A 144,179-nucleotide genomic window follows, 5' to 3' on the forward strand; every position below is an offset into this window, starting at 1 on the left:
GACATGGGACTCTTCAGCCTAGAGAAGAGAAGGCTCAGGGGGACTTGGTGGCAGCCTATAAGTATATAAGGCAGGGTGCACCAGGATCTGGGAGAATAGTTGTTCACTAGGGCTCCCCTAGGGATAACAAGGTCTAACACCCGCAAACTTCTGGAAGGCTGATGTAGACTGGACATAAGGAAGAACTTATTTACAGTCAGAGTGTCCAGGTTCTGGAACAGACTCCCCCCCCCACGAGGTGGCCCAGGTAGTGCAGGGCACACTGATAAGTACTCAAAAGATGTGATGTTGTATTTGCAAGAGTCCACCTACTCTGGACTCTTGCAAAAACATACATTTGAATGATTATCTTGCTGGGATCATTTGACCCTGGCAGACTTCCTTTTTAAGGCAGGGGGCTGCTGGACTTGATTATCTTCTAAGGTCCCTTCCAACTCCTAACATGTTTGAATCTTTACGATGAAAACCTCAGTATCACTTAGCTGATCTGGAAGTACACTGATTTAAGTAAAACACAAGAAAGAAAAGTACTCCACTAAATGCATTTGCTCTTCTTTACTCCTTTCCTAGGACTGTGTCACAAGATCCCTACCCACTCCTCCCAGCCTGTTTTAATTTGAATACAAAATTTAATTGCCTAAAACAGCTAGGGACAGGAAGGAGAAAAAAAAAAAGAGTGAATGGGGAGGAGGGACCAACATGCAGAGAAGAAAGATTTTTCTTAGCGTCTACATGATTAAATAATTCCCCCCCCTTAACTCAAGATGCACATAAATTGAAGCTGTAGGACTCCACCTCACAGGTTTGGCAAATTAAACTTCCCCTTTTCTTCCTGATGTCTGTCTGAAGCCCTTGATGAGATGACAGCCTCATTATACACAATTTGAGCACATTATTCCTGATAACGACCCTGCATTATCACAGCATTGGTTTGATGGTTGGAGCGCTGTGGTGGGAGGCAGCTGCTTCCTCAGAGTGCAGTGTTTACAAGCAGGACATACTCCAAACTCCAGCAAACTGTTGTCTGCAACCTTTTGCCGGCCCAACGGATTGTTCGAAGAGAAGCAATTATCTAATTGAGAAAGTGTGGCCTCTGTGGGTGCCTATGCTTACAGGGAACAATAAAGACAATGTGCCTTTACGTCGCCAATCGCTTCAAAGAGCACAATGAACTGAGCGCTGTGAGGGGATGGGAGGGCTGAACCAAGGATTTGATTCATCTGCTCTCAAAAGCTGATACAAAAGAAAAGGGGAAGGGGAAAAAAAAACACTTTCATGAAGACTTAGTTCCATTAAATGTGGAATTTCTTAATGCTGTTAACCCACAAAGACGCAGGCACATTTGACTGTGTTCTTTTGGTATCCAGCCAAATTAATCCTCAGTTCATGCATAGGTTTTTTGCTGGTTTTTTTAATACAAATAAACAGCCCATCTCTCCTCCTGCACTGAGGGCACTGCACTGGTTGCCTATTAAAGCTTTTATTGTGGGGTATAAAAGCAAGCGCTCAGTTAACCCATTTCCTACCAGGACCATTCACAACAGGCCTCCTTTAAACAAGTCCAGAATCCTTTTTGCTAGAAGAGATGCTAAGGAAATCAGCACTGTGGCTGCCTGTAGGAAGAGATGGCTATAAGTGGCTAAGCAAGTCTACTAGATGGCAACCAAATACAGAGAACAAGGCAGGCTCAAGACCCCAGACAACAGGTGACATTGGCCCCTTTGGAAAAATGTAACTTACATTGAGATTCGTAAATACATCATCACATCTTTTGAGTATTTATCAGCGTGCCCTGGCACTACCTATTGTTGTCAATCTTAGCTTTTAGATCACAGCTACACACGCAACAAAATAAGCCTCTTCCTACACACTGGCTGCTATTTCTGGTGATTGTGACTAGGTAGACATTTATGGAGGAATCCTCACCTCCTGAAATCACTGGGTCCATTGCTGTGGATTGAAGAGAAGCAGGATTCCATCCTGACTTAATCAGCATGTAGAAATCAAGCAATAGGAAAGAGCAGAAAGCTTGTTAGTCCAGTGGTCTAATTCAAACAGGAATAAAAGAGGTTTCAAATTTGAACTTTAAGTGTTGGATTTAGAAAGGGCATATTCTTAAACCCCGATCCTTTTAAATCCTTAGAAGAGATTTAGAAGAAATGGTGATTAAATACATAAGCTCTGCCTATGCTCTACTGCTTCTACTGCTGTCCCTATGCATTGCACCCACGTGAGGAAAACCTAGTTGCATCCCATATCTCTGTTTATAAAGGGGATACTTACATACAGTACTTCTAAAAGTCAAACTTGTGATCCTCCTTCCTTGAAGTGATCTTGGTAATAGCAACAGTAGAAGCTGTAGTGGAGACAGAGTTTAGGTACTTTATCGCCATTTCTTTTAATCCTTTCTGTGGATTAAAAGCATCATGTAAGAGCTAAATATTGCTTATTACTAACTACAGTTTATCTGATGTTAATGACTCAGCCTATGAACAATGTAGTATGTGCTTTGTGAATACTTACAATACCAGAAATACTCCACAGCACATTTTCTAAAGCAGGAACCCTGGATTATAGCTCCACTCCAAAAAATACCAAGGCAATATGATTTCTCATTCAGCCTCTGTCATCTACATGATCAACAGTGTGACAGTGGCCTTTCCTACACCCAGGAAGGTTCCCATTTCTGAAGGGTCCTGAAAGAGAACAGTGGTGATTGGGGACTACAAGACGGTTCTGTGGTTCCATTCAGTTCAGATGAGTTTTCTAGTGTTTAGACATTTATTTCATGGCGGTGAGCCCAATAATTGGCTTTTAGGTCTCTTCTTCTACTCAGTTCTCTCTTTTTTTCCTGTCCTCTGCAACTTTAGCTGCCTCCTCATCTCTCAAATTCATTTCAAGATTATTTCAGGATGGAACTCCGCAGTTCTGACTCTGGCAAACTTCTATTGCAGTCAGTTAGCTAATGTTTGCGGTAATAAAATACATTACAGAATAAGTGTGTATACTAGTGGTTTCCAAATTATGTTCCACATGTGGTCTTCAGAGCAATTAGGCAATTAGTCTGAAGCCAGTGCACTGAATGCACTGGACCGTGTACATCTTTATAGTGTCTTCAATTAAAAGTTTGATGATAAGGGTGCACAGGGGCTCACAAAAACTATTAAGGTTGGCTGTAGTCTGTTGGTCCAAAACAGTCTGGGGAACCACCTATACATGCACTATCTGTGTGTGTCAGGTTGTACCAGATCAAACTGTAGAAGGATTTTTCTTATCTCATTAATGTTAAGTGAAACTTCTATACCAGATAATTCTGTTATTTGGTGTCCTTCAGGAATTTTTTGGTCTGCTTTTTAATACCATTGTTTCAATGTTATCAGATGGCCATTAAAAGTATTGATAGAGGGCATGCCTCAATGGGCACCATTGTTTGTACTTGTTCACAACTTCTGTATGAGCTGTCACGTTGTTGTGTCTGTGAAGACTAGGCCCATCCAGAACCTCTTCAGCCAGGCCTATTGACAGGTCAAAACCATGAAATAAATGATAGGAGCAGCAATAAGGAACTTGTCTATCCTAGCTGGTGAACACCAGTATACTTACCATATATATATATGACTCCGCACTCGTTCCTGCCTGAGGCAGGGGGTTGGACCTGATGATCTGTTGAGGTCCCTTCCAACCCTAAGTACTACGAAACTATGCTGTATGATTCTAAACTTTTCTGGTGCAGCACACTGGACCGTAGAGGTTGTCTCTATGCCAACTGCAGGTGCTTTGAAAAGATCCATGTACAAAAAGTGATCAGGATGACATGGAATTTCTGTAATAGCTTGAAGTTACACCCTCAGGATGGATCTGGGGTGGTGATGAGTTACATCTTGGCAACTATGGTAGCAAAGAAGGACAGTGTTCTGGCTATGATGTTCCTTGTTTCACACAGTTGTTCATCAATTATCTTTGTATGTAACAAATGGCACCTGACTGGTGGCACAATATTCCGTTGAGTAACAGATGGTATACGAAGATGTCTGGAGCACACAGCGTTGAGTTGAGCCTTCTAGTCTGCCGAGGAAGTTATGCTCTGTGAGCATTAGTGGAAGCTCAGCATTTGGTTCAGCATCACATCAAGATGAACCAGGTGCAGCGTGGGTGTCAGGCACTGCCCATTTAGATTTACACTTAGATCACAGGCAGCAGGAATGCCCCTCAAGTGGAATGTAGTTGTTATTTTTGGCTGTATGCAGTGGAAGATATCACTGGCTGAAAGCCATTGGCACTGTAGGCAGTCAGCATGTGGACTGTGGGTATGTCTACGCGTGCATTCATTCGCCTTTTCTAAAGTGCAATAAAATTTAATACCACCATAGCACTTTTGCATTTTTTTTAGTGACATTTAATGTGCAGCAGACTTTTTACTGTGCATTAGTGTAATGGCATGATTTTTTACATGATGCTTTAATGCACAGTAAAACAGTCTGCTGTGCACATCTAGACACACCCCATATATGCTTCATCCTCATTGAAACCCAGCCCACTCCCACTTTCAAGTGGCCTACACCTCCAGTAATGTTTCTTGGAGGATGAAGGACTCCAGTACTTGATACAACAACTTGTAAAGAACCTGCAAGTTGGAATAGGAATTATGAAAGAGACAACTTAGAGGGTGATATCAGTAAGCTTCCAGGAAGCTACATGTGCTTAGGGACTGCACAGTAGCTCTGAGCACAAGCATGGCTGCAAACAGTGCTCTTAAAGACCAAGCTGCAAGAGTCCAAACTGAGTCCATGTATTACTGCAGAGTTGTGTGTGTGAAACATTTGCTAGCATATGCATAAAGTAATGATATAATTCAGTGATTTGCTGCACTGTGGGGAGGCCTTTCTGGGTTTTAGGAAGGTGATGACTTTAGACAGATCTTTTGGGATCAATTGGGTGAAAGGTGACAGGTGGCTGAGAGCTGACAACAATTTCTCATTAAAGCTAATGATATAAGAAATAAAAGAACATTGTTTGAAGGTGTCCACAGGCACACTGTCATTAGTTACTCAGATGGAATTGGCTGGGCTTACACTCAGAAGCACCTGGGTTTAAAAAAAAAAAAAAGACTGCAAGCGTCAAAGCCTCAGGTTTAGACTTCATCCCAAAGACAGCAAGCACCCTCTGAAGCATGATATCCTTCATACCATGCAGGGTCTTTGATTTAGAGCTAAGAGTGCCACCTACTGAACCATCGATGCCAGTTCGGGAAGAACTTGGGTGTTTTCTCAGAGGGCATTAATTTAAATGTTCACAAGACTTAACTCTCTGTAGTTTATTTCATGTGCTGTACTGGAGTGCAGTTGCAGGCTGTATCAAGCATATCACCATTGACTCAATGACTGATATTGTGACTAACTTGTGGTGTGAAGTTCCCATTCTCATCTCATCTTATAGGGGTGTAGGTTGTAGCTGTGTTGGTCTAAGGACATAGGCAGACAAGGTTTTTTGGGTGAATCTGATATCTTTTAGTAGACCAACTTAAATAGTTGGGGAAAAAAATTAAGCAAGCTTTCGAGTTTAAAAACCCTTTGTCAGGCTGAGGAAGTTTCTGCAGTTGTATGGTGTGTGCTCTCATTCCATCCAGGAAGAGCACATACCATGCAACTGCAGACACTTCCTCAGCCTGACAAAGGGGTTTTAAACCTGAAAGCCTGCTTAAAATTTTTTTCTCAACTATTTAAGTTGGTCTACTAAAAGATATCAGATTCACCCAAAGAACCCTGTCTGCCTATATCTCATCTTATTATGCATATAGTCTCATCTGTGAGACTGTAGGGGTCTCAGGGCAAGGGATCCAGATGGACTGTCCTCAGTCTATTATTCAAATTGGACCCCATAGTTGGAAAGGAATAGTGACAGCCCAGTCTCTGGTGGGCCTAATGCTGAAATCATTCTGCCCCAAGAGGATATATTTCTGAGGCTACAAAAAACATTTTTGAGAAGAACAATTTCTTTGACTTTGAAGTATATCAGGTTGCACTGTGTGGTAGCCATTAATGAAAGATTTTTTCTGAGAGAAGAAACACCTGAACTTCTCTGCAAGTGTACTGACCCTTACCCACTCATTCTGAGTTGCACAGTCTCCCATCTCCCTGCTGCTCCTTCCCCACAATGCCTCCTTGACATATGTGGCTATTTCTGATGAACAGCAAACATTCCAGCAAGTCACTGCATAGAAGCATGTTTGCCAGGCACAATATGAATTTTCATTTCTGCCTGGGAGAAATTTTACAATCTTTGCACTCTCCTATGCCCAAGGAAAGGTGCATGTGCCAAAAAGCTTGCAAATAAAGACTGTTTTTTTGCAACCATCTAGTTGGTCTAATAAAAGATATCACCAGCCCAAGAATTCCAGTTACATTTGCCTGTAGACCAATGCAGCTACAATCTGTACCCCAGGACTCCCTCGACACCCAGCAGACTTCAGTCATGATAGATCACTCATGGGAAAACATTCAGATCTTCCTGACAAATGCCCCTTCTCTACAGCATGTTTGCCCCTCACGTATGGAGTTTCTCACAAGCCCAGTGAGAACATTGGACTGGGAGCACCTTGTTAAAGTATCAAGCAATTCAGCATTAAAAACGGTGCACCATTCAGGTACAGGACGTGAAGGCTGAAAGGAATCCATAGGAAAGATGAAATAATATTGATTGAAACATCAATATTTCCATGCTATCTGTCAGTGGTTCAGGGCATCCTCTAGTGAAAGAGAAGTATAAAACACACAAAGAGAAGTCAATAAAGCAGCAATTCTATAACACCTGGTGTAGACTGAAGGTCTTTTTGATAGATCTACACAATAATTTGTGCTGGACCATGGCAGCTGATGCAAGCATGTTAAATTGTTAATTTATTGTTAACAATGTTAATTGTGCTGTAAGATTTTACAGTTTTAGTACAACCTTCCAAAAGAAACTCTCTTTCTGTGGTAAAGAATGACAGAAAAAGTCAATTCCTTCTAACACTTAGCGAGCGACCAAGTGGAACACATAAAAAGACTCTGTTTTCCTGTAGAGCCACAGGTTACAACAGTCTTTAGCTGCCTTCTGCTGGGTTTGCGCTCTCATTTTAATGAAAGAGAACATACTTCTTTGCACACTTTATTAAATATCACTGGAGGCCAAATGGGATTTGTAAAATTGTGCACGTGTAAATCTAAGCAGTACCATACTACATCAGACCAAAGGTTCTAGCCTGCTATCCTGTCTCCAACAGTGGCTGCTTCAGAGAAAGGGTGTCAAAAAAATGGAGCTGGGTCACTTGACTCATGAGGCTTTTTGCTGCAGCTGCCAGTAGTCAAAGAGTTAATGCCACCACTACTCAATCCATCACCCTGGCTGTTGACGCAGTGTCACTGTGGCCAGCACGAGGGGGGCAAACATTACTGCAGAATTTGGTGTTTTTGGTTACTACTGGGGCCACAAAGCACACTCCAGTCATGCTCTTTGACCTCCATGACCATACAGTTTCAAGGTTGGGGTGCTCCCCCAGCCAGCCCCTTTTAGTGGCCTCCTCCACCCCTGAAGTCATACCCTGGCACCCTGAGAGGGGAGCAGGAAATGAGCCTAGCCCCTTCCCATTCTAGTAATGGGGTAGGAGCCCCATTACATATATCTATGACCAGACTGTACATGTGGAAAGGGACCATAAACTCGCGATAGCATTGTTTAACCAGTCATTAAATGATTGTACTTTTAGGATTCAAAGAAAGATGTTCAAGCTGCAAAGGTATGGTATAATTGTGAACTACACACCAGGTAAATTCATGGTTACTGTGGATGTACTCCTTAGAGCTATACGTCCAGCTACGCAACCAGAAAAGACTTTTGAGACAGAGGTGCAAGCCTAGGTAGAATTCATTGTCCAATCATTCCCTACAGTGCATAGGAAACTTCAGAAAATAAAAACAGAAACAGAGAAAGATGATTTGGTGGGACCCTTGAAATAAATGAGTTAAAGTTTGGCCAGAATCCAAAAATAACTACAACAGATGTAACAGATTACTATTATGGGATAGCTTGAAAAAGGCATCAGATTGGTGATACCAAGGAGCTACCGAAAGGAAATGTTGCAAAAAATCCATGATGGTCATTTAGAAATCAAAGAGACAAAAAAAAAAAAAAAAAAAAAAAAGCACACATAATAATGTACTGGCCCAGGATCAATAATGACATTGCAAACATAGAAGAAAACTGTTACACCTGTTTAAAGTTTCAGTCATGTCAGCAAGCCAAGCTGCTACAACCTCATCCAGTTCCACCTAGAACATTTGAAAAGCTTGGCATTGATTTATTCATGTGGAATCAAAAAGCTCATTTAATAGTTACAGTCCATGTATCCAGAAGTATGCATTTCATCCAGAATTACTGGGAAGCCAGTGATAGCCAACCTGAGGACTATATTTGCAAGGCATGGGATGCCAGAGGAGGTTTACAGTGAGAATCAGCCTCTGTTCTCTAGTTCTGGGCTTAGGCAATTTGCTGAGGATTGGGACTTTTGGCATAGTACATCAAGCTCTCATAATCTCCAGTCAAATGCCCTTGTGGAACAGGACTCAGACCATAAGAAACCTACTGAAGAAATCATTTGATGGGGGGGGATTTTCTGGAAGTGTTATTATTGTTATTGGCAGTTACTAATGGGTTGATGGATACTTTCTAACCTACCAATCTGTGGCAGCTTACTAAAAAAAAATAATATCAGTATTGGCACTGTCAGAGACCAAAGAAAATCAGTAAGAGAATCAAAAATAGTATTTTGACATAAACCCAGGAGCTTACAGTACAAACATTTGGTGACAGGCTGAAAAATTACACCTCAAATACATGGGACCACCTGGGTGCTCTCAAGTGCCTAGTGAATCTATAGTCATACCTGGTCTGAACTAAACAGATGAAATCTCCAAGATCTATAAGCACTCCTGGAGAGCTCTCAAGATCTAAAATTAAAAATGGACATGGACTTTTCTTAACTGGTTGTTCCTACTTTAGTATCAGAAATAGAAACAGGGAAATGGGAAAGCGAGTATAGAGACTCACTCCAGAGTGATGTTCTAGTATGTTAAGTGTTAATTGATTTTTGTAGTCATGGTAAGCTCATTAAAAGAGAAGATGTTGTGATAGAATTTATATCTTACCAAATACACACTTACTTAGAAGGATGCAGAAGTTGGGAATAAGAAGACAGTCCCTGTGTTGGCGTGGGTAGGTAGGTAGAGACGAAGGGCCTGTAGAGGTGGCCTACTGTCTGAGCAGATGGGATGGGGCCATAGGCAGGTGGGGAGTAGCATACAGGAGCAGGGCAGGCAGGCAGGGCCAGGATCACAGTGCTAGGCTGGGGCCTGGTTCTGTGGGCATTGGTTCCATGGCAGGGACATACAGGGAACAGCTTGCAACTCTGCCCCAGGACCCAGCTCCATGCTGTCACTACTCTGCCATCCCAGCCGCAGCTCTGGCCCTGCTCATGCCACTCCTGAGCACCACTCCCCACCTCCCTGTGACCCCATGCTATCTGCCTGGCCAAGCATGCCCTACCTGCAGGGGTTCTGAGCCAGGCTCCATGAAGGTGCCACCCGGCAGCTCTGTCTGGCACCCCTGGCAGTGGGTAGAGGGTGCATGGGCCAGAGTGCCTGGATAGCAATGCTGGGTCTGGCAGTGACACTGGCAGCAAGCATTATAGTCTAGTCCCTTTTTGAACCTGACAATGCTATGTACACCTCTACAACTTCCTGTGGGAATCAGTTTCACAAATTAACTATGCATTGTTTAAAGAAGTACTGCATGCACCTCTTGTGCTTGGTATGTGCTTGCATACCCCAAACCTTTTCTTCCAAAAATTCAACCCTCCAAAATTGCGGTGCATGTCTTAAGTGGAATAGCTAATATTTCTTTACTGAAGTAGAAGCATGGAGGAATAGAAGCAGGCAGACACTGCTTCAAGATGTCTGCTGTGCATCTCTCTGCCAGCCTTAGGGAGGGAAGGGGCAGATCTTACCCTTCAGGGTCAGTTCTATAGTACTACCATGCTTACAGCCACAGCTACTGCATTCAGGATCTCCTGCAGTCAGCATTCAGCCATGACTGGATAAATAATTTTGGGAAGAAAAGGAGGGTGTGGATGCAGGTGTCCACACAGTATGCAAGAAAATACTGTTTTTTCCTGTAATGCCTGTAGTTTTAAACCTATCACCTAATGATTTCAGTGGGTGATTGTCTTTTTTTTTTTTTTTTTTTTTTAAATAAGCCTAACAACAAAAAACCTGAGGGAGTTTCTCAGTTTTGCAGTACTTTGTTATTGTCAGGTGAAACTTGAATTAGACATGCAGTCTGTATTGCTTTAAGGTTTGCGAAAGTCCCCTTTCTCCACTGCAGTGAGCTTTGCCAGTTAGAGAACTGGAATAAATTCTCTCTCATCTATGCCACAACAGTATGCAAGAAGAGAAGAAAATAATATCAAGCATACAAATGAGACCCACAAAAAGAGATTCTTTAGCCCTGGGGTTTTAGAGTTGAATATGCACATTGTTGTAATTTAAAACTGTCAGTCTGATCTCAACCCATCCCAGGGTCTCTGAGGACTACAACTGCAAAGGGATTCAGAATAATAGAGGAGCTGATATGCTCTGTATGTCTCAAAGCCAGGAGCATGTGGTGGCACAAAATTCTGGCTGGGCAGTGGCACAGAGCTGTGTTTGGGCAGCAGCACAGGGATGGGGGCTGCTGCCCATAGTCATGTCTATGCCCATGTTGCTCTACACTCCTGGCTCCAGCTCCATGCCATTGCCTGCTCCTGGCTGTGCTACTGTCTGGCCAGAGCCCCGTAGCTCCTCACTGATGCATGCCTGTGGTTCCATGCTGCTGCATGCCCCCAGGCCTATACTACTGCCCAGCCCTGGACCTACAGATTGGCCTGAGAAGAGCCCTGCTGTTCAGATCCAGCCCAGGGCCCTGGGATGAATGCTATACCTTTCATCTAATTCCTTACCATGATCTGTGCCTAAAATTTCCATTGTCTTAAACCAAATAGTAACTGCCCTGGTTACTGTTACTGACCCAGTGACAGTCATAATTTTAATATTTTGTCTTGTTCTTAATAAATGTTACTAGACATAGCAGTTATAAAGTCCTATTTCAACATACACACACACACTGAAAATCCTTGCACAATTTAAACCTATAGAAATCAGTATGGAAGTGTTTAGTGACCCCTAACTATGGCAAGTTACAGAGTAGCTTAATAATACTCATCACTTAAAAATCTTTGGAAAGGTCCAGTGTAAGTGCAGCTTTTTTAAAGTGCTCCAAAATTGTGGATAATTATCTCACAGGTTGTAAATTAACAAGTTGATGTGAACCATATACTACCAAGATCAGAAGCACAAGCATAGCACTGTATATTGCTGCTGTGACTAACCCTGAGAATGTGATTTTAATATTATCCTTATTTTAAGCATGACAAGGCTGGCAGAAGGCAACTTCCCTAAGATGACAAAATAAATCAATGGCAGAGATGCTAGCCAGGGATGGTAGCTAGCTGTCCCAATTACTATCTTCTTTGGAAACCACTTGCATTACTAGTCCATTAAACTTTCAGCACAAGAACTTTTGAGGGCCTGCACAGAATGCTCCAGGGCATCCCATAGGACCTTCATGTTTTGTTCAAGCAAATTATATCACTGTCTGCAAAATAAGAAACACATGCTATAAGCATAGAAAACAATCTAGGTCCAAAACTCTGATTTGGCAAAAAGAGCCTTTCCAAAGAGCAATAAAAATGGGATATGGGTTGTTTTGGGGTTGTGTTTGTTTTCAAATTTGGGAATAGGCAGAGTTTATTTTGAAAGGCTTACTAATCTCCAGTGTTTTCAGCCCCAAAGCACAGCAATATCCTGCTGAAGTATGAAAGTAAACTGGAATAGAAATCAATTATGGGGGGAAGAAGAGGGGGCGGGGGGAGAGAGAGGAGTAACTGAGCAGTCTACATGAATTTTCTGTTGCTTTTCTTTGCATCTCTCTCTATACAGAATAATAGATGGGAAGTAAATTTGATCATAAAACATAATGTGCACTGTTGAGAAACTGAAGTAATAACAGTAACATAGGCAAAGAAAAAAACTAACCTTAGAATTAAATTTTTCATTAAAACAAAAAAACCCCAAAATTGAATGTGCCCTTTTGCTTCTTTCTGATGCATTAAAAAACAAAACATAAAAAAACCCAACCTGAACAAGTCTGTAACAAATTTCTTCCATTTACAGACACCAAAAATGTTACATTCTTTGTTGGCCTTGCTAGAAAACTCATTGGATGTCTCACATGTCTACCGTGAATTCTCATGCTGCAAGTGAAAGAGGTTGTTTTGAAAGGTTTAGCACAGAAGTCCTTCCCCCAAATATTTGTTAGAGTCATTAAATATGTTAACAAAGAAAAAAAGAAAAACAATCTTCATTCAAAGCCAGGGATTTAATAGTCTGACTAAAATTCCTCATTCCTTGGATATCTTTATGGCTATTCATTCTCCACTTATCCATACAGTCTTCCAGGGTAGATGAGAAATTCCAGTATAACAAAACACGCAGTGGAAAACCACCACCTTTAAAACAAAAACACAAACTCTTTCAGACCTTCAGCGTGAAAGTTGGCATAAGCAGATGACCTTTCAAGGCTGTTTTTTTAATATGATGTACAGCCAGTCCTGCTGATTTCAGGGTACAGGCTGCCTGTCCTACAGGCTTGAGGCAGCTAGGGCAGACCTTGCCTGAAAGAACCTGGGACCTGATTCATATGCAGGATATTTCAGCTTTGTTCTCATCAGAAGGCAAGAACAAAACCCCCCACCATGCTCGTTTGTGTGCATGAAAATGGATAATATGGTAAAATAAATGGCACTAATGTGCCATATAATCTCCTTTTATAGGCTGTAATTATACAACGTGTTATTAATACAACACTACTTATTAGCCTCACTTCAGTACTGATACAAACGGAAAGGGAATTTACAAGGCCATGCTTCATTAAGGGAGAATTGTCACCCCTCCATCCCTTTCCTGTAGAAGAAGCGAGAGGCCCACAACATCTCAGTGGCTAAGTATAAAGGTTTAATTGCAAAATCACTCTCATTCAGTAGCAATTACCTTTGTATTGAACATAATTTGCCCCATCATGAAATTAAGGATCTAGTTCCTATTAGCAGCAGAGCCCTGCTGATTCTCCTGTCCTGTTGAAATCAAATGCAACCCTGTTGCATGGAGAGAGGCAATATTTCATTAGTGGGGATAAAGGGGATGCACATCATGTCCTGATCGTGAAGTAACACCCAGAGGAGGGTTGTATGCATCACTCATTTAATTTCCTGGCTTCTATCCACTCCTCAAGCCCATCAGGTTTTCTGTTTGCTTGGACAACAGCGTTATGAAATACACCAAGCCAAGTGCACATAGTAACTTAATTCACCCTCCAAGTGGCATTTTAATTTTAAGGTTGCTGGTGGGGACAGTAGCCCTGCTAAGACAACAGAGAAGATGCTGGATGGCAGGGCTTATTAAAAATAGCACATCGATTATCATCTGCTGTTCAAGACCAATGCCTGAAATTAATTAGGAAACACCAATGCTCTTCAGGCTCACAATGGGAGGGGAAAAAAGTACATGATGACAAGCCCAGCTTTGACATGACATCGAAGACAGGTGAAAGCACAGAGCACCGGCCCCAAAACATGAGAAGCTTTGATTGCTTTTGGCCAGTAACAGATTTTAAAAGGTCAGATGACTTTCAAAAAGACAAGATATAACTCCAACAGAAACTATGAGCCTGCTACTGATGTTTTAGGTCAAGTTTTATGGTCTGCATTATGCAGGTGAGCAGACAGAGCAGGTAAGGCACCTCACTGTTACAGAGGTGCGAGTCTGAACCTCACTCTGGACTCACGATAAAGGCTGCCTACAGTTGACATGGTTCTAAATGGGCTCCTGGTCAATACATCACTGCAAGAGTCGTCAGTGGTGTGGTTGTGTGTGCCCATATGTGCCATTCTGGTACGGGATATATACTGAACACCAAAGCAATATGAAAGAATCTGTCCCCACTTTTGACTGAAGGACTTTTTGATGAAAGTATATTTGTCCAGGCCCCTCTAGTCTGTAAACCATTCACTTGACAGATCTTAAACACATACATATACACATACATGTATATACGTACATATGGACTGGGATTCTCCAAGTCCCAGGCCATGGACAAGACCCTTCTTTTATTTATTTTTAAATAAATAACTAAATAACTAAATAAAATGTCTTGTCCATGGCCTGGGACTTGGAGAATCTGCCACATATTTCCTGTGCAGCCTTGTGTAAGTGACAGTCTGCTTATTACAGGTACTGAGCAGCTGACTGAGATTTTTTTATATGTGCATTTAACCCCATTGACATCAATTTAAAAAATCCTACTAAATGCCTATTTGCAAAGTTGGTTCTTATCCCTGTTGTGTCTCATTTTCCTTTGTGTAAAATTGGGTTAAAGTTCTTCCCTACTTCATGGTTGTGAGGTTAGTATGTTAAGATCTGAGATAGGGTCACATAACTATTTAAATGTACTCAAACCTGGTAGAGACCCTGATCATTGACATTATTATTGAAGGTGGACGGTAAAACAACAAGCCATCAGATCCTACTGAGAGTGTATTTTATACTTTCTAAAGCTCTCTTTTCTATAGATCTCAGCCTCTGAAAAGTAGATGCATAAGGCAAATTTTCAGCTATGCTTAGAAGCTTGCTACAGAGTGCTTATGAGGAAGTGACCTGGAGAGCCATATCGCTAGAGTAGGCTCTGACTCCATCTCCTCCAGACTGTACTCAGCACATATGAATGTTTCCCACCTTGTTTACTCAAACAGTCTTAACACATGGCATCAGAGGATCACTCAAGAGACAATAGAGTAGCGTGCAGATACTTTACTGGAAGTATCAAAAACTGGAAGTTGCTCATGGAAGGTGAAGGTCTTTAAAGTAGAGTTTAATACGTGTAGGGCTTTAAACACTTAATAACAGAAGCTTAACATGTACTTGGGTACTAACACTGTGGGAAGCAGGTCCTTGAGCAGGCATTTTGCCATTTCCTGCATTACAAGTGGTTTCCAGTGACACCTGTGACTATTTTTAAAGGGATGTTTCAGAGTAAAAAAAATGAAGTTTAAAAACAAAACTGTCCCTTTGTTACTAACCACCCAGATTGCTGAAAGAGGAATGGTTTAAAGTCTCACATAACTCTTTGCTGTTTATGCTCTTTTTCCACTTGCAGTTAGTTCAACTTGGACCATGAAATTACAGTGCATGAATCACTTTCACTTTTGATTCAAATCACATTTTGACATTCCTGTTCTGACTTGTACAAGATTACATTTTTCTCTGCCTGCAGAGGAATGCATGTATGTTTTATTTTTAATAATGCCTTGCAATTACAATAGCTTTTTGAAATGGAAACATTTTGGTTCTCTCTACAATAACAAGAGCAGAACACATGAATCCAGATCTGGGGCTCTTCTTCACTGGCATTAAATGGATTTGTTTTTAAAAATTATTTTTTTAGTCTGAACATATTCAAATGTTAGGTGTTTCCCCCTTTTTTGTGGTACACTTAAAGAGGGTTAGAGGAATATTAAAATTAAGTATACGGCTACAGAACAAATGGCACTTCTATTCAGCATATCTTGTAAATCCATATAAACTGTTTCCTTTATTAAATATCCTCTCCTCTTAAAAATGGATTAACCGCTCTCGCTAGGGGCACTGACGGAAAAGTCGTCACCATCACTATAGCAACTAGTTACACAAACGCAATACTTACTTCCATGGCAGTTACCTTTGCTTAATATCATTTGCTACAATGTCCCATTTTAAATCCACAGCTCTCCAGCATTTTCTGTTATTATTTCCATTATAGCAGTGCCTAGAAGCAGCAACACCATTTCAAGTTTCCAATGTTCAGTTTTGGTGGTCAGCCCTGAAACTGTTTGTGGCCATGTTAAAATGACAAAGCCCCCTGCAAGGATCTCCTCACCCATGTTTGGCACTGGGATTTTGGAAGAGGCAGTGTCTGTTACTTAAATCTTTACACACTAGCATTTCAACTTTTAAACACACAACTGGGCAGTGGTGCAAGATTTGCTTGCTGGGAATTAAGTTCATTGCAAATGGCTGGCTCAGAAGATGCAAAACCGGCAAACCTTTCAAAACTGGCTGGTTTCATCCAAAGCCATTCATGACTATTACTATTTGTAGTTTGGAAGTGCACAGAGACCCCATTCAGAGATCAAGTCACTGCTATACCAGGCACCATGATCACTTTATAAAGATGGCAGCCCTGGCCTCAAGGCCTTTATAAAGCTAACCAGTCTCGTGCACAGTGTGGATCACTTTAGCAGGGAATCAGTTTGGTCAGCTTGGTTTTAACTTAGTCTCCACATTCCACTCTTTTTAAGAGATTTTTTTTTTTTTAACTCTGGAAAATTCAATGTGTTAAAAAGGCCGGGCCATTTTAAAACCAAAGGGACCCTCAAAGTGCTTGCTGGAGTAAAAAGTAAGTGACTGTTGAGGACTGCTTTACTGTAACTGTCCCATCAATTCCCAGCTTCCCACAGTGAAAAAAAGATAAAAAAGAAAAATCAATCACAAAGCTACTGAGTGACTCCATAATAAGTCCTGTGACATATCACTGGAGAATACTGGGTTTTACTGATGCTGGAGATGCTGGCTGGCACTGGGATCATGGCCTGCCTTTGACCTCATGTTGCATCTCTACGCAGAGAACTCCCTGCGTTAGGAAACTGAAATCTGGCTGGAGACAGGAATCATTTGAGTAGGGGGAGCAAACTTGTTTGGGCCCATGTGGGACTGGATCCATGAGCTGAATGAATGGTGCAAGGCCAGCCCCATGAAGCACCCCCTTTTCCTCCTCATGTCAGATCCAGCACCCACAGCACCTGGCAAGAAGCCTGGCATTATGGGCGCTTGGCTGCAGCTATAGGAACAAGCCACAGTGCTGGTCTTTTTTCCTGCAGTGCTGCTGGGGCTCAAGTCCCACTGCTCTTGCCTGGATGAACATCAGTGACCAGGTATTTTCCTACTACTGCTGCTCTTGTCCAGGCAGCCAAGCATCCATGCTAAGTAACCCTGCTGGCTGCAGGAATTAAATCAGTTTATTCTCTTTAACTACCCCTTAGAACAGAGGTGATTCAGTATATATTTATCCTATTTCTTGTGCAGAAAGCCAGCATGATCAAACAACTTGAACATGCAACCGGGAGACCTGAGTTATTTCCAGTCTCAGTTTTGCCACTAACAATATCCAGGTCAGACAGTCACTTGCCTTCCTCTTATTTTCCACTCTTTCTGCTGAGCTAAAACCAAGGTATAATCACTGGTTACTGTTTGGACAGTGCTTTAAATACTGCATATTGCAGCTAAAAAAAAAAGTGGTGCTTTGATGCAGACTACAGTTCTCATAAACAATGATGCTCCTCCTGAAAGTATATCAAAGGATCTTGTGAAAGGATGAAATCTGTCCTGCAGCCAGGTGCAAGGACACTAAAAATAAAAATTATGCTACCATCAGTTTTCCATTTCCTCCTCTTACCACCTCTCTTCCACTCAGCCAGCCCACCAGCCTCCGCATTCATAATCTTCGGGCTTTATTTACAAATGGAAGATGAGCTCGGCATGGCCTGCTATGTTAGTCTCTAAATTCCATTAATGGAACGTGCAGTCGTATTCTTTCACTGCCTCTAAACTTCTCTGGTCCTGGAGACACCAGTGGAAACTTGCGTTTAATCCAGGCCCTGCCTGATGGAAAGGAGACAAAGAGGCCGTTCAGAACCTTAAGCATCGGTTTTGCTGGAATCAGCTGCACACCAAGCTCACAGGAGGCTTTTAAAATTTATTTCTATTTGCTTTGTAAATGGTTCCACCTCCCTCTGATTCTCTAGTGTACACACACACAAATAGGAAACAATTTTAAATACACCCAAACCAGCGCTTAGCCTTTACTTCCATTATCCAAATAAAAAGGGGAAGGGGAAGGATGTTTACTACACAGATGGAACTACACACATATAGGGGCTTTATACAAGACCGCAGCTCTGTCCCAGAGCATTTACAACTAAGCAACTGACCCAGCAAAGTCAACAGACCTTCCCATTGATTTCAAAGGGAGATAGATCAGGACCAGAAACTAAGACATGAACAAACAGTAGCATAATTAAGGGTGGGTGAGCAGGGTGTATGCCCCAGGCACCAATGAAAGGAGGGTGTGAGATTGGCAGCTCCTGCTCCCAGAAGCCTGGTCACCACCACTGCCATGGTGCAAAAACTGCTTGCTGCACCTCTGTGACCAGCAAAAGTGATGACAAGCACAGGAAGGAAGAGCTAGGTGCAGACAATAAGCCAAACACAAGATCTGAGTTTTACAAGCTTTGCTTTTTAACAATAAAAGAATATCAGTTTCAGACCTTCCTTTTTCATCCCAAGCAAACAAAAAAGGCATGGGGCCAAAATTATTTTCTTAATAAAATCTTCACAGGTCACTTTCAAAGACTCAATTCATGGTAGGATGCAAGAGGGGTTTTGGTAACCAAATCTCTCTTCTGGAGTGTACTCCAGGATGCGCAGGCTTTCTGTTGGCGGTGCTGTTGTTGTTGTTGCCGCAGAAAAGAACAAAGACGGAGGAGGCCTGGCTCTGAAAGTGCAATCCTGCTTCTCTGGGAGTTAAGTGCTGAGCTTGCGAACTCACATCTTTGAAGTCTGTAAGTGATTATTAGTATGGGGGAAAATGGCATTTGCTGAAAAAGGAGAAAGGAAAAAAGCTCTCACCCACTGCTGTGCTGTCCTCAGACAAGCACATCTCCCTCCCTCAGCACTGCTAATAGTTTCTTTTTCCTAGTTGTCCTGAACTAGTTAACATGGATCTGTGCTTATGACCCCACTTTTCCCCACTGTCTTTGAGAGCCTGATCCTGCCACCTTTAAATCAGGCAGAACTCATACTGATAGACATGCAGCTATTCTATCGTGGCTCATTTTTCAGTGGTCTCTGTAAAGGGACAAAGCAGTGGGAAAATTGTTAGTGTGAATGAGCAGTCTGTCATGTTAATATGACAGACAGAATTGCTCCTGTCACTTTCCTAGAAGGATTTTTGGCACAATTACGGTCAATTACAATTAGAGGCATTAACATGGAAATGTAACTGAGAGCTCATGGCTTTTGCTTTGACTGGATGACACTATGGCAACCAGAAACTATCCACTCACATTACACTGGTCACTCAGAGCTTTTGAGCTGAAAGAAATCTGTTGGTAGGCCCTGTGTATTTCTTACTTCGTGGGTAGGAATACCACAGAATTGTGCTCCAGAATCAAAGCTTTAGTTTGAAAAGATGTTTCTATTCCAAAATAGTTAAGACATATTTTAAACCATGAAGCAAATACAACCGGGTAAGTCTGCAGACAGAGTGAAACCATTGCACTGAGATCTGAACTGTCCCATTCATCTCAGTGGACTGAATTTTAGAGGCCCACAGATGACACTATGTCTGCATCCAACTGATGCACCTTTCCTACAACTGCAACCACACCCAAAGCCTGCCCCCATGGCAAGAGCCACAACTGTTCTTTTTCAATCATCCCCACTTCAGTTTCCTCCACCAGCTTCTATGAGGCAATTGTGCACTGTTCATTACAGATGTGATGCATGGAAATTACAAAGCAACATGCAATAAACTGACTGTAGTATCCAAAATGGAACATGGGCTACTGCATGGGGTGCATTAATCACTGTCAAATTTAACTAATTGACAGCAGCAAGTTTTTAACTTAAATGAGGCCACCATGAATTCTTCAGTCTGCCAGAGAGCCTTTCATTTGGACTATTAGCACATTCAGTCTTGCTCTGTCACTGCAGGACTGTCATCTGTTACAGGGATCCCAATGCCATCTGTAGCACATTGGGCCCCTCTGATATGCCAATCTGGGAATTCCATGGCAGCATCGGCTAATTCACAAGATCAGCTCATTTAACACAAGACGAACACATTCGAGACCCTCAGCACAGTATTCCTTTGGGTATGTGGTCTGGTATCAAATCCAACTTTTTACGTTATCCCTAGGTTAAGCATACCACAGACATACATTCCACAATGCCCAACTGCACTTTGAAAAAGAACAAAAACAACCACACAATAAAAAAAACAAAACCTGACAAGCAGTAAAACTGGAGGGTTTAGCTTTTCATTAATGCCAACATGAATCCTCCAGCACCTGAGAGATGGTTGGGATTGTGGGGTAGGCGCATTAGTCTGGATGGTTCTGCTCAGTCGGCTGCTAAATTGTTCATGCCAAAATTGTCATTACTGAGTTTCAGAATTCACATCCCAGTAACAAAGGCAATTCACACACTTCACCTCAAGCTACTGCTTCAGAGCCCCTCCATGTCCAGGAAGGAAACAAGCCACATTTAAATAGCTTCACTTTTGGAACTTTTCTTTACAACTGCAGCAGTGCTTTTTTCTTTTCTTTTTTAAACAAAATCAGAAACTTGACTCCAGAACAAAAGTCTGCAACCATGGAAACAGGAATACACAAGCCCCTACGTACCGAACTTTTATTGTTTCATAAATGTAAATGTCATATATACAGAAATTTCCAACTCCTTTTGAGAGATTAACTCATGGCCCAATAGATCACACTGTCAAGATTTCCCCCCCCCACCTTATTTCAGGCTAGATTCTCTCCTTCCTATCCATTACTCAGGGATGCACTTAACCTGCACTGTTTTCTGCAAGAAGCAACATTGGTAACAAGGATCTTGATTAAATTTGATAGGTAAAGAAATCAAAGGCATGTATCCTCTGGCAAAAAGGCATAATCCTCTGAAGAAGCCAGTTGAGGAACTTTTAATGAAACATGCTAAAGGCTGATGGGAAAACGCTCATTAAAACAGCTTGGGAACTGCAGTTGCATCTTTCTAAAGGACAGCAAAGCCTCTCCTCTACAACTGCAGTCATGTTTGCTCTGCTGGTGTCAGACATGCTCCTCCAACTTATTGTAAGCAGTTGCATCCTCACAGCATTTTTTACCCGCAAAACTTTTCTTCAGTTCTTATGTCCACACTTACCATGCTCCAAAGCATTCTTCTTACCAGCTCATTCTGGGAAAGACTGAACAGACATGCCCATAGTAGCATAGCTCCCACTGGTGCCAAGGACAGTATTTTTTCCATGGTGACCTGGGTCTACAATTTAGGGGCTCTTACATGAAGCCCACGTTTGCCTTTGCAAGTTTCATAGTTTCATAGTTGGTAGGGTCGGAAGGGACCTGAGTAGATCATCAAGTCTGACCCCCTGCCGTGGCAGGAAAGAGTACTGGGGTCAAACGACCCCAGCAAGGTATTCATCTAGCCTCCTCTTAAAGACCCCCAGGGTGGGAGTCATCACCACTTCATTTAGAAATTGGTTCCAGATCCTGGCCACCCTGACAGTAAAGTAGCACCTCCTGATGCCTAGTCTGAATCTACCCTCTGCCAGCTTGTGACCGTTATTTCTAGTTACTCCTGGTAGTGCTCAGGGGAGCAAGGACTTCCCCCCAGTGCCTGCTGGTCCCCTCTGACTAGTTTGTAAATGGCCACTAGATCCCCCCTCGGCCTTCTCTTGTGAAGGCTGAACAGGTTCAGGTCCCGTAGCCTTTCCTCGTAAGGCCTGTCCTGCTGACCCCTGATCATGCAAGTGGCCCTCCTTTGGACCCTCTCCATGCTGTCCACATCCCTCCTGAAGTGCGGCACCCAGAACTGGAAGCGGTACTCCAACTGCAACCTGACCAGTGCTGCATAGAGGGGCAGGATCACCTCCTTGGACCTGCTTGAGATGCATCTGTGGATTCATGACAAGGTACAGTTGGCCTTCCTGACCGCATCCCTAAACTGTTGGCCCACGTTCACTTTGGCATCAATAATGACTCCAAGATCCTTTTCTGCCTCTGCACTGACAAAAAGGGAGTTCCCCAGCTTGTAGGTCTGCTGCTGATTTTTCCTCCCCAATTTTTCCTCCCCAGGTGCAGTACCTTGCACCTGTCAGTGTTGAAACCCATCCTGTTCCCATCTGCCCACCCCTGTAACCTGTCTAGGTCTGATTGCAGCCTATTCCTCCCTTCTAGCATGCCCACTTCCCCCAACATCTTAGTGTCATCCGTGAATCTGAACAGGGTGCTTTTTACCCCCTTGTCCAAGTTGCTGATGAAGATGTTGAACAGTGCAGGCCTGAGGACCGAGCCCTGAAGAACCCCACTGCCCACATCCCTCCAGGTCGAATAAGACCCGTCCACCACCACTCTCTGGGTGCAGCCCTCCAGCCAGTTAGTGACCCATTTGACTTTCCATTTCCCTCTTTTCTGAGTTGTGTCAAGTTTTTACAAAATTATTTTGAAGTCCTTCCCTCCACCAGATTGTTGCTTGACAAGTAGCAAAGTCAAGAAAAACAAATCACAACTCTGTGACATAGCATTTTTACCCAACAGCAAAAGGACCAGTGGAATCTGTACCTTGACGAGAATAATCAAATACCAAATACTTATGAATAAATATTAATCCAAGTAATGTGAAAAAATCTACTCCATTTAACATTATACTATGTACGAAATAATATTTGGGCCAGTGATCCACTGTCATTTTAAGAAACATTTTTTAGTGACATGCACTACAAAGCTTTAAGAGTATTGTAAGGATAAATCTATCAAGGATTAATTCTGTGAGCTTCTGAACTATACGCTCAAAATGCATGGAGGGGAGGAGTATTAAAACTATATTATCTGTGTACCTTAAAGGGGTACACATTCACTAGAGGTACATGCTGGATTTTTTAAATGGCACATAAGGTGTATTCAGACAATATACTCAGAGCTCTAGGAATAATCAGAATATCCCTGTTCGCCACAGAATTCTGTCACTTGCCACTGGAGCCACTAAGCCCCAAATATCAAATAGTGAACTTTGACTTTAATATGACCTGTCCAAATATGTAGCTATACAAAGCTACTACCATTTCAATATATAATACAGTTTTGATCAAAGACTAAAATAAATCAATAGTGCTACATTAATCCTTAATACCAGCAACACATTTTTAATAAGACAAGTTTTTCTTTATAGCAGCTGTGCATAAATTATTCTAGTCAAAGAAAAGGAGAAACTGAATTGACCATACCTCAGCTTCTACAAATAACTGCATCCCCATCATCAATATCATTTCTCCAAAATTGAACTGCCCATATAATTAAGCTAAACTTACAGAATTTTCTGTAGTAGTGTGATCTGGTGATTATAAGCTCTTTGACAGTATGTTCCATATATATCTCACAGTTGCTCTTGTTTTTACAGGCAAATAAATTTGGTTTCATTTTTTTTAAGCTCAAACTGATTGGTGTGACATGAATTAAAAAGTACTATCAGTATACAGGGTCACCTGTTTGAAGCTATATTTGCTAGCCATCTTATAACTTAAGCTCCACTAAAATAACAGCCTAGTTTTAAGTGGTGAAAGTTGCAAGTCTTTATGTGTGTGTGCGCGCGTGTGTACACGCACACGCACACGCACACGCACACACACAGATACATCAGTCCATATTGTATAAGCACCGATAAAAGGAAACTTGACATTAGTGGCAATTGACTTTTTTGGCTGATAATGTCACCAACAAATGCCCCATGCATGCACGTAGCCACAGCATGCACATGACCAGCTTGGCAGCTTAGAAAGTAGCATCCAGCTGCTAAGTCTGTTTGGAGGGAAGGGGCAGGGGGAGGGAGAGAGTGTGGGGGAGCAGGTCAAGGCCCCTATGGTGAGGGAGGGAGTGGGACTGGGGCGGGGGCAGGCACTATCCACTCAGGGCAGGGCGGAGCACAGGACAGAGCCACGCAGCTTGTCCGGGAGCTGTAGGAAGAGGGGTGCCCAGATTCCATTGCTACGTGCACCCCCAGAGGAGCCATGTGGGGTATGTGCCCCCTGGATCTGTGTGCGGGGCAAGGGTAGGCTGCCAGTGTGAGATGGGGATCCGGCCAGCACCAGGCTCCTCCTAGTGGGCAGCAGTAGCGCTAGCAAATTCTGGAGTGGCCCACACTGTAGCCCCCCCCTACCCCAGTGTCACCACCACCATCCCCGAGTGCAGCCCCAGCCCAGACCCCTACCAGGAAGAACCTAGCAGCAACCCTGGCCCCATCCCACAGTGGCAGCCTGACCTCACCCCTTGCCCATTCCCCATGGCTCCCCTGGGGGTGCATGTAGCAGTGAGAGCTGCCTCCCCTTCTTCCCTGAATGAGCTGTGCAGCTCTGTCCCATGCCCCGCCCTGGCTGGGTAGCACCCAGCTCCTGCCCCAGGCCCACTCACTTCACAGGCCTCGATCTGCCCCCATCCAACACCCTCCCCCTCCCACACCACTTCCTCCCCAACAGACCTACCAGCCAGGCACTGTTGGAAGAAAACATGCTGGAAAAAAGGGGCACAGGGCACACTCCTGGAGCATGCCCCAAAGCAACTGGAGGTTGGATCCTCCAAGGATAAATTTTAGCATCCAGCCAGAGTGTCTCCATGCCTGCTATGGGCCCTTGATGCTCCAGCTTGCTCCAGGAAATAGAACAGGGCATGGTTGGCAGCAAACCCAGGCTCTGTTCAGGTTACTGTGAGACTTACTCAACCTTATTTGGGTTTCATCATTAAGAAAAAACATTTCATAATTTAGGCTTGGCTGTGGTTAATTTCCTAGAACTTCAGAGCATTGCCTTCATCTTCCGTCTAGATACACTGTTATACCTGAGAGTGAAGGGAAGGCAAAAGCTTCAGGGAAAATCATATCATACAAATTAAACATCACATCAAGACATAACCCTAAAAAACCCTCCTAGTAGAGTCTCCATTGAGACAGAAGCCTGGGGTCAGCCTCCATAGATATGCAGTTGCTTCCCTATATCCTTGCTGTTCCTGCAGGCAGCTCTCCTGTGAACCCGCTACTGCCAAGGAGACTGTTATACAGGGTAGTCGATGCAATTACTACAGGAAAGGCCTGCCCTCACTAGAGTCCAGCTCTGCGGGTTTACTACCCCCCATAGTTACAGCACAATAAGGGGGATGGTAGCAAAGCATTTGCTATGCGTTACCCCACTGTTTATTTTGTCTGAAGCCTGTTCACACCACAAGCAACACTATTCATTGCCTTCTCTAGAACAGGGAAGGAATTCAGATCAGCAAGACACTGGTTTCCCTTCTTTCTCACCTTGTCCAGAACTCAGTTTTCCCCCTCTATGTGAGAGGGTCCATCTCAAAAAAAGAGTTCACATAGCTTATCACTTGCATAAATAGCTCTTGCAACTCCTAGGACCGCTCACAGACAGACTTCTCCAGATAAATATCATCTGAACTGCTGCTTCCACACATTTCAAGGTGCTTGGTGAAGCCCAGTTTTCAGTGCACTCCAGTCCTGGAAGTCTGTTCTCAACCCCCAAACTGTCCTCGGTGCAGCATGCAGCAGGGGTCCTCCATCCTGGCTGCAGTGCCTCCTCTGCCCCGTGACCTGCCTGGTGACAGCTGGTCAGAGCTCCCCTCCAGTGGAAAGTGAAAAAAAGAAATATATATATATTTCAGAAGAGGGAGGGAGGTGTTGCATCTTCCTGCAGGAGGCAGAACAGCAAAAAGTCACTTGAAAAATCCTTTTGTTTATTGCAAAAATCTTTAATCAAATCCCACTTGGTAGTCCAGGATCTGAGCACTACTGAGTAGAGCCCCTCAGCTCCACACCAGCATCCCATCAAAGTATTTTCAACTGGCTTTGTTCTCAAGCAACTTTTGTTACAGTTCAACCTGCCTAATGGTGGACCCAACCCATGGCTGCCAGCCTATGATTTTATTTTTTTTACTATCAATCTGCAAACTTTTTACTGAAGGCCAAACTTTTTTTTTTTAAACTGATACATGCTGATATGTTTTACCCAATACACACAACTCTTCTGCCAAGCCCTGCTCTGCTGGCGGCCCCAATTTGAAAGGTTGGGTTAAAATTTAGGGTTTTAACAGTTTAACATTTAGCTTAATATCAACTATAGCGAAAAAGAAAAAGTGTAGTTGACAGTAAAAAGTTTGCAGTAAAAATGTAACAAAAATAAAAATGAAACATTCTCTTGGGTTGGCAACCCTGCTCAACTGAAGCAATGGTTTTACATTATACTGCCCCCACTCCCCATCCCCACACCATGATGCGCTTGACCATCTTATACCATGTTGACCCCCTGCACCCTTCCCCTAATCAGCCCTGCTCCCTGCAACCCAGCAGTATTATAAACAGTCTGGGATGCTGCAGCAGCAGCAGCAGCAGCAGCAGCAGCAGCAGCAGCAGCAGCACATGGCTGAGAGAACACTCCTTATATGGTGCTGCACTCCAACTCGGACAACAGGTGGCACTGCTGTGTTTTGTCTATTGGAGCTTGACTTAATTTCTGACTGCCTAGTGATTTTACTTATGGCTAAAGTGGTTTTTTTGTGTGTTTTTTTTTTAAAACAGACTTCACTAACAGCTATTTTCAGCCTGCCTTTTTTTTTTATTTTTTTTTTATTAAGTGTCAGTAAATCTGCTGACAATTGGCAACTCTGGTTGCCAAGATTTTTATTTTCTTGCAATATGCAAACTCTTTACTAACAACCACACGTTTTTACTGACATATGTTTTATGTAACAAATGTAACCCTTCTGCTATGCCCTGGACCGCAATAACAAAGGCCAGGTTAAAATTTAGAGGTTCAACACCAATTTTCAACCTCCACCCAGAAACCTGTGAAAATTTTATCTGGGTATTTTAAAGTAAACAAGCTTCCCCACTCCCAAGCAACATAGGTCTGCTTATCTTGGAACTGAGTCGCTGTTATAGGGCAGAAGATGGCTGATGGGATGCAGTGGCAGCACATGATTTTGGGGGAGGGGGGTGAGGCAGCAGCTATGGAGGCTCCCATGGGTCACAAAGCCCTGACACAGACCTCCCTGCACAGCAGTGAGCTGCACTTCCACTCAAATGCAAGGTGGCACTGGTCTGTCCAGTAATACTTGCATCCGACTCATTCTGACAACAGATCTTCAAGTCAAGATCATAGTTTCTTCGCTTTTTGTGGTTTTGTTTTGTTTTGTTTTTCCAAATGGACTGTCCATAAACTTAAAGACAGTTGGTAACCCTGCCCCTCACTTCTCCTAGCTTTGGTGGCCAGGAGCAGTGCTTCTTCTGAGAGCTGCATGTGTCCTTTGCTATGGCTATTTGCACTGTTGGCCAAATCTCAGTCCTTTTGTAGACAGACAGAAGTCCAATGATGGGACGGATTAACCTGAGTAAGGATTACATATTGATAAATGCTCTGGATATTTTCACTAACTGGTTTGCCACCAGATGGCCGATTTACTTATAGGCCAATTATTGAACAAATATTGCACTTTTCTTCTCCTCTCTCAGTGCCTTAAATCCATGTTAAAATAGAAGAACATGCTCACTTTCACAATTTGGCTGTATTTCCTCTGGGAGTAAGTTTTACTTGAATGCAGCCCTGTCTCAATTGAGACAACCTTAGCAGATGACAGTGTCACACACTGGTGGAGAAGTCTCTTACACATAGCAGACAGAAAGGAAACAGGATCATTTGCCACTTTCCTAGCATAGTTGGCTCCATGTGTAGAATGCTTCTGGGCCTAAGCCTTGAGTTACAATTTGCAAAGACATGAAAAAAAAAACACAAAAAACTTTGAAACAGGCTATTATTCCCCTCCAAAAGAACACACAGCAAGAAGTGACCAATACAACTTCACTGAGGACTAATCAGACATCAGACATTTAAGAAAAGTCTTCCTTGGAAATAGGAAGGGAACTAGCCAAGATTAGACACTCAGTTAATGCTGCAAGATAAAGACAGCAAAAATACAGAATTAATTAGCATAGCCAAGGCAGTAAGGGTTGAGGGGTGACAGGGGTATTAGAAGATTTACAAGCATACCATGGATGCTCAGGAAGAGTAGCTCCATTAATAAAATGAGGATAGCATCAGTGAATGCTCCTCTTATATGGCTGTGATGCACAAAGTCTTTTTCAAATCTGCTAGCAAGAAAGAAAACAAGAGGATAGATCTTTGGACAAGTCATAAGTAGTGAAGCACCTGTGAGCTGGCTCTAGATAAGCAAACTAGCAAAGACGGCTAATGAAATAGGACCATGCACAAACCATAGATACCCAACATTACATCATTTTTGCAATAGAGAAATCGAAACCATTAAACATTCTGGAGCATGACTTGATCTGGTTATAATTTAACTCTGGTGTATACTAGGGGCTTAGCTAATGGATGCTATCTGGGTATTAAGTGTAAGGCACCCAAATTCTTATTTACTTTCCCCTTCTGTTAGGTCACTGTAGCCTTCTATAGCTATATACACAACACCATGAACCCCTCATCCTTTCAGTCAGCTACCCAGAGGTGATATAGGTCTGTTCTAACCTGATTTTGATTGTGTCAGGTATTAGATTAATGCTACAATGTTATTCTCTTTTTTAAATTAAGGTACCTCACCTGGAAACTGTCCTCTGTTGCCAGCATTAAACATGGAATTCTAAGTGACAGAAATAAACCACATACAACTCAACATTTGTTTTCTAAATCAATACAATTTTTTAAATTTATTTTTTAAGAATTACTTCTAATATATCTTTCTCACAGAAGGAGGGTATAGGGAATGTTCTCATTCCATCTGTAAACACTGAAATACAGATCTGGGAAACCAGGGAAGAGACACAAAAAAGTGCATTTTACAAAATTATCAACTAAAATATATTTTACATGTATTATGTTTCAATTTAAATTCTACTGACTGCATTTTCAGTTTCAAAAAATATTTCCATATCTAATAGATTAAAAAAGCATGAAATATTCTCATTACGGATCAGACAATTCATTTCATTTACATGCTGTTTGCACAACAGCATAAGCAACCACGTGAGTCTTGAACAATGTTCTTGGCCTGAAGCAGATTCTGACATAACATCAGAAAAGACAGGATTCTCCTCTCCAGAGGGGGACAAAAGCCCATCCCACAACCAGGGCAAGTACAAATTCTCCTCTTCTCTCTTCTGGCAAGTTCAATGCATTTTATCCCATCTGGAGAGGAGATAAGTCAAAGGTGGAGAGGCAACCAGGAGAAATAAAATTTTCAGCAAGATACTGTGGTTTCTGAGGCAGGATTTCAAACCCTTTACTGCCATCACAGTAGTGCTAAGTGGCTAAACTGGCAGGTGGTCTCGAGAAAGCCTGTCACCACAACATTCATAAAACTACTTTTTGGAGCAGAGGATCCCCAGACAGGCTTGCTTATTCAGGGTGAAGGTCAAACTGGTCCTAAAAACAGGCTTCAACTTATCTATTTGGTGGTCTCCAAGACTTTTCCATACCACCATTCTGTATGGTTTCCCCATATTAATCCACCTGCTTCCTTCCCCTTGTGCACCATCCTCACCCACCAGCTACTGTAGCCACAACTGCCACCTCTTTCACTGAGGGACCTGGAACACAGGCAGGAGCTACAGACTACAATATTGCTCAACACACACTCCACATTTATAGCTAAGGAGCAAGATGATGCAAGACGCCCTCTAACATCAGCAAGCATCTTCTTTGCAATGCTCCCAACTTGTCCAAGTGAGAGTGTCTGAGGTACTCCTGCCCCCATTCCTGTGCTGTAGTGCCAGTGGCCTGACCTCATTATTCCAAGAGACTAATATCCAAATTAACTGTTAAGGAAATACGAACAACAAACTTTGACACCAATGGTATCTTGAGGTATAAAATGGATTAAGATGCTTAACCTACAGATCCTTGCTCACCTACCTAGGGTTAAACCTCTTACAACACATTTAGGTTGGGAGCTTCCCCCTGGGGCACACTGGCAAGACTTTGGGATTTGTCACTATCCTCTGGAACTTTGAGCAGGAATTGCCCACTGAGACTGGCTGGACATGTGCCCCACTGTCCCACACTAGAGCGAGTCAAATCTTCCTCTTCTTTTACGATCATTTTCCCATACACATTCCCTTCTTTGGTACGTAGAGCAAACTCCTGTGCATGCAGAAACACAGACTGCACCATTTCCACTTAACGGGATTTATGTGATGGTATTTTCTGTAGACCAGGCAGGTAGAGCCTCAGCCAGAGCGAGAGGGAAACCCTTGATTCCAGCTCTCTGTGTGTGTGTGGTGAGGGTAGGTAGTGCTACTTCCACTGAAAGGACAACAACATTAAAGCAGTATGAACACTTCTATCATTTAACACTAGCTCAGGAGCCCCAAAAACTGAAAATGCAGGTCCCTAGCTTAAATGAGTAACTCCAGCAGTCAGCAGGTACACGGACTGTTACAGTGTTGATTCTCATTCTTTAAATTAGTGCAATCTACAAATGGATCCCCAGTTTGTGTGACGGGTTCAATGGACTCTGTTATGCTGTCCTTTGGTTTTCTTTAGAATTAACTTGAATAGTTTGTGTTAAGATAAACTAAAGTATCTCTAGAATCTATACACATAAGGCAAGAGGCAAAAATGTCTGTAGGAATCAGGTAGCATTTTTCAACAATGCAAACCTCTCATTGGTCAGTTCCTTTCAGAAGCCACAAAGCCACTTTGGTGAGCAAGCTCAGATATCAGTATGAGTGGCAGGGGAGAGGAAAAAAGGGCAGTGCCAAGAGACAGCACTGCTAATTTCTTCAACAGTGCAACCACACCCAAGACAGACAGCTGAGTCAGGTGCTTAGAATTAAAAAGCCCAAGGAAAACAGTTTGTTTGTTCCCACTGCCTCCAGCTTCTCCACGTTCAGGGGAGAGTTTGGTTCTACAGGGACTGTCAACTACAGGAAAGACAGCTGAACTGGGAAGGGAATGAGTGAACCACTTTGACCATTTCAGGGAAGCCTGCTGAGGACCATTTGGGCAAGGAGTCTGCCATTCTGGAGAGAAGACAAACATGGCTTTCACCTACAGAGCACACCGAGCGTGCACCTAAAGCAGGACACACCTGTGGGAGGTGTACCTGGCAGGCAAGAATGACCCACAGGGGTGAGGTAAGGATGGCTATGGCAGACATGCAGCTTTCCATAATGGTGTGATGTAAGGTTTATAATCCCTGCCCCCTCTCCCTCCCTCAATGATGGAACAGTTTAAGGCCTGCTTGAAAAGCCTCAATCTGTGTGGTAAATCACAGATTATAGAACAATTGTACAGGGAAAAGGGGTCCCCCTCTCCCCTTACAAAGCAAAAACTATTCAGCATGGCAAAAATTGCTTTGCATACAGGCAATTTCAAAAGGAACTGTTGCTTTTCAAAGTAGCAGTCTCATCAAAAATCCTCTGACCTGTCTTTTCTGCTGGGCAAGCATGACTATCCTGTGCTTTGCAAAGGAATTGGTCTCAGTCCTCACTCTTCACATCAGGACATAAAAACCATGGACCTATCACAGCTTGACTTTTGCAATGCACCACAGCATCCCTCCTACATGTTCTGACCATTCCCACCAATGATGGCTCTGGATTCAGTTTACTGGCTTTTATCCCCTGCAAATCCCCATCCAATATATGCATCTCTAAATACATATATAGATATAGATTTACATATGCAAGTACCTATATCTATATACATATATCTATTTTATAGGTACATCTTAGTTTATGCTCTTTAATGAAGTGCTGTGCTTTCAACTGCTGCCTTCCTCAACAGGGACTTGTTCCTGAACATGGAGATTTTTTCAGTCTAAGGAAGGAGCGCTTCGACACTACTTCTCGCCTGCAAGCAGCACTACAAAAAGTTGCTGAGAGTGCATGGATGTTCCAGATGGTCAGCTCGCCATTGGCTCTCTGGTGCCACTTATCACCATAGTCAGCCTGAAGAGTTTCGCTACTGTGGATTCTTCAAGATGCGCCCATGTCGGAAATCATAGACATGGCGGCAGAGGAAAACCAGGTCTGGATCAGTGTCCTCTGGCACCTTGCGGTGTGGAGGTGTGGAATACTCTTCTGATGGAGGAACCATCATTGTTTTCCTGCCCGGGATGCCCTCAACACGACGCTTTGCCAAGGCACAAAATCTGCAAGGCAATGAAATACAAAAATTCATGTAGAATCTTCATTTGGTGTCTTCCCTGTCCAAATTTTCACAAAGCCTCTGACTGAAAAAGAATACTCCTTACTGCTCCTTCAAGTTGGCACCATGTTCCTGACGGGCTATGTGGGGGTAGGGGAGAGGACAGTAAGTTTATGAAACAGAAACAGCTTCTCCTAAGAGGTGATCTGGGTTGGTTTATAAGCAATAGCTGTTCTGAACTATACTGAGTAGCACAGCAGTTTGCATAAGCCTGCTGTAGATCTGCCAATATTAGGGATTCTGACAATTAATCTGCCTTGCTTCTCCACCTTTGCCTCTCTTCTATTGATTAGCACCGGGGAAGGATTATAGGTCAGGCCATTGCTCAGACAGAGACGATGGCAATTAAGCAAGAACGTAGCCAAGTCGTTAAGAACTCCCTTCAGAGCCAACAGGGCCATTTACTGATCCTGCAGGATCTTGCCATTCAAGAGCATGGATTCAAGAGAAGGAAGGAACATGTTCTAGTGCAGTGATTTTCAACCTGTGGTCAGCAGACCCCAGGGAGTTTGCAGACTATGTCTAAGGGGTCTACAAAAGACAGCTATGATCAAAAGTATGTGCATACCCAGTTATAATTCAAAGGGGTCCATACCACTATTCAAGATTTCCAAAGGGGTCCAACAACTCTGTTCAAAATTTTTCAGGGGTCTGCAAATGAAGGCTGAAAAAACATGGCTCTAATGCATTACTGCTCTTTAAAGTATGGTGTACTCCCTTAATGACTAAGCAAGACTCTATATGCACAGAAAAATGTACAGCTGTCCGCTGGTCAACCTGACAACATTACTACCAGCACGTTAATTTTCAATACTTGTGGCATAAGGTTAGCAGACCCCTGAAAGATATAAATATTTTAGTACTAGTTGGGAAAACAGGCCCAAACATAATGAAGAGCAGGAGCAAAACAAGCCCCAACATCCAAAGGCCAAGTGAAATGCACAGTAAAAGACTTGAACTTTGTCCACTGAGATGTGAGCTTAGTATGCTGGTGAATGCTGAGGAACAGTAGTTCAGGCTCCATAGGGAAGGTATTGTGCCTCATTTCTATTAATTCTAATTCTAACTAGCTATCAACAACCACACTTACCTGAATTTCAGCAGCAGGAGGACCTACACAGATGATACCTGACCTGCCCAGTTATGCAAGGCTACACATTAGTAATTGTAAAGCACTGCTCACTTGCTGCTTCAGTATACCGTGCAATTTTGGGAATGTGTGTAGAAGCAAGGGCTCCTGTAGCCCTGTCAAGTTTATTTTGTAACAGCTGCAGGAGTAGAAGTGATATTAAATAGCAGACATGCAAAAAAGTAATGCAGCCTAGAGGTCAAAGGCAGGAAACTCCAAACCAAGGTCAGCACCAGAAACAGTACTGCTAAATTTGAAATGTTTGAGGGATGTTATAAAGAGCTGTTGATGAAACATGGGCTTCCAAGTTTGGCTTGTTGAAGAACATGATCCTGAGCGAGGCCCTTATCAACCCACTTGGTACATATACTAGACAGAGCTGCTGCATCCTGTAAGAAAGGCTTCCTTTTTGCCCAGCTAAATTACCAAAGTAGTAATTTATATCAACTAGATAGGCAGAAGGTAGGGCAGGTTGCTCCTTAGAGACTAACTGGTTCAGAGAGGCATAAGCTTTTGAAGACAACAACCTACTTCACCTGGATCAGCTGATCTCTAAGGTGCCACCCTGCCATACATTCTCCCTTTATATCAGCAGTGTCAGCACTGAGATGAAATTGTTGACTGAATATGGCATGTAAATTAGCTTTGGGTATCTTCTTACTAACTCAACTAGTTGAACTTTGTACCTGAACAGGATGGAGGTGTGGCAGAGAAGCATGGCAGGACACCTGAAAAATTTCAAAAAAGGGATGCCACAGTTCACGCCATCCTATCAATTTTCCAAGCAGCTTAAAACATTCTTCCATAAAGGGCAAAGGTGATCTCAAAATTAAGCCAGGTTTGCTGACACACCCCAAGAGCAGGTCCTTTCCATGTCTGCCAGTGTTTTTATAGACTCCCTCAGCATTTAGACTAGTCCAGCCCAACAATGAACAAATTATACATCTCTTTTATGTCATTAATTAGTACACAGTAAATGCCCAGTCTACTAGTAGTACAGTAGCTCCTAACGCCACATGCACTGTGGCAGGACCTGCAAGACTAACACTGGTCTTTACAGCCACAAGAGAAAATATACTACCAGCCAGAAGAATAGCTGCAATATCCACCATCACTCACCGATGAATGGATGCCATATAAATGCCCAATCTGTAAAGTTCTCTCTATGCAGGCCAGTAAAAGCATATCAGCTTTTGGCCACTGAGTCAGAAATAGTTCTGCTTGTGCCAAGATGCACAACACACAACACACTGTGAGCAAAAGCAGTACACCAACTGCATGGCATAGCTTCACATCAGTTGCAGGGGGATCAAAGAGAAGAGAATAGGAAAAAACCTACTTTGTTTCACTGGTTGTTTCTGCCTGGATATACCAAGCTTTTTTTGTCAGGTCACTATGTTGTCTCTTTTGAATGGGGCCCATTGTGCAAGCAAGATTTGCTTTATGGTATTATTATTATTATTCTGTGGCTCACTTTAGCAAGAACTTCTGATTTTTTTTTTCTACCCTAAGAAAAATTGACACTATCTTTAGAACACTATATTTAAAACTTCTAATCACTCAGTCGCTTCTCAGCCACCAAAAGGATACATTTCCACTTAGTAGAGAGCTACCCAGATAGTGTTGGAAATATGCTGCACAGCACCTCCTTTAATCTCATTTTAAGTCTGCCATGGTTTCTGCCTACCACTGCTGATTGGTAGAGGGGGCCCTAGCAGCCCTGCCTCTTGCTGCTGATTGGATGGGAAGCAAAAACCTTGACATATTTAAAACTGCAGTGCTTGCCTCCTGGCCAATCAGGAGTGGGTGGTGAGCAGTGAGGCTACTGGGGCCCCTCCACCAGTGGCAGGGGTGGGGCGCACAGCAAAAAGAGGAAGATTAGAAAGAACCGATGTGCAGTGCACTTCAACGCAACTTAGGTAGATCCCCGTTTATTATTTCCATAGAGTTAGATTCTAAATGGTTTACTCTGGCTGTCTCTATTAGCATCAACTCATGCCACAAGCCAATTCTGCTTAGAAGTCTTATCCCACAGTGCATTACTCTCAACCACCATTTGCTTCTGGGGCTGAGTTGTTAACAGCATCAAGTAATTTGGAACTAAATTATAGATTCCATAAAACATTTCCATGTAAAATGTTCACAAAATGTCAGTGTAATTCCATTTCATTTAAAATTAATTTGCATTTTAGATACCCAAATGACAAAGCCTAGGGTGAGAAACTAGTGTAACAATTGTGCAAATATCGCCAACTAAATTTGTATGCTGCCTTATCTTGGACAAACAGAATACAGGGAAAGCATATACAGTAGGACATATTTTTCAAGGATTATTTTTCATTTTAATAGTCTAAGGTGAGTTTAAGGGGAGCACTTGAACCCAAACGTCATTTGTCAGTGCTATTTTAAATGGTAGAATCTTAGAAAATATGGAGCCTCTGATGTTAAAGCAAGTTTAATATGTATACTCTAGGCCAACTATAGGGAGATGCTGTTAGTATCTGAAATTTATAGGTGTATAAGTGATGCCAAATACAGAAAGCAAATCTTTTAATTGAACTTGGGACTGTATGCAGGTGAGAATGGGGGGCAAAAGCCAAAAACATTTTGTGGACTCAAACTGAAGTAGAGTAGGAATCAAAACTGAAATGTCAGAGTTGCACTGAATTTTAGTCTACTGATGTTCATGTGCTGTTGTAGAGAGGTCATTCATGTATCAACACTTATAAAGCTTTATAAAACTATTCATAAACACAAAAAACAGAGACATCCTAAAGAATACAACATGACAAATACCCCTTGATTAGAATATCAACCTCATTCAGTAAAACGTAATTTAGCAAAGTTTTACAGAATATGTAGGCTGCAAAGCATGTACAGTTCTGCAAGATGAGGTTAGGTAATGGAAACAGTGACAAGAGTTACTGATACAGAGATAGGTTTCAAAAGCAACAGCAAGTCAAGAGCACCACCTACCTGCAGTACTCTGCAAAGGTCAGAACATAGCACTTCTCCTCAATGCAGGCAACACTATTTTCATCCTGATGCCTGGATGCAAAGATCTCATTCTGCAAAGAGGAAATATAACAGGGAGTCACCCAACTGGGCAGTTTCAAAGATAAATGAATCAAGCTGTCCCATGTGCCCTTCAAAGAGATGACAAGTAGGTATGCAAACAACAAGGTATTCTTTAAAGAGAAGGTACTGTCTCTCCAAACAAGCATTTCATTTAACCCAAACAATTTACATTAAGAGTTCATGGCCTCTTGGTAAACAGAATGGCTTTTCTCTCTCTCTGTCTTTTCACCAGCATGTTAAGACCTCTTCCATAAGTTATTCCATTGCCATCTTGCTCCATATAGTCAGATTTATCAGGTCCCCCGCACCTGCTTGCTGGTGGCAGAAGTATGACTTTTCAGGAAAACAGATGCCACCCACAGGCAGCTCAGTGATGCTGCTTTAATAACATCTTTCATTTCAAATGTACCCGATAGTCTATGACATTTACTGTGATAAGTGCTTCTCATCAGATGAGCCTTCAGAGTGCTGCTTTGAGCAATGTGAATGCAGCTTTTAAAAACTGTTCTTCCAATACATGGGCACAGTAATAAGATACTATGGTTGAGAAGGTGGTTTTGTCTGTTGGATGAAACACTTCGACCTACCCCAACATTTGACCTAAGGGGCTGCAAGGAGAAAGACTCAGAACTTGCAAAGCAAAGAGAAAGCCTCCATTCACATTCCTCTTTGGTTATTTGCTGAAAGAAAGTGGCAGCTCTCCCCCCCCAAGCCCCCTGCTTCCCAACATCTCCAAGATGCTGGGAATGTTCTTATCTTCATTACTGTTTTAGTACAGGGAAGAAAGAAAATTCTGATTCATTCATGCTACTAGAGTGACACGAAGGGGGCATGAATAGTACGGTACTGATCTCCCCTCCAAACCACCAGTGATCTATCTTTTTTCTTGTTTTGCTTGTTCTCCATCCCAATCCAAGTTAAAGGGCAATTTTAAGTGAAGTAATGTGTGATGGCCCCCTTCTCCCTAGTGTAATTTAAAATAGTTGGATCTGAAGCAAATCGGGGAATGGCTGAGCAAAACTGAACATGTACAGGTCAAGCCATAATGAAGCTCATTTAAAGAATCTCATATATGATCATCAGCTGTTAAGAAGAAGATCTGAAGTAAAGGTGGCTGGTGTGCGAGTCTGAAGGCAATAGCACATAGGATATATTTCTGCCTAGAGCCCTAAGGAAGCAGCTAGGAGGAAAAACTCCACTATAGTCTCAAATGCAAACTCATCATCTGAGATTTTTCTTAGCAGCTATAGTTCTGCTAAAAACAACATTGAACACAAGAAAGTACTTAAGTCAGTGTTTTTGCTTACTCCTTAGATCAAGTTCACCTGAGTCATCTTTGGCAAGCCTATACCAGCTACTTAGCCCAATGGCAGCTTCTTTTAGAGCAGCTTTTGTATATTGAAATGTGCGGGAGTAAGAGACCAAGTTAGTTCTTCCTTACCACAGTGGCTGAATACACTAAGATTCAGCTTGTGGGCTAGAATGAAGCAAGGTACCAAACTTTTTTGAGAACAGGACTCCTGGACCACTTCTGGGGGACTTCCCGTTTCGCCGCTATGAGCCGAGTTTTTCTTTGCCAATTCTTCGGCCCACGGCCCAGGACAAAGCAGCCTGCGCGGGGCCCCCCTGCCTGTCCCCCAGCACACTGATGCTGAGGAGTGCACCAAATGGTGCACATTTGATTAACTGGCATATTTGATTAACCGGCATCCCCCATTCCCAGAGGATGCCAGATAACAGAGCTTTTACTGTACCTTTACCAAAACATATTGGTAGATTAAAAGTGGCAGTGGTTGCATCTTCTGAAATAAGTGCATTTTTTTTTAATTTAAAATATTTGTTTCTCTCCCCCTCCACACAATCCCAAGCAAGGCAACAGACTCAGGACTGAAGATGAGTCACATATTTAACTTTTGCTGTGAATCGTTTGTAGCATTGGAGTATATCCTTAAATCTGTTCTTAACCCTAGTTCTTCCTTTCCCTTTGATACAAATTCACTCTCATGTTATACAAGAAAGAAATGATTGCTTTTAGTTCCCTCTGATCTAAAATGCATCTTACTTCAGGTCAGAGGAATTGGAAAACTCTCCAAAAAAATAGGAGTTTCTAACAAAGTATCAAATTCATAGATCTCAGGTAAGGTGGCACTCTCAGATCTTCTAGTTTCATAACCCAAGTAATACAGGCCATAGAATTTCACCCACTACATCTTAGATCAATCCCAGAACTTCTTGTTAAAGCCGACTGTTTAGAAAGACATCCAATCTTGATTTAATTTAAAACGCAACAGTGAGTAGAATAGGCTAGATCTGTTTCCTGATTTCCAATGTAGCATACATTCCCTTCAAATTACAGTCAAAACCCCTCTTTTCTAAAGGTGGACAAGGGCTATGTTCAGATGAGAGAAAAACTAGGAAGTTTTAAAGCAAAGAATGCCCTAGGAAAGACAGACATTTCTGCTATAGCCCAGACTTGTTAATTTTGACATTAGATTGCTTATGCTTGATATTAAACACAGAGGTTTTACTTCAGTCTGGCAGGATCCATGGAGAAGCCAAGGGTATGTCTACGCTGGGCAGTTATGACACAAAGCAGTGGAGTGCTGAGATACACTCCCCACACTGCTCCCCCAAGACAGGGGAACTGCCTCAGCCCAGAGCTTCCTGGGGGGGCAGCGCTGCACTGAGATAACTGGACTAGTTTTGGTCTGAGAGTGTGGAAACAGCAAGTCTCAGTACATCACTACTTGGCGCCATAAGAGACCATTGAAGAAATAGTCCTCAGAGATATACGTATGAAGATCCTTGCCGATTATCCCTCCTTCCAGTTATGCACTTACAACCTCTCACCTGATGCATGCTGGGATTGCGGCCCCCCTGAGTGTGTTCTGGTCTGTAATACCACAGGAGGCTCATCATCAGCTCCCCTAGAAGGAGACAAAATATGTTTTAACAAAGAAGTAATCTAGAAGCCAGGACTGAAAATGCTAAAAAGATCCTGCTGTCCAATTTTCAGTTACACTTCATCCCATCAGCCCCTGCGCATTTCCATAGCTCTCATCTAGCTGCAGCTGTGCCACAATAAATATTTTATGCTGAACTGGGTTTCCTTTTGTTACAGCAACTGGCTCTGTAAAACAAGTCATGTCACTATTGCATTATACCTTCACCACCTAATAACCATTGTGGCCCCACGCAAAGTCAGTAATGAACAAAACTAAACAATAGCATCTCTGTTCAAGTACTTTGTCAAGAATACTTGTCCAATGCTTAGGATGTTTACTCCCGGACATTAGTACCAAAAATAGTACCCCTAGGCTCTGGTTTCAGTGTTGCCCTCAGTTCTTATGTTCTGCTACCTCACAAACTGCAAGGGCTATGACAATCTTCGCACCATTTGGCAAACAAAACTTCTCTAGCTCTTGCCTAGAATGCTGGTCAGATGTGGGCCTTCAAAACTGAAATTGCAGTACTCCAATTCCCATTTTGCATTCTCCAGATGTCCAAGTTCCAGTATGGTACTGCCTGCCAAGATCAAAAAACTCTGCAACCAGAGCTTTATACCATCTCCCAGGCTACAAATCATATAGAACATTTGAGTAATTAGTGTCTCATGAGCTATCTGCTGCTACAAAATCATGGGGGAGGGATTGTTGCTAAGAGGTTTAGTTGGCAGATCAATATACATGCATTCAAGACTACACAAGGTTTCCAATTACCAGTTCTGGGCCAGTGATTAGAGGGAGTTTCAGTTCCTGCAGCACAAGTACATTCAGAGATTACCAAGCATAACCATGAAGCACCGATTGCCACTGCCAAATTGGGTGATAGGTGAAATTCATTTGGCAAACTTACAACCCTTACTTAATTCTGCCACTCACATTCCTAGATTTGACAAGTATCAACAAACACAATTTGTTTCCTTGTCTCTATCCAATACCTGTTTTGGGGTCTTCCCACAGTGCTGATATTTTTGCCACATAGGGCATAGATTTCTTTCGTGGTCCTGATTTCAAAAGGACTGTATCTCGTACCCGGATAATTTCCCCATCTCTCTCCACAGCCTGGTAGCTCTTACGAATAGCCGGCTCTGGTTCATTCTACAGTGTTGGGAGAAGAAACAATTGAAAATTTAGGCTAATAAATACTCAGCAACACATCTAAGCTTCCTTTAAATCTTTGTCCATTGAAACCTTCCCCACAATTTCTGTCCAAGCAGTATACCTCAGTTGCAAGAGATCCCTAAAAGAAGTCATACAGCACAAAACCACTCGCAGCAGTTCTAGTCTCAGAGGAGCAATCTGAAAAGCAGAGAGCAGCATGAACTATTTACTGATGAATCCTCTGCCCAGAGAAAAGCAAAAGAATATTCTCCTGGGCTCAGTAATCAAGTGTCTTCAGATCGGACCAGGTATGGCTGCTGGCTTCCAACATTAAAAAGACAGAAAACGTATTGGTATTGCTTTGGTACAGCACAGACTGCAGAGCATTCAGCTCAGTAGCTTAAGCAGCAGTTCTAATATCCTGAAAGGAAAACATATTTTGAAACCAATTCCTCTGTTTTGAAGGAACCAAGAAATCAAGATTCCTACACTTTTGTAGAAAGGAATTTACTTTTTGAAGCGTTTTGGGACAATTATTTTAGGTGCCATTGTAGGTTTCCAGCTACTCCACATGCTACTGAAGACAATGAAAACTGGCTTTATTAATTTCCAAGTGCTTATGCTATGCTAGAGGTTGTTAAAAACTTGCTGGACTAATGCAATTAAAGTATCTATTGTATCATCTTGAAAAATACAGACATATTGAAATCCATTTAACTAACACAGTTGAAGTCCAGCGTTAGTAATCTTCACTGCTATGGAAGCTTCCATTCTAACCACATTTTTTAGCTTCTAGCATTACAAAATTCTCGTTTTTGGTCTGTAAAAATCTGGACTGGAAAATGATTTTTCAAGGAGATGAGCAGAATAGGTTTAAGTTTTCTGTCCATCCAAAGTCAGAAGCATTGCACGTTCTGAAGTCTGAAGCATATGGAGATTACTGGTTGGTCTGATTCCCTTTAGTAGTAAGCATAAAAATCTACTAGAAGTGCTGTTGAAAGGGGTCTCCCCCCGTCTCCAATTTTCCACAAATTCATCCTTAAACAGGATGCAACTCTAGCTGACAACTTCAGTAACTTCAGCAAACTGCAGTAATGCAGCCTCAGTCAGAGGCATGGATCACAAGAGTCTGAAAGAGCCATTCAACAGGATAAGTACCTGGGTAATCAAGCAGATTCTGAGAAACAATGAGTTCTCTGCATGACTTGCGCTACCTGTTATTTTTGCTTCTCAGCTTGCCATAAGCTAAGAATTCCTGTCTGCGACCCCAGCTGATGAAACTGAATGCCTCTGAGGGAGACCTTGTTTGATTGATCACAAATCAATGTTCTTCTCTACTACCTGTATTGCCTGCAAGATTCCCATCAAGGCTCTGCCTCTGTTGAGGTCCATGATAGTATAGATAGGAATTCCCTCCTATCTGAAGCTGCAAGAACAGCCACAAAGACTTATGTACCCAAGGCAATACAGCAAGACCAAATGGCAATCTATGCTGAACTAATGCTAACAGTCACTGCTAACAACTTAGCTTGTGAACAGACAAAAATTATGCCCGCAGCCAACAGGAAGCCTCTTGTAACGTAAGAGCTCTACTTGCACTTTTACAGGCATCTGTCCTACTACCTCTGATCCAAAATCGGTCTGGTCCCTCCTGACCTTTTGGTCAGAAGGAATAGGGACACAGGCCCAGGGTTCTAAGTCAAGAACAACTTGTTTTGCTCTAAGATACCAAATAATTTCCTTGAGGTCCTTTCTGTCCATTTGGTTATCAAAAGGGGTTTCAATTCATACCACAGATGAAGTGTAACTGCAGAGCATGGTAACCAATAGAGATGCCTCCTAGGAATCAGGTCTCCACCTTTGAGTGCTCAGAATACCAGAGGTCAACTGAGCAGGAAAAACTAGCTCAGAAAGTTTCATAGAGGAGTGTCTGGCTATTGTGGAAAGGAAGTTAGACCTGGGGCCCTTCCCACCTTCTTGATGACCCACTGGACTGACCACATCCTCTTTTCATGGCTTTGTACTGGGAAATTGTTGCTGCAGCTACAGATGCCACCTATGGTTGATACAAAAAGCACAGCTTGGCAGTAGCTCATTTTCCCCCTTACAGGAATTACCCTAGGACACATGCTTCTTCTGCTTGTGAAACCACATTATTTCCCTACTGAAGTTCACTGCCTCTGACCAACCAGATTTGTGCTGACTCACAAGGACACAGCTTGGCCAATTTTCTCCAGGACAGGCTGAGATGATCAAGTGCTCAACAACTACAGAACAAGTAGTGCTCATCACTAAAGATATTTCATCTGGGGAAAGGTGCAGAAGAAATGAGTTTCGCCTTGGAACTCCTTCTCCACTTATTGGCCCTGCTTCATACAAGTGAATGAATCCCTGCAATACCTGGGAGAACAAGGAAGCCAGGCAGGAATCAAGCAACTCAGCCAAAACATTCTGAAGCAGTACAATTTGGTTTTTGCTGCTGAGACTCCGGAATGATATTCAGTGATGTCTTGCTAATACAGAGGTAGGTTTCCAAAGAAAAGAGTCACACAGGTGGATTGTCTAACAACTGAACGCTGTACATCCATTTGAGAGGCTGGAGAACACATGACTTGTCTGCAGACAGGTGTACACAGGACAGCAGGATTTGCTGGGGGGAGGGGAAGAACATGGGAGGGAGGGGGTTGTTGGGTTGGGGGGTTTTTTTTGCAAGCACTTACCACGACATACACAGCCTTTTCACAGGCTGCACCCACAGGCATCCAGCCATTGGTTGCTCTCCGCCTGTTGATGCGCTGCTGCTTTGGATGACAGTGCCCTCCTGCTGCTTTGCTGTCAGAGGCATGCAAACAGCCTGTAGTATTCCGGAGCCCGGATTTGGAGCCACTGGGGGGCTTGGAGCTCTGAGGACATTCTCGGGCCATGGTCTGGGGGTCTGAGTTCGGGGTCTGCAAGTGAGGAACAGGTTCTGCAGCTGGTGGCACACTGGGTACAGGACATCCTGAGAGTGGGTGGGCAGGTGATGCAGGGTGGCCTGCCACAGGGATTGTGAGGCTCAGCTGGTCCAGAGACTTGCAGCCTTCTACCAAGGAGGTGGGGAAGCAAAAAAAATAAAAAGAGCAATATATGATACAGTTAGCAGATCACCTCAAGCTAGACAATACCTTCCTGCACTTTCCCCTTTGTTGCATTATTAGTAGTAAACATTTACGTTCAAACTAAACAGACTTTCTAGGTTATGAAACACTTTGCTTTTAGAATCTAGCAGTCGTACAAGGCAGCATGGGGCCTGGCACTTCACCATGCTGCTCTGAACTGCATTCTACCTATAACATCCTATTTGATATTCCCCACAATAATGCCAGTCTGACACATACAGAAGGTTTGTTTAGCACTTTCACCCTGTCAACAGATAAAAGTGAAAGCAACTGAAAGGCTTTCATTATGAGGAAAGGATTAAACAATATTAACAAAAAAGGCTGGCCTCTTCCAAGGTGCCAAACTTGTTATTAAACTTTCTAACCAATGAAAATTGAGAGATTTCTAGAGATTCAAATAAATGCTAAAGCATGGGGCAAAAACTTAAAAACAAAGCATATGCTGTTGCTGCTAGGAAATCCATATATTCTATAACCAGTCAAATTTACTACAACTTAATTTAGCAAGTTAGGTGACAAAGCCTTCCAAAGGGATCCCAAAGCACTTATCACCCATTCAGGAGTCCCACTGCAAGAAGTGTTCAATACACAACAATAAGCAAAAACGAAAGAACAATCTTCTTAGTGTTGTACAAATGTAGCGATCCAGCATTACGAACTCCAGCAGTAACAGAACTCCCAAATTAAACGAAAAGAAGATCCCCATATTTCATAAGTCTAAATGCAGGTTTTGGAATAGCCAGTATGGCCTCATCCGGCAATCTCAGAAGGCAGAAAAAGTTCACAGGAAGCAGCTTTGGTAAGTATGCAGGCTCCCAAGCACACCACAACAGAAATCAATGCAATTTAAGAGAGTCAATGTAATAAGCTATTTGATTTACAGCTCAATCATGGCAAAGGCTGCTTCTGGCAATGGGAAGCTACTGTCCTCTGCCTCCCTGAGCCCTAAGGTCATGAAATGATAACTTCCACTTGGAGATGGGAACAATAACAAAAAAGACTGAATGCACCAGCTGTAAAGACAAGTTGACTTTTAGACGAGCCAAACACAGCTCTTTTTGGTCATTACTTGCCAATTCACCCAAATCAAAATATTCCAGACGGTGCTCCAGTCTGGCAAAGCTCTGACAGAAGAACCAGCAGGAAACCAGGCTGGCTTCTATCTCATTCCGCAGAAACCCAGCTGCTGGGCTGCAATTGAGCTGGTAACTGCAAAACTTCCAGGATCTCTTGCTTCAAGGCAGCTTATCAGAGGGGCCTGCCCTCTCAGCTAGGGCACTATCCCCTTTTGCAAAGGAACAGGATTTGTTACCTCTCTCCACACTGCTCTTTTTAGCTAAAATAAATGACACAATATTTTAACAGCTAAACGTTACTGATGCAGTCATTTAGAGGGGCTGGAGACTCATCTTGTCCAATTTCCAATCTTCCTCCTGTTTATCATCTTTTAAATATTATGTCTATTACTAAATAGTTCCATCAGCTGAGGAATGGTAGAGAAACTTTTGCGTGGCAGGAATATTCCTTCTTCCAGGCAAGCAGTGCTCTACAGCTGTAGGCTGCAAAGGGAGGGTTCAGATCCTGTATGGCCCAGGCCCTAGACCAAACTTCAGAGCCTGTGGAGTAATGTAAGAAACTGCAAGGACATTCAGGCCACAAGATATTTTCATGTTCTAAACTGAACCTTAACAAGCAACTTCACTTGGAAAGCTAAATTGGCTGTGAAGAGGGAAATAATTCAACAGATACTTAGCAGGTACATATGCATATGAGAATCTCCTTTGTCCTCCTCTGTCATCTCCACTAAGGGTCAACATTTTGGCAGGCATGATACATTAGCTCTGCACCCTCCCAGTGTCACTGATCCTTTTCCCTTATCTGACCTGATGCTCTGCTTTCTGCTTCCTGAACTACATGCCACTGTGCTGCCTGTCCCTTCCCCAACCTGCTGAGTGCCCCATACAGATTGCTCATACTAAAGGCTGATCACCTCCAATCTACACAATTCCACATTACAAAATACTCAATCAATTCCCAATTTAAAAAACTTAACAATGCAGCCTACCACCTATTAACACGTCTGCTACATGTGCTCCCAGTAAAGCTCTCTATATCTTTTCAACAGGAGTCATCAATTTACTCATTGCTCAGTAACCCCATTACCATGCTTTCAATTACACAGCATACTGTCACTAGCACATAGAAATAATTGCTCTCTGCTGCCCTGAGCAGTGCTGGCCATATGCACCAGTCAAAGCCCAAACCCTTTCTTCTGTACAGAGCAGAAATCCATTCACCTATGTCCACTCTCACCCAATGAATGAGACCAGTATGGGAACACAGTTGCAAGAAACTTGATAAGGCAAACTTGCAACCGTTAGATTAACAACATTATCCTGTTTTTAAGGATAATTTGGGGCACTGAAGTAATTCTTTGCATTCACTAATGCTAGCATTCCAGAGAAGGCTCAACTCTCTTTTCATAAGTCACAACAAACTAGACTTGGAACATTAGAATGAATTAGGCTAGAAAAATATTTTTTCTTCCGCACTTCACTTGGCAGAAGCAACAGTTGGAAAACATTTTTGGGCTGCAAACCAGAGTGACCCAATTTGGGTCACAGGTAGTCAGACAAGTGCTAGGACCCAGCCATTGCTTTTCTCCACAACAGCACAAGGTGAGTGTCCAGAGCTAGAGCTTTTCCTCACCATGGCAGGGAAAAGCAAGTGGTGCTGAAGCCCCCTGCTGCCAAAGCCTCATGTCCATGGATCAGATCAAATGGCTCTGCACTCAGTGTCTGTAGGTTGCCAACTCCTGGTCTAAGTCATTCAATTTTTCCAAAATTCAAAACAGAAATTACTCAAAAAAAGGCAAACTAATTAGCAGCTCCTACCAACACATTTTGACACATATAACCCAAGTACACCACATCTGAAAATATGCTGAGACTGTTTGTTTCACTCCTTTTCCTTAGAAAGATCAGAGCACTCTGGAGGAACACCAAAGAGCATGAGAAATCCTACTCTTTTAGAACAAGCTGGTACTATCCTGAGCATGTTATTCATCAAATCACCTTTCTAGGAAAAGCTGACCACAGTAGCATGACAGATTTCTCCCTCCACATAGAAAATGATTCAAGGCATCACCAAAACACCTTCCTAATCCTTTCATTTGAATCTTGAGCTAGCCCTACCGAAGCTGTGCAACTTAATTCTTTTAAGTATATGACAGACTGATGCGACTCAAGTCGCTATGCAGAAAGTGGTCCAGAAACAAGGATTCTTGTCTTTAACGTTCTCATGAGCATTATGCAGCTATAAAGCCTCTTCAAAGTTATTACCAAGAACTACATTATTACCAGCAACAAATCTAGTCTCCAGCATAGGGGGTAGCATCCTGATGGCAGAGGTACTTAGGAAAAGAACTGATGCTTCATTCAAATGCTCCTCTGACTTGCATCAACTTCCTAGGATGGGAGATTACTATGAAGTCTGCTTCATCTTGTATGCTTGACAGAGATTTCATCCACCTACCTGAAATCCCACAGCAGTTCTAATTAGATAGGTTAACCTTCCCTTTGAATCCTAAATTGTTTGTGTAGCATTGCTGTGCATGGCTGAACAGCTGTGTCTACAGAGGCAATTTCATCTCAGAGCTGGATGAAGCAATCCCCATGTATAGATTATACTGTATATTGGCATTAGTAATACACATCTCCCCCCTTACTGTTTGGTGGCTTTTATGCTGAAAAGGTACTGGCATATCATTTCTTTGGCACAGCAATTCTGGTAACCTATTTTTAACACTAAACAACAAGCCATTTTTCAATAGTAAAGGCAAAGCTCCAGAACAATAGCCACTATAGTGCAAGGCTTGTGGAAACCATAAATGGGGAAAAAAAAGCCATGTAAATACTAGCAACACTTATTAAACTGGGTTTTTTTTTTGTTCTTCAGTGACCCAGAGGTGCCATACAACTATGGGGTATAATATGGAGTCTTTTGGTGGACAACTTTAGTATGCTCAAAAAGAAATAACAACATTAATCAGAGTATCCCCCCATAAATCTATTCTAGGAATATTACTGCTTCAGAAATGTGCCCTGCAGCCTGGAGATGGAACCCCAATAACCAGATCAGATTGAATACGCAAGACACTGTTAGCTTCCTTAACACAACTCTGCCAACATGACTGGACCTTTAGGGCAGGTCTACACTTAGATCAGACAGTGCTATGGAGCGCTGCCATGAAAGCATGCCCCCCAATTTGAGAATGGTGCTGGCCACACCCAGCAGAGGTCTAAGAGACCTTTTTTTTTTTTCCATACAAGGCAGGTTTTCATAACAGCATCTGCAGCAACAGCATCTAATGCAACTTAGACACCTTCAGAGTAAACACTTTTACATCATTCAGTCTCCAATCAACAGCTTGAACAGAGGGTCCAAAGACTATCTTGAATGATAATATTGCAAAAGCAATTTTTCCAAATGGACCACTTGCCTTTTTGGAAATAGGTCATTTGCATACTCTATCAGATCAAAAAGCTAGGATTCAAACTAGGGACCACTCTCTACTTGTCCCACATCCAATCACTAGCTCTTGGATTTAAAGTTTTCCACACCAAGAGAAACGTTTTAATAGAAAGAGCTTTCCAGCAAAGACAACAGGAATGTCCTCATCTTTGGAAGATGACCCAAATATTACTTCTTCCTAACCAATAACCAGTACAGGTTTAGATTAAACCAGTACATAAAGACCATAAACACTTCGCCAATCACAGAAAGGCAACAAAATGGCCATTCAGGTCATTAATGATTGTTTTAAGCCAACAACCCTCAACCCACAGCTCACAGGCCAGATCTGACCACTGGAGTCACATCATTTGGCCATAGGGAGTCCCACGGGCTGTGGTCCTGTATACTGGATCAGGCACGCAGGGTCCAAACCTGACACACAAGCTTGGGTGGAGGTGGTGCAGTGCCCCAAGGTTGGGACCTGATTCTGCGGTGAGGGTGGAAAGGTTGGATGCAGCCCACAAAACATCCCCAAGCCACTCATCTTGTCTGTGAAGCCAAAACGTTGAGATTACTGTTCTAAGCTAATCTTTTCATTCTAAAAAACAAATCTAGTTTTGGTATTCACTTTTGTCTTACCTGCTGCAAAAGGCATTTTGTAGGGATAGCTGTTCCGTCCTGCATGCACATTGCTAATCCTGCTCTCTGGCACATGCATAACTCCACAAAGGCTGTAACTGTTAATAGCTGTTCCTTCTCCACAACAGTAGGGAGAGCTACACCAGTGAAGCTGCTGGAAAGGAGGACCTGATGGCAAGGAACCTGGAGATACCAAGAGCCCCTCACAGGTAGCAGATTGTGAAAGCTCATCCTTAGGGTAAACTGAGCAATGAGAATAGCCACTGTATCCACTTTGGCCATAATAAATGTAAAACCTGTTCAATGGAGTCAAATCTGAAGATTCACAGAGACATCCACAATCCGTGTGACTTCCTGGCACAGGCAAAGGAGGGAACTGCTGCACTGGGAAGGAAGGCTGATGAAATTCCTGTTTGGGAGTAGGAGATTTCTCTCCTGGTCTTCCATACTCAGGCTTCATAGAAGCTTGCCCACCCATAAGAAAAGGCAGTCTGTGGTAAAGACCCTCTGTGCTAGCATAGGAGTTAGATAATGGTTCATAATGAAGAGAACCTGCTGTCCCATAGAGTCTAGAGGAGTCCTGAAGGTCTGCTTTCTTAAAAGCACCTGTAGAAACTCCTTGCCAGCCATGCTGGCCCTCCACCTTTAAACTAGACATTTCCTTTTTGGATTTGACACAATTCTTCCTATTGGTTTTGGCCCACTTGAGCCGTGACTTAGAACAGTGGTTCTCAGACTTGCCTTCTCCGTCTGATTTACTCCTCTGCTTCAGGGGTTGGTCTTTTTCATGAGTCAATTTCAAAAATGCCACTGCATTGAGACTGGCCAGTCTCTTTGGGGTGGGATGATAGGAAATTCCAGTATCCTCCCTCTTTGTTCCATCTTCAAAGACATCATCCAATGAATGGGCCCAGCTATTACATTTCTGACTCGATTCACTGCTGTGCTTACCCTTCACTGTTTTTACAGCTGTTTTTTCCAGAGGGGGCCAATTGCCACCAGCTTTGCAATGCAAGTTCTTAATGCTACAATCTCCACTGACTTTGACAGAGTCTTTCCGAAAACGCCTGCTAGATAATAAACCATCATCCCGTTCAAAAAGCAGGTTATTCACTGCCTCTGCATTCAGTGAGGCTAGTCTTCGTTTTCTGGGCTCTGTAGGAGCAGCATCAAGTTCCTGTTCTGTCCCTGGACAAGTTATTGTGCACTTTCCCCCAAATGAATCACTTTCCCCTGCTCCCGCAGTCTGAGCTTGTTCTGGGTAACAGGCAGGTCTGAAGTCATCCATCCAACTGGGAAGGTTCTTTGTTGTACAACTCTGGGTCTCTTTCGATAGCGATCCAGCCACATCCTCTAGTCGAGTGAGGAGCACTTTGCAGGTTTTATTGTCCACAGAAGGGATCAGACGTTTTCTCAAGGGATACGTCTTTCTGACTTCCTGCAAATTTTTGCTTTTGTTTGTACCCAGAAGCCCACTTTGACAGTTCTGAGCTTCAGGGGTGTCTCCATCTCCTCGTTCACTGCACTCTGCCTCAGTCCTATCCATTCTTTCACAGTCTATTGGTGAAAAAGCCTGGCCAGCAGAACGAGCTGGATATTTTAGTAGGAAAAGTTGTTTCTTCCGGGCATGCGTCATAGGATCTATGTCCAGTCCTGTGAACAGATATAAAAATGTCTATTAATATAGCGCAAAGGAACTTGTTTCCTCATAATATACCAAAAGCTAATAAGGAATAATATTTGGGGAGGCTTGTTTCTATACACAAGAGTGTCTTTCTGGGTAGCAGCCAATTTAAACCAATTAGAAAACAGGATGCAATGAGATATGGGTTAGTATTAAACCACAGAACATGACCATGATTAGAAACAGGGTGGCAACTGAATGCCCCAGAAGCCAGGAAAGCCAGGCTAAAGCCAAAACTTTATCCCTCGTGCACTCCATTATATCCATTCATCAGTCCAAATACACTACTTAAGACTGTGGTTCCCAATTAAACAAATAGGATTTTAAAGAATCAAATTTAAGTAAGCATCTGAAAGGTTTATTTAAATCCATGTTCCTGACACACAGTGTAGATACATGCTGGGCATTTGACTATTTGCATGTTGTTATAAGTGAGTCATTTCATGGTCATTATTCAAGACTATTAGACAAAAGAAGATGCAAGTTCACCTACTGTAATGCAAAGCTAAACCTTGTCTTGAGTGGACAGACTTGCCAACATTAACAAATTTAATAATGACCTGTAAAAGATGCACATGTATAACATCGCTAAGTGGTATTCCTAACAAACAGTTTGACTTTGATTATTTAAGTACCGCAGCCTTAAAGAAAACCATCTGATAGGCCAGTTTCTAAAATCTGACCCCCAGAACTGTGGTTTCAGGAGAAAAAGGCTTTTAGTTTGACAGCTCTAACAAGCAGCCTATCACTCAGTTCATCAAAATGTTTTCAGAACCGAGCCAGAGTATCAAACTATAAAGGGGGAAGATATAAACATCACATCTATATGCACAGTATGCCAGGGACTATGACAGATGTTTTTATTTCTAGTGTTTTGTTAGCTTTGGATGCTTTTTTCTTTTTAGTCAATATTTTTTAGGATGACTGAGACCTATCACGGATGTGATCCATTATGTCAATGTCTCCATTTCTATGGGATATGCTGACTAAACAGATATTCTTTTGGTTTCATAGATTTTCCCAACCCAAGATTACAGGAATAGGTAAATTCTTCAGTAGCATAAATGCAACATAATCAAACCACACTTGGCAACATACAAGGCCTCAGATAGAGGATGCCCATTCTGATATGCCAAGGGATTCTTGGGGAAAAGGATACTGGCAGAAGGAACCAGGCATACCACCATCTTCAGGAAGCAAACGTAAAGTCATTACTAGTTAATGTGGCTTTCTGCTTGCCTTTGATTGTTGCCCAAAATGTCTGTTGTGCTTACTGCTTGTGAGCCATGAAATGCTACTGAGATCCAACAAAATAGCCTTTGTTTCTTTCATTCTCCCACATGGTCATCAAAGGATACAGGTCAGCAACATCTAAGTAACTTCTAACCACATTAAAATACAACAGTCAGATGGTCCCTAGAATATGCATCAGTTGCCAGGGGCACAAACCAAAAATCACAACTGTTCTGCAGGTAGGGACAGCTCTACATTTGCATTCTTGCACCTGAGGTCCAGCAGAGGGCTGGTAGTGAGCACAGAGAGCGTAGAGCCCATGAACCCAGGATTGGCCCCAACAAAACTGCTATTTCCAAAACCTAAAACAGCTGCAGGTTAAACTTTGCAGTTTAAAAGCACACAGGTATTTGCATAAGAGGCGTAAATTTAATCCTGAAAAATTTTCCCCCATAACTCTGAATTCTGACTGTAAGCAACAACATCATTTTGACTTGTGCTGAGACATTTACTGTAAAGCCTGTGTTAAGAAACAGGCAACCTCATCCCTCAAGATGCATTAATTTGAGCAAGCTGCCTTAATTTGCATCAGAGCTATAGCCTCAACATCAGCATCAACCTGGGAGTGATCTGGCCCTCTCTGCATCAGATATATTTGACTGCACCGGAAATATACCGACTGACACAAAAAACTGATGATGTCCTGCTGCTTGAGGGAGGCTCAAATTTAGACTGTTGTTAGCAAAATCATTAGATAAAGCTTATAAGGAACTGATGGTTTGATATAGATTAATCAACCCAATAATTACATTATTGATTTGATATTAAGTTGCTTTCTTTTAACTGATTGGTTATGTGCATTTTGTTACCTAAACCAAAGAAGGAAATGTATATGTTGAAAACCAACTTGGATTTTTCCCCCCCAGATACGAGATGCAGACCTGGAGTCCTACAAATACTAGTTTTGATGGAAAGAGTTCCCTGAAAAGTTTTACTTATCAATCACTTCTTTTTGACATTATGTGGATTCCAGAACCTTTTGAGCCTAAGGACAGGGGCTGGATGCGATGACTACAGGTCAGGTCTATTTACAGGCTGATGAAATTCTGAGAAACCTATCCTCTTTGCATCAGGGAACAAATTAAAAATAAAAACCAGTCATCAGCACTAGGCAGTGAGATCTTTTACTTTAAAAGTTAAATTTAGTGGGGGGCCAGGGGTAGGGAGGAAGAGAGAAAGTTTTGCTTATCGACAGATAGGTACAGTCTGAACACTGGTGTAGAACCAGCATCCTACATAACCTTGCCCTGCTGGGATCACTTCTACAAAACTACACGGACTACTAGTTTGCTGGCTGTTTCTCCTTTCCCGCCCCCTTATCACCAAAAGGGCGAACTCCTGGCAGAAATGCTCAGCAGAGAGAAGCAAACTTCAGTTGCTGAGAGGAAATAGCTAGAAACTGACACGAGCTGTCCCTTTCCTTCTCCACCTCCTCCTACCTCTCCTCTGTAGGACTTAATCTAATCCATGTCTAGACCATTCAAGAGACATTTCTTCCATTTACGTCACAAATATAATTCAAAATATGGCAGTGTTTTAATTATATTAAAGGGCAAGTCTAAAATGTCTAATCAGATTGTTAACAGATATTCAAACTTGATTAGTTCCTTTCTCCTCTGCTTCTAAATTGGTCAGTTATACCAAATTTCTGCCAGAGTGAAAACGGCTGATGTAGTTTCACAAGGAAAGATTTTTCTGACAGCACTATGGAATAACTGACAGCTCAGCATGCATCCATTCCTCATCTGATCCAATGGCAAAAGATACATTTTCATAATAAGTTTTATTTTTTATAACCTGAAATATGAACATTTCCATCACAATGCCTCTACCAAATGAAACTTTACAACATGATATCTTTCAATGGAATTATCACTTACAATTTAGAAACAAAGACCCCTTCCAAACTTCAACTTTGTAATCCACATTATACTGGAAAGTTCAACATGGCAAACTGTGCCCAGTTATTATTTATTTGTAGCAGTTTAACAAAAAACCACCAATGTAATATTATCAATGCTGACAGACTGAAATCAACAGAAGAGGAGAAACAAAGTTACATGAAAAGACTGCAAAAGTGATCTGGAAAATACTACATTAAAAGGTAAAAATACGAAAATTAAATGGGAATCATTTCAAGAGCATCAATCACACTACATCTTTTACAGACTTGGATTTGTACAAGTTACTCAGCAATCACAGGCAGCAGCTGCTTTTTAAAGAGATGGTGCACTTAAAACTACTGTTCCTATATTAACAGAGAGCACCAGGCTCTTAAATGTTTCTGTTGCACACTGAGAAGTCAGCTTTGCTTAAGCATCACAACACATACAGTAATCTATGTCAAGGACCATATTCCATCCGCACGCTAGGAGAAACAGACTGAAACTAAAGCCTGTGAAATTTTGGCATTATTCACCAGAATTTTGAAGATGTTTGGCTGTAAAGCTATAATTTTACCAGGAGATGATTTTGCATAGTTGTTATACCCTGTGAAATCTGGATTTACACCAGAAAGCACATGGACTATAAAGTAATTATTATTTTAAAGACATTATTGAAGACTGCAGCTGCACTGTCAAGAATTTCCACTAACCTAGTCATCTTAAAAATAGTGCCGAACTACCAGCAGTGCATTCTCAGCTTGGGACTTAAGTGAAGTGGCAAATCTTACTGGTAAGAATCTGTGATCCAGAAAGTCTACAGTCAGATGTTTAATGAATGTTTTTGAAGATGGATGAGGTATAAATGGGGGCTGACTGGCTAAGGAGCAGCTCTGCATAAAAGGATCTGAGGGTTAGTGGACAATAAACTGAATGAGCCAACTGCGTGTCCTTGTTGCCAAGAAGGCTAACAGCACACTGGGCTGCATTAGCCGGAGCACTGCCAGCAGAGCAAGCAGTGATTCTTCCCCTTAGTTCAGCAGTGGTGGGGCTGTACTTCCCAGTACATATCTAGGAGTATAGTGTCCAGTTTTGTGCCACAAAACTAAGGAAAGTATGTGGACAAATTGGAGCGTCCAGAGGATGGCAACCAAAATAGTTAGGGGGCACATGACTTCATAGAAAGTTAGGGTTGGAAGGGACCTCAGGAGGTCATCTATTTCAACACCCTGCTCAAAGCAAGTCCTCCCCAACTAGATCATCCCAGCCAAAGCTTTGTCTAGCTGGGTTTTCAAAACCTCCAAGGATGCTGGAGCTCTCACCACCTCTCTGGGTAACCTGTTCGAGTTTTACTACCCTCCTAGTGAGAAAATTCTTCCTAATATCTAACCTAAACTTCCCTTGCGGCAACTTGAGACCGTTGCTCCTTGTTCTGTTATCTGACAACAGTCTATCTCCATCCTCTTTCGAACCCTCCTTCAGGTAGTTGAAGGCTGCTACTAAATCTCCTCTAGACTAAATGAGCCCAGTTCCCCCAGTCTTTCCTCACAAGTCATGTGTCCCAGCCCCCTCACCATTTTTATCACCCTCCACTGGACTCTCTTCCAATTTGTCCACATCCTTTCCATAATGGGGGGCCCAAAACTGAACACAGTACTCCTGATGTGGCCTCACCAGTGCTGAATAAAGGGAAATAATCACTTCCCTTGACCTACTGGCAACACGCCTACCAATGCAGCCCAGCAGGCTGTTAGCCTTCTTGGCACCAAGGGCACACTGCTGACTCATATTCAACTTATCTTCCACTGTAACCCCCAGGTCCTTTTCTGCAGAGCTGCTGCCCAGCCAGTCAGCCCCCAGCCTGTACTGCTGCATGGGATTGTTCTGTCCTAAGTGCAGGACTTTGCACTTGTCCTTGTTCAACCTCATGAGATTTCTTTTGGCCCAGTCCTGCAATTTGTCTAGGTCACGCTGAATCCTAGCCCTACGCTGCAGCATATCTATTACTCCCCCCAGCTGGGTGTCATCTGCAAACTTGCTGAGGGTGCACACCATCTTCGAGGTCACTGATGAAGACACTGAACAAAACCAGCCTCAGGACCAACCCCTGGGACACTCCACTTGATACCGGCTGCCAACTAGACATCGAGCCATTGATTACTACTCTGAGCCCAAGGATCCAGCCAGTTTTCTACCCAATTTACAGTCCATTCATCCAGACTATACTTCCTTAGCTTGCCTGCGAGAATGTTGTGAGGAGATGCAGAAGGAGCTAGGCTTATTTAGTCTGAAGAAGGAAAGACGGAGGGAGTATTTAATGGCAGCCTTCAACTATCTGAAGGGTGGTTCCAAAGAGGATGGAGCTAGACTGTTCTCAGTGGTGGCAGATGACAGAACAAGGAGCGATGGTCTCAAGTTGCAGCAAGGGAAGTTTAGGTTAAACAATAGGAAAAACCTCTCTCACCAGGAGGGTAATAAAACACTGGAACAGGTTACCCAGAGATATTGTGGAATTTCTATCCTTGGAGGTTTTTAAGACGTGGCTAGACAAAGCCTTGGCTGGGATCACAGTTGGGGCTGGTCCTGCTTCAAACAGGGGCTGGACTAGATGACCTCCTGATGTCCCTTCCAACCCTAATTTTTTATGATTCTATGAATCCACCTCACTCTATAGCTTGCATTGGTCCTATAGTGACAAGAGGACTAAACTTATTTTGATCCCCATCTTAAACTAATCTGTTTACTATATGCAGCTAAGAAAGTTTAGTCTCTATATGCAGAATTTCTTGATGACATCACTTACAGTATTTAAAAAGAACTGCAGCAAAATGTAGAATACATTCTTAGAAGCCAAAGAAAAACACTGTTATTCAAAGTACTTCTTACCTTTACTGTTCAGGATTCTACTTGTATACCAAAGCAATTAAGGCTCATTACAAAACACAGATGTTATGTCAGACAGTTCTGGTGATATAAAAGTTACTTAAACAATCTAAAGTTATCATGATGGATACAACAGATTTAAAGCTGGTGACCTGCACATCTCAAGCTGCCATCAGCATCATTTAGAATCCATTTATACATTAGAATTTCTCTCTTATTCTGCCTGTTCTTGTAGAAACTATACTTCACCTTTCTTCTGCAATTAGTTTCCTGCACTTTCTGAATTCCTGACAACGTCATAAAAGTTGTGCAAAAGCCCGCAGCAGAGAACTAGAATTTTCAATTTTAAGTTTTGTGGCTGTGGCTTTAACAGAGCTAGTATCAATAAATATCTGTATCCAGAGTCAGGATCAAAATGAAACTGGATCACTTTAAAAGGACCACATTGCCAGTTTGGCAATTATTATAACTGGCATGAAGGAAAAGCTGGACTACATCAAATAGCCCAAATATCTGTTTTGGAACAAACATCTATAAGCCAGTAACAGCCAGAATTCTAGTAAGCCTTATTAAATTAACATGGCAAAAGAAGCCTGGGGGATGAAGAAAGCAGTACCACAACATACTATTAACTACAGAAAGGGACTGTTTGGAACATGTACAATGTTAAAGATTTTTCATGTTCTCCATATTTTGCCAGTTCAGGTGTACAAAAGCTACCCGAACTGCCTAACTCAGTATTTGTAGTTTATTATTCACTTCTCAGTTTCCCAAAAACCCAAGAGGACCTCCAGAACACTAGCAAGGAAAAGCAAGAGAAGAGAAACAAGATTTGTTGTTGCTGTTGGGGGGTGGGGGGGGAAAAGAGATGCATCTTTTATTGTACTAACTGTATGGCTGGGATAGACTCAGACAAGCTTTCAAATGCCATGCATTCTTCTTCAGGTCCAACAAAAACATTTCCTTATACCTGGACTGGAAAGCTTCAGTTTACCAAGATATCTCTGAGACCTCAACAGGTATAAATCATTCTTTTCCACTAGCCTGAAGAAAGATGCATGGCATTCAAAAGCTTGCCTAAATCTATCCCAACCATGCAGCTGATCCAATAATATCTATCTCCCACAAAAAACCTTGCTTCTTGCCTGAACCATCACAGCTACATCACTCAAACATCATTAAAATCTAAAGTATTTCAAGGCTTCCATGTGAAAGCCACAGAGACTGATTAAGATAATTTACTAACCGTTGTTACTAAATGGAAAGGAAGCTTTGTGATACCTTTTACTGCAGGAGTGTCAAACTCATCTGGCCCCACAAGGTTGGGTGAGTGGCAAAGGACTGGTCAATGGGTGAAATCACACCCACAAACTGGCCCTGCACTCTGGACCTGGAGTGAATGCCAAAATGTGGTGTTGTCCTACTCCAGTCACTATGGGGCTGTGCAGCACAGCCCTGGAGTGGCTTGTTTAGACTGTCCCAGTAGCTGCTCTGGGACATGAGCTGAAATGAGCAGCCTGTGCAGCACCCAGGGTCATCCGGCATGCCCTGCATGCTGCCTGTCAGTCACTCTGAAACCCACAGGGGAGCACTGGGGACAAGATTATACAGTTCTGTGGGCCATACTTTTGACACCTGTTCTACTGAGTACAAGCCTGAAAGCTCACCCAATGTCTCTCCCAATTATACAGTTGGTCCAATAAAAGATATTGCAAAAAAGCAAAAAAAAACCCCAAGCAAAAACCAACCCCCACAAGCTCTGTCTCCCCCCGCTCCCCACCAGCCCCCCCCCCCAAAACCCTTGTCTCAGAAGTTTCCTGGATCATTACAGCTACACCACTCCAACCTTGGCATACTGGCACTACACTTGTTCTTGTAAGGAAATGATACACTCTCAGGTTCTTCTACTACCATTCCTTTTCTGAATTGCTAACTAATGGATCATGAATCAAAGAATAGAATGGAACAGTTTATACTTGTTGAGGCCTCAAAAACTTTGATAGGTTGAAGCTTTCCAGTCCAGGTAGAAGTTTAAAGTAGTAAAAAAAACTAAGATAAAAATCAAAAGAGCCCATAGCTCTCTGAATAGAATTTCAAAGACCAGAAGATATTTAGATATAGTTCTGCTAACAAACTATCCAATCACTAAATCCCAAGAAATGGCTTGGGTGTACTACAGCCCACTAAGCGAGCAACAGAGAATCCACATGCTGAACAGTAAAAGTCAGAAGAGAGCTGATGCCTCATTAACAAGAAAATAACCAAATGTGTTAACAGCTGCATTTTCTGTAATCATGCAGCTGTAGCATCTGTCTCCTACTCTGCAATCAATTGCAAGAGAGATTAAGAGAAAGACTGAAATGAATCTTGGACTACTCATTAAAACACTGCCTTTTATGGTAAAGTTTTGGGAAGGAAGCTGAATAAAGACACCATTTTTCCAAACAAGCTACACGAAGAAAGAGAATGTTTTATTTTTGATGTTTTCAAGTTACCAATTTAAGAAAGTGGACAAGATTTGAAATGCTTGGCACTTTCAAAATGTGGAACACAGACACTAGGATTCTTTCATGGATTCACTCACTCTATCAGTGGTTTTCAACCTGTGGTCCGTGAACCCCTATGAGTCCACACACTATGTCTAAGGGATCCACAGAAGATATATAGCTAGGGACATACTTAATTTGCAGTTTCAAAATCTGAGACTATCTGCAAAATCCAGGAAGTCAACAAAAAAATCCTTAAAAATAAAATGCTGGTTCCCCAGTGGCAGCCAGCAGTCCTCACTGCTGTGAGGGGAAGGTGCCAACTGCTGTCTTCTGTGCTGCCCCACCAGACAAGATACCATCTGCCCTCTCATCCCTCCTTCCCCTGCTAGGGCCTCTCTACCAAGCAGCACTATGGGGCAGGGCTGCTGCTGCAAAAAAAAATCGGCTCTACATGCCACAAGTGGGCTGCAAAAAGACCTTCGTCTCACTGTGATTCAAGTAGGTCCCTAACTACGATAAATCAAAAGCATATGTATACTCACTTACAATTCAGAGGGATCCACACCTCCATTCAAAAATTTTTAGGGGCCCGAAAATGAAAAAAAGGTTGAAAACCACTGTACTGTATAGTCTGCCTGCTTGTCAGCTAAGCCTACATGAAACAATTGCACCGTTTTAGACTGAGGCATCTTATGTAATTATACAGGACCTTCAATGTGCCTCTTTTTGATTCTTTACAGTACTTGGCATACTGCTCAAAGTGTGCTGAATGAAGAAAATCTCACAGGAGCTTTTCAGAAGTACAGCAATGTACAGAAGCATCAAGTGTTCCACACTGATTTACCTTCATACACTAGGGTGAACCCTCACTATGTCTGAAGTGAGGCTTCCACTCAATTCCAATTTTCTGTCCCATGAACATTTTAAAAATAGAATTATTTTGCAGGCAGCAATTCATCTTTCTTGCTTTCAGTCCAGAGCTGGGTTTCTCCCAAAAGTTCCACCTGAGTAATCGGCACAGAGAAAGTTATTTTGAAAAAGATTTTACTCCATAGATTCATAGATGCTAGGGTCGGAAGGGACCTCAATAGATCATCGAGTCCGACCCCCTGCATAAGCAGGAAAGAGTGCTGGGCCTACATTACCCCAGCTAGATACACATCTAGCCTTCGCTTGAAGACCCCCAGGGTAGGGGAGAGCACCACCTCCCTTGGGAGCCCGTTCCAGACCTTGGCCACTCGAACTGTGAAGAAGTTCCTCCTAATATCCAATCTAAATCTGCTCTCTTCTAGCTTGTGGCCATTATTTCTTGTAACCCCCGGGGGGGCCTTGGTGAATAAATACTCACCAATTCCCTTCTGTGCCCCCCTGATGAACTTATAGGCAGCCACCAGGTCGCCTCTCAACCTTCTCTTGCGGAGGCTGAAAAGGTCCAGTTTCTCTAGTCTCTCCTCGTAGGGCTTGGCCTGCAGGCCCTTAACCATACGAGTGGCCCTTCTCTGGACCCTCTCCAGATTATCCGCATCCTTCGTGAAGTGCGGCGCCCAGAATTGCAAGCAGTACTCCAGCTGCGGTCTGACCAGCGCCCGATAGAGGGGAAGTATCACCTCCTTGGACCTATTTGTCATGCATCTGCTGATGCACGATAAAGTGCCATTGGCTTTTCTGATGGTTTCGTCACACTGCCGACTCATGTTCATCTTGGAGTCCACTAGGACTCCAAGATCCCTTTCCACTTCCGTGCCACCCAGCAGGTCATTTCCTAGGCTGTAGGTGTGCTGGACATTTTTCCTCCCTAGATGCAGCACTTTGCATTTCTCCTTGTTGAACTGCATTCTGTTGTTTTCTGCCCACTTGTCTAACCTGTCCAGGTCTGCTTGCAGCTGCTCCCTGCCCTCCGGCGTGTCCACTTCGCCCCATAGCTTAGTGTCATCTGCAAACTTGGACAGAGTACATTTCACTCCCTCATCCAAGTCGCTGATGAAGACATTAAAGAGTATCGGTCCAAGGACCGAGCCCTGCGGGACCCCACTGCCCACACCCCTCCAGGTCGAAGCCGACCCATCCACCACGACTCTCTGGGTGCGACCCTCCAGCCAATTCTCCACCCACCGGACTGTGCAGTCATCCAAGTCACAGCCCCTTAACTTGTTCACCAGTATGGGGTGGGATACCGTATCAAAGGCCTTCCTGAAGTCCAAGTATACGACATCCACCCCTCCTCCTGCGTCGAGGCGTTTTGTAACCTGGTCATAAAAAGAGACTAGATTGGTCAGGCACGATCTGCCTGCCACGAACCCATGCTGGTTTCCCCTCAGCATAACTTGCCCTGCCGGGCTCTCACAAACGTGAGCCTTGATAATTTTTTCAAAGACTTTGCCAAGGATGGAGGTGAGACTAACTGGCCTATAGTTGCCCGGGTCCTCCTTCCTCCCCTTCTTGAAAACGGGAACCACATTGGCCCTTTTCCAGTCCTCCGGGACTTGACCCGTGCACCACGAGCGTTCAAATATTCCTGCCAGTGGCTCTGCAATGATGTCGGCCAGTGCCTTCAGTACCCTCGGATGGAGCTCATCCGGGCCTGCCGACTTAAAGGCATCCAGTTCTTCCAAGTGACCCTGCACCACTTCAGGGTCCACGCATGGAAGTCTGGTGCCTTGCTGCTGCCTCCCTACACTCCCAGTGAGAGACTTGTCATGCCTCTCGCTTAGGAACACTGAGGCGAAGAACTCGTTGAGGAGTTCAGCCTTGTCCCCTCTGTCCGTCACCAATTGTTTCTGCCCATTTAGCAGGGGTCCTATTCCTCCCTGGGCCTTCCTTTTACTCCCTATATATCTAAAAAACAATTTCTTATTGTCTTTTACTTGGGTTGCCATCCTCAGCTCCATGGTAGCTTTGGCCTGTCTAACTGCCTCCCTACAAGCACGAGCAGAAGAGGTATATTCCTCTTTGGTGATCTCTCCCTGTTTCCACTTTTTATGTGCTCCCCTTTTGGCCCTTAGTCTGCCCTGGATTTCTCTGGTCAGCCAGGGAAGCCTCCTGGCCCCTTTCCCTCTTTTACCTCTCACGGGGATCGTCTCGCTTTGTGCGAGAAGGATAGTTTCCTTAAGGCACAGCCACCCTTCCTGGGCTCCCATCATTTCAAAACTACTACTCTGTAGTGCGTCCTTCACTAATCGCCTGAGTTCACTGAAATCAGCTTTCCTAAAGTCCAGCACGTTCACCCTACTAGTTACCTTACCCACTCGACGCCTTATGTTGAATTGTATTTTTAGGTGATCACTGTCCCCCAGATGGCTACCGATCTGTAGGTCCCCTACTATGTCATCCCCCGTTGCCAATACCAGATCCAGTAAGGCATTCCCCCTAGTGGGACCATGTACCTCCTGCGTCAGGTGGAGGTCCTGTACACAGGTTAGAAACCTGCATGAGCGGTGGGACTTTGCTGTCTGTGTCTCCCAACAGATGTCCGGGTAGTTTAGGTCCCCCATGACCACCGCCTCTTTAGCTTTTATGGTCTCCAATGGCTTACTTTTTATACCATCACACATTGTATGTACAGACCTAATAATATATGAGCACATTTCTAGAGGTTTGCAAATGCTTACTGAAGAAGGCACAGGACATGTGTTAAGTTCAGAAATATGTTACCTGGAATCCTTTCTGCCCATCACAGAGCCAAAAAAGGGAATTTTGCTTAGGTTGAGAACCATTCACACTCTTTGTCCTGCAAAGATAATTTTAATTTTAGTCTATGCCACTAGCTTTCAGAATACTCCCTGCACCATACCTATTTCACAGTGTATTAAGTTGAATTTTAAAGCCCAATTTCTAACTCTTAAAATTCAACCTCAACTTATACACTGTATCACTGTCCCCTGAGAATGGCACTGGACTTGGCGCTCAGCTGGTGCAGCCCAGGTAGCATCACTCACAGAGGATGGGGGCGTGCCAGGCGAGCCTAGTCCTGTCTGCTACAAGTGCTGAGCCCACCCCATCCCCTGTAAGCGACACCAGGCTTGGCTGGGCTTTGAGCTCAGCAGCGCCGCTCGCAGCAGATGGGGCCAGGCTCGGTGCTCAGCTGGCATGGCCCAAACAGCAATGCTCACAGGGGATGGGGTGTGCCAGCCTAGTGCCAAGCTCAGCGCTGCTTGCAGGGGACAGGGCCAGGCTCAGCGTTCGGCTGGCATGACACCATCCCCTGCAAACAGCACTGCCTGGGTCACACCATCTGAGCACTGAGCCCAGCCCCATTTGCTGCAAGTGGCACTGCTGACCACCAAGCCCAGCTGCACCAGCTGAGCACCGAGCCTGGCACTGCTTGCAGCAGACAGGACCAGGCTCAGCTGGCATGCCCCCATCCCCTGTGAATGGTGCTGGGCTCCATGCTTGGCTGGAGCAGCCCAAGCAGTGCCACTCACAGGGGATGGGGCCACACCAGCTAAGTACTGAGCTGGGCCCTGTCCCTGTCCCCTGCAAGTGGCACTGCAGCACATGTCCACCCCCTGGATGCTGGCCCACAGTAAGGGTGCAAAGAGGCTGGTATATGTCAACCCCATATTTCTGATCCAAACAGCCAGGTCGACATATATACCAGATCTACAAAATCCCTAACTTTTTGGATCAGAAATACGGGGTTGACTTCTACATTGTGTCAACCTATACAACATGAAATATGGTAACTGCATCATAGGATAAATTGTAGGATTCACAATCAGCAGCAATTATAACCTAAGCATTGGAAGGTGTCCGAGCATGAGCTCACACTAAGAATTAAGCATGTTCGAATGAAGTTGGTACTTGAATGGGCTGACCACTTGAGCACTCTTGAGCTAGACCTGCAGACTAATAATTAGATGACCGATTTCTGTGGAGGATCTCTCCGATACTTAATTATCTATTTTGATATCTTGCCCAGTGACAGCGATCCAAGCTGCTTTACTTCCTGTATGTCTATTCTCCAGGGTCACAATGAATAAATGTTTTTTAAGAAGTACTAGTTTACAACTATACTGTCAAGGACGAAGATCTTATCACGTATAAAGCAGGTAAGTTGAAACCTTGTCAATATTTGAGGAAAGGCCAAGCAATGTAGTAAAGCTGAACAAAAATGTGTTGCCCCAATCAATGTTTTGCCTAAACGCTCTGGGATCCCCAGGTCCTCAGCCAGAACATGACATGCAAACGCCCATGTAGTTGCGTATTTACTACCAACATGTTTTTGCAAGAACATGCTAATGTCATACCTCTACATGCTGTTGTACAGATATATAAAGGTTTAGAGCTTTAGGTATAGAGGTTTAGATTTAGAACTTTAACTTCTTGGCCTCAATTTCCACAGTTATAAACCCATTTCTTTCACAAAGAGCTCAACTACATGGGGGAAAAGATCAAACACTGCTAATTTCAAATTTAGCTCTCAAAGAGAATCTTGTACATGTGAACTATAAATTAATCAAGCATTTTACTTCTGCTTGGAAAGAAATGCTTCTTTCTGATACCTGTGGAGACAGAATAGATCATAGAGGAGCTAACATTATATATGAAATAATATTTCAGTTTCAATTTTAAGGAAAACTTTTCTTGCTTTCTCGTTAAACAGATGACCTCTTCTGGCTTGAGTGATTCTCTCTCTCTTTGGAAAATGTTTTCCCCAATGTCAAAGCTATACTTTTAATCAAGCTTGCTCCCAAGCTAAGATCAACAATATTCAGCCAATAATGTGCTACAGAAATAATGGCAGTAGCAGAAATAAGATTTAGGCAGTGAGATGAGAGAATTATCAAAAATAGATTGAACCTTCTAGCTGGAGTTTGCTTTCACGCATTGGTAAAAACCAACACCAGTGCTCATTACTCTCCGAGCTTTTACTTAACACTAGTTTATTTTTAAAGGTGCAATTAAAACTTGAAAAATCCACTTGCTCTGCTGCAGAAGAATTTAAGATTTCTAGCCCTTCCAGCTACATATTTTTTCAAATATAACCCAAATATAAAGCAACAGAGCATTATTTTCCCGAGTCTGCAGAACGTCTCGCTGCATCTGCTGCTGATCAAAGCCTTTGCAGGCAACAGCATAGTAAGATCAACATAATTCCAGGGAGTTCTACTCAAGCAATTCAGAATTCAGAGCAGTAGCAAAAGCTGTCAAGAACATCAGTTTCATACAACTGCTCAAAGCCCCGAGGAAGAGGCAGGCACTGGAGTTATTCACATGGGAAAAGGAGCCCCCCCCTTAAAAACACATGCACAAGCCAAATAAGAGTTGGAATTGGCTAAAAGAGAACTTTCTTTTCTTAGTCCTTTGAAGCAGTTAACACTTGTGGAAACTTATAGCAGCAGGTAAGGAGCCAAATGCAATTCAGAAGCCTGGGGAGGGGGAGGAGGCGGGGAAGAGAAAGAGGACTGGGATTGTGGGAAAGTTTCAAGGTAAGGCATCCACTAGCCAGAAATGGAGATAATATTTAGAGACCACTTGGGATCACCACAGACAATGCTCGTGGTAATCTCAGTCATGTTTTTCAGAACATGTATGCAGTAGGGTTGACATTTGGACTGCTTAGAACAGATGCGCTCAACCCTTGGCCAGATCCAGTTCCTGGTGCTGTATAATCCAGAGAACCTGCAGGGAGCTCAGCAGACCTGGGCAGGCGAGGGCCCTATAGGGTCTGATCCTTGCTGAAGGCAGTGTGGGGCCCCAGGGCCTGATCCCAGTACACAGGGGACATGGACCAGCCTGTGGATAGGCCCTGTGCCATTCAAGTAGCCTGAGGGCCAAAACTCTGAGCATCACTGACTTAAAAGATTTAGCCCTCTGATTACATTGGCGAGAACCCTACATTCATCCCTTAGCTCTGGCGGGGATGAATTCAAAATGTACGTCTAAAAGAAGCAAGAGATGGTGGATTCCTAGTCAGACTAATTTTAGGTATGATTTCACGAGATACTGAGCATCCCCCACCCCCAAAGAAATTAATGGAATTACATCGAGAAGAATTCTGCATTTCTGAAAAGTCAGCAGTCAGGATCTGCTTTTCTGAAAAGTCAGCATCAAGCTGTACAAGGGGCAAAGGTTTTATAATTTTATTATTATTTTTGTTTAACTGGACCAACTGGGTGGTTGGGAGAAAAGTTAGAGGGGCACTTCGTACCTGAAACCTCAGAATCTCCCAACCATACAGCTGGTCCAATAAAAATGGTATCACAAAAATCTTTGCCTCATGTATATTTCTTGGTCCATCACAGCTACAATACTCCAGCTCCACCACTATTACTATCTCTAGCCGATTGCCCATAAACAGGGCATTCAGCTACAGTGTTGACTAGAGGTTTTCCAATTAAGAGCGATGTGAAACTTTTCCAAACTCCACAGAGGAATGCTATGACCAGTGTTTGCAAAGCCTGACACTGCAGTTTCCTTTTAAAACTGAAAATGAAACTTAATTATAAGACAGGCATTTTGTATCCGTTTTCAAAAGCAGTATCTGTCAGATGCCCCTCGTGCCACCAACGAAGTGCGTTTGTGCCCTGCCCTCCTTTGGCGTCTTTAGAGTGAAAGAGTTAAGTGTTGTACTCTTAACAGATAAAAAAAAAAATGTAAACTCCGATTACATATAGATTTTGCAAATTGATTCTATTGAGAACCACTGCTGTGAGGAAAACTGCCAAACATCACCTGGCTATACACAACCAGCCACTGAAATGTTTTTAGACAAGGTCAACAAAAAGTTGCACGTTTGACAGCTGAGATGAATATGGTCCGTTAAGAAACTCGCTGGTAACCAGACTGTCGAAGTAACTATGAAGGTTAACTAGTCATGTTTCAAAACTACACCAATTAGGTTAACCCGTTGTTTCAAAAACTGCATGCCTCTGCTTTGCCATACACAAATTCTAAACTAAATTCTCGCCTTTCCAGCCGAAAGGAAAGACAGTAAATTCTGGCAACACTTGCAGTTGTACGGGCAAACAAAAAAAAACGAATTCCTTCAAAATAATGTCTGGAAGGACAATATTCAAAGCAATCTTGCACATATAAAACACTTAGCTCTTCTCTGTAGCATAAATAAGCACGGTACTCTTTTAGACGCACAAAAATTACTGCACCTATGAATTTTAGGGAGGGCAAAAACTTGTGAATTCCTCCCAGGTTCGGAGTGTAAATACTGGCTATCCTGCACACTTACTGGAAACCAATGTGGGTAATGTTTTCCCCTTCCCTGATTACTCTGAATCAAAGATCTTCATTGCTCCGGTACCTCAAGATTACCTTCCTAGTATGAAAGCTCCGTCATTAGAAAGAGATCCTACAGCACACCCAGATCTTGAAGATGACAGCTACATAGGACTCTTGTCCTTCCCAAGGTACCTTATGACTAGAATCACAAGTAAACAGGGAACCTGAGGAAAGCTTACTCGAGGGAAACTTGAGGGAAAAGCAGGGCCTTAGAAGCAACGACTGGTTATCAGCTTATTGACTTAACATAACATTTAAACAACTTTGTCTAATCTCATAAATGTTTCCACAATTTGAGAAGACAAATTAAAAAACAGAGAAAATATGCATTCAGCATGAATACTCAATCCTGAAATAGTGCGGCACTGGGTAGCGAAACTTCTTTATTACTTTTCATGAAATAAGGTGATATGAGAAAACAAAAGTATGAAAGAGAATAGTGATAAGTGGACCTTAAGGTGTAATGATTCAAAGGTGTTATTAGCATCAAAATTTGTTTTACAGATCTTATTTAAACTCACAATGTCCTTTTGCACTAAGAAGGTGTAAGATATGGATACGGTAGGAAAAATATTACTCAACCTTATGTTATGATGAAAAGGTGTCAACATCTTGGCCAGGTTTTTAGGAGATATAAATTTAGTATGTACTCATTGTTTGATTTTTACTGTTAAGACTTCAAAATCTCAATATGTATTTATCATCCTTTTCATAGCAAGCAGGATTCCCATTCTCTCTCAATTCATGAAACATTATCCACCTACTATAACCCCAATGTCCACCTGTATTTTCAATAAAGAATGCGCTACTGTAAAAACACAAGAGAGAAGGTCTCTGTGGAATTTCAAAATGCAATATTCATAAGGCCAGGTAACTGTTCTCTCTTATACACAAGTGCCACAGCTATTTCTCAAAGTAACAGTCAATATTTGGTTTGATTGTTTTTCTGTTCTCACCACCCCCCCACCCCCAGTCATCCAATCCATAGGACAACTATACAAGTTACTCTATACCAATGCCTAAAATAAGAAAAACAGGTAGTGAAAGAAAATGTGTTCAGTAATTCTGTGCTTTTAAAAGACAACCCGATTCTGACCCAGAATACATATTTTAGTACAAAAACCTTTTACAGAACTTAACAGTTTCCCTATTTAAAAAAAATTCCACAGGAAAGTTTAATCAAACGTTCATTCTCCTTTGAGTGCTGACAACAAACAAGGAGCCTGGAAGGCAAAAATAGCCCTTAAAATTGAAACAGACTTCACTGATTTTCATTCTACAAATTGAGACAAATGGAAAAGTAATGGAATTGTTTTTTCCCAGAGGTATAATCTCACAGAATTCTCATTCTGAGGCATCCTGGGAAATCAGGTATAAGTTTGCCTAGACCAGAGTTTTGGGGACTTGTCAGACAGTACAGTACAAGCTGAATGCCTTAGTATTATTATAGGTCATTAGCTACCAGGATCATATTAATTCCTAGAATCTGCTGGCCACATGCTAAATTTCTTCAAGAAGCTGCCACTCAACATCCAAACTTGCTATAAAGATGGTTAAAAGTGACTAGGTTATATTTAACAAACTGAATGCCAAAAAAGGATGATTTTGTTAGTATCACTGATATACATATATACACACATTAATATTGTGGCATCAGAATCATGACTCTTAGTTAAAAATGCACTGCAAATTCCCTTAGAAAGCTTTCTTACAGCACGCTCCACAGACTTTAAGGCAAGTACACAATGTTTAAAGATGTGCATAATGTAAGTGAGAAGTTCCTCAAAAAATTTCACAACTCTACTGTTTTTGCAAGTTAGGCACTCAGAAATTAGCACACTAGGATGCTGCTGCAGTACCTCATGATTTCTTAGCAGAGAATATGCTGTTTACTTCCCAAAGTGACACTGGCATAGTCTGATCTGTGTACCTGAACGCGGACTAATTCAAGTTAAATAAAAAATAAAGAGCCTATCTTTATTAAACAGATCTTCACAAAGGAGAGGGTGTTTAACAACATATATTCTTACTAATCACTCCATAAGAATAAAATAAAAGAAACCTGTTCTCAGCATTTTTATGGCCGCCTCCAGCTTGAAAAATAGAACATAGCATCAACTCCAAAATTCTGTCAAATTTCTGCATCTGGAGACCAGATTATTTAAGCTCCAAAAAACAGAAGTTACTAACACTTCAGACTAAGATTGAATCCCCACCAGCCACTTAATGATTAAAGTTAATTGCCTGGCAATTCATTTTTTCATTATTAAGCAATTAAAACATAAGTGCCCAACATATAACTGTATTCCAGAACTACTAGCAGTTAGGGGTGGAGCTGCATGATGCAGAAAAATGAATCACTTAATGGGCTTTGGAATCCACAGGTAGACCCTACATATCACAACCTGTAAGCTTTAGCAGCTGTCAGACCTGCTATAGTCTGCTAAAGAGCCCTATATTCTGATGGGCACAATTATGTCCAAAGGGACAGGCTAGGCAAAGGGAGTAACCAACCTGGGAAATCAGTGCTGCTTAATGTTTGAGGGTGAAGAGCATGGCAAGTTGGGAAACCAAGTCTACTCTTGGGCCATGGTTCTCCAGACTGCCCCAATGGGGGGGGGGGGGCAAGGGCAGGGAGACAAAGTGCACTACACTCTGGTCTCTCTTTATGCAAATTTATTTTGTGCAAATTTGCTTGTGTGTGTGAGACAACCTTATTTATACCAGAAATTTGCTTTGTTCAAGAAAAATTCAATTTTATGCAAAGAGGCATGCAACATGGCTATGCATGTAATAATGGATTCGCTTTATGTGAATTCACTTTCTCCAAGTTTTTTTTTGGAATGCAGCACTCGCATATAGACCCAAGTGTATTTTTCATACGGAGCAAGTATTGACTGGCAATATACTGTCTGAGATATAAAACACAAACCAAGAAGAAACTCCAAGACAGGAAAGGCTTTAGAAGTCTAGCTCCAGGAAGGACATACTATGCAACACAATTGAGAGAACATATTTAAAAAGTACAGAAGCCACCAGCTAAGATTTATATAAGCAATTCAGAAATGAGCCACTGGAAATTCATTGTGACCAGCACAAATTCTGCTCTTATTTCATGAATCCATTTGGTGTCCTCTAGAATGTGGATCTGCTTATATATTTAGCTATACTGCTATTTCTCTCAATACAATATATCAATGTGTCTGCATGTGCACACATGCAGAGGATGGTGTTCTGGTTTAGGAGTAGTTTAATTTGTGTTCGCACATTAACATTTGTTTACTTAAAGGTGCTTGGCTTCATATTTGTTCGCTTAAGACTACAAATTTCAACATGCTGGTTTTTCACAGCAACTGGGGCTGTAAGACTTCCCTAGGTTGAAGCGTTTCAGATTCAGCAATTTAAGCTGTTTCATCTTGTAAAGTTGCAAAGAAAGTTGGACATTTAACACTCTCTGAGTATTAAGGCCTACTTCATACTACAAGGTTTGGCTGGCAGAACTTAACTCTGGTTAAGAATGTCCCCCTGTTCCCAAGGTTCTCCAGCGGCAGACCCCTCCTATCTGTCATCAATTGATCTACCTCTGTTGACCAGAGCGAGGCTTCAGCTCCTACCTGGTATCTAGCAGAAGGTGCATGTAGATACTCCGACACCTCCTAGGAACTTGCATACTACCTTCAGCAGCTATTACTTTCCTAGAATGCTCCACTCAGCAGCTGCACAGCACCACCAACCACAGATGGCTGTGCACAGACCCTGGAGATCTGCTGGTGACAGAGTAGGTTAAGTGTAGAAATAGCCTAAGGCATTAACATTCCTGTATAGCTTGAGGAAAGAAAGCTTCGGATTGAATGGCTACTCATTTAGACTTAACAGCCATCATGAGAGTTCTGGTTATGGGAGTAGCTCACCGAGGATCTGCTCAATGGTCTGGGGAGACCTGCCATTACAATAAGAAATATTTAGTAAACTTTGTTTACTATCACTTAGTCAGAGGTGTTCAGCAATATAGAACTCACGTAACCCACTTGCAATTTGGGATTTGGAAAGCATGGCAATGTGCTGCACTAAGCGTTGGTGTCACCATTTCAGGCTAACAGCATTCTCTTGCACGTGACAGCCACTACAAAGTATTCCCAACAGGTGCTGATAAAAATCTTTATATGTAATGCATGATAGTGTGGTATGTCACATGCTATAAAGAACTATTATAACATTTTAAAGTTTGTATTGGATGACTATGTACCCCTTTGCCTGTAAAAAAATCAGGTGCTATGAATGCAACCATACAGGGCTCAAAAGTAGCCATACAAACCTCTGAAAGTGACCTACAATAACTCTTCTACAGGTAAAAACGCTAAGTCATATACCTCACACCTTTCTGGGACTAATCCCCACTGGCAAGTGAGTTATGAAACACCTTTTATAGGCCCTATAAAGTCAAGAAATATCTGACTCTATTGTGGTCGCAACAGCACATGGATGGCAATGCTAAGCCCAAGACTCAAGCAGGAGATAGCTGGAGGTAGGACGGGACTTCCACATTTGCAAGGAGATGGAAGCAGATTCTTACAATTACTGTTTTTGATAACAGTGTTTATCAGAAGTAGCTCAGAGGTTTGGAATATCAGGGTGTAAGGGTGAAGGACCTATTATTGGGCTAAGAGAAATAGCCACATGTGCATGTGTGTCACATGGATGCAGCTTCCCCCCTACCAATATTTACATGGTATGGTATGTCAGTTGATAATGCTGGCATTACTCCATGTGGAATGATATGTGTTTTCTACAACATCTGACCCTCAAGAAAAGCATGGAAGAGACCAGCTATCCTTACTCAAAGGATGAACAATGTTCACTGACATCATGACTCTGTGCCTTAATGAGCAAACCACATCTGCTTTCACAGGTTTCTGCTACAATCCACAGGAAGTCAGGTCTACGCTGCATCGCACTTCCCTTTCTATGGGCATACAGAATCATAGAAAGTGAGGATTGGAAGGGACTTCAGGAGGTCTCTAGTCCAACCCCCTGCTTGAAGCAGGACCATCAACTACATCATCCCAGCCAAAGCTTTATCTAGCCGGGTCTCAAAACCTGAAAGGATGGAGATTCCACAATCTGTTCCAGTGTTTTACTACCCTCCTAGCGAGAAATTGTTTCCTTATATCTAACCTAAACTTCCCATGCTGCAACTTGAAACCATTGCTCCCTATTCTTTCATCTGCCACCACTGAGAACAGTCTAGCTGCATCCCCTTCAGGTAGTTGAAGGCTGTTATTAAATCCCCTCTCAGTTTTCTCTTCTGCAGACTAAATAAGCCCAGTTCCCTCAGCCTCTCTTCAGAAGTCACATGCCCCAGCCCCTGAACCATTTTCATTGGTCTCTGAGGAGTCTAAGTGGTGCTAATTTCCAAACTGACCTACTTGTTCTCCGTAAGTCAATACAGCATGTTGACTGTGAAACTGGAAGAGTACTGGAGCTGTCTACAGCAGGGATTTCCAAAGTATGACCCGAGAGCCAAATGCAGCCCACAAGCCCCTTGGCTGCAGCTTACCAGCCAGGACCACACTTTTGAAATGGCTCTTCAGGGATGAAACTTTGGGAACCCTTTGTCTCTACAGCATGCCACAAATGGGTACAGGGAAGACAGGCATGACCTGCCTGCTCAAGTTTCCAGAGGCACATCAGAGTCAGAAGCTCATCAATAGCACTGTTCTGGCACTGCCCTGCCCCATGCACCTGATCTCAGACCAAAGGCCGTTTGTGGATGACACGGGGGTTTACTTCACACTAAACTGAAGAAGTTTCACAGTAGCTAGGGTCAGAAGGGACCTGATCAGATCATCTAGCCTGACCCCCTGCCACAGCGGGAGTGAATGCTGGGTTCACAAGACCCCGGACAGGTGATCATCTAACCTCTTTCTGAATTTGCCCAAGGTAGGGGTGAGGACCACTTCCCTGGGAAGTTGGTTCCAGCTTCTGGCCACCCTAACTGTAAAATATTGCCTCCTAATCTCTAACTTAAACCAATTCTCCATCAGCTTATTACCATTGTTCCCTGTCACCCCACGTGGTGCTGGGGAGAAAAGGGCTCTACCTATTTGCTGTTGATCTCCCCTGATGAGTTTGTAGGCAGCCACCAGATCCCCCCTCAGCCTCCTCTTGCTGAGGCTGAACAGGTTCAGGTCCCTCAGTCTCTCCTCATAGGGCCTGTCCTGCTGCCCTCTCACCAAGTGGGCAGGACTCCTCTGAACTCTCTCCAGGCTGGCCACATACTTTTTAAAGTGCGGCGCCCAGTACTGGACGCAGTACTCCAATTGCAGCCTGACCAATGTCGCATAGAGGGGGAGTATCACCTCTCTGGACTGGTTTGAGATGCACCTTTGGATGCATGATAAGGTATGGCTGCCCTTGCTGGCTGCAGTCTGGCATTGGCGGCTCATGTTCATCTTGGAGTCAGTAAATGACTCCAAGACCCCTTTCCACTTCTGTGCTTTCAGGAGGGGAACTCCCCAGCCTGTACATACGCTGTGGATTCCTTCTCCCAAGGTGCAGCACCCTGCATTAATCTATGTTGTACCCCATCTTATTCTCATCTGCCCACTTTTGTAGTCTAAATCTAGTTGCAGCCTCTCTCTCCCTTCAAGTGTGCCCACCTCGCCCCACATCTTAGTGTCATCAGCAAACTTGGACAGCATGCTTTCCACTCCCTTGTCCAAGTTGCTGATGAAGATGTTAAACAGTGCGGGCCTGAGGACCAAGCCCTGGAGCACCCCACTGCTCACTTCACGCCAGGTTGAGTACAACCCATTCACCAACTATGAAACTACTACTCTCTGGGTGCACCCCATCAGCCGATTTTTTACCCACCCAACTGTGTAGGCATTAATGCCACAGTCACCTAATTTATTGATGAGGATGGGGTGAGAGACAGCGTCAAAGGCCTTCCTAAAGTCTAGAAAAACTATGTCCACAGTGACACCATCATCCAAGGATTTAGTCACCTGGTCATAAAAGGCAATCAGGTTTGTCAGGCAGGACCTGCCTTTGATGAACCCATGCTGACTGCCCCTGAGCATGACTTCCCCTGCTGCCCCCCACCACAGATGTGCTCCTTGATTTTCTCCAAGATCTTCCCAAGGACCGAGGTGAGGCTTAAGGGCCTATGGTTACTTCGGTCCTCCTTCCTCCCTTTCTTAAAAACTAGGACCACGTTAGCTAGTTTCCAATCCTTCAGCACCTGGCCAGATGACCAAGAATGCTCATACAGCCGGGCCAAGGGCTCTGCAATGACCCCTGCCAACTCCCTCAACACCCTTGGGTCGAGGGCATCTGGATCTGCAGATTTAAAAGTGTCCAGCCCTTCCAGAGGATTTGCAACTACATCTGCACTGACCCAAGGCCTGACAGAGCTATCCCCCAGATTGTCCCTACCTCTGGCCAGAGAGATGTCCTGGTCCCTGTTCAAGAAAACAGAGGCAAAGAAACTGTTAAAAATACCTGCTGTCTCGTCTGGCGTAGCCACAAGGTTACCATTTGAGTCTTCCAGGGGCCCTACATTGCCTGGTGCACTCTTCTTGCTCCCAATGTACTTGAAAAAGGAATTTTTGCTGTCCTTAATCCTGGACGCTAGCCTGAGTTCCATCTTGCCCTGGCCTTCCTAATAGTCCTCCTACACTCACAGGCCAAGGAGTACTCCTCCTTGGTGATAGCTCCTCCCTTCCACTGGTTATTCGCCCCCCTTTTAGTCCTCAGGCATTGCTGAATGCCCTTACTGAGCCAAGGTGGTTTCTGAGCATTCTTACCCCTCTTGCTTCTCTCAGGGACTGTTACCCTTTGTGCCTGGAGCTTCGTCCCCTTAAGGTACGACCATCCCTCATGGATTCCCATCTCCTCTGCCTTCTGGGCCCTCAGTGCCTCCCCCACTAATCTCCTAAGCTCATTGAAGTTGACCCTTCTGAAGTCAAGGGCTTTACTCTTGCTATAAGCCCTTGACACCCTGCGCTAGATAGTGAATTCCAGCAGGTGATGATCGCTATTACCCAGGTGGTCAATGACCTGCAGTCTCCTCACCAGGTCATCCCCAACAGCCAGGACCAGGTCCAGCAAGGCATTACTCCTAGTGGGGCTGTGCACCTCCTAGATAAGGTGAAGGTACTGTAATACAGCCAGGAACCTACGCGAGTGGTCAGACCTGGCTGTCTGCTCCTCCCAGCAAGTGTCTGGGTAGTTTAGGTCACCCAGGACAATGACATCCCTTGACCTAACGGCCTCCATAAGTTGACCGGAGGAGAAGTCCCGGTCAAGCTCTTCCCCATGGTTGGGTGGTCTGTAGTAGACGCCCACCATAAGGTCCCTTTCACCATGCCCCCCTTGTAGTTTGACCCAGTGTCTCCACCCGACCCTCCTCTACCCTGAAGCTAATCCTTGATGTTGTGAGGTGCTCTTTGACAAAGTGCGGCTCCCCCACCTTTTCTCTCTGTCCTGTCACTTCTATATATGGTGTAACCCCAAATGCCCACAGCCCAGTTGTGTGTAGGGTCCCACCAGGTTTCTGTGAGCCCTACTAATTCTGGATTCTTACTCGCAATCAGGAGGCACAGTTCCTCCTGCTTGTTCTCCATACTACAAGCATTAGTTTAGCGGCACTTGAGGCCTCCTGAGGGTGCACGTGCCTCCCCTCACCACTCACAAGACAGTTGTGGCCCACTACTCCCAGGACGTTGTTGCTTACCTGGGCATCCCTTTCTCTTGTCACCCTGCATGGTGGTAAAGCATCCTCTCCACTCCAGCGGCCCCTTCCCCCGGTGAAGCTAGTTTAAAGCCCACTGTACGAGATCATCCAACCTAGAAGAAAAAAATACAGCTGCCCTTAGGGGAGAGATGGTTTTTGAAAAATACCGCTTCAATTTAAGGCTGAGTAAATCTCCATGTTGTGCATACCCATGTCAGAGCCCGATCTTTACCTACCTCCCCAGTGGAAGGGAAGGGAGATCAAGCTGCTGGTGGGCAGAACAGTCCCCAAGCTGGGTGGGGACCCCCCCTGAGGCAGCACCTGTCCGCAACCAGTCAGCTTGGGCAGTCCCAGGGGGCACCACAGACACAGAGGGAAGCACTGGGCCCCTGCACAGCTCAGGCAAGTAGGCAGGCTCTGCAGTGAGAAAAATCAGGCTCACTGCTTTTTTTTTTTTTTCCTTCCCCTTCTCCTGTGGAGCCTGCCCTCCCAGGCTGCCTGCACAGTCTGTCTGCATACCACCTGAGCTGTGCTTCCCTCCGCAGCTATAGGGTAGGAAACTAAAACTCCTCGGAGGTGTTTTACTTTGCAGTGCCCCAAATTCATTTGTTGCATTCCAAAGTCATTTAAGGTGTATTACGCCGCCAAATGTGCTACGGCAACTTGAATTAACATGCAATATGCTGCCAAATTTGCAAACTCGTGCAAACAGCAACACCATTAAAGCGGTGCAAAAGGCATTTAACCTACTTTCAACCCTCTTTAAAGTGTCATCTGCAAATGGCCCAAGACTAAAAGAGCGGGTGTTGAAGATGCACCTAGAGCAGCCTCACTGCAAAATTCTAGTTCTGAGGCACATCAGTGGACCCAGATGGATGGATGGATGCTTGCTCAGTACAAGATATCTTCCCTGACAAACCTACCACTGACACAGTATAAACAAGCTCATTTTATCACAGGCATCAGAAGCAGCTTCAGAGACTTTTAGTGAATACTGTATCCTTCACTGCTCTACTTAAGGCAACTTAACTGCCTACAGAGCACAGAGATTCCTTTTCCAGTGGAGTGAAAAACATTAGGAGCTTCAACCTGCATAGAGATTGAAAGAACTGTACTATGTGAAAATACCTCCACCTTCACAGCAACACTTCGGCATCAACCTGAATAACTGTGGGAGAATGAGCTAACACACACTGATACATACTACATCTACGTGGAGTGTAGCATTTAGGAGCTTCTCAGCTCATCCCACCTTCAGAATTACTATGATATCCATCAGCTGAGATGTTAGTCATACCAAACATCCAAAGATGATTTCAGCTTTACTGTCAACACAGATCCTCAGGAAGTACCCACCAGGAGCATAACTTAAGCTGCTTCAAGAGAAAATCCCTCAGAATCATACGCGATTGATTTACAAAACTCTTGAGGTGCCTCCAAAAGGATTTTTAGGTATCCCCTTCAAAATTAGACAGATGTGCACGTTAGAATCCCAAAGATAAAAACATGGGATAAAAGCATGGCCAGAAGAGCTATAGGATGTCCTTCACAGATGACATCATCATTTTAAAAACTCAATGTTCCTTCTCCAGTTTCAAAAAAGAGGGAGACACCTGAAAACAAATAAGAAGAATTTTGAACCCTTTTCTGCAAGTGATGTGGCTCAAAAGCAGCATCATACCTGCAGACCAAGTAATCAAACCTCAGAAGTACTGATTGTGCAGCACGACCAAAGTTCATTGGACCTAAAAATCACATTTTTTTAAACAGGAAGAAGGGATTTAATAATGCTCAGGAGTGTAATATGCTCATATCAGCAGATCCAGTGTAAAAGTTCTCTCTGTCCAACCTAATCTGCAGTAAATGAAGCAAAACTTCAATAATTAACCCCAGAAAAATACAAGAGGTACATTACTCTAATGGGTTAGGAGCAGACAGATGAAACAGTTTCACTGGAATCAGCTGGTAAGTCCCTTCCTCCCCCACCTTGATGCAGTGTGGCTGCTTTGTCAGTCTGTACCCTAAAATGCTGAACAAGGTAAGGCAGAAAGCATTAAGTACAACATTTAGAAAGAAAAATGCCTTTACACGTGCAAGACAATAAGACAAGAGAGCCATGCACAGCACTCTGGGGCAAAAGTATGATCTACTCAGAAAAGACAGACAAAATACAAGTTAAAGTTTGCTCTCCTTCCAGTCAATTCTAACAGAGAAGGATGCCTGAAGCTGCAAAAGCTGCCAATTGAAGCAAAGCCAGAGTGGCAGCAGGAGACACTTGAAGCTACCGGTCTGACCGCAAACTGACTGAAAGTTTCTAAGAGTTAAAGTATTTACAGTTGGAGGTCCTGAATTAAAAAAAAAACCCCAGCAGCACGCTTTGCTAAAGAGAACATGTAAGCTGCATGCAGATCTGGAAGAATTAATAGCTGATTCAAGTTGCAAAGACTGTGAAATCTTCCTGGGCTGATAAGGGACTCTGGAGCAAAACAACAAACAAGTGTGGGGCTACCTAGCATATCAACAGCAGCACCTGAGCTTCCACATTAGGAAAGTCACCTTTCTTGAGCTGTGCCAGAGGAATGCCCCAGCAGCAAGCTTGCAGAAGGTCTGATGCCGGACTACAAACATCCAAGTACAGAGAACAGTATTGAACTAAGAAAATCTGCCCTGAATCTCACAGATTTCAAGAGTCAGGAACAGGCATCCACATTAAAATTTCAGTTTATTGGGAAATCCTGCATTCTGTTTTAGCTATACATTAAGTCACATTTAAAATGTTTTCAATCTGATACTGTCCTTTAAAATAGGAGAAAACATCCTGTTTTAACTTCAAGTAAGACTCATGCTACTCAATTCCACTGCTAGGATGAATATTTTCCTGAATAAATCAGGGGTGCTCAAGCCCACCCAGCTATATCACCCTGCCGATAGAGCTCCCCAAGGGCCTGGAAATTTGGCAGTGAGGGAAGAGTGCCAGCATTAATTGCTGTTCCCCTGCTGCCAAATTTGCAGACCCATGGGGAGCCCTGCAAACTGAATAATATGGCCCCAAGTAAACAGATCTAGCTGATGCACAAGTGGATTGGCCCACCGCAGGATCAGGCCCAGGGCCCTGAGGGGATCCAGCTCATGGACCAACCATATGCCACCTATCTGGCCCACTGGACCTGAAGTTTGGGCACCCCGGTAAAAACAAATTAAAAATACACTCAAGGGAGACTTACAATTTCAGCTTCTAAATAATTTATATTCTCAATTAAAATAAATAAATAAATAGTTTCTAGCTTAGGTTGGCAGGAATTCCTTCCAAAAAGGAACCAAGTGTGAATTCAATCTCCATGAGCCTGCAGTCAGCTTCACTGCCTTTAATGCTGCTTACAGCTTTCCCAAGTAATAGAGCAATATTACACAATACCGATTAGTTTCACGGATGCTACTCAGAATCCTGCAGTTAGAACAGGAACTGGCAAGAATCATGTCTGTTTTGTACTGCTGCAGAGAACAGACAGGATTAGTGGAAAGAGGCAATGGTATCAAAAAAGTTCAAGTTGAGAAAAGTAGGATAACAAAGATCACCTCCAGCATAACCAGCCTGTCACCCTTGCAGCAGTCAGGAGGTTCCAGAAGGGAAAGATATACAAAACTTGACTTTTCTGAAGGTTTGAGGGTTTTTTTGTTTTTTGGTTTGTTTGGCAGGGTTGTTTTTGGAGGGGAAGCTGAAGCCCCCAAGACATACCCAGAGACTGCACAATGGCAGGAATCCCAGGACTCTCTCTTTCCCTAGCAGCTGGAGGTACAAAGAGGCTGGGCTTTTCACAAAGGTGTTGCCTTTTGACCTTGCTGGCAGCCCCTCCCCACCTTTTTCATCTCCAAAGCTGATCTGGCCTTTCAGCCAGTCAGGCTCTGGAAATTCTCACGTCCTGGGCATAAAATATTACCCTTGGAACACTGACACGTGTTCTATCGGTTATGAGAGATCTGAAACCAATACCACACACTCAGTGACTTTTCTAATCCTCAGGCAATATTGTACTGCTATTACTGCCTTCAAAAATGGCACAAGAATGCACCACAATATGCAGCACTAGCACACTAATGTTTTTCTTCTCATTAGAGAGGACACAGCTAAGCTTAAAAAAAAAAAAATCTTTAATCCATCTTAAAAGTGTTTTCCCAACCATTATTACTGATACATAAGAATGTTATAAAAAGACCAGGGAAAGATTCCCCTAATGTTTGCTTTATTTATTTGACATTGGTGATCTAATCAGTTTTACCATGCCCCCGTGTGTGTGTGTGTGTGTGAATCCTTTATACATGAAAACGTGAGAGGGGAAAAAAGACCCTCACATTTTTAAATAAGAAAGTGATGTGAAAGCTCAACATCCATTTGTGAAAATGCAAAACTGTAAAAATTGGCAAGGGGCCTCAAAGCTAGAGGCAGTACTTGAAACCACTTTAATCCATTTTTTAATTGACAAGGTTTCATCCAACCAGAATGCAGGCCCCCTCTTAACCAGAGACTATCTAACAACCACCCACTATAAAGATTGTTTTATTAGGGGCTATTACAGTTAACTAGGTTTTTAATAATGTTGAGAAAGTTGAAATGTTTCTGTGGCATTTGCTCTCCTTCCCTTCGATCTTCCATTTATGCAATTGCCTCTGATGGTTACCTTGGAAACTTATGCAAGTTTAAACTGGATTGGATGTCCACTTAGTCATGGACAGGTTGAGTTTTGAACAGCCACATCCGAGATTCTGAAAATATAAAACTTCTCTCAAGTCTTACTCCATCACTCTTCCTGCCCTCTCACAAAGGTTAGGAAAAGTTAGGTAACACTATGGCATGAGCTGCAGAGGTTGGCCAGATCAGAGAATGCCTTCTGTGTACTGGTTTCAAGAGAAGAGGCTCCTTAGAAATACCCAACAAGGTTTATAGTTTGAGGTTTCAGAACAGGGACGGCAAAATATCTCCTACATTCCTCTCAGTAGTTTGAGACAGGACAGTGGACATAATATCGTAAAGACTGCACTGCATGGCATCTTTTAACTAGCAATGTGGCACTGCCACAGTACCCATACTACTACTATGGAAAATAGTTGCTGTTGCACATTGAAGTTATTTCTAAGACCGCTAAGAAACTAACCTCAAGGCGGGTGGTTTAATGCATGAACACTGACCTATGAGCAAACTTATGTCCTCGCTACTGAACTACTCCAAGAGCTGTGTTGTACTTTATGTGGAAGCCCTCAGGGCATACAGTATACTAGGTACTCAGTTCCCGAGAAGCTAGTAATCTCTGCTCCCTCTTCACAGCTATTGCCTCCCCTCCAGTCCAGCTCGCCCTCCCCTCCTGTCCCATCCCCAGGGAAAGAATCTGCTTCCTTCTTTCAAACTGTGATTGCCCTAGTTTGTAACACTACCTGCTTTAACTGATAACCATATTTCACCTCCCATGCTCTCAGAAATTTAATATCCAGCCCCTTAAGAAAAGCCCTTTCTCTTACCATTTGGTTTTGTTATCTTTCTGGTGTTATCTAGGCTACTATTCGTGTCAATTTCTTTTTCTTAGGAACCTTCCTCAATTTGCACAAGTCCCTTACTGCCCACCACCTTTTTATTGTAAACAGTCTTTATTTCCTGATAGCAATGACTTCCCTACCTCTAACCTCTTTTCTCAAACTGCTTTGTAACTCACCCGTGCAATGAGCATGAACAAAAATACCCTCTCTGTCAAGTGATCATTTGTTTCTGCTGTCCATAAAGATGGTTTGAGTCTTCAGCCTGAACTTTCCTTCTCCTCCCATATTTTCCATGTTCATGTTATCTGCCCTGTCACTCCATGTAACCAAAATACCCAAATGCCTTACACCTGTGCTGAGATATTTAATAATCTTCTTCCCACCCCCCTGCCATCTCAAGTGGTTAACCTTCCTCCCCTTTTCTATGATCTTTTCAAGTCCCAGTTCTCCAGAATTTGGTATGAAAATAGTTTATCGCCTGACTTCTAACACCTACAATAAAAGTATGGCCATATATAATAGCCACTTTGATAATTCCACTGATTTTCATTGTAGGATGCAGTTAAAATTGCCCTTAGTTTAAGATCTTCCCTAGACTTGAATCAAACTTACAAACCTGCCGTTCATTCTACTCCTCTCTGCCTAGCTAGCATTAGCCTGCTTTATGCTTTTACATAAGACAGCTAGTGGTATGACCCTTCTTTTATAACAGCTCCTAAGTTCTGTAACACCCTACTGCTTTTCAAAGCTCAGAGGATTTTCTACTTTTCCTAACCCTTTGCTTACAGGTGCATTGGCCCCACATGGCTCTTCAGGCTACTACTACTACTACAAAAAAAAGGCCCTCCCTCTCTCACCCACGCTGCACTCCTGGTCTTTGAGCAATGAAGACTATAGCATATAGTCAGCTCCTGCCACTCAAGCCTACCAGACAGATCAAGAGTGACAAAGGGGAACTCCAATATGCCCCCCTCACCAGCACGTTTCTGGGTTTGGAGCATGCAGAATGGGAGGTGGTGTGAAGGCCTTGTTTCTTGACAGCAGCTCTGAAAGTAATGTGGAGCCACTGCAGACCTACCTTTACCTGTCTTTCATCTGCAGTCAATATGACCATGTTCTAGGTTACCTATAAGCCCTAAGGACAGTTTGTACGAGAAGCACTATATAAACTTGTATTGTAGGGGAACAATTTAAGAAACATTATTTTCAGGACTGTTCTGAAAGTCCAGTCAGGGACAATACTGAATATCTTGCACAACATACCCATGAAGCCAACAAACACAGGTTCCATACATGAACATGTGCATTTCTCCAGCTCTAAGGTTCCATTTAAAGAACTATATTTTAAGACTGAAGATAAATTTCTATAAATACAACTTAGTATGAAGAAGCAAGTCCATATTTATTTCAAACAAAACTTTGGATTAAATTGAACAGTCACATACATATGAGCTTTATGAAAATGTTAACAATAGCACTGGATGAAAATCTGGAAGCTGCACACTTCCACCCTTGCACATTTTAAACAGTATTTTGAAGAGATTTTTTTTTTTTTTTTTTTAAGAACAGGTGTAAGGAAGCATTGCAATGTGGCTCACAAAGGAAAGCCATGCAATTCAGGCATAGCTAAACAAGGAACAAAAACTGCAGATCAAATTAAGAAAACTTACACATTACTAACATGAGAACCGGCAGGCTTGAACTAAAGCTATAATATATCACATTCAGAAAGGAGACACTATAATAAATCTAATTTACTCCAGTATAAAAGCATTCCACTGAAGCTATCCAAGGACTTACCTGTCTAGAGTGCAATTCCTATAAATACTTGCATCTACTCCATATGTGGAATCCTGTCCCAATACTTAGTACAGCACCATAAAGAAGACTGTCACACAACACTGTAATCTTTCCCACTAGTGTATTAAATGGTCACAACATACACAAGCCCCCAGATATCTAAATTTATGTGCCAGCCATAGATGCTACACCAACTCTCTTAACATAATGTTATATCAAACAGATTGTGGTATCAGTCCATATTAAATACCATCCTAAAGATCTTTTTAGGCACTGCAGCACAATTCTGCTGTACTTTTCATCTGAGGCATAAATAGTTAAATTCCTCAAATTTAGTTGCCAAGTAGGAGCAGAAAACCAGGATCTTAAAAAAAAAGAAAAAAAGAACCAGACTACAGCAAGAATGAAACTGACCCGCTTTATAAACTCAAGCAGCAAAACTAGGCCAATTATTTTTATTCCAAGCATTAGTAAGCCATAGCTGGGGCATAAAAAAAAATAAAGTATGATAAAGCAGTGCTTCTAGCCCTGCCTGATTGTGAAAGCCTTACAACAGTATGTCACTGGATATGCGTCTTAATGAGCACATGAGAGTCCAATACTGTTTTTCCTTTTTTCATTTTAATACACATCTGTTTACCGTACTGTACTACTAAACATATGGAGCAAGTGTACTTGGTCAGGGCAGCTGAATCTCGGGCATGTTACATCACATAACCTCATGTTTCTTAACTATATGAATCCAGAACACACTTGCTCATTCTTCAGTTATAGAAGCAATTAATGGGAAGCTATGACCAGGCTTGCTGTTTTAAGCAGAGGAGCATGCAAAATTTGAAGAAGAGTCCACATGTGATACTTGAACTCAAACAACCATACAACTATTTATGCCTCGGATGGAAAGTACAACCATGTAACTTTTTATAAACAAATTTGCAGTATGCAAAGCTTAAGTGATTAGGATATAAAAGTGACAAAACTTTTTTTTCTCTGTTAAGTTTTCCTTACTTTAACTGCAGGCAACTTTATGTAAAACAGAAGATCTACCCCCTTTGAGGATACATTAACTTTGAATAAGTTTTGTGGATTTTTTTGACCAAAAACATTTCCATGCTTTTTTGTGGGTGTGGGGTCAATTGACAGCATTTTACTACACGTAAAATCAGTTTTACTGACTCTCCTTTTTATGATGGGTTCCCCTACCCCTACCGTAGATTTTCATTCACACACAGTCAACACGGGAGAAAACAATTAAAATACAGAAAAAACAGAACTATAATACTACAAAAACTGGCAGAGGGACAAAGAACAGATGTACAACCTTAACTTCTTTTGAAACTAGCCATATTTCAATTAGACATTTTTTGTACATGGATGTTGTCAATTAATGACGGCTCAAATGTTGGCTTTATTTAAAAGTGGTTTGAGTCAAGTTTGTGCTTTGCTGCTGTTCAACTGGAATGATTTTATCTTAAAACTCAATATTCTGCTGTACTTTTTGCAGTCCAAACGCTTGTAGCCTCCTGCTAATGCCTGACAACAAGAAAGTGAAATTGACTAGATATAGGTCTATTTAATTGTCTATGAATGTTAAAGTAGTTTCAGTCTTAAACCAAGATGGTTAAGTAACATTTATAAGGAACTGTGTTCCATTTTCACTTGCCAGAGCATAGTGTGGATTTTCAACTACAATATCAAAAAAGTTAAAAAAAAAATCACAGTAATCTTAGGTTGTACAGGCACTTCAAATTGTGTAGACAAAATATGGTCTGGGCTTTGATATACACACACACACACGCATACTTTTACTTTAAAGTAACATTCCATTGCCTTGATCAAAACTGGAGATGCCATGTGGGTTCTAAGAAACATCCTACAACCTAAAGGATTTAGGGTCTAAGTATATTTTGATATTTGCATTCCTTGCAGAAAACATCTACACAGGCATTTATTAAGTAGATACCTCTGAAAACTAAAATTTTATTGATCATTTCTACAAACTGCAAAGACCAGGAAACACCAGTGTATCTGAAGATACAGCCTAATATTAATGACCATAACCAATTTACTTGTGGCTTGTCAATAACATGCCTTAATACTAGAAGATATTTCAGAATAAAGCAAAAATGAAACAAAAAAAGAAAAAAACCTTTCAGAATCTCACAAGATTAGAGAGCTTTCTTCCAAATCTCAGAAGATCATCAACATTCCTTAACAGACATATATAGTATTATCCTTGACCACAGCATATTCTGTAGAATAACAGGTACAGCTTTCATTTTATGCATTTGTTCTTAGTTTCAGTGGTTGCCGTGGGATGTTTAATTTTCTATTTTAAACTGTAAAGCTATCCTGGAAGTGCATCTGAACTACTGTTTTCATTTGTTATTCACAAGGATGATAGTTGTGACTTTAATTAGTTCAACTGATTGGTTGGAAAGTGTTTTTTGTTCCCATGGTAACTTCTTTTGGGTGTACTATGGTGGTTAATCCAATATCAGGCATGGCAAAAATCTATGTAGAATATTTTGTATGCATTACATAATGCCATCCAACTATGCTTAACATTTTTAAGCATTAGATATGATCATCAGAAAGTCTGTTATTTTCTTGTGGTCTGAACTTGACAACAAAATGTAACAGTGTGCTTGTATTTGCTTAGGATTTCTAATTATTTTTCCAATTGTTTGCTTTGAATAGGTTTCCTGCTAAAAGCTTATGTTTCAACACCAAAATATTTCAAGCCAATGTTTGAAGAAGGGTTTATGCTTCCCAAATAAGTATTCATCACCATCTTAGTAAAATATTCACATATTATATGTAAGCACACTCCATCCCCAACACGTTTTCACCAAAAAGTGATGATTATAGCCAAGAAGTGACATTAAATGGATATTGTGGTCAATGAGGAAAATGCAAAATAGAGAAGAGACCTGAAATGATGAAAGGTACATCTGATGTAAAAAGAAGAAAAGTTGCTCCCTTAGCAATTCACCAAGAAATTCATGAACAGCCTCAGAGGCTTTCAAAGCAACTAAACCCCAGCTAAGATTCAGTATCACTTCTGCATCAAGAGTGCATGTCAGACATTGGCACTGTGGTTTTTCTAAAGACATGAACCCATATCTGTCAGGGGGAAAAGACCTACCCAACTGCATCATCAACTATGGATTAAAACTTAGAAATCTAAAAAAAGCACAGAACTATTTTTGCCAGATAGCTAGCCTTTTCAATGGCAAAAAATCTGTGATGCCACAGAAGTACATTACCAGGGTCACAGCACTACATCATTCAAGGTAATGTTTGATATTTACTGATACCAAACATGACCACCCTGATAAGATTCTAGTTAGATGAAGTTCCAAAGGAAATTATTTTTCCTTTTACAGTATTCTGCTTCTTTAATGTTAATTGTACTCCTATAAACGGGGCTATACTTCACAACCCTGGTTCTATAGCACCTTACTAAGCAGGCTGGAAACCAAGTCTTAGTAAATTAACTAGGAAAATTAACACAGTCCCTGGAACATCACTTCTCCACAGCCTTATTTAACAGGATACCTGAGCTAAATATAAAAATCTTTGTTTTTAAATTAAGATACAAAGAACTCTCACAGCTCAGTAGGGGACAGACCAGGTATTCAGCACTTGAGAAAATGTGAAGGAGAATTTAGGATTGTAGGTGGAGCACGTTAGCATGATAGTTCTGTTAAAGCAAGCCACAGTAAATCACTTAATGCTGACATTTAAACTATGATAAGATTTCAAAGGCGATCGCTCATTAAAACAAACCAGGTCCACTACATTGTTTTTCACTCAGTCACATCTGGAAGATTTTTGGCACAATCAGAATGACTAGCAACTTAAAAATGAAAACTTAGATCCTGGAACACAATTTACAGCCACAGTAACAAAAAGTACACAGAGCTCTGCCCCAAGGTAGCAGGTCAGAATGAGCACATTCTAATTGTGGCAGATTGATAGAAAGGTCAATAAACTGAGGTACCAACTGCCCCAAAATGTCATTTTCTTTGAAGTTTATCTGCACCTGACAGTTAAGACTCTGTATAGAAAAGGAACATCAGGGGCAGTTTTACTTAGAAGACAGATGCTTTCAAGCAAGCATATATTTACACACACACACACACACACACCCCCACACCCCCCATGCAGGCAAAACACACTCTAAAATTTAATAATTTCAAAGTTTTCCCATGAACTACCCACAGATCTTTATAAAGAGATTAGGCTCCCATGATGCATTTCAAAATAAGTCCTAGGTTGTGACAGACAAAACCTGGGAATTTTGCATCTCCATTTATCAAGCTCAATGGTTGTCAAACTGTAGTCCACAAAGCACTCATAAGTCTGCAGAGATCTGGCCAGTCACATGGTGCTGGCTCCTGCATCTTGTAGAAGCAGCTGGAAAGAAGGAGCCAGTGAAGCTGCCTCCATTAGGAGCTACTGCTACACAAAAGGAGAAGAGGAAACAGAAGCAGTGAGAGCCACCAACAGGAGAGAAAGGAATATCCAGGGAGACTGGAACCAGACAAATGGACAGCCAGCATAGGGAAAGATGCTTAAATTGAAGAGTAAAGTGCAATTAACTCTTGCATATTACATATTAAACAGCATAAAACAACTGCATAAAAACCACTCTAAAAAAATAATCTCTTTCTAATGTTCTTCCATGCAAATACCTGCACGTATTACCAGATACCGAACTCAAAATGGTAGGATCAGATCGTGTATTAACAGCATCTGAACCACATGCAGAGACAACTGCTCTAGTGAATTAACATTTATTCACACAAAACAGTTACTTCAATGCCAGCCTCACAACACAGGAGTGATTGGCTCACAAAAGCCAAGCACCTGCCATCATACGCGTGTCTTCTGTAAGTATCTGCTCAGCCTGCCCAAACTGACTTGACTGCCTCCATGAAGCAGACTTGACCCTACACATACCTTTACAACAAAACAGTTAGGAAGCACCAGAGGACCTTGTTCAAACGGGCATACAGCCAATATGCGGAGCCTGCTCCTCAGCCATCTACGTGTGCCTATGCAATGGGCTCAACAAAATCAGAGCCTGGTATTTTCCGCTGGCATCAGGTTAAGATCAGCCTAGCCAGTTCTCTGGAGGCGAGTTGTGGGGGAAGGCAACAAATGACACCTGGTTTCCAGAGCCCCCTGGCAGACTCTCCCTCCATTGTTCCCCTGAACATCACGGCTTCAGCAGCGCGTGTGGAAAACCCCTCTCAAGTTGTCGTTTCTTCCCCGTACTAAAAGACACTGCTGTGGAGTCGGTAGGAGGCCATTCTGTGCCTGGCTCTTTCTAAAGAAACCCCTCTCCTGAGTCACTACCAGAGGTTTTCTCCCCAGGACTGAACCGGTAAGTCCCGGCTGCGGCCAGGGCCCGGGGGTTAGGTGCCTCCCCAGCTGCCCACCCGCCGGGAGGGGAGAGCGCTGCACTGCCTGTCTTTGTCCTTCGCAGCCATCTGAATCGGGACATCTGTCTGCCAGGCCAGAGGGGCGGGGGCCCCTGAAGAGCAGCCGGGGCCTGCAGGCAGCGGCCCTGGCCCCCGGGCCACCCCCTGGGGCTGCTTTTTGAGCAAGGTCTTTGAAAGGGGGGGGAGGGAGGCCGGGAAACAACAGCCAGGGTAGGCCCCCCCTACCCCGCATGTGCTGCGGGGCCGCGGCGCTCGCTCGAGCCCCGAAGTGAAGGTTTTTATTACGTAACTTTCACCCGCGGCCAGTCCCGCACCGGCCCGGCCCGGCCCGGCCGCCGCCCGGGGCCGCAGCCCGGCGCACCCACCTGCCACAAAGGCCGGCCCCCGCCACGCCGCCCGAGGAGGGGGCGCCGCGCCACCGGCGGACTCACGGGCGGGGGAAGCGCAGCGGCGCCCTTCAGCCCGCCCCGCCGCCGGGATGCCCTTCGCGGCCCCGGCCCGGGCCCGCCGCCCCGAGGGCCCGGCCCGGGAGCCTCCCGTACGGGCGGCGAAGCCCCAAGGGGCCGCGCTCGGCGGCGGCGGCGGCGGCGGCGGGGATGCGGAGCCGGGCCGAGCCCTGCCGCCCCAGTCCCCGGGGGCGCTGCCCCGCCCGACACACCCGAGCCGCCCCGCGCAGTCACCCGCCGCCCCCGCCCCGCAAGTTGGCGGCTTCCCGCTGCAACCGCCCCGGGGGGCGGCACCTGCTCCCCGGCCCGCACCCCCCCACCCCTCCCGCGGGGCGCTCCCCGGGGAGCCGAAGCAGTCCCCGCGCGGGATGGCGGCTCCCCCAGCCCCGGCCCCGGCGCGCGGGACTCACCGCGGCGCCTCCCGCGCGGCCCCGGCGCGGCGCGGCCCGGCCCAGGGCAGCTGGAGGCCCCGGCCGGGATGGATCCAGCGGCTGGAGCCCCGCGGGGCGCCCGAGTCCCGGGCTCCACGCTGCTGCGTCAGCGCCTCCTCCTCCGCCCCCGCCTCCTCCGTCGCCGCCTCCTCCGCCTCCGCCTCCTCGGAGCTCCCGGCTGCGGGATGGGGATGGGGATGGGGATGGGGATGGGACGGGACGGGACGGGGCGCCCCCGGCGCGGCCCGACTGTGCTCGACGGCCGCCCCCCGCACGCAGGCCGGAGCGGGCGGCGCCGCTGGACAGGAGCGAGGCGGCTCGGCGGCGGCTAGCCCTGGTGCTGCTGCTCCGCCGCTCCGCTCCAACTCCGCCGGAGCAGCGAGCGCCTCGCTCCTTCCTGCTTCCTCGTCCGCAGCCAATCAGCACCCTCCCCAGCGCCGCTCGCTTCGCCGCGCCGGCCAATCCCGCTGGCCCCTGCCCGCCGCCGCCAACCAATCCGGCGCCGAGCCCACTCCGGGCCGAGCCCCCCTCCCTTGGTCCCGGCGCTGGAGGCTCCCGGCGGGCGCGGCGCGGCCCCCGCGCTGCATCCCCGGCCCGGCCCGCCGCCCCTGCCTCCTCCCCGCCATCGAGTGGTAGAGCGGCTCCGGCCCCGGCCGCGCTGCGCCCACCCAGGTCGGAGACCTCGCAGGGAGCCCCGCGCGGCGCCCCGGCCCAGCCGCGAGGCCGCCTGCGTGCGGCGCGGCGCTGCCGGGGGAGGACGAGCCGCATGGCAGGAGCTGACAGGGGCTGCTCGGGAGCCGGCGAAACTCGCAGAAGGGGCTGCTGGGCTGTCACACCCCCGCCCCCCGCACGGCCCGGGCAGCGCACTGCTCACAGGCGGGCTCCTGCCGACCACCTGCTGGGCGCGTCGAGGGGAGGTCGAAGCACGTTCTCCGCTTTCCGGCCGTAGTGGCCGCGGAGAGGGCTGAGGGAGGCCCCTTTGTCAGCCCCCGCGGAGCAGCCCGTCCCCTCCTGCTGCCTTCCCGGCTCTGCCAGCCACGAGGCGCCCGGAATCCCGGCGCGGGAGCCTCGCCTTTCTCCAGCCGTCCCATTAACCCAACACCCCTTGGCACTCGCACCATCAACTACAAATATTGCGTGAAATGCACAATACTGCTAATGCCGAGGTACCAAGCATTTGTACGTAGGGGACAGCTCAAATGAAGATTCACAGACATTAGGGGAGCTTTCGGCCACTGCAATAACTCTATAAAAAGCTGTAAAATGAATGGTTATAGGGCAGGTAATGAAGCATTAAGATTTACCTTTAAGGAGGGAAACTGACGACAGAATACATTACATCTGAGCAAGGTGGCGTTGTCAGGAAACCTTAGCTTCTGAGATTTCCTAACTCAAGCCCTTGATTTTGTGACATAATGTTACTGCAATGAAAGATGCCAAACTTTACTCTCTCTCTCATTGCAACATTAAAGTGAGGTGGCTCTAACTGATGGGTTCTTGAATAAACATGCGTCTTATTGAGGGTATCTTCTAGTCTACATTGACATGCTTATACCATACCTTCTCTCCAAAGCATTAACTATATAGGCTTATCAAATGTAAACATGATGATTGAAACAAATACAGAGAGGACACACTTCCTTTTAACTGAACATTGGAGTGATTTGTTCACAATTTCTCCAAATGAAAGGGGGGTTTTCAGCTGCATGTTAGCTCTGAAGAAAGGTTAGTTGTACAGACAATGGCACTCAGCTTTAAGTATCTTACAGTAGTTGGTAGTGATACTATAAAGAGCAATGTGGCACTTCTCTCAGTCGTCAAATGCATCTTTCCACTCCATTGTTTTTCCCCTGAACTCAAAGAGGTCAAGTTACTTTTCTCTTTCATGGATGCAGGACAGCTGAAAAAAAAATGAAAACTAGGCTGCAACTTGTGAAGATAGCCAGAGGTTTGGTGATGCAAGAATGAACTTCTTGAGACAGGCATGGCAGAACTCAACCACCGGGATGCCATGAGGAAGTATGAGGAATGGATGGGTTATAGAGTCATCCCTTGCTGCTCTCATCATTGGTATGAAGACCCGTTTCCTGGCACCTCAACTCCCAGTGTACTAATAAAATGCTGCCACCCTGTTGCATAAAACATAATCTCTTCCCTTTTTTGAAGAATCAGATACAGGAAAATAGGCCCCTTTTCATTTGCACTCCTGTCGCTGTGCTTCAGTTTCTGTGAGAGAGGTCACAGATTCTCCGTCAGTGGTTCACTGGCACAAACTCTTTCTGTAAGTAGCCTTGTGACCCCCCTTCAGTGACTTTTCAGTTCCTTTGGGGGTGGCCAATTTTATTTGTTAGCCAGGAGGAAGCTTCCGTGCCCCAGCGGTGTGCACTTCCCCGCACTGAGGGGACACATTCTCCTTGCTGCCCAGACAGCAACCTGAGGGAATGGACTCTGCCCTCTTGGCCTACTGTGATGCACACAGCAGTTTCTCCTATCTACTGCAGCAGCTGCCAAGACTGTACAGCAAACATATCCATTGATAGCATGTGTCTTACATATTTTTAAGGGATGTGCTGGAATAACTGTGGGATTATTTTTGTTATCACATCACCATCATTCCCCTCCAGAGTCCAACCACACTTACCCCTTTCCTCTTCTGATAAAAAAAGTGTGGGGGGAGAAACAAAAAATATTCAACGGTCTCAGCACTCAGTCAGTAAGAGGACACCATGGGCAAAGGGCCACAGGGACCATGCAGCCTATTCTGGAAAGAAAATTATGCTCCCCAAAAACTGTCAGCCTGAAGTAACGACTCAGGTTAGTATAAGGTCATTGTCATTGATGGACAAGTTTCTACAAAGCACTTTTCCCAATCCTGTCCCTAACTAGACAGGATTGCATTCTGTAACCAAAAAGGGATGCTACTCTCCCTGGAGAACTGAAGTGAGACACCCATAGTACAGGCTCTGAAAGTTAAGCTTATCAAGCAATGTTGGTTCTTTCAAGAATAAAAATGATTTAGGGGGTTGGGTTTTTTGTTTTTTGGGGTTTTTTTTGCTTGTTTCTGTTTTTCTTCTGCTTTTATTTTTACCAGAGACTAGGGAAGGAATCCATTTCCCTCCTGTCTGAATGGACATCAAGGTCAGCCTCCCTGATTTTCACCCACTCCTATGCCTGTGCCATCTACCTCAGAACTTCTCCAGCAGCTGTGGCATGTTTGTAAGCCATTTCTTTACCAACTTTGCCAGGAAGCAGGAAGTTAATTTGAAGGCAAGCATGTGCCAACTGGGACAACCCAATCACAACATAACAACCTCTGTTAATAGCAAGAGGAAACCAACAAATGCAGTAAGCATCAATTAAGCCACAGAAACTGGGTTAAAGACCATTTTTAAAGGCCTGCTCAGAATACAGCAAAACTCAAGGAAACCTAACATACTAAAATAATCCTCTTTCTTCCCAGTGTGCCTGTGCAATGTAAAGAATCTGGAATGCAAGATCAGCCATTATTGACATCACAGCAGTGCCAAGGGTGGGAGATAAGGAGGAAGCATTTCAACCATTTGGAGATGCTGATCCACTTTCTAAACTTGTACGCAAGCTCCGTTGTTTCCTTTGGCAGTTTATGTAGATATGAACTTTAAGTCAGATCTCAGCAGCGTTCTGTTCATTCACCTACATGCCACTTCAATGACAAAGCACAACTGTTTTCAGCAACCAGGGCTTGCCAAATCATAATGAAGGCCTCTGTTATGGCTATATAATGTTATAGTCCTCAGAGTTTACAGCAATGATTTTACCTCCAGGACTACCTAAAAAGGGGGCACAGTAGGGTTGCTCAGTGATAGTATTTTCCAGACAAAATATGCCTCAAATCAATGGCCTGATGTTACTTCAGTGAACACAGGTACAGACAGTTAGATATGAACCAGAAAGCCATGACATTTTTTGGCTAAATTATGGTGACATCAGAAGCCAGGTTTTACATAGGTTCTCAAAGAAGCATGTGCTGTCTGCGACTATAGAAAATAAGTTAGAGGGGTGGCTGCCTGAACGTGTTGCTATCATTTTTTTAATAAAAGGACCAAGAAACAAGCCAAGATAAACTTACCAGCTATATTGCTGAGAACAAACAAATGGGATGTATGCTAGCAACTGTCCTTTATCCAATAACATATTGCCTTGTTAAGATCCTTGTGCTTTAAGATGCTCCAACGATAAGCCCTGTAGACATGTACAGTATTAACACTGACTTTTCTCTTCTGTTAACAATCAAGTCAAGGAAGCATATGACAGAGGATAGTACAGTTATCTTATGGAAATGAATATGCATGCCAGTTACTCAGCAAAGCATAATGCCTGTAAACAGTCGGGTGTAGAACAATAAACTTATTTAAAAATGGATTCAGACCCAACATGTAACAGCTCTTTCTCAATTGGATCAGAATTTTATTGCTTGCAGACCCTTTTCCTTCGCGTCGTAGAATCTAACGTTGCTCTGCACTTAAGAAAAAGGTAGGGAGAAAAGAAGATCCCATCAGGAAATTCCTATTATGGCTTTTTATTTCACCACTTCCCTCAAGTGTCCTGGAGTAGCACTACTTTACTGCTCAACGTTGTTGAGAGTTAGCTAAAAAGTTTTTTAAAAATTCCCCCCTCCCTTTCGTTATGGGAGCTGAAAGTACTGCCTAACCAGTATTTCCAAGGTGAAGAATGAAGGAATCACTAAATCTGCCATACCACTGGACTGCCAAGCTGCCACTAAATAATTTTAAAACTTCCAATCTCTCCAGCAAACAGCAGCAGGAGGTTAACTAAGGTAGTAGCCAAATGCAGAGCATCAAATCAATTATAGATTTAGTTTTACTGCGATAGAGAATGCAATCTCACTTTACTCTTCAGAAATGTTTTAATGACTTTACAGCCATACCACATTGGACTGTGATCTCATCTGCTAAATAGGGACAAGGCTGGTCAATATTTGGATGGGAGACTGACAGAATTGGAGCTGCTACGTAATAATTTATGAATACTCTGTGTTGACTTGGTTATGGAGATGTGAATTGTATGAATACATTGGTTTAATTGATAGGGAACTGCAAGGAAAAACAAGCAAGAAGGAAGCAAAATGGCTTGAGAGAAACTACTTCTCTCCCAAAACTGAGTTGTTAAAAGAGAGTCCTATTACAGGAAAAGACCTGAGCACATCATAGAACAAAATGGGATTCTCTCAAGAGAAGGGAAGGAGGGTAGTTTGGAGTTGTCTAGGAAAAGGAATCAAAGACATAGCTGACATAGTGATTTTAGACAAGATAAATGTGCATGAAGACTTGTTTTGAAGATTTCTGTCTCTAAATACTGTATTGTTAAGCCACCATGAGGCCAATCACAGGAAAGAACTGCAGCTGCCTGAACCCAGTCAGACCTGCTTGGTCCTGCAGGTACAGATGATGCACAAGGTTTTGTAGGCAAGGACATGCCACTCTGGAAAGAGAACTGCACTATAAAAAAGGTAAGGGTAAAAAGCCCAAGACCGTAAGGGGCTTAAGAGACCAGAAAAGGAACAGGGGCTCAGGTATAACTAGGAAAGAGACCTCTGAGGAATCATGTGGGGCAAGAAATGGTGCTGATGATTCAGTAGGGGGACAATCTTGTCTCTGAACTATCACAGAATTGATACCCTGATACACTATTAGGGGCCACTGTTGGTGGACGTTCCATCTTTCAAATCAGACATGAAACTTAGGCTCTGACTTTTTTTGTTCTTTGAAGACCCCACAACACATGGAACAGATGCGTTAAGAAAGGTGTCTTGATCCAATTTTAACACAGGTAATAGTACTTCTTAAATGAACCCCTAAACTGCAATCGGAGAAGGTATTCTCCCCATCCCTAACATATACAATATATTTCCCCACCAACAGACCCACATATATATATCTAGCTGTTGGTCCTCAATAGTTGCTGTGTATTCTGCCCCAGAGACATCTTTTAGTAATGAATGACAGACCTGTATGTATAGTCTATGAATCTCTCCCCCGTGGAGCATGCAGCTAAAACCAAAACATCCCTGTTTTGCAATGTTTTGTTGCATAGAAGCGTTTGTGTAAACTAATCTCACTTTCACACAAAGTTAAGTATTACACTTAGGAATGAGAGAAGGCCAGGATACATGAATGAAATATCCTAACAGTTGTTTAGTAGCAGGCAAATCTAGAATTAATTTGGATATGCACTAATCATACTTACCACTATACCTCAACTGTAATTGTTAACCAGAAATTTCTCCAGTCATACTATTAAACCAGCCCCCTCTAAAACAAACAGGTACGGTGAACAAAAACAAGTAGCAAAAACCAAACACTTCCCAGCATTTAGAATGCTAGAATCCCTTGAATTGTTGCACAGACCGAACTTCTGAATCTCCAGGCTATCTCCTGTTTACAAATCAGGAAAGTATCTCCTATTTATAAATAAATGCCTCTTCCTCAAACAAGGTCTAGGATAGACGTTCAAAGACACAGGCTATCAGAATACCATTACAAAAAATAGGGTGATTACAAAAATGCAAAGAGCTCTCTACAGAAAGAAGCCTTCAAAAGTTCTATCACCCTCACCCCTTTGAGAAATGACCTGCCTTGAAATAGCTTCCTCTTGCTCCTTCCTCATTCAAATAGGGTAAAAGCAATCTAAATAGCCAGTTACAAAAAAGCATGGCTGGTTATCTGCTATTCCTTAACCATATATCACATGGCCCCCATAAAGTGCAGTTTCTCTTCCCTGACCAGGAAGAATTAATTGCTAATGACCAACTGTCACAGCACCCCTGCAAAAAGGATCACATCCAAAACATTCTGCTTCCTGCTTACAGTAAAATAAGGGAAATAAATATTATAATGGGTTTTTACCTCACTGTTTGAACTGTGCCAACATAGACTGCTTGCTGATCAGTGGACATAGTCAGCCCCACAGACAGGGCTCTCCCTGTCCTGTTTTCTGTCATTCCTTATTGTCCCACAATATGGGAAGACAGCTCCAGAGGAGTGATGGTATGACCCAGGGAGCAGCAGACAGAAAGCCTGATCTCCTGCCATGCAACTTATTTAGTCCTTTGCAAAAGGACAGTAAGATGAGGTAGCACTGTAGAAAGTTACACAGAAGGAGGAGTGGGAAGAGAAGGGAATTTTGATGGAGAGAAAATGGTAGGAAAATGGAGAGAGAGAGAAAAAATATTCTTGATACCCAGTGGGTGCACCTACACAAGACATTTACTGCACAGTAGACTAATTATCTGTGCAGTAAATGTCACATGTCTACATGTGCACCCTTATTGAGTTGGAGTAAGCTGATTTACTTTGCAGTAGGACAATACCTGTAAATACAAGTGCTATCTTGCTGCAGAGTTTTTTATTCCACAGCAGCTCACACGTAGATGTTGCCCTCACTGGCTGGGACCATGCCCAGCCTCAAGAGGCATGTGTCATTCATGCCTACATTGAAGCACTCTCATGTCCCAGCCAGCCCCTCCACAGCGCATCGAGCCTGGGGGGCTGGGGGAGGGGGGACCCCTGGGTCCCTTGCCAGTCATGGCTGCTCCAACTGGGCTCAGTGGGCTGTGGTTCACCATGCAAACAGTGCGCCCGGAGCAAAAAGATAAGCACCGGAGTTCATTGCATCACAATAATATGTATTAACATGCACATGTAGACATGCCAAGTTACAAGCAAGACATTCAGTTAATGGGTTAAACTGGATAAAAAGAACCAGACAAGTATATAGCAGTAAAATCAAGTGAGTAGAGTCTGAGAATTCTCCTTCAAGGCTCCAGCAAGCCAATCTCTACAAGTTTGGTAAGTCTGATAGAGAAACTTGTTGCCAAGACCTTCCACACGGCTGAGGGACTGCCCTCTTCAGGAATTCCATAGGCTGAACACACTGCACCAACCAGGCAATCCCTTGCATTTCAACCCTCTCCAACAAATTCCTGCAAGTCCCCTACCACATTCCTCAGGCCAGAAACTCCATGTGTTCCCCAATTTTCTCTCTCTGCCTGTCAGAGGCTGTGGGTTTTCCTCCCCTCACAGCATTGTTCCCCTTCCTCCCCATGTCATGTGCTGTGTACCCTCAACCCCTCTCAGGTACAATTTTCTCCTCCCCAGGTCCCTTTTTTCCATCCTTCTTTCCTCCTACTCAAGCACCAGTTTACTTCCAGGCCTTTGCTTCCATTCCTATTCTTCCAGTTTTCCCCTTATGAATTCCTGTTTCAGTTATCACCAGGACTCTCCAATCCATTTTATGTTAGGTCTCTTCTTCCTCTGTGCCACCTGCAGCCCCATCTGTTCAGGTTCCTAACACATTATCCACATTCCCACTCCTACACTTGTCCCCATTCCTTTCTCCACTCTCCATTTTTACTCTCCCCCAAGCCCTCCCTATCAGATCCTTTGAAGTCCAAGCTACAAGCAAACCAACTCAAGCACCAAGCTAAGCTGCTCCTTTGGTATGCACAAGCAGTGACAGGGTGGCAGCAAAATTCTTGTGTCTGCAGCACCAGCTAGTGTGGAGGCCGGAGTTTTCCTGTGCATTTTTCTTTACTGGTCCTCCAATTTGCACCAGAATCAATAGGCTACTACCTGATAATCCACCAAACACTCTCTGACATCCTGGAGCGGACTGGCTGGCAGTGTTCCAAGTTACCCACTGAGCATTAGACTTTGTTTTGCATGGCTGAGAACCTCACTCTTATACATGAATGAGTTGAGGATCATGAGAAAAGAAGGATGGAGAGCAGCAGAGTAAGGATTCTGGACTTCAGAAAAGAAGTCTTGGCTGGGATGGTCTAGTTGTGGACGGTCCTGCTCTGAGCAGGGAGTTGGACTTGATGACCTCCTGAGGTCCCTTCCAACCCTCATTTTCTACTATTTTAGGAAGCAGTTTTCTTCTGTGGCCCCAGTGCAACCTCAAAACACCATGCTGACCACCCAGTCTGCAAGAGGCAGAAAGCAAGAACTTCTCTTCCCCAAACAGCAAGAGATCCCAGTTAAAACCAAGCAGAGCTACTAACAGGCAATCCCCATTACATGCAACACTTACAAGTAGTCAGGATTTGCATGAACTACAAAACAAAACTTACAGTTGGTAGACTGGAGCAGCTTAGAACAGTCTTGAAAGCCCTTGCTCTGATGAATGCTGAGGTCAGGTTTAACGGGATGCAGGAGAGACCTTCCAGCTCTCCTTGGCTAGAGGCAGGAACATGGTGTTTCTGGGAGTAAGAAGTCTGATGAAATTCCCTCCCCAATGTCCATACGCACTACATAATTGCCAGAATCAGAAAAACTAGGGCTAAGTTGATCCCTTCTGCTTATAAATGTTTGAAGCTATATTGTCACCAGACATCCATTTTGATACAGCAGTTTGTTAGATTAAAGGCATTCTTCTTTATTTTACACCTTTGGAACCTGTCTCAGAAGAGTCAAATGAAATTTCATTTTTAACCTTTTTTGCACAGGCTTAAAGTTTCAAAAGTAAATTGACCCATCTCTATCAGTCTGAAGAATCTGGGACCCCTCACTGTGTCTGGCAAACCAAACCCAGCAGTGTCATACAGGGTTAAGCAAAGGGAACAAGACTCAGAAGAAACAGCATTCAGTAGAATTAGAGGCACAAAAATAAACTTGAGCTGCATTCTCAGGAAACTGCTCTTTGTAATCTACTGAAAAAATGCAGTAGTAGCGTATTCTCATTTGTTTGCAGGGATACAGTCTCACATTATTCACACATTTGAGCATAACTACAAGGCCTTAAGCAAAAGGTATACAGAAGTACTCCACATACATTTTACAGCACTATCATGTAGAGCACTTCTTATAGGACTATAGAGTTACAGCTCTCTTAAACATGACAGAAGTGCAGTGTTTGGAGGGAGCAGGGGGTATAAGGGGGAGGGCTCTGAGCCTATGTTTTCCAGGCTAGGTGGCAGGGGGTTCTCCGCAGCCTTTTGGGGCCTGGCAGTAGCTGTGTATGTCCCTTTCACCCCCACCCCTCTTAGCTAGTCACAGGCACTGGATCTGCCATGGGGCCAGGCAGCAGCTTGCAAAGCCCATAAGAATTGGCACAAATTTGACCAGCATACAGAAGTTATTTAAAGCACTGTAGCTTGCTACAGTGCTGTAAAATACAGAGCTTCAAATTTAATACCTCATTTAATGGGTTAATTTAAAGTGCTATAGCCATTTTTAAAGTGCTGTAAAGCTGTGCACTTCTGTTAAGTCACTGCAATAAAGCACTTTAAAGGAGAAAAAAAGCAACTTCTGCATATACCTAAGGAGTTTAAAAGTACTGTCCACAGGATTAATTTGGGAGAAGACTGTTTCACCAGAGAAAAAATTATGGCTATGCCCTGCCTCCTCGCAGAACGTAAGTAGCTTCTAGCTTTTTGAGCCTGGGCTAAACTGCTTTTTAATGAGGCAGTTTAATGAGACCTCCCAACCTCCCTCAATAACAGTTTTACCTAAGCTTTAGCTTCCTTAATTTTATACTATAAGCTCTTCTCTTCATGTTCTGGCACCACAAAGCTAAGCTGCCACTCAGTTGTATAGCTGATCCACTTTATAGCAAAACCCCTTCTCCTTATTTTCTGCCCTCCCTCCTCTTCTCTCTCCCCTCCTCCCCCAAAAATCTCTCTGACAAATGACCAGACTCCAAACTAGTAAACATGCAAATAACCAAAACAGCGGAGTCAGCCATGCCCCACCTGATGCAGAGCAACCTCAGCATAAAAGGTGCTCAGGCTGCATAGCCTGCTGCTTAAAAGAGACAGTTTCCACTGGGTTACTTTCCCCCTGAAGAAACACCCAATTACTACACAAGGCCAATTTATTCCTGGTGGAACTCTATTGACTCTATTGGAATTATATTACACCAAGGATGAAGATGAATGTCAGTGTTTACTTGTATAACTCAGTACTTCTCATTATGCACACTGTTTCCTTTAAGATTTCTATTTAAATGTCAATTTTTCCATAGTCTCTTTCTAGTGAAATATTTTCTTTCCCATGAAAAGTAATCAATGGTTTCTTTCCTGATAAGGCACAGACTCAGTGAGGGAGATATGACAGCTAGAATAGACATACCATATAAATCTAAAATATTAAATATTTCATTTATATTAAAAAATAGCATGTACATCATATTTGTTCACTGGATAATCTAAACCCTAGACTTGATCAAAATGGATCAGAAGATTTATAGAGCCCCTAATACTGTGATATTTGAATTGATTTTTATTTCACTTCCATTTTACAAGACTATATCAAACTTTTATTGCTAATTCCCTCTTTACTGATCAACAGGTAACAGAGGGCACATCTACACGTGCAAATAACATGACTGAATATACTCTGGCTCAAACTTACTCAAACTAATCCCAATGTTATAATCTGCATGTGTTTAAGTGCAGTAATTTACTGCGCTGTCAGATACTACTTGTATCTGATCAGACTATCCAGCAGCACAGTAAAATATTCTAATGTACCCTAATTGCCACACATGCGTAAATGGTGATGGCTTTTGTACAGCAAATTAGTCTACTGTGCAAATTAGTCTCATGTAGACGCACCTAGTGAGGATCAACCCAGCATGAACAGAGAGAAAAGATAATGTTATGTAGCACTTATATCATACTTTTCATTTAAGGTCTCAAAACACTCAACAAAGGTATCTATAAGCATCATTAGTCACATTTACAAATAGGGAATCTTAGGCACAATGAAAACATTTACCCAGGATGACACTGAATCAACAGCACAGTTCAGAATAGAGTCATGGCTTCAGCAAAGGCACATAAGCACATGCTTACAAGTTAAAAACATACCTAAGTGCTATCCTGAATTGAGATGCACTTATAATGCACTTGAGTGCTATATTTCCGAAGAAGGACCAAAACCAAGAACTACTTTATATACTGGACCATGTTAGCAAGAATGGAAATTCATATGCACGTGTTCACTAATTCATTAAGTCTCACCATTCCTAGATATGGTTTATTTTCTAAAGTATGACTCATAAAAACAGTGAAGTAAGGCTGTAGAAATTAAGAGGACAAAGCACATGTCCCAGAAAAACAGTACAGTAAAGCGAATCAAATGCTAAATGCAACTTGGAAAGATAAAGAGTTTTTAGCGGGCTTTGAATGCTAATAGATTTTTACAAAACCTAAGGGAACAGTTCTATGCCCTATCACTTGCTGATGCATGCAGAGTGCTTGGTATCAAACTGGATACTATTGTCCCAGGTAACAAAACCACAAACAAGTGTAAAACACAAATTAATTCTATGTGAAAGGCTTAAAAATGGAACCGAGATGTGGAAACTAAGTAAGAAACACATCAGGGCAGAAGCTTGGTCCAACACTTGTAAGCAGGCAAGAAACTTGTAATACCAGTAAGACAACAACTCTCTCTACTCTTCACCTGCCAGGAAGAATGGAACTCAGTCCAGCCCATCTACAGTAGTACACATTTATACTCAGTTGCTACAGTGGAAGGACTGTCAAATAGCCAGGACACTAGGCTTTGGCTTGGATGACCTGAAGTTCAGTTCTCTGCTCAGCTGCATAACTCCTCTGGGCTCTGGCACAAGTCATTTAATGTCTCTGGGTCTCAGTTCCTCACCTGCAAAATGGAGATGATTATAGTTCCCCATAAGATTTAGCAAAGTACTACAAGAATAAACAAACTAAAGATCGCAAAGGGCTCAGAAACAGTGGTAATGATACTGAGATAGACAAGGTGGTATAGATGGGTGTAAATGAGAATTATCCCTATTCACTGAATAAAAATATCAGATCCACCTCAGCTATTATTATTAGATGGCTCAAGAAAGTGTATATACAGTAGGATAGAATATGTGTATTAACATAATTACAACTGCCTGTCATCTACCCCATAATAAACCTCCTCAGTTAATTATGCAGGCCTTCACTTTAGCCTCTAACAAGATATCATTTCATATTTTCATTAACAGTCTGGACAATGGTATTGAGTCCATGATTAACAAATCTGAAGATGACACCAAGTTGGCTGGAGCTGCAGATACTCTAGAGGGTTGAGCTAGAATCCAGAATGACCTGGATATACTGGAGAAAATGGTCCACGATCAATCAGACGAGATTAAGCAAGGACAAGTGCTAAGTTCTACACTTGGGATGGAAAATTATATGCACAAATAAAGACGGGGGGATATAACTGGCTAGGCTGCAGTACAGCATAGGAGGACCTGGGGGTTACAGTAGACCATAAACTGAGTATGAGAAACAGTATATTGGGTCGCATTAATAGAAGTGTCACTTGAAAATAAAGGGAAATTATTCTTTTGCTCTGTTCTGCACTGGTGAGGCCTCGCTTGGAGTCCTGTGTCCACTTCTGAGCCCCATACTTCAAGAAGGATGTGGACAGTTGGAAAGAGTGCAGTGCAGAGCAAAAAAAAATTATTAGAGGCCTGGAAGGCAAGACTTATGAGGAAAGGCTGAAAGAGCTAGGGTGATTTAGTCTGGAAAAGAGAAGATGGAGGGGCGGTTTGATAAGTGTTCAAATACCTGAAGGGCGATTACAGAGACAATGAGGTTGAGTTTTTCTCCAAGACTGTAGAAGACAAGACTAGGAACAATCAGCATCAAACTGCAGCAGTGGAAATTTAGGTTGAAGATTAGGAGGAACTTCCTAACTATGAGGGTGGTCAAGCATGAAAAAGGCTACCTAGAGAAACTATGGAATTGCCAACCTCGGAAGTTTTCAAGAGGTTAGAAAGACACTTGGCTGGGATGGTTTAGTCAGGGGTGATCCTGTCTTGGCTGGCCTAGATGACCTTCTGAGGCCCCATCCAGCACCTCTTTCCTATCATCCTATAATATCTATGTTTGTGTTATTCCTTGGTATTCCAAGCATAGAGGAATTCCAGGGTTCAGTTGTGATATGGAAAGAGTGCACATACAGATGCTTACCAGGTTCCACTCCTATGGATCTCATTGCATAGGCATAGGTACATTAGGGAACATTTTGCCCTTCCATCTGGAACACCAGATAACAGCCAAGGCTGAGGCAAGATATTTGATCTGACAGGCCAACAATCTGCCATGGAAAACTATGTGCTCATTCTGTAATTGTGTAAATGTGCACTAACTGTGCTAAACTGTCTACATTTACACCAGTGTAACTGAGAACAAAAGGTGTTCCTAACGAAGTAATTCAAAATATTGCTCAGGGTTTTTCCAGATTCTTCCAAAGAAGCTCTTTTCCTATTCCCTTTTGCAGGTATATTAAAAGCATGCTGCACATCTAAACCTAATGTTTGCCATGGAAAACAACTGTAAATGACCACACTTTGTGAATTGTGTGAGCAAAACATCAAAAAAACAGGATGTTTACCAAAATGAACTTTTCTCATTCATTTTGTCATTTGTCATTTAGACTGAATTATTTATGAAAATATGCTACAGTTGTATCTGTAGTATATACTGTGAAAATAATGAAATCTAATTCATATAAGACCTCAGTCCATTAAGTCTTAGCAGAGGGGTGAGGAGAGGCTGCCAATTTTTGCAGATTATACTAGTGTGCAGTTTAGCAGAGAATGGATGATGAGCTTCTAGTGTAGTTAAGATACTCCCCGCCCATTTGCATTACTTGCTGATAATTATCTAACATGCATTTCTATGAAATTTTCTATGCTGGTTATCATCCCAAAACTGAATTGTTTTGAAAGCTTGAGATGATTCAGTTCAGCTATTTTAGAGTCATCCAACTATTAAAAATGACACTTTTTGCATATCATTTAATTAAAATGTCCGTACTTACAAAATAAAAAAGCTGACTAAAATAGTCAAACTGTGTTTATTCAAATATGAAGAAAACAATTTTGCTAGTTTTGAAGTTATGACTTTTCTATGTGGATCACTTGTGAATTTGCTTTAAGCCAAGTATAACATTTTAATTGCTTGCTTATTTCACAGAATTTCAGAGCACTGGGCAAATGTAGATCTTTAAATCACCCTTCATCACAAATTCATTCTTCAGGCTTTACAGCTAAGGGTGGCTCAGACTTGTCAGTGCAATTCCATTTTGAAAAGTATCTATAGTAAAATGATACATTCTTACTCAATATATCTTCCTTCTCCAGTCCTTTTCACTCTGTATAGTCTTTCACACCTGTGCAAAGCAATTATACAGTTCCAGCAAGCCAGAATTCTCCCCTCATATCAGTGGTAGGGCCTATACACTCATTGTGAACTAGTATAAGATACTTCATGAAGCAATGATCAGTGGTGAATAAGGGACTGTTTGTATGCTTACTGGCTAAAATAAGTTGTTAGTACAGTTTACTTCTGTTAGTGGTGCTGGCTCTGCTGTGCTAAGCATTCTGCTGCTTCTTATATATCAAGGGAATTTTTGGGGCCAAATTCTGGCTTCAGTGATACTACCATAAACCTTCCTGTAAACAAAGGGACAGCAAAGGTGTTACTGGGCACAGAATTTCATTTGCAACCTATATTACTGATGATGATGATGATTGAAAGAAAGTACCAAGTACAGTTTGAGTCTGCAGGACTGGCAATTAGAGAAAAACATATCTTTTAACTGTGAACTGAGCAAATCTGATCTGGAGCCAATGAGACATAACAAACCTGGAACTCCAGGATACCGTTTTAGCTGCTTTTCAGAGCAGAATCTTCAGTGCCTCCACTGCCAAGCTGCCTTACACATTTTACCTCTAATGATGCTCTTAAGCACTTAAGGGTGCTGTAAGCACTAAAGCTCAAGTTAAAGGCATGCTTAAGGGCACCTGAAGCTTTAGGGTGCATTCACGCTAGAGAACCAACTTATCTTTAAGATGAGTTCTGTATACATAAAGGCACCAGACATTGCCAGCACACTGTGAGTGTACATCCTTGGAGCAAATGTTAACAGTACCTTTTTGTGCACTAGTCCCCTGAGCAGCAGTGCAACAGTGATGCAAATGGAATCCACAAGCTTTGCAAGCCAACCATGCTGCTTCCATGTCTGAATCCCTTGGGGAGAAGGCAAGAGGTTTATTCACACAAAACCTGATACTGCAGCACAGATTTAGCCTCTGAGCCAAGAACGGGTTGCAGGATGGAACCCACAAGACAATAAAAAAGAATTACTGTAAACATTATAGTTGACCTTTTCTAGCTTCAGGCAACCATCACCCAAATTTGTGGGTGCTTATCAGCCATCTGCCTGCTTCTGCACCTGTGAGCAGTATGGGTGACGAGTATCCATCCAGCCAGACTTTACCTACTGCAGGGGCATAATCCCTGCTCCTCACAATACATGTGGTTACAGGGCAGGATGTGGAACATATCACATGACAAGGGTCTTTTTACATGAAGTAAGATTCTTTATTTGATGAAGAAAAACAGTATCATCTCTCAAGCTGCTTTGTTACTCACTTGCAGACTCTAAAATTTTAGGTACCTAATTATCCAGCAAAATATCTAGGGGGATTTTCCACAAGTGCTAAGGTACCTAAATCCTACGGATTTAAATGGGACCTCAGCCCTCCTGAAAACCCTACCAGATGCCAAACTGTATCTTTGGTGTTTAAATACCTTTAAAAAATTCCCTTCCCTGTATTTCTGCCCCACTAAACAACTTGTGCACAGAACTTTTCCCAGGCCCTTCTTGCCTGTCTTCCTACTACAGATTTAAAGAAACAGGAAACACATCCTCCCAGATAGAAATTGAAACAAATTTTTGGTTCCTTACACTATAAATCTAACTCAGTGTAACATGAATAAACATGTGCAAATAGTATACTAGCAATTATGGACTTGCTACCTAGACATGACCCTGCTCCTGGCACTGTGCCAGGAACCCTGAGATAAGCACCACAATGCACAGGTACAGCAACAACTGGGACCAGTCCAGCTTTTGGATATACTGCACCTATTACTAAGAAAACCCAAAACAAACTGGTTAGAGTGAACACAGTGCAGGGAAAAAATGGACCTGGAATTGTTTAGCTACATCATTTGCCCCGAAACAGAATTTCTGTAGCATATGAGAAACTTTAGAGTGCTTAAGGGCAGCCTTCTCTCTTTCATCTGCCTTTCATCTCTTTTATGGTTTCTTTAAAGACTAAAGTCAAAGCAATGTTCAGGTTGAGAAATCATGCATACATAAGTTAGGGTAACTCCCTCTATGCGGCTACACTGCACACCTTATATAATTTAAAAGACTTGTTAATATCACTCAGTTGTACAATAACGAAAACCCACAAAGTTTCTTTTTAAAGGGGTTTGCCTCTGGGGTTTTTTTAAACATTAGAAATTCAAGTCCTCTCACTTCTGGAATACTCTAGGCCTCTACAAAATTGGAGGGATTATTACATCACAGTATCAGGGTAGGAAAACCTGATTAACTGAGATGGAAAGTGATTTCTTTATTCAGATTGTTTAAAACTGATTTTTTTAATTAACATGGATTTAAATCTCTCATTCAAACAGTTGAAAGCAAAGAAGTCTTTCTTGCAAATTAATTTAAGGGCTGCATGAGATTCCAGTACACATCTCTGAGTAAGCATTACCGCAAAAGCAAGAAAGACCAGCCTTGACATTCTTGATATTTCCCAGGACAAAAGACACTTGTTCAAAAAACAAAAACTTGCAAAAGTTTTTACACATCATAATTGCACAAATCCCATCTTTTCTTATTTAGGTCACTCTTAAGGCTCACGTTTAACAAAGGACACAGAATAAAAGTACTGCATGAGTACAATCTATATGCTTTAACAAGAATGAGAACTTTGATATTTTTATATATATAGTGTATATGTCTGATATATATCTATAAAACACATGTATCTGATATAGATAGATATATCTATCTATATCAGATATACACACACACACACATTCAGTCATATATGCTGACTTTAGTGCCTAAAATATATTTTTACTATTTTTGGCTCCTGTTATCATGATAAAATCAAAACAACTATAGGGCAGTGAGTTGGATTCTATTCTGGCTCATGCATCATTAATAGAACTGTTAGCTAAGTCTTAATTACAGTGTCTTTATAATGATAATATATGAACCCACCTTGACTTTCAAATTGTGAGGAGAATTTGCAGGGCTGAAAATTAAAAAAATATGTATTTTTATTGTAAATTAAGCATGTTTCATGTGGGAATCAAAGAGAGACCACAAAATAGAGCTGCACCATCAGATCACTTATTTTTGAGTGGAATGATAAAAAAGTGTAGTTTTTCAAGATCTTCACTTCAGCTTCTTTATTTTTTCAATTTTAACACTGTAGTAGCACAAGATCATTTTTTAAATATACCACCCTTATGTTTTAAAGATAAAAGGACACTACCGTATTTCACTTATAGAATTTACAAACTTTGTCAGTTTCTAGAGATATTATAATCTTCACAGCTCTAGTGTTATAGCAGTTATCTTTAACTCACCCATCATTACCTACCCCTGCAAGTTCCATACCAGGTCACTGTTTTACTTGCAGAGTTTACAAGCTCCTGTGGCTTCAGGACATCCTTGGTAAATGTGTGATTAAACCACACACAATATGGAGTAAGCAGAACTTTTTAACCTTGACTTGCTTTTCAAATGTCACTGAAAGCAACATAAAGGCCCAGCTTTGCCCTCAGTTACCTATGTGTAGTTCCCATTGATTTAATTTGGGGCTTCATCTACAAAACTGGAATGAGGCTCGGGACCTTTGCTATGCATACATAATTTCAGATGTTTCTGGACTTCTCCAAGCACAAAATTGCTGGCCTCAACTTATGAATGATCCTTTTTCACTCTTACATTACTCAAAAATATTTTGGACTGACTTGGCTATGACTGATGCCTTAGATCCAACATGCTGCAGATCCTCTGCAAGGTACTACACGCACCACAACGTTCACCCAGGCTTAGCGCACAGAGCAAACAGGAATATAGAACTATCTCCATTAAGAAAATGACCCACTGCTGACTTTTCAGAAATGGGTCCCCTCCCATCCCTCCTCTCTTGACTACCTGGGACTAGAAATGTCTCAACTTCTAGGTTAGGCAGAATAGCCACATCCAGCCTAGTCTTAACCAGTCTTTCTGAAATTGTTTTATTTGTTAAATCAGACAAAATCATTCTTAGTGCATACTAGCACATGGCTAGGGAGAAACCAGCGCTAGGAACTTTGGTTTGCAATGGGCGATTCTCCTAATGCCAAGGAGACCATGGAGGTTTACTACGGGTGCAAATTCAGCAATGGACACGGAACACATTTTCTTGTAGCCATCAGATTCCCTTGAGTAGTAGGCAGTCCTCGACTTCAGACATTTTGAGTTATAACAAATGGCACTTAACAATGTTTAAATTGACACGGTTTCCACTTTCTGATGTCAGTTTTGACTGACACTTGATCTGATGCTATGCCATGCCATGCCATGCCAGCGAACAAGTTCATTGTGTGGCCCATCTCTCTAGGGAACATCTGTCCAAACTTCCTTGGACGCTTTCTTTAAGAAAGCAGACAAGGCTCCTGAGAAGACTCCAGCCAAAAACCCTTCACAAAGTCCAACCAAGAGCCCTTCAAAAAGTCCAGCGAAGTCACCTCAAAGAAGTCCTTCCCAATCAATACGATTGCTATTTACAATATAAACACATTAATTTATCCATATTACTCATCTATAATTGAGTACAAAATTCGGGGTTATTTTTGGTGAAAATCGGGTCTGGGGCCTTGGTTGAGGAACCAATCCCCCATTTATAACATTGTTCCTGTGGGAAAATTGGTTTCCAGTTACGATGTTTCAACTGAAGAGGTGGTTTTCAGGAGCCGATTGTGTCCTAAATCGGAGGACTGCCTGTATGGTTTTTGATTCTTCAGATATCAGAGAGCGGAAAGGGACCACAAGAACTCAGCTACCGAGTCCAAGGCCTTGCCTGAGGCACAGCGTCCCTGTCCGGACCGTCCCACCCGCACTCGGCTCCCCCCTCTCAGGCAGCTGGCAGGAGCCGCCTCCCGGGGCAATATGGGCAGTGCGCGGGTGCCAGGCCCCCCGCTGCCCGCGCGGCCTGTCCGTGGGGCGGGCACGTGGCCCTGCCGGCGCGCGGCATGCCCGGCTCCTCGCCGCTCCCCGCGCGGGCAGCGCCCGCCCTGCCAAGGCGCAGCAAAGGGGCCGAGGTGGCTGGGAAACAGCAAGACTTGAAGGGCGGAGAAACGGCGCACGACCGGCGGCAGCAGCCTCGCTGGCAGCGCCGGGACCGCAGGCCCCGCGCACGTGGCCGCTCTCTGCCAACCCCGCTGTGCACTGAGCCGCCCCACTGGGGCCGCGGGGGGAGGGGGCGCCCGGTGCATGGGCTCCGCCCGGCCCCCGCTTCCGCTGCCGCTCGCGTGGCCCTGCTGGCCGGGCAGCGCCGGGAGCGGGGCGGAGGCGGCTGGGAGCTGCCTGCCCGGCAGTCCCCTCCCCCCAGCATCCCGGGGGGAGGGGACAGTCTTCCTCTCGGCCGAGGGGGACTTCTAGCTTGACCGGCCACTGCAAAGCCAGGCTCGGGAGCCTCCCGGGCTATGTGAGGAGCCCTTCCCATGACTACAGTGGCCATCATAAGGACATTTCGGTTTTCCACGACTCTGTCCTTTATTGGCACGAAACCCGGCGCCTTTATGTCCTCTAGAAAAATAGAGGACGTAAAGGCATGGGGTTTTGTATCAATAGAGGACAACCAGACTGTTCTCTATGAGGGACGCCCTACCCACGACCTGAGCGAGGAACCCAACAGGCAGAAAACCAGGACCCTAAGGAGAGAAGCAGCCTGAAGAAATGCCCCCCCTTCCCGTCCATGTTAGGGATACCATCAGGAAGATTTGGACACAAAAAGTGTTTCAGGTAGTAAGGTAAGGGGGAGGGGGTGTCTATAAATGCACCAGAAACAAGTGGGAAAGCAGAGGGACGTATAGTTTTTGTACTTTTGCCTTATTTCACCAAGCCACATAAGTCTGAAAGAAGACAGAGCAAGGCTTCCAGTGGGAAAGGAGAGCTAATGAGGGAGGAAGCAGGGAGAGCTAAAGGAGTCAATGTTTTCTTTGCCTCAGTCCTTCCAAAGAAAGGTTAACCCAAGCCAGGTACTTAAGCATCTAGGAAATTAAGTGTTTCAGCTAGAATAGGGAAAGGACGCGCCAAAGAATATTGAGGTAAGATAGGTGTTCTCAAGAGAGCAGGACACAATGAAATTCTCCCTCGAATGCTTTAGGAAGTAGCTAAAGTAATTTTGGAACTGTAGGTGATTATCTCTGAGAATTCGTGGAAGATGAGGGAGATCTCAGAGGACAGGAGAACAAACATACAGCCTGCCTTTAAAAAAAGGCAAAGATGACTCAAGACATTATAGACCCGTCTGCCTAATATCGCTCCCCAGAAAGGTTCTGGAACAAATCCATTTGTAAGTACCTAAGACATAAGGTGATAAAAACAGCCAACATGGGTTTGTCAGAAGGCATCACATCAGACCAATCTAATTTCCTCCTTTGACAGAGTAAATGCCCCAGTGGATAAGGGAGATCAATTAATTGTAGTATGATAGTCTCACAAGCAATCTAAGGAAGTTTAGCTTAGAAGTGCACACATAGGATAGGTGAACAGCACACAAACAACAAAAAAATCAGTGGTCTGCTGTGGAAAGGCATTTCAAGTAGGGTACCACAGGGATAGATTAGGATGCCATAGGGATGGATTGGGGGCACTCTGTACAATATTTTTATTAATGACTTGGACGATGGTGTAGTATACTTATGAAATTTGTGGATGACAAAAATGCTGGGAGAAGGGTTGTAAGCACTGTGGAGGACAGAATGGGAACTCAGAATGGTCTTAACAAATTGGAGAAACTCTGAAATGGACAAGATGAAATTCAGGAAGGACACAGTCAAAGTGCCATGTTCAGGGTATGAACAAATTACAGGGAATTAAAAGGGGTCAGGCCTTCACTGCATGTCATTTGCTTCACGGTAATGTCTGTGAGTCTTCTTTCTACCGTGTGGTAAGTGAAAATTAAGACAGGGCTGGTTAGCCCCATTTCGCAGAAAGTTAAGCTGCCCTGATTTAGCTTTTCACTTATCACCATGAAAGAGCAGAGACAGCCTCAACCTTTTTTCAAGTCACTGTGTTAAGTTTATTTGTCCATAACCTTATGAAGGAGAAATCAAATACACAACTACAAAATGGGAGAGAAACAATTAAGCAATAGAATAGCAGAAAAAGGCCTGGGGATTATAGTAAATCACTGACTACATGAGTCAAAAGTATGCTTCTGTTGCAAAAGGCAAATCTCATTTTGGGATACGTTAACTAAAGCCTGGTATATAAGACACAGGAGGTAATTGTTCCACTCTGCTCAGCACTGGTGAGGTCTCTGCCAGAATAATGTCTCCCCTTTGGGCACAACATTTTAATAAAGTTGTAGATAAACTGGAGAAAATCCACAAAAGAGCAAAAAACCCAAAAAGTTTAGAATGCATGGACCTATGTGGAAAGGCTGAAGGGAGTGGGTTTGTTTAGCCTGAAGATGACTGAGGGAGGACATAACAGTCTTCCAGTATTGGAAAGGTTATAAAGGTGGTAGTGGTCAGTTGATTAGGACAAGAAGTTGGCATAATTTGCAAGAAAGAAAATTTAGGTTAGATAGTGGAAAATCTTTCTAATTTAGGGTGGTAAAATACCACAACAGGCCACATATAGAGATTGTGGAATCTCATTAAAGGTTTATTTACTGGATTGGACAAAATGTCTCAAGCAGAGTGGACTGGACAACCTCTTAAGATTCCTTCCAGCCCTACATTTCTATGATTCTGTGCTCACTGTGCTGCAGTAGCTATCGTATCTACTTTAAGTCCCATTCTAACCTCTGTATACATGGTAATGCCACCCCAGTCACCATAGTATCTGAGCATCTTTCAGTAGGGCATCAGGTAATGTGACTAACATCTCTCATGTGTTTTGTTCTCTCTCTCTCATTTTAACAGCAGTAGGAGAGAGCGCCTTATTTATTTATTTATTTTAACAAATACACTGTTAGGTGTAGGGCAAACCAAATAAATGCACCTTTTATTTGGAGCAGGAAGGGGTGAGGTTTGTGATTAGTCCTTAATTCCTAAAGGAGTTTATTACTCAGTCCTAGACAAGAGGGGAGATAGTTTTGTTTTCTGCACAGACAGGTTTTTTCCTTAGAAACTGCCACTGTGCTTAAGGGATAGAGTTAATCATGATCCTCACCCCAGAGCTTTAGGTGATCTTTTAGATATGCTGGGCCTAGGCCCTTCAAAACTAAAGACCAAGACCTTGACCCTAATTTAATATTCTGCAAGTTGACAGTGTAGAGAGCAGAAGACAGATTTGATGTGCTCACAGAAACCTGTGTTGCTGAGGAGACATACTACAGTATACAGCCCTAATGGGAGTTTCCTAAAGGTTGATGGCTTCATATTGATTGCATTCCAGTGCTGTAGTCCATCCATGAGGTGGCAAAAGCATGCATAACTGAGACCAGGCCATCATCTACCAGGATGGGATAGAGTCTTGTAGCTAATTTATTCATGTAGTCACTTGACTGAGAGATTGAAATTGTGAAGGTACAGTGTCCCACTGTTTGCAGGTATCCTTCCAGGAAGGACTTAAAACATTTTAGTGTATTTTCCTAGTCACCTTTTTCAGGGAGGACAACAATATTTCGTGTCTGACAGTGCTGATTGCTGCAGAGAAGTCCAGGAGAATAAGAAAGTCTTATCTGTCTGCTGTCTTTTCGCAGCAAGCAATCATTTTACCACCTGTTTGAATCATGGCCAAAATGTTCAAATTTGAGTCTCTAAGAGGTAATGACACAAATCCAGATTTAAGCGTCTAAATAGAATTAACCTGAATTTCAGAGGTTCTGAGCACGTGCAGCCCCTGTTGATTTTTGGCACTTAAATTTGTTGCTTTTGTTTTTAAAGATGGACAATACGTTGTTTAGAAGATACTGCTGGTTGAAACCATGTGTACAGCAGCTGAGGCTGGCAGGGCATTTTAATTATTTCTAATGAAGTCTGTCTGGTTTTAAAAAAATCAAATGTAGTAGGGTTTGGTCTATGGCTATGTGAATGTGAAAATAAGCAAAGCCTTTAAAATTAATTTTCCTAGTACACAGTTACATTTTGTTTGTCTTTGAAAGAAGATAGCCAAATCATTAGTATTCTCATTGTCCTTTCCCATTAAACTTATAATATTTTCATATGCTTGTGTATATTAAAACTGTGAGGAATATTTATTAGTCGTTCCTGTTGAAAGTCCAAGTGGTATTAAACAGTCTAGGAATTTTTTCCCCTCCTATCAAATCAAATTTTTCATTTATTTATTTACTTCTTTAAAAATAGCATAAATTCATGTTTCAGCTGTGGAACATTTAAGGTCCAAAGGAAATTACTCTCCATTGGGCAAATAACTGAAGGTTCATAAATTGTTCATAAAACAACTGGGAGGGATACAGGCCTAATACAGTCACATGTTTGGAAATTTCTTCCACATTGCTCTATGAGTGCTTCTCAGTCCTAATTTGAAGCAGCAGCAAAATTAAGGGGCACCAGCCCCAGATGCCAATTTAGGGAGGGGGCACAAAACTAGCAGCTGCCACACTGCTGGCCTGGTCATGCCACCAGTAACTTGGCTGCAGTAGCTCAAAGCACAAAACTGCAGTTACTCCTCTGAACTGAAGCATCTTCTGCTATTGCAGTTTTGGACTGCTACAGAACTATGAAAATAGGTCTGAAATTCCCTTGCAGTTCCACTGTCTGGTCCTCAGATAGCTTCCCTAGTGCACAAGCATAATGCTGTATTACAAAGTGACTATTTAAGACAAGGCTAGACAGTCACCTTGCTGGGGTCGTGTGAGCCCAGTACTCTTTCCTGCCATGGCAGGGGGTCGAACTTGATGATCTGCTCAGGTCCCTTTCGACCCTACTAACTATGAAACAATATCAGCTGTTTCAAGCTAGGCCCTCTCATGGCAGACATTAGTAAAATCAAGTTATGCTGAACTGCCTGCTTGGTTTTGTGATCTGTAAAAAGGTCCATGGGACACTGGTCGAAGACCATTATATTTAACTCATCCAACTTAAATTTGAACCCAAGCTTTCAGATCTGAAGAAGGAAATGTGTTATAATTATTGCTGTCACTAAACCTTTGCATTTTTCCTTCACTGTAGACTAAAATAAAAATGTGACATTAATGGGCACAAACATGTATGATGTGGGACACCAACACAGAGATCAGTGGCTATTTACACATAAGCCTGATTCCTTCCCTCAGGTGCTTATAAATGAAAAGCCTAATCTGATTTCAGTGGCACAGGATCAGGCCACGTGTGAAATAACAGCAAAATAAAGGATGATGAACGAAAGCTGTTTGAATCAGGAGGTCTGGGAAGTTCATCTGAAAGACCAAGGGAAATATGTTCTGTATACACAATATATTACATGTAGCTAATCATTCAAATCTCACAGCTAGACCTCATTGGTGAGCTTTGAACTATAGTGCAACACCCGAAACTCTGAGGATTGTCTGAATGCTATAGAACATCATCATGTATATGTGACTTTAATGGCTATCTGTGAAATACCAATAGAGCAGCAAAAGAGTTAAGATACAATAAGGCAGTAAGTTTTACTTTGGGTATTGGGGGTTTAGCTGTGCAAATCCTATTAGCATTGACATCGGCTGTGTGGCTAAATCCTTGCATTTTGCACAGAAAATGAATCCCTCAGGGTCTGGCTTAAACCAACAAATGCTAGGAAATTCAGAGTTAAGACTGAAACTGCACTTTATACGAAGTGTGCGGAGGGAGAGTAGCTCACATGGTACGTGTATATTAGCCATTGCTTGGAGGCTCCAGCAATAACTGGGCTGGAGTCCAGCCAATTCCATTGTTACATTGCCACTGAGGTAATGCAAACAGCTAGGGCAACTGACAGGCCTAAGCATATGATGCCATGCATGTCAGCTGGTATCTAATGGGGAAGGTGGGCTCAGCCAGCCCTGGCATTGACGCTTGTAACAAACAACACAGACAGCAAAGAGCAGAAGCTGAGAGTGAGAAGAGGGAGAAGAGAACCAGCCAAGGAGAAGGAATAATAATAGTAAAAACTGAGAAAGAAGCAGGAATGTAACTGGGATAAAAGAGACGGAAAGGGAGCAAAGAAAGTGAAGAGAAGGGAAATGGGGAGGCGGAAAAGAGGGGAAATGTGGAGAGGCTAAATTGAAATGAAAAAATGTCTCTAGAAAGCTCAAAGCGATCAGGATTCATGGTAGAGGTGATATCTTTTATTAGACCAACTACATTTTTGCCCCCCCACCCCAAAAAAATTAATGGCAAGCTTTTGGGCACAAACACCCTTCATCAGGCATTGGAGAAAAGTTTGCAAAAGTTCTCCTGGGTAGAAATGAAACTTCTATGAACTTTCATTTCTACCCAGGAGAACTTTTACAATTTTTTTATCAATGCCGGTTGAAGGGTGTTTGTGCCCAAATGCTTGCAATTAAAGACTTTTTTTTGCAAAAATCTACTTAGTCTAAAATAAAAGATATCACCTCTACCACAAGTTTTGATTGCTTTTCTCTCTAGACCACTACAGCTACAACCTGGATACCAGAAAGCTCATAAATTTAGCTCAAAAAATTGCCTGTGCCAAAGGACCCATTGGTCTAGCATGAGTAAGACACATCAAATTTTAGAGCCAGCCAGCAGCACATGGGGAAGTGATGTGGTTGGCATCATGTCCAGCTACATTTGGCTCCTCAGCATAAATAAACGTACCCCTTGGTGTCCTGAGGGCAGCCTTCAATATGAATCCAGAGCCAGGATCACAGTCCAGGCACTGGAGCTGTAGGAAGATGCCTTTACCTCTCTGACACCATATCCTGACCACAGATTTAGTACCTGACAGCTATAAACATTCTGTCTTTGATATTTTCAGTGAAAAAGTCATCACTGACTAAACCTGTGATGAAGGGTTTATGATTACATTTTTGTGACTCGCATTTTGTCAGTTTAAATGCAGGATGCTGTCATGTTCTCTGTGCGTGTATGAATAACTTGCCTTTGTATTCCAGCACAAATGCAGTTTCTAGCCATTACCACTTGTTCTTCAGTTAGGCACTTGGGTTTTCTTCTTACCATATTACTTTCTGTTAAAAGAAAAGAATCCCCTCATCAGTGTTTCCTCCTAAGCTTTTTTGAATCCATGTCAGTGTTGTTTTTGATCAGTTAAGTCCCTCAGGAAAAGATAAGAAAAACTGCATCTTTTCTGTTGTGTATCCTATGATGGCATGACAATAGGCAGAGCTAATCTTCTGGCTTCCTTGAGTTTAAAGGAATCTGTAAGCATGTGGTTCTGCCTGGTGGATGACTATTGCCCCACCTTCACTCTTAGTCATTGGTATTCCCCTGTTCTCTGCACTTCATCTTGACACCCAGACAGTGCTCTGGCTTCCCTGTCATTCAAACCAACACCTGAATGAATGGTTTTCTGTCTTCATTATGATTAAGTTGTGCTCTTCAGTTCCTTTTTTTATTTTTGTAGGTCATGCTTTGTAGCAGCACTTTACAGTAAACATCACTAAATAACTTGGCAAGGTCAGCATTGTAAACAGCAGACTCCGGGAAGCGGCTCATTCACCAAGCCCCTCTTTTCATCAGAAAATATGTTAAGCTTTGAAGTAACCACAGGCAGCACTCGGCTCCTAATTTAAAATAACCTGAGGAAATGTAACAGTAACTTAAACAAATGTTAAAAGATCTGTCATGAGGGGTTCATGAGACACTAAAATGGCACAGCTGTGCAAAAGAAATTTCAGTGTGGAGAATGGATTTGTTTGTATCAGCTCCTTCCAGCTCTCAGTAAAGAAGAGTGGTTCTGTTCACTCTTTGGTCTGCAGAGATCAAGCTAGTTACGTGGTACAGGTTGTTCTGGTCCCAAAAGGGGAACTGTTAAAAGGCATTATCCTTCCCAGATGCCCTCCTCTATCCTTCCCTTGCTTACACAGGTATTATCTGAGCATAAATAGGAAGGGAGGTGACCTGTAAAAATACAGCTAGAAGCTAAGATGATCCACGAGATAATTTCCATACTAAGATGTGATGCGCATAGCAAAACAGTTTGAAAAATTGTGGGAAACTGTATTACAGCAAAGGAAGAATCATAACTTTTTCCCAAAGTTTGGTGAAATGGTACAGCCACTAACATCAGTCTTAGATTTTCATGCTGTTCTGAGCAACTCATTTCAGAATCCTCTGAGTAGGTAGAAGTTTGACCATTACAAAAGATATATGTCTGGGGCATAATGTTGCTTACCTCTGCCATCCTTTGTTTCAGGTGTCTTCACTAAATTCTCCACATGTTCTCCTGACAATTCTCCACACATTCTGCATCATACAAGTACATGTCATGCTGACCTCATCCTAGATATTCCAGAAGACAGCAGTCATCATTCTGACTGATGAACCTTGTCACCCCCAGGGGTCTCCCACACCAACACAAAACATTTAGAATGGGAAACTTTATCAAAACTCAATCCATACCATCTCCTACTGTGCTCTCTTTAGATCATGAAAACTAAGCATCTCCATGTGGAATTGGGAAACCTCAGGGATGATTTAATACACAGCCTTCTTTCCAGTATATGTCTCAGAATGAAGCTGAAAAACACTGTCTTAACTATGGTTCTTTTAGCAGGATTAGAAGTATTTACCCTTGTATCCTGGTAAAATACCAACATGATCAATTATTTTGCCATCCTAAAACGTTCCTCCTGTGATTTCAGCTGAACATAGTGTTCCTCTTCCTTATAGGAAAGAAAAATTTTGGAAGTGGAGGGATCTTTATGCTACCAACAAAAGCAAAGCAAGATTCAGTGACTAGAAATTGAAGCTGGATAAATTTAGGAGAGAAGATAAGGCACAATTTACAAGTTAAGATAGATATTGGAACCATTTACCTAATGAGTTCTTGGAGTCTCCAATATGTGAAGCCTTTCTGTCAAGATCAGATGACTAATTCAACCTTAAGATATATAGGCTTGATAAAGGGATTAGTGGGTAAAACTCTTTGGCCTTTGTATTACAGGAAGTCAGATTAGATTATAATGGTCATTTCTTGCATCAAATCTATTCATCCTTCCTAAACTTCTATTTAGATGCTAGATGCTATTTAGGTGCTAGATCCCTGTATTCCACTCACAAGGTGTCTACACTTCGTTGATGGGTGGAAGGATTGCAATCAATGGATTTTAAAAACAGAAAACTGCATTTAAAAAAACACAAGTCATGTTGAGCAACAAAAATATACAGAGCTACTACCTTACCTGTAAAACACAAGCACTTCAAACCAAAGAAGTGAACAGTTAAGGACATTATAGTACCCACATAATACATTATTTTTATCAAGCAAAGTTATGTATTTTTTATCACAATACAACCTTAACTCTGACACATGAATACTTCCTTTCAGAATTGAATGTGGAATCACAGAATCATAGAAAATTAGGGTTGGAAGGGACTTCAGGAGGTCATCAAGGCCAACCCCCTACTCAAAGCAGAACCAGCCCCAACTAGATCATCCTATCCAAAGTTTTGTCTATCTGGGTCTTAAAAATCTCAAAGGATGGAGGTTCCACCACCTCTCTGGATAACCTGTTCCAGTGTTTTACTACCCTACTAGTGAGAAAATTCTTCCTAATATCTAACCTAAACTTCCCTTGATGCAACTTGAGACTGTTGCTCCTTGTTCTGTCATCTGCCACCACTGAGAACAGTCTAGCTCCATCCTCTTTCAAACCCTGCTTCAAGTAGTTGAAGGCTGCTATTAAATCCCCTCTCAGTCTCCTCTTCTCTAGAATAAATAAGCCCAGTTCTTTCACCCCCTCCTCATAAGTCACATCCCCCAGCCCTCTCACCATTTTTGTTGCCTTCCTCTGGACTCTCCAATTTGTCCACATCCTTTCTGTAGTGGACCCATGTAAAAACTATAATAGCACATGTAGCAACAGTGCAGGCCTCAATTTTACCCTAACCAAATGTGTGAACTGGAGGACTCATCACTTAAGGTGAAAGAGTTATTTCTGTGCTGGTTCACCTCTCTGTATTTTTGAGTGCCAGCTAGTTTCAAATGGGGTCTTGATTTATTATCAGCTAGCAGGAGTTTGACTAAATCACCAGCTTATTTCACCCACGTCAGATATAGCTTTTGGTCACTACCAACTTTTATAGCATTTGAATGTACAACCTAGAGATAAGGCTATATTTTGTACTGATGTCCCAGCCCAACATTACTCTGCAGTCATTCCTTGAAATGTCCCATGCTCCAGAATACTTGTAGCTATTTCTTTGGAAGGGGTTTTCAGCTGTTACCTCACTGCATGAATTATTTGGTATTGGAAAAAGGGATTTTTCCTTTGAAGCAAACAGGGTGAACAAAACATTTTGGGCCCAGTGATCTAAACAGTGCTGTTAGCACAGTTTTCTTGACCCAAACGAGCAGGGATCATTTTCTGAAAACAATGCCAAAGCATGCTATAGACTAGCCTTATTGATATCACTGTTTGGCCATCATAGCTCTCAAAAATGTGCTTGCCCTTGTCAGAGAAACCATATTAGCATCTACAAGGTTTAAACAGGGTGGGTTGTTAGTGCTGTTTGGACACAGCCTTACATCGAAAGCCATTTATTCTGCTATTACTATTCATTATTCCCTCCAGTCTACCCTGGGTGTTTGAGCTGGGATCTGTGTAATCCCATATAACCCAGCCTCTCCTTGTGCCAAAACCTTTAGCGAAGTCATAATTTTCATTTTGCAACATCACAGTCTGTTGCTATGGGAATGATTGTAATATCACAGATTCAGCGTTATAGTTTTACCGTAGGAGAAGGTAGGAAAAGACAGTTCAGAACAGTTCAGAACAGAAAGAGTGCCCTTGTTCAAACGCAAGTTCCTTCAATAATTATCCAGGGAAGTTACACAATACAACTAAAGTGACAGAAGGCTAGATTCACAAAAGGATTCAGGAATTTAAAGTGAGATTTGGATATCTAAATCCAGACTTTATATCCTCCAAACCTTAATCCATCTGCTGCCTAATCTTGAAGGTACCTAAGATCCATAGACACTTACATTTTTTACATTAAATTTCCTCAGGCACCTAAAGTTCCGCCTTTGAACATGTCCAGAAGTGCCTCCATCTTGGCTACTTAGGCAATACATCGGCTCATTGGGATCCACAAAGAAGGTATTCCTCTTTCTGTTTTAATTCAAATGCTTGATCCAGAGGGTATTCCAAGAGTGTTTCTGTCACACACAGAATACTGCACTGAGGAGGGTCACTTTCTTCCAGGACAGTGCAGAAAGAAATGCTGCCATTAGTGCCCTTCTTTTATATCATGGATTAACAGGTGCGCACAGCCCCAGGAAGTCAGGCACTTTAATTCCATTCTCTCCTCTAAGGGGTTTTAAATCCACCTCTCCCAAGAGACTATGCAAACTCCAGGGCTATTCTGGTGGGAGTTATCAATTCCTCCTGTAGAAACAGTTCCATTTTGCACATGTTCTCCTTTTTGGCCCAAAGAACCTTTGATTATTTTACAGGAAGTGAAACAGCTTCAAGGGGAGTGAGTTAGAGTGCTCCAGCAATCACTGCATCCTCAGAAGAGCCCATCATCTGATGGCTCAGGCAAACTCCTGGCAATATTAGTTCTGGGTTTGAGTCCTCAGGGACTGAGGGAATCTAATTCAGGCTTCCCTGCCCTGCAGCAGGCATGTTTGGAAAATATATAGTGGCTGCTGCAGGCACAGAAGGTAGGTGGCTTCTTTGGAAGAGAGTGTAGCCACCTACCTTCCATGAGTTTGGTGTTGAGTAGCACTGAGCAAGGAGCCCAGCCCAAGAAAAAGGGAGGAAAGAAACATCTCAACATTTTTGAGTGTTGGCTATTGTGAATCCCATTCAAGGTAAGTCTCCTCATACTTTGTATGAGGAGGCTAGGTAACAACCTCAGGGTGTAGATTGTGCAGAGTTCGGGCACCTACTGTGAAGTGCTGTGACTCGGAATGTTGCAACACCTAACCCTTTGTAGATACGTGCCTGAGCCCATGTTTGAATAGACCGTAGTGGAGAATGTCTGTAATTATAACAGTCCTTCTTAAAATGACCCTTGATGATGTTAAATTGGTGAGGTTAAGTATTCATTCTTCAAAGTTAAGTATTTTATAGATCAGACAAACAAATAGTGCTTGATGACAGCCATATGTATATACCCAGCTTTTTATTTTTATTTCAATTTTGCAATTACACATTTATTAATAATAATGGATTCTAAAGCTACAGCATCTCAGGAAACCCCAAAACTACCCGGAGAGGAGCAGGTCAGCTGAAGTCACCTGCAAAATGGACTAATCACTTGCCTCAGAACCTGATAGCTTTCTCTTGCTACCCCAGATTTTGTCAGTAGAACAACCTTGACCTTTTTGAGCTAGTTTGTAAAAAAATACTTTAACATACTTTTTTGCACAGTGGAATTCCAAACCAACTGTATGTTAATAGCTGAAATTTACAGTATATCTAATCCGTGCTATGGAATAATCCTCTGGTTAAATTTAGGGAAATAGAACTGATTAAAAATAATGAAGTCATAAGTAACTAAAGAAAATGACTTTTGTGCTCATGTATTATGAAATTTCTACCAAGTTTACAATAACATTACACTGCATTAAAAATAACTCCCTATTTCTCCAGTTGTATTTGCTATTTCTAAGCATTCACAGAAAAAGTGAGGCAATATTGGGCCTAAGTATTGTTTATGGACAGTTTGCTTTGAATATGCAGTATTTGTCATGTCTGGTGGGTTACCTGGGTCACATGGCTTCATTTCTGCTCTCTGACTGAATGAAATGATTTAAACCAGGAGAATAACGCATGTCAAATAACATGCTTCTAGTGCAGATATTCTGACAAATAATCGTTTGCGCTAGCCATTTGAAATGTTCAGGATTTATGAGAAACAAATAATATGGCCTCTTGCATAGTGGCAGAGCAAAGCCAGCTTCTAAGTACTGAACAGTATTTTTGTTTGATATTTACATTAATGTGTGTTTGTGCCTCTAGTTCAATGCAGAGTTCTGGTGCTGCAGCCATCTGTAGAAGTATACTGAAAATCAGCAGAGATTAGCCATGCGTGGCTAGATCCGTTTTTTTTCCCTTTCCTTTTCCTTATCTTCTTTCAAAAAAAGAAAGTAAAGGCTAAATCCTGGGGAAAGTAATGAAGCCTGTATAATGTGCTCTCAGCCCCAGTTGGAGATAATACTTTTACCATACGGCTATACTGTCCAACATTGGCACAGCCAGGCACTTCACACTTTATAGGCTGCATGCTGCTGGGGCAGCTCCCTGGCATCCTCATCACTCACTGCCCTGTGGACCCCTAGGCCCTTCCCTGCCACACAGCAGCAGAAGAGACAGCCCCCTGGGCCCATGGATCACATGCTAATCCCTTGCAGACTGCTTGTGGTCCACAGGCCACCAGTTAGACAGCCCTGCCATAGGGCACTAGGGAGGAAAGAACAGCAGATGCAGTACACAGTCTGTTGTGTAATATTTTGGTTCAGTGGATGCGTATAGTGCAATGACCACTGGCATTACCTCAGCCCACCAACAAGCTACCTCCCCCCCTGGTCTTGCAACCAAGTATGTAGACTGGACACAGAAAACGTCATGAAAAATGGTGCAGAGATCTTTACCAGAGAGTTCTTAATTGCTTTTGTCATTCTCCACTGCCAGTACACAGATTTCACGTGGGTTTTGCTCTAAGGCCTACAAATGAGGTTTTCCTAGGACTGACTTTAAACATTTAATCTAATGTTGGACAGAAAAGAGACAAGAAATGAAACCCCTACTCACCAATAAAAAAAAGCTGTAACCTCCCTTCCCCCCCCCCCAAAAAAAAAAACAACCCAAAAACCTAGCTGCTTTTGTCTTGCCTTTCATTGAAATTATGAAATAATTTCAGGCATTCTGACTAGTTCTAGCAAAACAACCCTGCCAACCTTGCAAATGCGTAGCATTTTGAAGTGCATTAAATGTGTACTTGAATCTACGCTGTGTGTGATGCTGGGTGAGTTAACATTGCTATGAATCCTTGACTTTTGCAGCTCTTGACATTTCAGTTTTTAAATTCATAGTCTTCCCATTGCATTTCAGGGCCACTTCACGCCTGTCAGGTGAAGGCTCTGCTGGCCCTACCTCTGCCTCATCCCCACAGTCCATCATGTACAGTGAAGCCTGGAACCGATCCCCACAGCCCTTCTGTGCTTTTCCCCACTTTGGCTCTAGAACTGTTCCTCCTCTGCTGATTCAGGGGTTTTCCACACACACAGAGCAAGGTGTGGGTGTAATCAAGATGAAGCATGCAGGTAAGTGACTTTCTCATTGTTCCCCTCCGGATAACAAAGGGATTTCAAGGTGCCTAACTCCCTTTGAAAGTCCCTTAGTGAGGGTACTGCCCTTTCATTAAACAAAAAGCACATTTACATTTTCATTAAACCTGACGTGCCTAAGCAGAATCTTAATTTCTCGTCCTCAGTTGATTGCTTTAATATCCAAGGTTTGTTCTCTTCTAAGCCACAAGAGTAGGGAAGGGTGTAGAAGGGAACAGTAGCTAGAAGAAACCGGCAATCTGTGCTGTTCCCAGGAAGCCTCTTCCCATTCCTTACACCATTCAGTTCCTATAAAACAGCAACACATTGGACGTTGCTGCCCGAGAACGTGCTTAGTATGGAAAGTGGTTATAGTAGATTAAAGAGGAATTTCTAAACCAAATATTTTCATTTCAATGCTCTTTTCATTAGTTATAAACACATGGAATCTTTGCTTGTAATAGATACATTCTAAGCACAATTGTTACTCTAATGTAAAAGTAAGAACTGGTGGGTGTAGAAAGGAGCTGGAGGCTGGCCTTTTTATGTTTTGAAAAGAAAATAATTATCCATGCATTGTGTCAGACCTTCTTCCTCTTCAGTGAGGCAAGGACTTCTGAAGACAGCAGTTCACATTTTGCAGTGCATCACTCAGTCTACAGAAATCCCCCCAGCTACCAGCCCCCACATTTATGCTGGAGTACCCCAGGTACATGGCAAACTGTAATTAATTAATTTGTTAGGAACAGGCAGTATGCCTAGAGCACAACTGAAGAAAACCCTTCCCCAAAGACCTTGTTGTCTAATAGAGCAAAGATCAGCACAGGAACAAAGAAAGTTCCCCATGTTCCACTAGACCTCTGGTCCAGCATTAAGGGTGGCTAGGGCCTGATCCTTTGAGAGGAAGGTGCAAGAAGCTTTATCATGGAAAATCATGAAATAACCTGCCTGCAGAGGATGTTTCTTACTAACTCCAGCCAGTTAAACATTCAGATTCTGCTGCATGAGATTGGATAGCCTCTCTAATGCAGCTGTTGTATAGGGGGTGTAGACAGAAGAAGGGGTGGTGGCAGGGGGGGAAGGATGGAGTGCTGCCAGAAGTCGCAGACAAGTATATTCAGAGACTAGCTCCCAAATATGCCATTCTTACCACACCAGTTTCCTGAGCAGTAAGGAAGTCAATCAGAAGTGAGAATCAGGTTCAGTTTCTCCTTAGTCTAAGGTACAGAAAGGGGGAAGTTTAGATTTGAGACTGAGCTTTATGACTGATGCTCATCTCTCAACTGAACTGTTAGGGCCTCTTTACCAGGTAAATTGACCATAACTCAGATGTCAGACATGGTCACTTTGTACAGATGGGGTCTAGTAGGGGCAGATCTAGGCAGGATTCAGTGGTGCAGTTGCAACCCTCTTTGATTCTTGCTCTACCCAAACTTTAAAACCAACTGCTTGGGAGGGGCAGCAGCATTTCTATTCAGGTAGCAGTGAGGGAATCAATTGACTTGGTGGCTCATTGTCATCTCCCTTATTCCTGCTAATCTCTCTGTACTCCGCAGCAGTTAATAGCTCTTTTTTTAAAGGCCCTGATGTTCTATTAATCAAGCTATCCTTTCTGCTGCAATTTTGCTGTCTGTTAGTCATTCCTCTTAATATCTCTCTCCCACTCTGCAGCCCTGCAGACTGTTCATAGTTCTAGCTAACAACCTTATCTCAGGTGCGGTAATATTAACTCAGGTGTAGAAATGACTGACAGTGAAGAATTTAATGCAATGTCAAGACACTCAAGAAGCATAGATTTTGTTTTATGAATCTGAATAAAAAACATACATTTAACTAGAATGACTACAGTACTAATGACCAGGGACCCATGTTTTTTGTTTCACACAAAAAAAATATAAAGAACTATGGATTTTCCCTTTTGCCTGAGAAAACCACAGATTTTTTAAGTTACTAGAGAAATGCACAGAGTTTGGTTTTTTGCAAAGAGCTCCCTGCAGGCTGGCAGAGCTCCAGCCTGCAAGGGGCTGGGGATAACAGGAGGAGGGTGGTCAGGCAGGGGGCGCCATAAACATGCATGTGCTGCTAAGCAGCCTGGAGAGCAGCTCCTGAAGATCAGTTGTGGGAGGGGAGGAGTGATTGAGGCCCCCATAGGGAAGGAGGGAAGGAGTTGGGCAGGGCATGGCTGGGGCTGCTGCCCAGCAAGGCAGTCATGGGGCTTGGGGCCTAGGGCCGGAATATGTGGCTGCAGAGCTTCAGCAGGGAGTGGGACAGGGCAGCTTGTCCAGGGGCTGGGGTCATCTCTCCACACTGTGTGGACTCCTGGCAGGGACAGGGGGACCAGTGCCCCCAAATCTGTGTGGAGGCCAGAGGCAGATGCAGGCTGCCCACTGCAGGCTCAGGGCTCCCCGTCCTGCTGCCCTCCTCCAGGGCCTCCACAGCCCAGTGGGCAGGACCTGGTGCGGCAGGGCAGAGCAAGGCCGGGCAAGGAAACTCCTTGTCGCTGTGAGCCCTGCATTGCCCTGGCGATACGCTCCTGCCTGCCTGGCAGCAGCAGAGGCAAAGGTGTGGAGTTATGCCTCTTGCTGCCATGGGGTGGGCAGGGGGTGCGTTGATTTTCCCCACCTGACCCCACTTTTCTCCACCGTGCCGGGTCCCACCCACCAAGCTGTGGAGGCCTGGGGGAGGGCAGCAGGGTGGGGAGCCCAAGCCTATAGCAGGCGGCCTGTCCCCACCCCACACATAGATCTGGGCAGCATGGGTCCCCACAGGGAGTGCATGTAGCGGTGGGGAGCTGGCCTTACCTAAACTGGCAGCAGACAGCCCACACCTGCCCCCCCCATGGGCTCCACTCCCACCATGCTGCCCATGGCTCCCTGCTTAGACCACAGCTTTCTCCTGTGGGCGGCAGCCGGGCTTGGGCACTGCTGCAGGGGAAAGGGGGCTGCGGACCCAGGTCCCTAGCCCCATAGCCCAGGCATCTGGGGACTCCCTCTGTCAGGGTTGGGGGGGGCAGGGGGCTGTGGGTGGGGGGTGAAGGGCACCAGCAGGGCTGGGGGCTGGGGGTGGGGCGTGAGGGGCACTGGCAGGGCCCAGGAGTCTGGGGGTGGGGAGTGAAGGGGACCAGCAGGGCTGGAAGGCTGTGGCTTGGGAGTGAGGGGCCTGGGCCTGCATCTTGATGAGCTAAGGGGTAGGGGGAGCTCTGATATTCCATGATAAAAAACCCCAAATTTAAATACCAAAAGTTATAATTTAGGTACTTATAATTTATTTCACTATAGTGATTGAGGCACTGGTTGGCTTCCAAATTGTTTTAAAATTGTAAATATATCCATAAAACATTGTGTTCAATTGCTGTGTAAAACTAAACAGCATTTAATTTTAACGATGGAAAAATGCATTAATTTCCATGCACCTGCAGACTCAGTTAATCGAGTCTGCTCTGACATGCTGGATTTACAGCATGTTGGAGAAGCCTTGCTGCATGTCTTTAGGAGTCCTTGGATTTCACATCTACTTGTTATGGCTGCAGAACATGGAGCAATACATACTATGTGTGGTGGGACCATGCTGTACAGAAGTTCACCTCTTCAATTCTAAGGAAAGTTTTGCTGGAGGTGGCTGCTGTCCTTGGACAGACAGTTTCCTTGGAAAGACACTTTTCCTTGTGCTTTCATTATGGTTGAGGCATACTCATCCTTTCCTGTTTGCTCACCTGTCTCTTTCTGAATGTCACCGCCGGGACTCAACTAGTTGTTCTCGAGCCGCCCTTGCACGGCTGATTGACGTTACACACCTCCTGTGTTTGCGCCTTTGCCTGAGCTGGTGGTTTCCGCCCGACTCCCTGACCCCGTTCTCGCCTGCCACGACTTGATGACCTCAGTGTCCGGGGTCGTTCATTGTGCGCACTCGTTGGGCCTGAGGTTCCTCCCGGCGGTCGCTCTTGGGGCTCCGCCACCCCTATACCCCGGCCTCACGCCTCCTGTATAGTGGTGTCGAGCTCGTCGTCGTTTCGTACCCTGGCCTCTTGACTGGGTCCCACTCAGGCCCTTCCCTAACACTGTCTAGGCCTACAGTGTGGGTCTGCGGCCCTCAGGTGTCCCCTGGAGCTCGGGGAGAAACAAACCCAAAAAAAACCCAAAAGGAAGCTCCAACACAAAAACTGGGCGTACTGCCCCTTTAACTGCACCCCTGCACTTTACCGGGGCACTGGCTGCCTTATGCCTAGACACTCAGTCCCCTGCCTACTCCCAGGCACCTCTTGGTCCAGTGACAATGCTTTTCTCGGCTGTACCTCTCTGTGGGATCCCACGCAGTCTCTCGCTCCTGGGACTGATCTTCTCAGGGATTCCCTCTGCAGTCCTTTCAGGGTGATCCTGGCGTCCCTCTGCAGCCGCATCTGTAACGCCGTCTGAATGGCCTTCTTCTCTCTTCGCACACTCATCCCAGGCGTTACTCCCCTTCTGGACCGAGGTACCCGCTTGCTTTAGCTGCAGGGACCTTGAGTGCTGTCTCCTCTCTCTCTCTTCTGGCTCCACAGCGTGCGCCTCCATTTTTATTCATGTCGGCTGGCATTCTGTGCTGACGTCACTGGCCGGCTGCAGCTGTATAAACATGCGGCTGATAAGCCACGCGGATTTTGCCTCCCATTCATCACGTGTGGGTGCCTGAGCTGGTGGTGAGTATTCTTGCGTCCCTCGCGTCCCAGGACACTGAAGATGCCCACAGTGGGTACAGTGTCCCTGAGAAAGGCAATCTGTTGCTCTTTCCTGATGAATGACACCCTGTACACTCTGACTTTCCCCTATGAGACAGCCAGGCCAGAGGTAGTGGTTGAGTGGACCAAGGAAATGATGGGAACCTGACACTGCAGGAAACGTGGTGGGCTCCACCTAAATTGCCCACCAACCTGTAGGAAAAGTAGCCTGGGAACAGCTACTAAACACTATACACACACTCTCCTCCATACCCCATGTGCACACACACACTTACGGCCCCCCCCACAAACCCCATACCAACCCACCCATAACCCTTCACACCCTCCACAATATACAAGAGTAAGACTTCATTTTTCATAGACATCATCATAGACATCAGGGCTGGAAGGGACCTCGGGAGATCATCGAGTCCAGCCCCCTGCCCAAGGGCAGGAAATCAGCCAGGGTCATAGGATCCCAGCAAGATAAGCATCCAATTTACTCTTGAAGGTGTTCAATGTAGGTGCTTGAACCACCTCCGCTGGCAGACTGTTCCAGACCTTGGGGGCTTGAGCTATTATGCAATCATTTTTATATACACAGTACAAACACACACAAATCAGGACAGAATATTTTTTTAATAACATTTAAAAATATGATTGTAGATGTCTGATTTTTAGTATATAGTTGGGGGGGTGTTCTGGTTCCAAGATAGCAACCCCCTGTCCCAAAAAGAATACTTCCAATGGCAAGGGCAGAGACTTCCAGTGGCAAAGGTCAGAGGTTGGGGTGGGACTTCTGGTCCCAAGATGGTGACCAGGGGGCGGGGCCACCCTTGTGGCCCTCAATAGCTCGCCAAAACTCATTAAGCAGCCCTCCAGCCAAAATAATTGCCCATCCCTGTGCTAGCATGCTATCCATTATTGTTTGAAAGGTGGCTGTGGCATTGTGTAGTCCAAACAGTATCCTTATAAACTCAGAGAGTCCCCATGAGGTCCCAATGGCTGTTTTAGCTTGATCTTGGCGAGCCATGGGTATCTGCCAATAGCTCTTTGACAAATCTAATGTTGTGATATACTGGGCCTTGCCAATTCATTCCACTAACTCAGAAATGTTAGGCATAGGGAACACATCAAAACAGTCTATGGCATTTAGTTTTCTATACTATAGTCTATGCAGAGGCAGACTGAACCATCTAGTTTCAACACAAGTACCATAGGGCTCCTCCATGGACTCCATGAAGGATGAATGATCCCCTGTCTCAACACTGAACTTAATTCTTGGTGGATTTTGTCATGTAGGTGACACCCTGGCCACAGGAACCAGCTGCAACCGTTCTCTGATTACCGCACACTTTGGAGTACGGATCTCATTCCTAGTGTTATGCACCCACCCTGGCTTGTCATGGAACACATCGTGATACTGCTGTATAAGATTTTGAAGTTCTCTTTTCTGTCTAGGAAAGAAACTGTCTAGGAGCCAATCCTATTTCATGTGGTTGAGCTATCTTCATCTTTTTTCCTCTCCCGTGGTTAAATGCAGGCCCTAACTCTTCCACCTCTTCATCTATGACATTCAATCATCCTTCAAGTGTCTGCCATTCATGGAGTAGGTTCACATGGTATATTTGTTTTTCTTTTCCTATGGCCAGAGTGGAATACCTCATAATCAACAGGTCCCACATGTCTAGTGATCTCCAAGGCTCCTGGCCACTGTCTGAGGAACTTACAGGTGGCCGTAGGTAGTAAGACCAATACTTTCTGCCCTTTAAATTTTGGTAGTTTAGCATTTGTATCATAGGCTCTCTTTTGTTTATGCTGGGCTGCCTGCAGGTTATCATTAGCTACTCTCTGTGCTGTACAGACATGGTTCTAAAATTCTTCCTGATAGGCTTCAGCTGTAACCTTCACTCCCATAGGGCATTCCCATTCCTCTCTTACAACTTGGAGAAGACCCCATGAAGTATACCTCAGTACTAACTCAAAAGGAGAGTATCTTAGAGAGTCTTGGGGCATGTCATGTATAGCAAAAAGTAGCAATGGTACTAGAAGGTCTGTAACAGGGGGTCTCCTCTGGAACAGTCTACCAACGGTCCACCCACCTGTTTCTGGGCCAACTGCCCACCTTTTCTCCTGCCATGCCTTGATGATATTTAATTAGGATGTTAATTAGGTGTGAGGCTGCCCATTTCTTGCCCCAATGCCAAGGATCACAGTCTGCAGCTCTATTTCTCCCCTACACCGCAGCCCAAGCCTCACAGATGTCATCCATGGATCTTAACCTCACTGGCCCCACTCTGGGCCCCAGAATCCTCCAGTCCAGATCCCTACAAGATCCATCCACTCAGGTGGCGTACTCTGCCTTCATTCTGAGCTCCCTAGCTCCCTGAACTGTTCCCCCTTACGGGTGTGGTCCTCCCAGGGCCTTTGGCTACACAGGCCCTGGCCTCACTTACAAGGCCAGTCAGAACCCCAGGCCCACAGTTCTTGGGCATTCCTCACGGTGGTCCTTGGCCCTTTGACCCTTCCGGTCCTGGCCCAAGCATTGACCAGTCAAGGGATTTCAAATCAGGCTTCTTAGTCTATAGCCCCACTCTCTCTCCTGGGTCTGCCTTCTAGACCCTACTAGTGGGTAACCCACCTGGTTGTGGAAGCTGGGGTTATTAAGGCGCCCCAACCCGCCTTTCACTGGGGTGGTAACTGGCCTGGCACTTCCTGGGGGCTCCCGCACCACTGAGAGCCCCACCAGGCCACGCACTCCCAGGAGGGTGCAGTTTTAGGTCATGCCCAGGACTAGGAGCCTCCAAACCATCCCCTTAAGCTCCTGCCCTTACCATTGCATGGAACCTTGCAGCCAGGCGATGTTACTGCCTCCCCTGCCAGCAGCAAACTGCTCTGTTTATATAGGCGGCCAAAAATCTAAAATGGCCACCACAATCAAGCACCTGCTGGCTGCTTGGCTCAGTTCTTAAAGTGGCAGGCATCAACAGAGCCCTGCCACAAGGTCCCATTTCTTTGTGTCAGCTTGGGCGCTACATGTCAGCATTCTTTTAAGTGTGCCATTCATCTTCTCCACTAACCCATTCATCTGAGGGTGATATACTGGCATGTATAAATGGGTAATTCCCAGGGTCTGGCATACTTCCTTCAGGATTCTGGACAAGGTTCTGGCCTTGGTCTGTTCAAATTTCTCTAGGGATGCCCACCTGGGCTATCCATATCCATTTCACTAGCTCCTCTGCTATATGAGGTGCCATGACTGTTCTGAGGGGTAATTGCCTCTGGGTAGTGTGTGATGTAATCAACAAATACTAAAATATATTGATTACCCGTGCTACTCTTAGAAAGTGGCCCCATTATGTCGAGCACCACTCAAGGGAAAGGTGCATCAATAATTGGCATAGGTTGTAATGGAGCCCATGGAGGTTTCACCTCTCCTGATTTTTGGCAATCTGGGCACACCGCTCTCATGCGGGCTACATTTTTGTGTATCTTAGGCCAAAAAAACCAGCAGGTGATTCTAGCAATGGTTTTATCATGACCTAAATGTCCTCCTGTGGGTGTAGTATGAGCTAAGCGCCATATGATACGCCTAAACATTTCAGGTAGCACTAAAATGGCGCATTTTGTGCTGGGACTCTGTTTCTACCTTTACCCAGGAGAGCAAGTTATTCCTTACCTCATAACCATAGTCTTGCTCCCTGAGTGCACAAGATGTCTCTGCTCACAGCAGTACTTTATCCCAAATGTCTGTAGTTCTTCATCTCCTTCTTGGGCCACTCTAAATTGGGCTGCACTAGCAACATCTTTCAGTCCCATCTGCTCATCTTCTATGTAGCTTGCCTCCTCCTCCACCTCTGACTCTCCCAGCCAACCCTCTTCCTTTTGTATCTGCCTGTATTCCTCTTCAGCTTCTTTGACACATAGTATTTATGTGGTATGCCCTTCAAAGGACAGCACAAACATTATTTAAATAATCCTCAGGTACCACTGAATTTGCACTGAGGAGAACACCCTGGATTGCCACCTCACCAATCTTAAAATAGCTTTCGCCCAATAAGGACACTCCTCCAGAGAGAAAGATTGCATGTTTGAAAGAGCCACCCAGATACCACATGAAGAATTGCTGCAGTACAGAAGAAAAAACTCCACGAATCGCACACCACTGGTTATGACATATCACCCCTCCCTCGAACCTGTATGGAAAATCCTCAAACAGTTTAACCCATACTAGAAAGAGACCCTATTCTTAAAGAGATCTTCCCAGAGCCACCTGTCCTAGCCTTCAAACAGGCACCGAACCTCGCTAACTTCATCACCAGAAGCAAACTTCCTCAGGCCCAGAACATACCAAGTGGATCCAGACCACGCCACGCCACGACAAGAAATGCAAAACCTGTCAATACATTTCCAGCAATTACTACACAATTACTACACCCTACAACAGAGCTATCAGCATTCCTGAATCTTACAGCTGTACCTCCAGAAATGTTACATATCTCATCCAATGCACCAAATGCCCTAATGGAAAATATGCAGGAGAGACCAAACAACTGCGCACCAGAGTGGACGCATCAAAAACAAGAATACCCAATTACCTGTGAGAGCACATTTCTCATAAGAAAGCCACTCTCTCCAATCTGTTAGTTTTAATCCTCAAAGGAAATTTACAAAACACTTCTCAGAGACAAGCCTATGAACTCCACTTCATCAGCCTCCTGGAAACTAAAATCATGGACTAAATATAGACGTTGGATTTATGACACATTATAACCTGCCTGACATCTGACTCCCCCAGATACATCTCCACTATCCCTTCCCCTTCTTTCCCCCTCACCCAGCCTGTCTCTCACCCACTGACTCCTCAGTTTACATCTTCACTGACTGTCTATCTTGTATGCATACCAGCCTAGCCTCTGGCTGCTTTACTTTTCTTCCATCCAGAAAGATCACTCACCAACTGCTGAAACTTCCCCAGCCTGACGAACGGTTTTTAAACCCAAAAGCTTGCTTTAAAAAAAATGTTTTTCCAACTATTTAAGTTGGTCTAATAAAAGATATCAGATTCACCCAAAGAACCTTGTTTGCCTATGTCCTTTGACCAACATGGCTACAGCCTACATTCCTGTTAACTCTGTCCAGGGCTTTATATAGGTGTAGCCAATCCCTTCCTATTATCATTTCGCAAGCAAGTGCATCCCCAACCCTGTGGACCCTGCACTGGCTCCGGGCTCACCTGTTGGGCTGAGCAGTGGCAGCAGCAGCCAAGCAGGAACTGTTGCTCAGCGGGGGCGGGAGGGGGGAGCAGCTCCTCCCCCTTGCTGCCACAGGGCAGTTTTTGGTGCAGCTGCCTGGAGCCCATGCTATGCCGGGCTGACCTGCAGCTCCATCACAACTGCCCCTGGGCTGCCCTGTGGCTACTCTGCAGTGTCACCGTGCAGGGCAGCCCAGAGGTGGTGGTGATGGAGCTTCAGGACAACCTAGCCCAGCACAGGCTCTGGGCAGCTACACCAAAAACTACCCAGCAATGTGGAGGGCTGTTTTCCCCCTGCACTGAGCAACAATTTCTGTCTGGCACCACTACCACTGATGCTCAGCCTGGAGCAGGTGCTGAGGCCCAGGCTCAACAGTGGTAGTGTGGGAAAGAAACTGCTGCTTAACGCAGGGCAAAAGTGGCCCTCCCCCTCGCTACTGCTGCCACTTCCAGGTGTAGCCACCCAGGGCCCAGGCAGGGCTGCCCTCTGTTTATGCTGCATCACTGCTCTGTGAGTGCAGAGCAGATGGAGGGCAGCCCCACATGGGCTCCATGTGGCTACACCTGGAAGCGCTGGTGGCAGCGAGGGGTCACTTTTGCCCTGTGCTGAGCAGCAGTTTCTCTCCTGTGCTGCCACTTCTCAGTCTGGATGGGCAAGTCCAAAGCTGGCATGGGGCATGTAGGGTAGCTGTGCTCACTGGTCCCCGCTGCTACTGTGGGGCTGGGGCAGCACCAGAAGCAATCGGAAGGTAGTTGGGGTTTCAGGTTGGACAGAGGATAATCAAACCCCTGGCAGACCAAGTAAAAGTCATCAAAAGAGTGTGAACCACCTCAAAACAGGAAACAAATGCAATCATTTCTGGGCCTAGGAAATTATTACAGTCAATTTGTGCCCTATTTTGCTGAAATAGCCTCACCTTTATCTAATGTACTAAAGGGGCACGGCAGTGGATGCATAATATGGACCCCAGAGATAATGAACAGTTTCAACAAGATTAAATTTGCACTTTGTCAGAATGTAATAATCTATACTCCAGATTGTAACAAACCCTTTATTTTACAGACTGACACCTCTAATGTTTCAATAGGGGTAGTCTTAACACAACAATGGGATGACCTCAAAAGACCTGTTGCATACGCAAGTCAGAAGCTCCTCCCTGCTGAAACAGGGTATGCGACTATCAAGAAAGAGTGCTTAGCTGTTAAGTGGGCAGTGAATTACTTCTGATATTATCTGATAGGATGTGAATTCCATCTCATCACTGACCATGCATCCTTACAGTGGCTCAGTTAAACAAAAACTGATAATGCCTAAACTACCCAGTGGTCACTGGTGCTGCAGCCATTAAGTTCTCCATTATGCACAGACCAGGGAAGATCAATACAGTTGCTGACTTTTTATCCAGATACGGGAGTGAGCATGATGAAAAGACAAAAGGCTGTCAAGTTCTTGAAGGGGAAACACCATTAAGTAGTAAGCAGGAAGTGGTATTGATGTCACTCCAAAGTAACTTGGAGGGGGTGTGACCAGGCTGGGCAACTAATGGCATGTCTAGTGGGTAAATGTGGTGGGCTCCACCTGAACTGCCCGCAAACCTGTTGGAAAAGTAGCCCAGGATAGGTTACTGATGAGCTTATCTCACCTGTAGGGTCCAGAGAAGAGTTTCTGGAGTGGCCCATGCTGGTCACCATACTGATTTTAAAGCTTTTACTTCCTGCATGTTGGAGGATGTGTAAGGAGTGACATATATAGGCAGAGCCCGGAGGCAGAGGAGGGCCAGGCATTTGAAGAGGCAGGAGACTGCTGGGAGTAAAAGCAGGACAGCAGCAGCCAGGAGAGCCCCCATACTCTGATCCAGCCCTGAGCCTGTGCTGCTGAGCTGGGCAGAAAAGCCAGAGGGAAAACTGAGCTCTAGTAAGCCAAGGAAGAGAGGCTCTGGAATTTACCCACAAGAGGGACTCGTCAAAGAAGGAGTCTTTATCCTTAAAGGAGTAAGCCAAGAAGTTCTTTCTCTTGGATGATGGTGGAACTGTGAATCGGGAAACAGGTGTTGGACTGGTCACGTGAGTGGATCCTCGCAGGGTGCCAGATATAGGGCACTGCGAGGTAACAGAAATATTTTCTTGCTTTTGTTACTGATGCAAGTTCATTTATATACTTAAGACAGGGACAAGTCAGGACTATGACCACACTTATTATTTATGAGTAGAGAACTATTCTGAGTCACGAGTGAAAGAGTACTGTGAGACATTCCCCGTAACATACTCACCCACACTCAACTCAGTGCCGTTAAAGAGGCAGTAAGGAAAAAAGGTATACGCTCAAGTAAAGAAGTTACCATTTAGGTCTCAAAGCAGGAGGATATCACTGATTTAACAACAAGGTTGGCATATGGAAAAGGTGTTGGGGAGGTGGAGCCTTAAGGAATGCACCCGTAAAGAACCTTTGATCGAAAGGTGGGAGAATACATAATTTTGGAGCCTTCTTTGTTTTTAGTCTTTTCATTGTAATCAAGTCATGGCAGGTGAGTGAAAGAGGGACTGTGCTTTTCCCCCCCTTTGGGGCAAGATTTCAAAGGGCTACACTATGTTATTAAATGGACTTTTGTTAAGTTATTATATGAGAGCAGTGCAGCCAATTTCCTCGACACATTTCTTCTATCCATCCCCAACACAAATATTCTTAATACAAATTAGCATCTACTTATGCTGGTTGGTCTGTGCTATGCTGCACTGATGGGGTGGCTACTTTCCTTCCAGCAGCGTGACTTCATAGGGTACTGTGCACACATAGTGAAGAAATAGAAATGGACTCATCACTTAACCTAGTCTCCATTCTACCCTCTCAACTCCACTATTAGGAAAGCCAGAGAGGGCAGTCTCTCCTGGTCCAATCCTCCAATTTAATCCTAGTCCAATCCCTGCCTTTTTTCTTTTGAGGGAGGAGAGGTGATTTTTCAAAGACACTATACCCCATGGTACAGCATAGAGCTGGGGTTTGTCAGAGTAGGTTCACTTTAGTTTGATCCCCCCAGATCTTCTTTCTCTGGCCATGTCTATACATTCATTAATGTGCTTTAGGTAATGCACATTAAATCTAGTACCTCTGGGCACTTTTACACATACTCCAGGGTGGGAGAGGGAGGATGGCATTTTAATTAGGGCAGCTCTGAGAACTGTTCTAATTAAAGTGCCTAGGTGTCTCGTGTATCAGCATCCCCGTGCTTCAAAATGACGGCAGGGGCACTTGAACTAAAGCTCATTTAATGAGCTTTAGTTCAAATGTCCCTACTGCCAGTTTGAAGTGCGGGATGATGATACATGAGACATGGGAGGCTACTGGAGTACAGTAATTACCACCAGTAATTACAGTGTGTTGGAGCAGCCTTTGCACTCGTGTACAAGCACTCTCCATTGTGAGGTACTAGAAAAATGCACATTAGCTTATTTTAATGAGTATTACCTAAAGAACACTTTTTGTGATGTTTTAATGAACATTAAAATAGGCTAATGCACATTAAAGCATGAATATAGATGTGCCTCTGTTACTGAAAAAAATAGAAAAGTGGAAGGCCTCTCAAATACTCAGTGATGAAACCCACTATGTCCCAAAAGCAGACTGGGCTCAAGATTATTTTTCCAGAGGGTCTTTCCCCAGTTATTGAGTAACCTGATGGCTCAGCAACATTTTTTCTTGGAAACTAAAAGGAATCCCCACTTGAGAAGACAAGTTAAAACAGAAAGGATCCTGGGTTAACTTTAGGCAGAATTGTTATTCTACAAGTTACATAAAGCACCCAAATAATATGGTTATGGATGCATTAGAAGTGAAGGGCTGGATACACATGAATAGATAGCAAGTGAACCACCCCATTTTCTATCTGTAACTTGAACCCATGTATACTAATGCAGCTTTAAGTTGATGAGAACAAGGTAAGAAGAGAGTTGTAGCTAATTTGATTGTTGTTTTGAGCAGACAACAAAATTTCTAAGCTGGAAGGGAACTGTCCCAGAGCATGAGAGAAAGGTAGCAACATTATAGTTATTAGTAGGACTGTGCGAAGCTTCCATAGCCAATAATATTTGGAGAAGATTCAGCATGATTCGGTGGCCAAATTTCCAAATCCGATTTGAACTGGGAGACCCATTAAAAGGTCCAAATCAATTCGGAAGCCTCCAAATCGATTTGGAGAGATTTGGCGTCAATTCAGAGATTTGGCCATAGACTAAACAGGCAGCAGTCCTTGACCATGCTGGACACAGCTGCCTCCAGCTGGTAAGTCTGTTGTGGTGGATGGAGGGGGTAGGGAAGGAGCATGGAGTGGGGAGGCAGATCAGTGCCCCCACAGCAAGAGAGGGATTGAGGCTGGGGCTGGGACAAACTGCCTAGATGGGGCAGGAGGGCATTGGACTCAGGAAGGGGGGGCTCCTGCCACTGCGTGCTGCTGTGAGCCACTGGCCCAGAAGGGCATGGGAGTGTGCCCCCGGAGCTGCACAGGGTGAGCTGGGCTGGGCCACGCTCTGGGCTGGGCCTCAGCCTGGAGCGTAGCCCTGACTCCACCCGCCCTGCAGAGTGCAGTGAAGCAGGGTCTATGGGGGGCTGGAGCCACCCTAAAATTCCCCATAAACCCTGCCGCTGGCCCCACCCCAATCTGGGTGCATGCACCCGCCCCCATGCCCTGCTGCTGCTCGCCCAGCCAGGGCACAGCACGGCAAAGCTATGGCCGAATCTCTGAATCGGCACCAAATCTCTGGATCCGAATCGGCCATATCTAATCGGGAAAGTGATTTGAATGACTGAATCGAATCACTGTCCCTCTGAATCGGCCGAATCCAAAACAAATAATACCTGCTTCACGCAGGTCTAGTTATTAGTTACCCTGGAGATAAACTTCTCTTTAACATAGCGGGTCATCATGGCGATATGGTAACTTTGTGTGTTACCATAAAATCTGAGCCTCCCTTTTCAATGCTTATCCAAATATGACTTCTAGGAATTGGATTTCTTAAGCTTAATCTCATTCCCAAAATTAAATTATTTGGGAGAATTTAATTAAAAAAAAATCTGTTTCCCCCCATTTTTACGACTATGAACAAAAAGCAGCTTTTATCTGTAGATAGATTCTTCTTCCCCCCCAGTTTTCTTTGCTGGCTCTCTTTACACTGCAGATTTGGCATGCATACAGCCCTGACAGGAATTCACCTTGTTGGAAGAAAGTTGCTTTGGCAGCAACAACGCTATGAATATCTGAGAGGGAGCATGGATAAGACCCCTTCTTCTCATATTTAAGTATGCACAAAAGTGCAATGTTCCCAGGTGCAGAGAGGAATTTTGGGACCATCCCCACCAGTGATTCAACTCAATTTAGAAGTAGGGCAATAGGGAATAAGAACTGGTTTGCAGCTGGAAGTCATTAAGTTCTGTAGAGCTTCCCTGACATGTCTTCTATTTAGATAAATGCAACCTCCAGACAGCTTGGGCCTTTCAGTCAGGTTGAGTCCTGCTCAACACCCTTCCCCTACAGTAATTATCCTCCTCAGCTTTAGAATTTGCCACCTGCACAGTGGTTGATAAAATTTTAAAACTAATGCTTTAACTCAAATAGCACTACAGCAGATGTTTAAGTACATCCTAGGATGAATAAATTATGGGAGTCCGAGGAAGTTGCAATGAGGAGATGGTAGCAGCGGGATGTTTTTTGGGATCAGATAAAATTGATTTAAATTACAGCATCCATAACAATCATCTGGGATTATCTTTTTGGAAAGAGTCAAAATATGAGCTGCGGTATTTAATAATATTGTGATAATGACAGCAGTGGTATGTGCATATGTGACTTCTACCTGAAGGTGTGCCTGTGATTTTGATTCTTCTTCATCAATATATCTATGGCTGGACCCCAAATTAAAACCTAAAGCTAGATACCTACAATATGTGGAAGTGGCTGAAGTTTGGGAATTTGATCCCTGATCTGGGTTTTGTAATTTCATCCTTGTTGCAAGACAAACTAAAACTTCCAGGTCTCCGCTTCGGAGCAGGGATGGAGGAAGGGTGAAATCCAGGTTGGAACTTGATTTTTGTAGTTCCTGCCTATTACTTAGGCTTATGTTATTTCTAGGTTTTGATTCTGACCTGAATTTTGTTTCTCAGTGACAGTGTATGTGAGGTATCACATCAAGGATAATGGCAGGACTGAGGTACAGCTATTGTCTGCATTTTCTAGATTTCTCATTTGAATAAAATTCTTATTGCAGTTTTAAAAAGAACAAAACTGCTCATCTGGACATGCTTGATTACATCTAATTTTAAAAGCTCAGCAGGTCTGGTACTTGGAGAGGAGAGCCGGGGGGTGGGGGGGAGTAGTGTGAAAAAGGTGTCCTGTGGGCCTGAGTCTTCTCTTAAAGTATGTCATAGGAATTGAAGAGTACGTCTTTAAATATTTTGTAAGCCTTCTATGGGCTGTCACTGTGTTCCAGGGCAGTAATGTATTGTCTACACAGTATGCAAGGTCCAGCTTTGTTTATACAATGGCATTATCAACCCCAAAGGATAACAACAACCGTGAATCGAAGCCCCAAAGCCATGAGTTATTTTATACTTTTTGGTCTCCTGATTTTGAATTCCCACTTCCCATACGGGCATGGGGGATAGTTAACATTGCTACTGATCCCAGATTTAACTAATGCACTGCTCCCTCCCCATACCAACAGTTCATTCTGCCCCCAAACTTCCATGTCAATCCTGTCCCCCCAGTTCCTATGTCAGTTCTGCCCTCAGAAACTCACCTCTGCTGCTCCTGAGGGTCTTTACTTCTCCACTGCAGGCCTCAAGTGGGCAGCTGCAATACAGCCCTCTTCTCCACCTTTCATAGTGAGGGGCAAAAAGGTCCAGGAGGTCTTGGACCCTCTCCAAGCCTGATGCTGCAGGGAGGGGGGAAGCAGGATCTGTCCTGTTGTTCATAACAGCGTAGAGAGCAGAGCCACTCTGAGCTGCCGGACCCTTTCTGCTTCTCCTCTCCCTCCTGTAGGAACAGTGTTGAGCAGCTGAGGAGTATGGAAGGGGGAGGGGAGGAGGACAAAAGCTCAGTCACCTTCCTGCAGTAGCCCTGAGTGGCTGATCTACCTCCAGAAAACGGGCAAATGTGCGGGCAGCCAGTCAGAGGAGGCTTCACCACAGGCTGAGGGGGTGGAGAGATTGTTCACAAGTGAGCGGGCACTTCTGGCATCATTGCTGGATTGGCTCTCCAGCCTCCAGCAAAATCCTGTCACTTGAAAATAATCACAGAAGCTGGCAGCACTCCGGTTAGCAGAGTTATTTGGAGCTCATTGAGTCTGGGCAGTTCCTTCCAGCTAAAAAACACAACACACCGGTTCAACCCCACTGCAGTCAAGGGGACTTCTCTTAGTCTGATGATCTGCTCAGGTCCCTTCCTTAGCCTGATGATCTGCGCAGGTCCCTTCCGACCCTATCAACTATGAAACTATTTCCAAGGGAAGTTGTGCTTGCTTCTACCCTGGGGGTCTTCAAAAGGAGGCTAGATTATCACCTAGCCGGGGTCATTTGATCCCTGCATTCTTTCCTGCCCATGGCAGGGGGTTGGACTTGATGATCTGCTCAGGTCCCTTCCGACCCTATCTACTACGAAACTAGTTTCCAGTGGTATAAATGACAGGTGGTTTTCACAAGAACCTGTATTTCTTGTATTTGAGTTCTCGAGATGCACAGAGATGAATCAGCTTCTGTCATAGTTTGCTAGGTTGCACATGGGGGAATGTGGACCAGAGAACAGCAGCAACTGCAAAGAAAGTAAGGGCATAGTGGACAAACAGCCCAGGATAAGCATCCCATGGCCGATGTTGTGGCACAAAAGGCTTAATATAAGCCTTGGATATTCAAATGTGGGAGTAGTGAGTAGGGGTAGAGAGGAAATAGGGCAGCAGTGAGTAGGAGAGATTTTACTTCTGCATACGGTATCGGGAGAGTTTATACTGGCATGTCGGGTACAGTGCTGGCAGCCACATTTTAAAATGGATGTTGAAAAACTGGAGAGGGTGCAGAAAGCAACCACAACAATGATTTGACAGCTGGAAAAAACACTTTAGAGTGGGAGACTTACAGAGATCAATCGCTTAGCTTATCAGGAAAAGGATTGAGAGGTGACTTGATTACAGCACATAAGTACCTTCACAGGGAGAAAATACCAGGTACTAAGGAACTCTTTAGTCTAGCAGAGAAAGACACAGCAAGAATCAATGTCTGGAAGCTGAAGCTATGTAAATTAGATGCAATTCTTTTAAACAGTGAAAGTGATTAACCATCAGAGCAAACTGCCCAGGGATTCTCCATCTTTTGCTGTCTTCATATCTAGCCCAGATGCTTTTCTGGAATTTGTGCTTTAACCATACTGGGCTCAGAACTAGAGCAGCTTGGTGAACTGTAATTTACTGTGATTTGTAACTCAAACTAGATAGCCTAGAGCAGAAGCATGGTCCAGTAGTTAGAGCAGCAGCCTGGGATGCTAGAGGCCCTAGTTCAATGCTCTGTTCTGTCACAGATGTCCTGGATGACCTGGGTAAGTCACTTGGCAAGCTGTATAACAGAAATGATCAATTAAATTAGAAGAGCAAAGCTGTTACCTGTATAATTGGGTTAATCATTATGAGATACTCAAATGCTATGGTGATGGGAAACATATCAGTGCCTTGGATGGATATTTGTGCTGTCTGGCATTAGAAATCTTGGAGTTTATCAGCTATCCAGAGCCCTGCTACTGTTAGATGCAGAAGGCCCTGATGCCATAATTTGCTGGAATGGATTCTTCAGCAGTAATCTCTACACTGCTGCTCTAGCAGTGATCTACAGCCCTCTGGAGTGAAAAAGACAGAGGCCAATCAGGAAGATCCTGGATTTGCTGTCTCTCACTTGGCTACCTTCCTGGCCTCTGCACTGTTGCCATCATTTTGCAGCGTGTACTAATTTTACCACAACTCTCTTCTCCCTCAGTGTTTTTTATTACAGTCAATAGGGCATATTTATGCTAAGCTGCTCTCTGTATTGACCAAAGAGGTTTTGGAGGTAAAGTACCACAAGAATAAACATTATTTAGAGGCTGGCCTCAACAAGAGCTTCAGATCTCAAGTGCTTCTCTGGGTGGGTGGGGGAGGAGGTCTCAGCTTGCAATTCCCAGATCTAAAACTACCTCATTTTGGGTTGGATCCAGAGGCAAAAAGGTCCATTTTCTGGCTCTGGTTAAGGTGCAGCCCAGCAATGCAAAAGGGCCACACTGGGGCTGAGGATCTGATTCTCTGACTTAAGTTTTTCCAAGGCTCTCATTGCAATCCCATTTACTCCACTACAGCTCAGTAATGCTTTCCAACCCAGTGGAATTGCACCACCTGTAAACAGTAAAAATGATTTGATTTGGGCTGCTGCAGTCTGCCCTCTTGCGTGTCATTTTTACAGTGGGACTTTTCATCATGTGACCGCACAAACCCTGGATGAATGAGGCTTGATCCTAGGTAGCTTAGAAGCACCCTCCCCTTACCCCATCCCAGGTCCTGCTAAGTCCTGGCATGGAGAACAGTGTCCCATTTCTGGAAGTACACAAATCATGCATTAAGCTCTGTTCTCAATATACTGAACATGTTATTTTATCAGGGACAAAGTGGGATAATTGTTTCCAGCAAGTTCACTTGACAGAAGTTTGTTTGCTAAGTGGGTTTCCTTCCATCCTTACTTCTGAACAAGCATGTGTTTATCTGAAAAAGCAAACAGATCACTGGGGCCAGTCCCCCTCTTCTCTTCAGTACATTCCCTCCACATACAAGGGGCTGATCAGAGGGAATGTTTCAGTAGGAGCCCCTTGTCAGCTGTAGGAGCATATCACTACCCAACCCTGAATTTCCTGACGGTTAAAAAGATCTTAGTCTTAATGACTGTCTTTGCTTGTCTCAAACCTCTGCCATCT

At 43.6% G+C, this 144,179-nt stretch overlaps 1 protein-coding gene and 2 long non-coding RNA genes across 7 annotated transcripts; 2 read left to right on the forward strand and 1 right to left on the reverse strand.

Moving 5' to 3' along the window:
• Positions 1–28,013: 28,013 nt before the first annotated feature.
• BAHD1 (bromo adjacent homology domain containing 1) lies at positions 28,014–91,038 on the reverse strand. Of its 4 annotated transcripts, none has more exons than XM_090033447.1 (8): positions 89,736–90,143; positions 76,101–76,213; positions 49,638–50,549; positions 43,305–43,666; positions 40,422–40,581; positions 39,332–39,408; positions 36,380–36,471; positions 28,014–32,218 (listed from the first exon to the last, which is right to left on the reverse strand). In XM_090033447.1, exons 2-8 carry the CDS (start codon positions 76,129–76,131, stop codon positions 32,029–32,031), a joined length of 1,824 nt encoding a protein of 607 aa, XP_089889573.1. In that variant the 5' UTR covers positions 76,132–76,213; positions 89,736–90,143; the 3' UTR covers positions 28,014–32,028. The 4 variants fall into 4 exon arrangements, with proteins under 4 accessions (XP_089889573.1, XP_089889571.1, XP_089889570.1 ...); XM_090033444.1 differs by lacking the exon at positions 89,736–90,143 and adding an exon at positions 90,425–91,038 and having other exon boundaries at positions 28,021–32,218; positions 48,897–50,549; XM_090033443.1 differs by having other exon boundaries at positions 28,021–32,218; positions 48,897–50,549.
• Positions 90,798–94,147, forward strand: LOC149871900 (uncharacterized). Its single transcript, XR_016440314.1, has 3 exons — positions 90,798–90,922; positions 91,652–93,101; positions 93,217–94,147. It is a non-coding gene; the product is annotated as an uncharacterized LOC149871900 (long non-coding RNA).
• A 16,142-nt stretch (positions 94,148–110,289) lies between these two features.
• On the forward strand, positions 110,290–133,987 carry LOC149871901 (uncharacterized). 2 transcript variants are annotated; one of them, XR_016440560.1, is made up of 4 exons: positions 110,290–110,676; positions 120,998–121,088; positions 124,050–124,261; positions 132,942–133,987. It is a non-coding gene; the product is annotated as an uncharacterized LOC149871901 (long non-coding RNA). The 2 variants fall into 2 exon arrangements; XR_016440561.1 differs by having other exon boundaries at positions 110,290–110,668.
• The last annotated feature ends 10,192 nt before the right edge of the window (positions 133,988–144,179 follow it).

Source organism: Crocodylus siamensis, chromosome 2, assembly GCF_052110815.1.
Source record: "Crocodylus siamensis isolate JL-2025a chromosome 2, ASM5211081v1, whole genome shotgun sequence".
Lineage (NCBI taxonomy): Eukaryota > Metazoa > Chordata > Crocodylia > Crocodylidae > Crocodylus > Crocodylus siamensis.

Excerpts from the sequence above, each read along its gene's own strand:
- BAHD1 (XM_090033444.1), bottom strand. The coding sequence starts at position 76,131 with ATGCAGGGTGACAAGAGAAAGGGATGCCCAG. Across the intron at positions 50,550-76,100 it reads CAAGAGAAAGGGATGCCCAG|GACTGGACATAGATCCTATG; the intron begins GTAAGCAACAAC and ends ATCTGTTCACAG. Across the intron at positions 40,582-43,304 it reads AAAAGGCTGTGTATGTCGTG|AATGAACCAGAGCCGGCTAT; the intron begins GTAAGTGCTTGC and ends CCAACACTGTAG.